General features: G+C 53.3%; 1 protein-coding gene and 1 long non-coding RNA gene across 2 annotated transcripts; one reads left to right on the top strand and one right to left on the bottom strand.

Annotated features, from left to right (window-relative positions):
* Window positions 1-15,020: 15,020 nt before the first annotated feature.
* Window positions 15,021-17,980, bottom strand: LOC134739347 (uncharacterized). The gene is made up of 2 exons (XR_010125957.1): window positions 17,029-17,980; window positions 15,021-16,402 (listed from the first exon to the last, which is right to left on the bottom strand). It is a non-coding gene; the product is annotated as an uncharacterized LOC134739347 (long non-coding RNA).
* Window positions 17,981-49,960: 31,980 nt separating this feature from the next.
* On the top strand, window positions 49,961-139,559 carry SHISAL1 (shisa like 1). Its single transcript, XM_054470099.2, has 5 exons — window positions 49,961-50,527; window positions 81,326-81,424; window positions 85,399-85,612; window positions 96,805-97,122; window positions 133,328-139,559. Coding segments are annotated over exons 2-5 (600 nt in total). The 5' UTR covers window positions 49,961-50,527; window positions 81,326-81,357; the 3' UTR covers window positions 133,329-139,559.
* The last annotated feature ends 2,985 nt before the right edge of the window (window positions 139,560-142,544 follow it).

Raw genomic sequence — 142,544 nt, 5'->3', positions numbered from 1 at the left:
CTCCTCCTCAGCTCCTGTTGCCAGGGCAGCTGTTTCCACAAAGAGCCCAGCGGCTCCAGCAGGACTGCGCTTTCCAAACAGTCTGTGAGCTGTTTGGGTTCCCTTTGTTCCCGGAGGATTTATAGAGTCTGGAGGCTCCTTGTTCTCCAGGAGTCCATCAGCAAATGGATCTGGGGGCTGGAGGGCTCAGGACCCCACCCTTGGCTCTGCCACCAACCCCTTGCTGTGCAGCTTGGGGAAGGGCTTTCTATTCACAGCACTCTTCAGCTCCGCAGCCCGCAAGGGCTAAGAGCTGGCATTTTCTGCACAGCCACTCTGTGCCCACCCCAGAAGCAGCTTTTACCCTTCTGGATCTCAGGGACTCTTCCTAGTAGTGCAGTGAGGTGGGTGACATTCCCATTTCACAGGAAAGGATACTGAGACCTGCCTTGCCCAGGGGCACACGGGGGCCAGATGCAGCCTGGGGGAGACCCAGCTCTCGCATTGCTGACTCGAACTTCCCGCTGCTGCGGGGGTTCTGGGGATCTGGGGTTCTCAGATCAACAACCGCTCCTTATTCCAGAGCTCACTGGTCGCATCCCTCCCAGGGCCCCACGTGACCCTGGAGCATGCAAAAGGAAATTGTTTGGAGCCAACATTTGGATCAGCTTCTTGTGGCATGATTCAAATTCACTGGAAGTATAAAGTATGCACCCTACTTGCTGAGAATAATTTTTATTTTGTGTGTCCAAACGTTGGCTGAGCTTTCACTTAAGAATCTGAATGGAGCTGATCTAGTCACCAGCACCTAAGATAGCTGCTGCACCATTACTGCCTCTCAGGCCGGCCCGTGGCCCCCTCCCTCCCAGACCACCCTAGAAACAGCGCTTCTTGTATGGTACTTCTATATATCATACATACATAACTAGGAAATGAACATTTTTGTAAGCAGAAGACATCTGGGCTGTGCATGATTCAGCTGCAGGGACAGAAGCCCCAGCGAGGAAGAAGGCAGCATCAGCCTTGGCCCAGAGACGCTTGCCTGCAGCCGTGGGAGTGTTCAGCTTTGCAGGGAGGCAGACTCGCCTGCGTGGCCCCTCCCCTGCTCACCCCTGGGTCTCTTCTCTGGTCCAGGCCAGTCTGTGTTATTAGATGCACAGCACAGCACAGGTCATGGAGTTGGAGCTATGTTTGAATCGTGGCTGTATGTGACTTTGGGCAAGTGGCTTCCTCTTTCTGAGCCTCAATTTTACTTATCTGCAAAATGGGATGGTAACAAGCTTTGCAGAGCTGTGCTGAATATTCAAAGAGAGAGTGCCTACACAGTGTGCTGACAGCAGGTGCTCTGTCCATCCCGCCAGCTTCTGCCCACACACACGCCGTTTTCTGAGCCCGTTTCTTTAGGAGGTCTCACAGATTCTCCTCTTCCAGGAGGTTACCGCCTTTCATGCCCCCACACACCTCCCTACATGTGCACCTCATGCTCAAACAAACATTCAGGTTTGATTTGACAGCAAGTCTCGAATCCAAGACTGTGAGTTCCAATTTTGTTCTCTTTTTGAGACAGCTTTGGATATTATATGTCCTTTTAATTTCCTTATGAATTTCAGGATCAGCTTATCAATTTACACACATGTGCACAAAAGCCTGCTGGAATTTGGGTTGGGAAAGCATTAATGTACAGATCAATAGAGACATAATTAAAATCTTCACAGTACTGAGCCTTCTTATCCATGAACTGACCGATCCGTCTGTTGTTTAAAAGATCTTATTTGATTCCTCTCAACAATATTCTAATTTTTCTGTGTGGAGGTCTTGCACATCTTTTGTTAGAGGGATTCCCTGGTGCCTTGTGTTTTGATGTTATTGTACACTATTTTAAAATGTTCACTTCCTAGTTATGTATGTATGATATATAGAAGTACCATTGACTTGGGCATATTGACCTTGTATCTAGTAACCTTGCCAAATGTCTTAGTTCTGATAGATTATCTATACATTTTTTTTGGATTATCTATCATAATCATAATAATGACGTGTATACATGCTGACAGCTTCCTTTTTTCCAAATCCTTATCCCTTCTCATTTTCTTGCCATATTATACTGGCTACAACCTTAATGTTGAATAGATGTAGTGGGTGTGCCTGACTTGTTCCTGATCTCAGGGGCAACATTTTCAATCTTTCATCATTAAGTATTATATTTGTTGTGGGTATCGTAAATATCTTTTATCATATTAGGGAAGTTTCTTCTATTCCTAGAATGCTAAACATTTTTTAAAAATTATGAATGTGTATTGAATTTTATCAAGTGCTATTTCTACATCGAAAGAGATAAACATATCATTGTGTACATTATTCTTCTAATGTGGTGAATTACATTGATTGATTGACTGTCAAATGTCAAATCAATCTGGCATTCCCAGAGGAAATCCAATTTGATTATAAGGTATTGTTCTTTGTATATATAGCTAGCTTCTGTTTGCAAATATTTTTGAGGAGTTTTGCATCTTTAATTTTTTTGTATTAGTATTTAATACAGCAATAACTGCATAAAAATTGCAACAAAATATATGGGTTTAAAGCAACAATAGTCTTATCTCCAATGGATCTATCATTGGGATTCAGACAGGACAGAGCAGGGACAGCTTGCCTCTGCTCTATACTTTCTGAAGCCTCAAATGGAAGACTTGAAGCTTGAGGGCAGGAATGGCATGAAGTCTCATTCACTTTTATGCCTGGAGGTGATGCTGACTGTTGACTGGGTCCCTAACCGGGGCTTTCAGATGAACACCACATGCAAGCTCCCCAGGTCACTTGGGCTTCCTCACAACATGGCTGCCGGATTCCAAAAGCAAGTGCCCTAAGAAGGAGAGGGAGAGAGAGAGGGAGAGGGAGGTAGAGAAAGGGAGAAGGAGGGAAAGATTGAAAGGAGAGAGGAGAGGGAGGAGAGGGAGGGGAAGAGAGAGAGACGGAGAGGTAGGGGAAGATAGAGGGAGGAGGGAGAGAGAGAAGAAGGGAGGGAGAGAAGGAGGGAGGGAGGGCGGGGGGGAGAGAGAGAGAGAGAGAGAGAGAGAGAGAGGTGTATGTTGTTTTATCTTTTTTAGACCTAGCTTGGGAAGTCACATAACATCATTTCTACAGCTCTTCATTCGTAGGGAAGTCACAAGACTCCTCCCAAACTCAGAACGAGTGAAGACTGTCAATCCCATTGCAAGAGGAACATATCGGATGGGATAAACCTATGGGTGTGTCTGCCTTTGGAGAATACAGTCTGGCCCCCTTCTTGTAATGTCCTTATCAGCTTTAAGTATGAGGGCTATGCTTTGCCTCTAAAACAAGTAGAAAAATATTCCCACTTTTTTTGTTATGTGCATAATTTGTATCCAGTTGATGCTACTTATTTCTTCAATGTTTGGGAGAATTCACTTGTGAGGCCATCTGGGCCTGGAGATCTCCTTGTGAAAGGTTTTAAATTATAAAGCAAATGCTTTGAAGACTATTCAAACTTTTAACTTTTTTCTTGGTCAGTTTTGTTTTTCTAAGAGTTTGTTCATTTCAACTAAATTTGAAATTTATTGCAATAAAGAGGTGTTCATAAATATCCTTTCTTAATGATGGTAAGGTCTGTAGTGATGTCCCCTTTTTATTCTTGATATTGCTTTCTATTTTCTTGATCAGTCATGCTAGGGATTTATCAATTTTATTATGCATTTGAAAAATAAACCTTAAACCTTGTTGATTTTTCACTATCATATATTCATTTTCTATTTTATTTTCAGATCTCTCTTTTATTTATTCCACTTTCTTTGGGTTTACTTTATTCTTGTTGTTGCTGCTGCTGTTTTGGGGGCTTTGGGGGGTTTCTTTTTGCCTCTTGAAATGGATCTTTAGATAACTTATTTTCAGCCTTTTCCCCCCTAAAATATGTTTTGAGACTGTAAGTCTTCTTCTATGCACTGTTTTAGCTAACTTGCACACATTTTGATCATTCATTTTTATTACTGTTCAGCTCACAATTATTTTCTAATTTTCATTGTAATTTTTTTGTCATTGTTTATTTAGAAGTATATTACTTTATAAACAGTGGGGATAGTCTTGTTGCCATTTTGTTATTTTCAGTTTAATTTCACTGTGGTTAAAGAATGTGTGATTTTAATCATTTGAAATTTGCTGAGACTTGCTTTATGGGTCAGCACATAATCCATCATGGTAAGTGTTCCATACACACTTGATAAGAATATGAATCCCACTGTTGTTGTTTTACCATGTTCTATATAGGTTAGTTAGGTCAGATTTCTTAATCATGTTGTCTGAGTTTTCTATATCCAGACAGATTTTGTCTGCTCATTTTGTCAGTTACTGAGACAAATGCATTAATCTCCCACTGTGATTGCTGCTTTGCCTATTTCTCCTTTTAGTTCTGTCCATGTTTTGTTTTGTTTATTTTGAGATTATGTTATTAGGTCTATAGAAATTTAAAATTGTTTTATCTTCTTGGCAATTGAGAATTTTTCATTATAAAATGTTCCTCTTTATCTCTAGGTATGATTTTTGCCTTAAAATCTACTTTGCCTGCTATCACTATAGCTAAACCTACTGTTTTTTGGTTAGAGTTTGCGTGATCTTTATCTTTTAACTTTCAACCTCTCCAGTCCTTTTATTTAAGCTGTCTCTTTGAAGCAGCATATAGTGGAGATTTAAAAAGCTAATTAAATCAATTAGAATTATGAGATAATTTTGTCTTTAATAAAAGTATTTCTTTTCTATTTGTCCCACCTGTTCTATATTTCTTCACCCTCTTACTTTACTTATTTTAGAATGATCAAATATTTTTATTATTTCACTTCTCCCCCCGATTAGCTTGTTTGTTATACATTTTTAGTTATTTTTTAGCAATTACTGTATAGATTCCAACATACATATTTGACATATTATAGTCTAATTGAAATGACCACTTTACACTTCACAGTAAATGCAAAAATGCAAGGGTCTGTGAATATTTTAATTTAATTTTCCTCTTCCATACATTTTTCTTGTTGTTCTGTTGTACCCACAGATTCACGTTTATCCTTTCTCTGGCTCTTCATATGGTAACCCCCATGTGGCCATGTTTCTGTCTGAAACAAGTTTCCTCCTGCCTGAATAACTTCTTTTATAGTATTTCCTTTCTTGAAGGTTTATTAGGAATAAATTCCTTGAGTTTTTATTTGTCCAAAAATATTTTTATTTCACTTTTATTTTTGAAGTATTTTTCATAAGGTTTATAATTCTAGGTTTAGAGTTGTCTTATTTTCTTACAAATGTTAATTGTATACATTTGTGGGGTGCAGTGTGATGTCTGTATATATGTGTTTCTATTTTATATGTACACACACACACACACACACACACACACACACACACAAAGGGAATGATAAAATCAAGCTAATTAGCACTTTAAAGGTGCCATTCTACAGACTTCTTGCTTTCATTCTTTTTTTGAGAAGTCAGCTACCAGTCTTATTGTTGTTTCATTGATGGTAATGTGTCTTTTTTCTCTGGCTGCTCATAAGCCTTTCTCTTTGTCTTTAGTTCTCAGCAGTTATGCTATGTATGATATGCCTCAGTGTGGCTTGGGAGTGTGTTATGCTTCTTGAATTTTGACTTGAGATCTCATCAGGTTTGAAAAATTCTTGGAAATGATCTTTTCAAATATTGTTTCTGCCTAATTCACTTGCTCCTCCCCTTTCTGGGACACCAGTTATATGTATGTTGGATCTTTAACTGATTCCCATAAGTATTTTTTTAAATTATCTTTTCTGTATTTTTCCTTTTTTGATGTCTTTATGCTATGCATAAATATAAATATTTTCTACTCGTTGATCTTCTAGTTAGTTAATTCTCGTTCAGTCTAGTCTACTTTGCTCTTTACCCCATTTATTGAATTCTTGTCAGTTATTGCATTTTCACATCTAGATTTTCTATTTGCTTCTTTTTTGCATATTCCAGCTCTTAGCTGAAATTCTTCATCTTCTTATTTATTTCCTTAAACATATTCATCACAATAATGTTGATGTCTGTGTCTGATAACTGCAATATTTAGATCACCAATGGGTCATTTATTATATCTGGGTTTTTTTATCTTGTTCCTGTTGCTGGTATGCCTGGTAATTTTTAAATACATGTTGAACATCATCTAAAAGCCTATATCATCTTCATATAATATAATCCCCTTGAGAGGGTTTAGTTTAACTTCTAAATGCATTTAGATTATGAGGAGATAATTTCAATCTAATCAGGGCCTGAGCTGACTCTAAGCTGGGTTTTAGACTTCTAAGGCCTGCTTTCTGTGATTTACTCTTACTTGTAGGGTATTGACACCTTCAGAGTCCATCTGAGACTGTGGTGTCTCAGGCGTTTTCTTGCGTCCCTCCTCCTTGGTGATCCCTGAACTCCAATTTTTCCTCCTTGACCATAAATCTGCTAAAATTTCTTAGATTTTCAGTCTAAACAGCCACTTTCTGCTAGGTTTATTTTGCTTAGGAATTGGCATATTTTTCAAAGGGGAGACGGAGAGAGAATTGGGGTCACTTCTTTGTGCTTCTCTTCTCCTGGAACTTACATCTTCAAGTCGTGGATGCTCTGATAGCCCTCAACTCCAAGATTTATCTTCCTGGTCCCTTGCGACTTCCAGGAGCTCTGATTAGCTGTCACTCTCTGCTTGGCTTTTTCTTGGCTTCTCAGCCTCTTGGAACAGCTACCTACAAATTGGCAGATGTCTTGATGGGAATAGAAGGATAGAATATCAGCCTCACCTTAATGAGTTTTCCTTCTCTCTGGGATCTTGGCCCTTAAGTCCAGGCTGCCTTCATAGCTCTCCTGTGTTTTTGAACTGATATTGCCTGTATTTTATGTCACTTTTCTCCTTTCTTGGAGATCAGGATAGAGGGCAGGTAGGAGGCAATGCTGGCCTCAACTTGGCAGATACAGTGGAGATGGTAGCAATAGGTGGGTTGAGAGAGATACAGTCACGGCGATTAATTAGATGGGAGAGGAGGAACCAATAATGAATGTAGTTGGATTGTCTCTCTGAGATGCTGGGCACATGCTCACCAACCCCGAGGCTCAGGAGGGCCTCTCCTCTGGGTCCCCAACCTCCACCCTATGGGTCCCCATTACAGCCCTGATCACTCTCTGTAGTCACTCTGTATGTTCTTGTCTTTGTCTCCCACCAGCTAGGAGCTCCTAAAGGAGGAGGCTTTATCTGCTAGTCCTGGTGCTGTCCAGCACTGAGATGGTCATGAGTCATTGAGGGAATGAATGGATGAAAGAATGTGAATTTGTTGAACAACGATCTGTGATGAAACCAGGGTCTCCTGGGTCCAAAGACAACTGGGACTTCAAGCTCTGTTCCCAGCCAGGGCTTGAGTAGAGCAGTGAAGCTGGACAGGTCCCAGGTCCCAGCACATCTGTCCCCCTTGGCAGCTGGCATGCCTGGGCCCAGCTCTACCTGAGTCACTGGATGAGTCCCAAGGCTATTCCCTGGGCTCCTGGCTGTCCCCAGTCCTCACTGGGCCCCAGGCAGACCACATTCTCACCACTCTCTCCCCTTTCTTAGGTTAGATGGGGTGGGTGCCAAAGGCAGGCCTCTCCCTGGCAGTGGGAGGGCTGTGGGAAGTATGTGTGTATAGCATGTATAGCAGCCTGGAGGAAGCTAAAAGATAAACACCACTTGAGATGACTTGGCATTCCATTGGCCTCTCCTTTGGGTGCAGAATTTAGATCAGCAACAACAAAGAAAGAGGGGCTGTCCTGCAGGGCTTGCTACACCTTACCCAACCAGGCTAGCCCACTCTGGGCTGCACAGGGCTCCTCTCACCACATCACCTGTAGAAGAGCTGGCCAGCCAAGCCATTGACACTGCCAACTGGCTTTGTTTTGTCTGTGAAGTAGCACAGAACTGCCCTGCAGGGCAGAGGCCAAGGGACACAGAAACTCCTGTCTCTGGGCCGGGTGCAGTGGCTCACGCTTATGATCCTAGCACTTTGGGAGGCCAAGGCAGGTGGCTCACTCGAGGTCAAGAGTTCGAGACCAGCCTGGCCAACATGGCGAAATCCCATCTTTACTAAAAATACAAAAATTAGCCAGGCATGGCAGCATGCACCTGTAGTCCCAGCTACTCGGGAGGCTGAGGTATGAGAATTGCTTGAACCCAGGAGACAGAGGTTACAGTGAGCCAATATTGTGCTTCTGCACTCCAGCCTGGGCTACAGAGTGAGACCCTGTCTCAAAAAAAAAAAAAAAAAAAGAAGAAGAGAAACTGCTGTCTAAGGTGTTCCCTCTTCATTGGTATCAGACAGATTTCCTCAGAGAGCCCTGGAGGGGTTTGGGAGGGCAGGGAGAGCCGGGAGGTGAGGCCAGAGGAGCTGCTATGCACGGTCATGTGGGCTGAGGGTAACTGGGCTAGGGTCTTGGACCCTGGATTCTGGTTCTTTCCTGAAGACCCAGAAGCTTCTGGCTCTTGGCCAAGATCCTAATCAATACCCACTGCCTCCCACGGACCCTGGCCACCCAACAGACTCCTATTCATCCTTCAAAATTTTGAGGCTGTCTCCTCCAGAAAGCCTTTGTCAGCTTCCCCAATACCTCCCAGAGAAGAAAACACTCTCTCTAGAATGACTTCCTGACTCCATTTCACATTGGATGGGCTGTCGTTGTTTCAGTCTCTCTCATCCCTGTGCAGGCTTGTGAGTATCTTGGGAACAGTCTGCCTCGCCCCTCCTCATCCCCCCAGCTCCAAGCACCACAGCCAACACAGGGTCAGGCTAAGAGCTGCTCTTCTCTGGAGGTGATTATGACTGGAGAAATGTCACAAACCTTGTAGAAAATAGACGGGCTGGAGGAGACACAGGGCAATGGGAGAATTTGCCAGCCATCATTGGAGATCTGACTCACCGTCCCAGCCAGCAGCAGCTGGGATGCAAACCTGCCCCCTGGGAAGGTGCTGTGTGACCCTGGGCAGGTCCCTGTACTTCTCTGAGGCTCAGTCCCTCCCCTCTACAAATGGGTGATGACCTATTCCCTTGAGGCTGCTGTGAGACTCCAATAGGTCACAGCACGGCCTCTGTTCCCACCCTCTGTGAGTAGGCAGAGTCTGCATGAGCAGGTGGTCATCAGGAGGTTCAGTGGCAAACAGCAGAAATCTCACAGAAAGCCTATCTGAGGGTTCTCAGAATCTACAGGAGCCCAAATCCTAGCCAGGAAAGGGGACAGGAGCTGAGGGCAGCCTGGTCGCCCAGGACAGAAGCAGGTCCAGCTGTGGGAATAGGGTGGCCAGGCAGCCCTTGCTGTGAGCGCTGGCACTGCCACACTGGAGGCACAGTCTCTAGCATGATCGCTCCCTGATGGCACCAGCTTCTTTGCCTCATAAGCTATAGATGCAAAGTCCCAGGGGAGCCTCTGATTGGCTGACCCAGTTGGAGCCAATGACCTCAGCCTCCTGGCCTGGGCACTTCCCTAGTAGAAGAGTCAAACAATGGTGAACTCACCGGGACAGGCCAGGGGCACAGGTGTCTGGTGGCCCCCAAAGCAACCAGTTCCACTCAGAGGGCTCTTTGTCATAGTAATTCAAGGAATCTCCCACGGCCAGAGCCAGAGCTGGGGGCTGTAGCCGGTTTCCTGGAGTTGCTGTAATAAAAGACCACACAATGGGGCCTTAAAACAGTAGACTTTTATTCTCTCTCTCCCAGTCTGGAGGCCAGAAGTCCAAAACCAAGGTGGCGACAGGGCCGTACTCCCTCTGAAGACTCTTGGGCAGGATCCTGTCTTGCTTCTTGCAGCTCCTGGTGGCTGCGGCATCCCCGGGCATGTGGCTTGCAGTGGCTTCACTCCCGTCCTGCCTCCCTTGCCGCCTGTCCTTCTTCCCAGCTCTGGGCGCATTGCTATGTCTTTCCAGGGCTTCTTAGAAGATCACATTACTGGGGCTGGGCACAGTGGCTCATGCCTGTAATCCCAGCACTTTGGGAGGCTGAGGCAGGCGGATCACCTGAGACCTGAGGTTGTGAGTTCGAGACCAGCCTGGCCAACATGGTGAAACCCCATCTCTACTAAAAGTACAAAAATTAGCTGGGTGTGGTGGCATGCACCTGTAATCCCAACTACTCGGGAGGCTGAGGCAGGAGAATTGCTTGAACCCTGGAGGTGGAGGTTGCAGTGAGCTGAGATTGTGTGCCACTTCACTCCAGCCTAGGTGACAGAGTGAGACTCCGTCTCAAAAAAAAAAAAAAAAAAAGAAGAAGAAGAAGAAGAAGATCACGTTACTGGACTTAAGGCCCACTTAATCCAGCATGACCTCATCTTAATGAATTACATCTGCAAAGATGCTGTTTCCAGATGAGATCGCATGCTAGGGTTCTAGGCAGACACGGGCTTAAGGGACAGCAGTCCACCTGGTGCAGGAGCTTTGTGAGTATTTGTGATGGAGGCGACAGAAATGTGCTGCGACATCGAAACCTACTAGAAAAATGTTGTGCCTTCTGCACGGGGTCCTACACTGGTCCCCCAGTCCGCTGTTGTGCCCCAAGAATCTGCGCTGTGTCTCCGACCCCATCACTTCCCCGGAGGCCACCCTTGAGGCCCATGTGTGCTGCTGCCCTCACAAGGGGCATCTTCAGCCAGTTCCTGGCCACAGAGCAGCAGGAAATTGATTCCTGGCATTCGGAGGATCAACAGGTCGTTAAGGCAGCCTGCGACATCTGGTTTGGATGCTGCAGAAATGCCCGAAGTGCTTCCACACCCGATGGGGCCTGGGCTGCCAGGAGACCGGGGCTGGTGGTGAGAGAGAGTCCCCAACATCTAAGTCTGTGTCCTCAGACCTGGTGACATCACCCCACATAAAACCTTCAAGGGCCTCCTTTCCCTCCGGTAAAGATCGAACATCTCAGCATAGCCCACGAGGCCCTGCAGGCTCCGGCCCAGGCCATGACGGGCCAGCAGCTTTTCCGCTCTTGGCATGGGCCCCCTGAGCATCTGTCACTGCCTCAAATGCATGCTGAGGTCCTGCTTCAGGGCCTTTGCACAAACTGCCCCTAGCCTGAGAATCTTCCCCCACTCTCTCCCCGAAGCCAGTTGAGGGTTCCTGCCCACTCTTGTGTCTCAGCCCAAATGTGTCCTATGCCAGGACCAGGCTAGGTCACCTGTGAGCCGCCCTTCAAGTACCCACTCATCAGTTTGCAATGGCACGTTATTGGTGATGACCACATTGTACCCCCCATCCTGAGGGACGGCAAGCTTTGCAGAGAGCTGCTCCCTACCACATCCCTCGTGTGAAGGTCCCTGGTGCTGGCTGGCTTGGACCTGGGCTCCTGCCTGACTCTGCCTCTCACCTTTTTGGTGACATCAGGCAAATCTCCTTTTGTTGAGCCTCAGTTTCTCCTGCTGGCAAAATGGGGTATTAATCCTGGCCTGTCTGCCCCACCTGAAAAGATGGTGATGAGGCTCAAAGTTATCTCCTTGTACTCAAGCATTTAGCTGATAATTGTGGAACACAATTATCTCCCTGTGAAGGGTTTGTCAGGTACCGACAAAATAGGCAAACATCTCTGTCCCCGTGGTTAACATCCTGGGGAGGGAAGGACAGGCAATCAACAACCACATAAGGGGTGACAGTAAGTGCAGAGAGAAATAATAACAGTAGAGCAGGTAAGGTGGCCAGGGCGGGATCGCAGGCGGCTACACCCGGCAGGGGCTGGCGGTCTCCAGGGAAGGTGCCGTGCGGGTCGTCCCCTGCAGGAGGTGCTCTTGGCAGCCTGCCTTTGTAACCGCCTTTGGAAATATCAAAAGGCTGCAGCTGCAGCACTCCAGGCAGGGGAACCAGCAAGGGCAAAGGCCTGGAGGCAGGAAAGTCGAGGCTGGCAGAGCAGGCAGACCGCTGTGGGCATAGAGGCCAGGCGGTGGCTGGTGGCAAGGTGCCAATGCCCTACTGAGTGCTGGCTCGCTGCCCCTGCCGGACGTGAGCATCCCAACTTTGCCCGGGTGTTGCCTGCTACCAGCTTTGTGCAGGGAAGCACTGAAGAGGACTGCTTTCTCCGTCTCTGTCCCCAAGCCCCCACCTGGGGAGGACAAATTCGTCACCGCTACCTGCCCTAGCTAAGCAGTCATGTGTTTTCCTCCCAGACAAATGAAAGAGCCCCGGCTGCTGCCTAGCCTCCGGGCCCCTCCAAGGCATGGAAGAATTAATCAGATTGGAGGCCGCTGCCAAATGTACCCACTGGCTGAAAAGACCCGCCGCAGTACAAACAAACCCAATCTCCTGCTCTGGGCAGACGCAACCTTGGAAATAAAGATGTGCTTAAACCCCGCCTCTCCCAAGAGGGCCTCCGACCGACACCCAATTATCTTCCTACCATTAGCCAAGGAACATTTGGAGGTCGGGTTCTCATTGACACCCATGGAAGCCAGGCTGAATGTGCATCCCACCCTGGAGGAGATCCCCCCCCACTCCCCTGCAGCTGACCAGGGTCTTCATCTAGGTGCTCACTTGCAGGGAAGAGCTCCAAGGAAGACCCGAGGGTTGGCTGTGGGGCCAGCGGAGCGAGGGTCTGTCCCTCCACCAGCAGGAAGAAGGGAGGTGGTTATGGTGCCTATGACGCTGGGAAAGGTCTGCTGGGTGTGCCGTCAGAGGGTCTGGCTTGGTTGGACTCCCAGGCCTGCCGTGTACCAGGTGGAGGACATTGAACAGCCCATCTCAACTTTCTAGGCTTTGGTTTCCCCATCTGTAAAACGGGCTCCCATCTGCCTCACTGCATTGCCTGGACAGTCAGATGAAACCTAGCAACCTTGTCCAGGGAAGGGACTCCACACCTTCAGGAAGATGTAACTGGTCCCCAGAGCAGGTATCTGTCTGTCACAGTGTTTGGGGACTGTCAGGACTTTATGAAGAAAATTAAAAGTGTTTTGCAGCCGGGCACAGTGGCTCACACCTGTAATCCCAGCACTTTGGGAGGCTGAGGCGGGTGGATCACCTGAGGTCAGGAGTTTGAGACCAGCCTGGCCAACAGGGTGAACTTTGTCTCTACTAAAAATACACAAAATTAGCTGGGCGTGGTGGTGGGCACTTGTAATTCCATCTACTTGGGAGGTTGAGGCAAGAGAATGGCTTGAACTCGGGAGGAGGAGGTTGCAGTGAGCCAAGATCGCACCATTGCACTCCAGCCTAGGCAACAAGAGCAAAACTCCACCTCAAAAAAAAAAAAAAAAAAAAGAAAAAGGAGAAAAATGTGTTTTGCAGATCCTTGCTCTGGAATAATAATTATGTATATGTTTTATTAGGCCATTAACTAAAATATCTGTATAAATATTCTGTCTTATATGTGATGCATAGATACACTAAGATATAAAAATAAATTGTGGGGTTCTGGATCCCCTCTCCACTTAGGGACTGGGGAACTCCTTAGCTAAGCTAATTACCCCTGGATCAAAATTGGGGCCGCATTGTTCTCTGTCCTGCACAGTTCCCTGCTGGAATTGTTGCTTCCTCTGCCAGGATCCTGGTTTTCCCTACCAGAGAATATTGAGGTTCTCTGTCAGTTTCGCTGTTAATGTGTCTTCACTAATCACGTTTCTGGGAGACTTGCCACCCCTGAAGGAGCCTGTAAAACACCTGTCCCCAGACCTAAGTCCTTGGGAATGACCCGTGTCTCTGCATCGGGACACCTCTGCTGCTCCATCAGCCACCCTTTGAGGTCCGTGCTAGAGCTCTGAGCGGGTTTTAGAAACTTAAGCTTTTGGTGTAAAGGATAATTTCCAGGCCAGTCTGAAAGCAATTCTTCCAAATGCACAGAAGTCTTGAACACTTATACCCAATACCCGTCCTCAAATCAAATGTTAGTAGCTGTATCAGTTAGTTTTTGCCATGTAAGAAACCAGCCCAAATCTCTGTGGCTTAAAATCAGTGATTTCTTGAGCTCATGACTCTGTGGGCTGCCTGAGCCATTTTGGGGGCGGGCTGGGCTGAACTCTTATCTGCAGGGTAATATCATGCTCTGTGGTCAGCTGGAAGGTTGGTTGGTGATGAAATGATCTCGGGTGGGCTCACTTGTTTGTCTGGTGCTTGGCAGATGGTAGCCTGGGGCCCCTCAGTTTCCCCTTGTGGCCTGTGCAGTAGACTGCCTAGGGCTCACTGACTTGGTGGCCTCAATATTCCCAGTGTACTGAATGGACAAACCCTAACACAATGGGGCTTTCCAAGTCTCTGTCTGCATCACACCAAAGCCGGTCACATGAGCAGGCCCAGGGTCAGTGTGGGAGGGGACAGCACAGGCCAAGGAGAGAAGGAGGGAGGGCTGTGGCCTTTTTTAGTCTACGGAAATTATTGTTTGTTTAACCAAGATATGGTTGGGGGAGGTAAGGGAAGCGGGAAGGGAACAGCTGTCACAAGTGGCTGTGGGCTCACTATCTTTGCTGCTTGCTGCTATTAGGGGGGCACATGCTAGTACCAGCCAAAGTGCCATGAAAATCCGCCAATTCTACCCCATGAGGGAATCCAGCATTTGTGACAAAGCTGCACTGCACAGTGGGCGCCAAAGCAGGTGAGCAGAAGCTGAAGGAGAAATACGATGGAGAAGCTGGAGGGTGGGGTCCCAGGATGCCAGAGACCAGAGAGACCTTGAAACCCAGGATGCAGCCCACAGCCGCTTCACAATGGGGAGCTGAGTCACAGATGCCTTCAGGGGAAGCATCTGCGGCCCCACCAGGGCAGCCAAGGGGATGTGGGAGGGTGGGCTCTGTCCTCTGGCTGGCTTTCAATTTCTGCGACCTCAGGCAGGACCCTTGACCCCTCAGGGCTCGGTGGCCTTGTCTATAAGTTGGGTCTGTTTGCTGTCTTTCCATCCTGGGGTTGTGGGAAGATTCAATGAGATAATGTGCATAAAACACTGAAAACCATGGGTGGCTCACAGATTGTGCACCTGGCACACAACAGCTGTCGCCGTCATAACCAAAACACAGGTTCCATTGCTTGCCCCTTGCAGAGTTCAGTTAACAAGAGTGAGGTCCAATATAAAGAAAGTGACTTTTTATTCCCAAGCTAGCTTAGGGGAAGAAGTTCAAGCTTCCTGCCTTAAGGGTATTGCTTTACTTTTGGAGCAGAAAGCAAGTGCTTTTTAAAGGGGGCCTAACATGAATGGCACACAGGGAGAAAGCGAGCAGGTTGGGGGCGGTCTGTGTGCTAACTTGGTACTTTATCTACCAGGCGGTGGTAAAACTGGTGACTGCTGGCACCTTCATGGGCAGGACTAGGTTGTAATGCAGCTGAAAACTCTCCGGGTAGGAGAGAGTTTCATCGCGGACATCTTTGGATCGTCGATGGACTGTCATCTCCCGAGGCAACCTCCTGGTGGGTGAGAGTTCCACTCTGGAGTGTCTAAGCACATAGCTAGATGGACTTGGCCTGTAGCAAGCCTCAGGTGCAGGGGAGGCAAAAGGTTATAATTGCATTTCTAAAGGGATAAGTAGGAAGTAGGGAATAAGGGGAATCAGAGAAAAGAGAAAGATAATAAAAAATAATAACTCATTATATTTTTCTTAGAAAAATGGGGATACTTGGTTAGACTGTTATTACTCATACCCAGGCCTCCCGCTCCCAGCTCCATGATTTTTCCTTGGCCCTGTCTGACGGGTCTCTGTCTTCGGAACGTAGGGAGGTTTTCTCGGAAAATCCCTCCCACATCTTTCTTGGGATTCTGAAGTTCCACTGTTTGAGATGAATTCCTTTGAGATCAAAGTTGTCTCCACCTGCAAATGGGAGTTCCACCGGATGACTTGTGATGCTTGCAAAGTGCTGCAGGGCGCGGGGCTCCTAGCAGGCCCTCCATCCATGCTGCTGGCATTAGCATCATGGAGACGGGGAGGGGATGAATCAACAGACACGCAAGTGTGTCTGCTGGGAAGAAGCACCACAGGCCAGGAAGGGTACCCGCTGGGGCCAGCCTGCCCCATCCAATTCCAGCTCTGCTGTGTGCTGGCTGTGTGACCCTGAGGCATCCTTTAGCCTCTCTGTGCCTCAGTGGCTCCCTCTGGAAAGCAAACATGTTAACAGGCTCCACTCAAAGGGCGCCTGTGACAACTCAACAAGTTTAACATCCATACAGCACTTTATTCATTCTTTCTCAATTCCCCCCTTCACTCCTGTCTGGCAGACTCACTCTGCCCCCTTGCAAGGAACTGCAGCTATTTCACGTCATTTTTCCAGGCGCTTTGGGTAATGCAAAGTCCAGGCGGCTCTTGTATTAAATTTGAGACTCTTAGAATTTGGAGCTTCCTCCTCTGCCAGCTCAGCTCAGCTCAGCTCCGCGTAGTCCAGGGGTCGGGGAGGGGTGCGGTCAGTTTCTCCTCTGTCCCCTCCCTCTTGCTGGGTGTTGCTCTTGCCCCTCCAGGGCTGGGCCTGCCCAGGAAAGCAAGGAAGGTTTTTTTTGGCAGGGGAGCAGGGGCGCCAGGTCTCCCTGGACAGACACGGCTGTGAGCTGAGGCTGGGCCTCTTAGGTGGTCCTGGAGACCCTCCCCATGGGTTCCTGATTGGCAATGCCGCCCCCTGCTCCAACTTCCAGGATCCACCCTTTCTTCTGGGTCCAATTTGGCTGAAAGAACAAGTCCTTTTGTCCCACAGCTCCTAGAATAGCCCAGAGTTTGCTCCCAGACCTTAACATAAACCCCAAGATGTCCCCAGGGGACACTTGTCAAGCTCTTGGTTGGCTGGCTGGCACCCCTCATCCTTCTCCTTAAGCAGCTACCAGCTCATGTTGCACCCTTGTACCAATTACAGTCAGGCCCCTTCCTCCAGGGTGACCTCCTGGCTTGACTTGTGGGGGACGGCTCAGTCCTACCCCCATTCACACCCTAGCCAAGGCCCCACTGACAACCATAGGGGCCACTGCCTAGGGGGACTTCTGCTTGAACCCCAGCAGCCATGGGCCCTGGGCTGGCTTCTCTGGCTGACTCAGGAGCCTGTCCCCAGCGCCTCCATCCCTGTGCTCCGTCCTCCCACTGTGCTCCCCTCATTTCGGCATTTACCACTCTGGCCTGGAGGTCACTCGTTCCATGCGTGTCTTCAAAGGCAGAAACTGTGTCCTGGGCAGGCTCTGGCACAGAGTGGCAGTTCCATAAATAACCAGATGAAGCCTCTGTCCCCCGGGGATGGGGGTGTGTGACCTGGGATGTGGCAGTCCCAGGGCCTCTTCCCTGTGCCTGAGGCCCAGCCCCTCCTTCCTCAGGTCAGGGCGAGCCCCCCCAGGGAGAGGTGGGGTCTGGATGGTCTCACCACTGCAATTATAAATGCGGCAGGACGGAGGACGGGGTGAGCAGGGGCTGAAGGGAGCCGCTCTGATGATTGACAGGGAGTATCCAGGGTGGACAGGTTGCCCTGCCTCTGGACCTCGGTGTTCTCATCTGTGAAACGGGGGCAGTGAGCCAGGCCCGTTTAAGTCAGGGGACTCTGGGCTCCCTCACACAACTAGCGCTCCTGTGACGAAGCGTGGCCTGTCTCTTGGCCAGCCCAGAGCGGCTGTCTGGCTCAAGCGCTGACTCAAAGTGCGTCAGACAAGGAGCCAAAGCAGGATTCCCGGAATGCCCTGGAAAAGTGCTGGGTACCATCCAGGCGCCGCCGCCAACCATGTGGAGCCTCTCTCATTCCACAGGGAACCCTTATTACCCTCCGGACTGGCGTTCCTGATCCAGCCGGGCTGGCCCTTCCAGAGGGCTGGGAGCCACCAGGGCTGGGGCTGTGGCGAGCAGAGGGATGTGCCAGGTGGTCATCGTGGCCTCATGTCCTGGGTGTGAGCCTGGGCTGGTCTGAGAGCACTTGGGGCTCATTCACGCAGGCTGCTGAGCTGGTGGCTCCTAAGCCAGCGACACGGGGCAGTGGAGGAAGGAAGGAGCCGGGGTGAGTCACCATGCCCTGAGGGCCCCAAGTCCTAGGGTAAGGTCCTTCGTCAGACACTCGTAGTCAGGCACCAGGGGCTGCAGATGGCCCCATGGTCCCCACCCTCCCTGCCCCCACAAAGCCGGCAGGCCACAAAATGAAGCCGAGTCTCTGGAATCAGGCCACATCTCTCTCAGCAACACAAGGCAGCTCCTGGTGGGAAGCGGGGGAAGCCCATTTTACAGATGAAGACACTGGGGCTTAGCAGGTCTAGGGGACTTACTGCAGACCCCGCAGCAAGGAAGTAGCAGGGCCACTCGCTCATTCAGTCCTTCAACTACCGTGGGCTGACAGGCAGGATAGCCAGCGTCTGCACACTTGGGCTAGGAGCCCAGCAGTGCCGGGGTGACTCCTGGTACCCCCACATTCTAGGCATTTACCTTGGACAAGTCACGGCCCCTCTGGGCTTCAGATTCTTTATCTGTGAAATGGCTCTGACACGGTATTTGCCATGGGCATTGAGCATGGTATAAGCCAGCCCATGTCAAGGGCTCAGGGTGTAGCCAGCACACAACCAGTGGGTGCCCATGTTTGCTGCTACGGTCAACTGGATGGAGCCTTGTGCTGGGTCCTGGGTGCTGGGAAGGGAGGTGAAGGAGACCAAATCCCTGCCTTTGAGATGTTCGTTAGCCTTGTGTGTAAAATAGGGACAAAAATATCTAGCTTCTTTAGGAAGAAAAATAAACAAGATAACTTACAGAAAGCATTTCTTGGAGCCAGGTGCTGCTTGGAGGGCTGTTCAATAGGCATCGGTCGCCCTCTCCATCTCCCTGGGTGTAACTTTCAGACCAACTGGGTGTAAGCTACTTTGGACTCCATTGAATGGACCCACCAGGGCTCACTCAACTGCATGTTCCTCTAAATGGTTTTTCAACCAGGATGGTACAGCTGAAAGTACCTTTGGAACTAGAACGTCCCTAAGAACAGTCCCTGGAGGCAGAAGCCGGGGCCCTGGCTATAACTAACACCTGGCTGTGCTCCGTCAGGGATGGTGGAAGGCATTCCTTTGAGAGAAACATTTGGGATCCTCTGAGTAGAGAATCGTCTTTGACAGGCTTGGGGCTGGAAGCCCTGCCTCCTCTAGAACTGAACCCTAGTAAAAGTGCCAGCCAGGGGCCCACGGTGGGTACCATGCAGGGGGACTCCAGCCTGAGAGGGTCTGCAGTGCGGCTTGTGTTTTGCTCAAGTTGCCATATACCAAGGCAGCACCGACAGACGGGGCAGCTTCAACAACAGAGAGCCATCTTCTCACCACTCAGGAGGCTAAGGTCCCAGCTGGGTGGTTCTTCCTGAGGCCTCTTCCTTGGTGCGTAGATGCCACCTTCTCCCAGTGTCTTTGGCCACCTGATTGCCCCTCTGTGGGTGTCTGTGTCCTAATCTCCTCTTCTTATAAGGAAACCAGTCCTACTGGATTAGGGCCCACCCCATTGACCACATTCTAACTTAATCACCTCTTTAAAGGCCCTGTCTCCGGGTACAGCCACATGTGGAAGTATGGGAGTTAGGATTTCAACACATGAATTTTGGGGGTCATAACCGAGCCCATAGCATGGGTGATTCATCAGAGTTCTAGGATTTAAAAAGCCTGAGTTATTCGAGACTCCAGGATCACTACCCTAGTAACCGCTGCGACAGCACCCTTAGCCCTGCCCTTCTCAGGGGAAGCCAGGTCTGGGGAAGATAGTGACTTGTCCAGCCTCTCACAATCAGGGCTGAGGCAGGATTGAACCCAGGCCTGGCTCATTCCAGAGCCTGCCAGTGCCAGCTGGGAGCCCAGTGCTGGAAGGAGCTGGGAGGAGACGGAACTTGAGACCTATTTACCTTGGCACCCACAGTGCCCGCTTGGGCTTGGCACACAACCGCTGTTCGGAAGTTGTTGGATGAATTCGACAATGACACATTTTGGCACAGTCCTTGCCCTGGGGGCACACACACCCCCCGATGAGAAGGCAGGCTCGCCGGCACACACCCGAACACCAAGATCACTGAGGCCAGAGCCAGGCCACTTTTCCTTTCTGGTTTGGGCCCTGCCAGCCTCCACACTGGGCCAGTGTGGAGCTGACCTTTCCACATCTGCTCTGCAAAGCCAAAGCCAATTCCTAAGCCCTCGGCTGTGCCAGAACTGAGTCATGACGGAAGCTGGTGGGATTCCTGGGGGGACAGATCTGGCCCCCACACGTCCTTGCATGCCTCCATCCATGCCAGCCGGCTCCAGCCCACACCACAGCACCCAGAAATCTGCAGCCAGTACACGTTTCCACTGGAATGAAGCACTGCCCTGGCCCCGGCTCCGAATTCCTTGCCGCTCGCGGTCTCCAGCCGGCCGCCAGCTGTAACAGCCTGAGATGGCCCGCAGGGCAGGGAGCTGCAGTAGCAAAGACCATTTGTCTTCATCCGGTTGGAATTTTCTCTCCAAATTACACTGGCTGTGGTGGGCCCACTGTGCGAAGCTCCATTTACAGAAACCCCGGGCCACAGTCTGGGCATGACCTGCTCTCCCCAGGGACGCCTTTCCCAGCTCGGCACCATGCTGCCCAACATTCGCGCGCCCTGGGTTTCCAGGCCCCTTCCTGCTTCTGAGCCTTTGCCTAAGCTGTTCTCAGCCTCGGAAATCCCTTCCCAGCCCACCCCGCTGCAGCCCTGTGGGGGGGCAGGGCAAGGCCCACACTTGCGTCTCCATTGTACTCCTCGCCGGCTGCCAGACTTAAGTGGGCTGCTTTGCCTCTCTGAGCCTCACTTTCTTGGTTTCTTCATCTGTAGAATGGGAATAGGCTTGGAGGAAGCCCGTGTCCTGTGGGCAGTGAGGGGATTGGCAGGAGCCAAGGTGAGAGAGCTTTTGCAAAGCAGGGTAGCTTTTTTTTTTTTTTTTTTTTTTTTTGCGACGGAGTCTCGTTCTGTCACCAGGCTGGAGTGCAGTGGCGCGATCTCAGCTCACTGTAACCTCCTGGATTCAAGAGATTCTCCTGCCTCAGTTTCCTGAGTAGCTGGGACTACAGGCTCGTACAACCATGCCCAGTTACTTTTTGTATTTTTAATAGAGACGAGGTTTCACCATGTTGGCCAGGATAGTCTCCTCGGCCAGCCTGCCCCTGGCCCTTTGCACACACGCCCATGCAGCCCCATGGGGAGGATGGCTCCTCTCCAGCTAACCCTGCAGCATGCCATGGCCAATCCCATGGGATAGAGTTGGGGGCCCTAACTCCTCCCCATCATCATCCTCACCATCATCATCATCCTCACCATCATCATCCACACCATCATCATCCTCACCATCCTCACCATCATCATCCTCACCATTATCATCCTCACCATCATCATCCTCACCATCATCATCATCCTCACCATCATCATCCTCACCATCATCATCATCATCCTCACCATCACCATCCTCACCATCATCATCCTCACCATAACCATCATCATCCTCACCATCATCATCCTCACCATCATCATACTCACCATCATCATACTCACCATCATCATCCTCACCATCATCATCATCCTCACCATCATCCTCACCATCACCATCATCATCCTCACCGTCATCATCCTCACCATCACCATCATCATCCACACCATCATCATCATCATCCACACCATCATCATCATCATCCTCCCCATCATCATCATCATCCTCACCATCACCATCCACACCATCATCATCCTCACCATCATCATCCACACCATCATCATCCTCACCATCATCATCCTCACCATCATCATCCTCCTCCTCACCATCATCCTCATCATCATCATCCTCACCATCATCATCCACACCATCATCATCCTCACCATCATCATCCACACCATCATCATCCTCACCATCATCATCATCCTCACCATCATCATCATCCTCACCATCATCCTCACCATCATCATCATCATCCTTACCATCATCATCCTCACCATCATCATCATCCTCCTCCTCACCATCATCATCCTCACCATCACCATCCTCACCATCATCATCCACACCATCATCATCCTCACCATCATCATCATCCTCACCATCATCATCCTCACCATCACCATCCTCACCATCACCATCCTCACCATCACCATCATCATCCACACCATCATCATTCTCACCATCATCACCCTCACCATCATCATCATAATCATCACTAACCCCATGGGCCGGGCTTGGGCCCATGAAAACCTCATGACTCTCTCTGGGGAGTAAGTGTCCTCATTATCCATTTTCAGGATTAGGAAGCTGAGTTCAGCGAGGGCTGAGTTCACCCCACCAGGAAGCGGCTGAACTGGGACTCAGCTCTGCAGTTGGGGAGTCCCAAGCACCAACCTCACCAAGGTCTGCTGGACCGCAGGTGGGGGCCCAGGTAGCCCACATGTCCCCACACGTGTGGTCTACCCCTCATCCAGGGTGCTCATCCTGGGGTTCCTCTGGGCTCAGGCACACTGCCGCCCAACCAAATCTGTGTTCTGTTAGCAAGAAACTGGGGAGATGGCTCCCATTAAGGTGCACACAGTTACAGTGGAGGGCTGGCACTGTCCCTGATGGATGCCCAGAGGATGCCTTCTGGACACCAAGGGGGCCTGAGCCACCCCCTCAGCAACACCCAGCCCTGAGCCCTTTGCTGCCGTCACCCTGCCAACCTAATTCAGCACCTCTTTCCTCCCCTGCTGACCCCAAACTTCGGCTGAGAACCTCAGGTCTGTCAGACACACTGGGGTCCCCAGACCTCTGGGTCCAGTACCTGCTGGATCCTCAGTGTGCCCCCGCCACCTCCCCCTGGCTCTGGACATTTGTCCTGGCCCCTCACCACCTCCTAGGATACCTCGAAGCCCTGCCACATCCCTGGGGAGACTTGGACATTCACACTGTGATGCACAACCTCCTGCTCCTAAGCGTCTCCCCCTCCATGTGACAGAGCGCCCTCCTTGACCAAACTTTAGCCAGGTGCCTCTGAGCCCTCTTCTGGCGCAGGCCTTGACCTTGGCTGGCAAAGAATCCCGCTAAGTCAGTTCAGGTAGAGAATCCCCCATCCTTGATCTCGGATCAAGTTCCTCTCTCCCACTCTTGATCGTTAAGTCTTTGTCCCTTTAGCAAGAATCCCACTGGGCCCAGGTAGCAGGAAGTCCTCCACCCTTGATGTCAAATCCAGTTCTTCTGAGTAATTTTCCGTCCACTGCCCCTCACGCTGCTCCTTGGCCATAAATCTCCAGCTGTCCTTCCTGTCTTCAAGGTTAAGTTCAAACTGTCCGCTGTTACAATCATCTTTAGTAAAGTCTTCTTTGCCATTTTTAAACACGGGTCAGGTGCAATTTTTCTCTTTAACACACACCCCTTAGCCCTCCACCAGCTTAACCATCCCCCCGAAACCGCTCAGCCCTGAAATCTCAGTCCATGTCCTGGTTTAGAGCAAGCTTGATATTCCAAGTGATAATTTCACCTCCCCGAGGGAGCTCTCTCAGCTCCCTGCCTCTTCGTTTCTTATCCGTAAAATAGGTACAGAGGATTGAAAGAATGTCAGGTGCCGTACAGAGCCTGGCTCAGAACAGGCACACAGCAAAAGTGTGTTTCTTTCTCCTTCTTTGGCTCTTCTTTACAAGAGGTCTTAAACCTGCCAGCACAGAAAGATTGCACGTTGCTGGGATATTCTGTCTTCCAACAGGGAAAACAAAATCCCAGGTGGTGAGCGAGCGGCAACTCTCAGAAACAGTGACATCTGCCCAGCTCCAGCTTCCCCATTTATCCCTCGAGTTCAGTGCTCAAAAGGACAGGCAGGTGGCCAACCGCAGAGACTAAACTGAATGAAAAGAACCAGGATGCCATTGGATGGTCCAGGCTCGGCCGCAGCAGGGTGTGGGTCGTCAGCGAGACTGGCTCAGCGTTCTGTTTTCTCTCCAACTGGAACAGCGGGGCAGGGAGCCGTGAAATGTTTCAGATGTTTGTTGGAGTTTCTTTTCCTATCCTCATGCGTGCAGCTTTGGGAGCTGGAGGGAATGTAAGCACGACCCGCAGGAATGCAAGAATGACTCCCTTGCAGGGGAACCAGTGTCTTGTCTTCAGCTGGCTTCGACAGCACAGTCTGGGGACCCTGAGGCTCAACTAATGTGACAACTCTGAGTCTGTCCTGGGGGCAGGCCTTGGTGGCCTGTGAACTCTTGCTCCTGGCTTTTCATTTAAGGAGGCTCAGAGAAGGCAAGGGGCTGGCCCGAGGTCACACAGCAAATAAGCTGGGAGCCCAGAAGCTTGGATTCTTTTCCTTTTATGTTTATTTCAAAAGCCACCTGCTCCAGGAAGCCTTCCTGCACATGTCACCTTATTCCAGGCTGGGCCAGGTGCCCTCTGGACCCCCGAAGTCCCCGAGTTCAGAGCGCTGATCATGCAGCATTGCAATTGCTGTTGATGTAGCTGCGTCCTTGGGGCAGACATGGCGTCGTGTGGGCACAGAGGCAGCAACAAGTGGTGAATGAATGAATGTCTGCACAATGCATGCAGATCTTTCCTTTATCCTCAAGGTGGCCTCCCGCCCTGCACATGGTGGTGAGCAGAGCCCCTAACCACGAGGCTCTTTTATCTCTAGGATGGCCAGCTCAGACCTGGAAACTGACAGCTAATTAAAATAACACGATTCATAATAACAACAATAAAAATAACTATCGCATTACTGCCACCAGCAATTGCTGAGCACCAGTACAAACCAGGTGCATTTTCTGTTATATTTTATTGAAGGAGCGTGACAGCCGTGGGAGGTGGGTATTATTATCCTAATTTTTCAAGTGATCAACTAGAGACTCAGAGAAGCGACTCCTCATTTGAGGAATGAAGGTTCCACTGGCAAATGAGACAGGTCAGAACAGCGGAGGGCACAGGGTGAGGGCTGGGGACTGGCCAGTTTGTGCTTGGCAATGACGTTAGGGCTGTCCTAACAAAGTTTCGCAGACTGAGTGGCTCAAGTGATGGAAATGGGCTGGGTGCGGTGGCTCACGCCTGTAATCCCAGCACTTTGGGAGGCCGAGGCAGGTGGATCACCTGAGGTCAGGAGTTCGAGACCAGCCTGGCCAACATGGTAAAACCCTGTCTCTACTAAAAATACAAAAAAGTAGCCAGGTGTGGTGGTGCATGACTGTAGTCCCAGCTACTTGGGAGACTGAGGCAGGAGAATCACCTGAACCCGGGAGGCGGAGGTTGCAGTGAGCTGAGATCACACCACTGCACTCCAGCCTGGGTGATGGAGTTTGGCTGGCAATCTTTGGTATTCCGTGGCTTATAGATGCATCACCCCAATCTCTGCCTCCCCTCCTTCATGTGGTGTTTTTCCTATCTTCAAAGTCTGCCCGCCCCACTCTCTTTTTTTCTTTCTTTTTTTTTTTTTTCTTTTTTTTGAGACAGGGTCTTGCTCTGTTGCCCAAGCTGGAGTGGAGTGCAGTGGCTGGATCAAGGTTCACTGCAGCCTCAACCTCCTGGGCTCTGCAGCCTCAACCTCCTGGGCTCAAATGATCCTCCCACCTCAGTCTCCCCAGTAGCTGGAACTACAGGATGCACCACCATGCCCAGCTAATATTTTTACTTTTACTTTTGTAGAAGATGAGGGTCTCACTATTTTACCCAGGCTGGTCTCAAACTGCTGGACTCAAGTTATCCTCCTGCCTTGGCCTCACCAAATGCTGAAATTGCAGGCATGATTCATTGTGCCTGGACTCAAATTTCCCTTTTTTATAAGGACGCAGTCATACTGAATTAGGGCACACTCTAGTACGACCTTATCTTAACTAATTATTGCTGCAACAATCCTATTTCCAAATAAGTCACATTCTGAGGGACGGGGGTTTAGAACATCAACATATGAAGGGTGGGGGCACAATTCAGCCCCTAATAGTAAGTTCAGGGCAGTATACAGGGGGCTGCAAGTGAGCTGAGCCAGCCACAGAATCAGTGGGGCCTGGCCAAGCACTGCTTGGTACTGGCAATGGGTTAGCTGCTACAGAGGGGGTCGATGGGGGCCACTGTGGGCAGCAATGCAAGTGGGGAGACCAGAAGCTTCTCACGGAAGTGTCGCCTCAGTGCCCCATTGGAGCAAATGGCTCCACCCCCAGCTAGATCCTCAAATCAGAAACCTAGGATGCCCTTGTCCCTCTGCCTTCCTTGGCCTGCAGATTCGAGCCTCCCTCCCCATCTTCTAAAGAACAGAATCAGTTCACTCCTTGCACATAAGCAAGCACGTGTATAATCTAGCAGATGGCAATGAATGCCTCAGGGGAAGAGCTGAGAAGGGGAGTGGGAAGCATCAGGAGGTGAGGGTGCTTGGAAAACGACCTGTCAGCAGAGGCATGGAGGAAGGCAAGGCAGCCACGGGCATCTCTGGGGACAGCAGAACTCTCTGGGTGTGAGAGCGGCCAATGCGAAGGCCCCGAAGCAGGAGTGTGTTTGACGTGGCCCCAGAGAAGCAAGGAGGCCAGTGTCCCTTGGGGGAGGAAGAGGTGGGTGGAGAACTCGGGAAAGGAGTTCATAAGCAGATGGGTCATCCCATGCACCCTGACACAGAACTTGGTCTCTGGCCCAGCTTGTTTCCCTTCACTTCCCCGTCGGGTGCCAGGAGAAGCCTCCATTTCCAAATTCCAATCCTAGATCACATCCAGGCCCCCAGGCTGGTCCTCCCTAAGCAATGAGCCTGGCTCCCAAGCCAGCAAGAACAAACAGGCATGATCTTCATTATTGAAATCACTCTGCGTAATGCTATCATAAAACCCGCAGGGACAGGCCAGGCACGGTGGCTCACGCCTGTAATCCCAGCACTGTGGGAGGCCAAGGCGGGTGGATTATGAGGTCAGGAGTTCGAGACCAGCCTGGCCAACATAGTGAAACCCTGTCTCTACTAAAAATACAAAAAAATTAGCCGGGCGTGGTGGCATGCACCTGTAATCCCAGCTTCTCGGGAGGCTGAGGCAGGAGAATCGCTTGAACCCAGGAGGCGGAGGTTGCAGTGAGCCGAGATCACGCCACTGCACTCCAGCCTGGGTGACAAAGCGAGACTCCGTCTCTTTCTCTCTCTCTCTCACACAGACACACACACATGCACACAACACACAAACCCACAAGTACAGCCATGAAGAAAATCCCCAGAAATAATGAAAGAAAGACCATAAGCTCACTACTAAAAGAAATGAAATTCGCAAAAACTGCAAAGGGGCGTCATAATCTTTCTGAATTTTCTCCTTGCTTCGGCTGAATTGCCACAAAGTACTTCCTTCTTCCTTAGGCTTTCATGGGCCCATGTAGACCTGTCACCGCGCTTGGCACAGGCTTGGTTTCTGATGGATGAAACAAAGATATGGGCCACTTGCTCATTGGGAACAGAACCCAACTCCCCGCCTGGGGTCTGCCCAGTGTTCTCAGGGTCCTGGGCAGCTGCTGATCCCAAAGATGCTGCCCCAAAAGCCCATTCATTCATTCATTCAGCAGATTAGTATTGAGGTCCTAGAGGTGCCAGGCCCTGGGATGTAGCAGAGGGTAAGGCAGATGCAGACCCAGCCCTCGTGTTGCTGAAGCTCCAGATCAAAGGGGCATCGGTGACAGCGTGGATGATGGTAAATTGCACAGATGTTCGGGAGGTGAGGAGCCATGGCAGGAAACATAACCGAAAAGAACAGGGAAAGGGGACTCAGAATTGGGAGAAAGTGAGGAGGGCAGGTAGAGATCTTGAACAGTGAGATGGCCAGGGCCTTACAGAAAAGTCGGTGCTTTAGAAAACATGTGACGTGGCTGGCCGCAGGGGCTCACACCTGTAATCCCAGCACTTTGGGAGGCCAAGGCAGGCAGATCACCTGAAGCCAGGAGTTTGAGACCAGCCTGGCCAACATGGTGAAACCCCATCTCTGCTAAAAATACAAAAATTAGCCGGGCGTGGTGGTGGGCGCCTGTAATCCCAGCTATTCAGGAGGCTGAGGCAGAAGAATCGCTTGAACCCAGGACGCGGAAGTTGCAGTGAGCCGAGATCGCGCCATTGCACTCCAACCTGGGTGACAGAGAGAGACTCCATCTCAAAAAAACAAAAACTGTGACGGAAGCAAGCCCATTAGCCCAGTGGGTATCTTAGGGCAAGTGTGTTCCAGAAAGAGGGTGGTGAGTGACTTTGCTCTGGTGAGGTAGGGACTGCAGAGGGGTTGAACAGTCAGCAGGGTCATGGTCTCCCCACCTTCAGAGGGGTCCCTTGTGCTGCTTGCTGAGAATAGAGAGGGAGAGAGGGGTTTTACCCACAGCTCCTCCACACACGTCTTGGCTGTGTGCTTCTGCCATTACCAGATGACCTGAAAGCTTCCCCAGGGTTGGGAAGACAGTGCTGGAATAAGGCTTGGAAAGTGTGGGTGCTCTCACCAGCTCTGTTGCTGACCCACTGGGCGTTCTCAGCCAAGTCACTCAGCCCCCTGAAGGCTTATACAAAACGTCAGTTGAAATTGCCACCCGGCCAGGCTGTCGTGGGGTCTAAGCGGGAGAGTGCACGGGAACTTGCTATAAAATCGCAGGTGCTCCCTGAGGTCTAAGGAGCCTTGGGATGAGCCGCCTTGACTCAGAGCGAATTCTCAAAAGGGGACATATATGCACAGAGCACCTGCCGCACACCACCTGTCGGAAGGTGCAGAAAGTGGGGGCAATTGGGGGCCACCTGGGTTCTCCAAAAACAGGAATTTACCTGCAAGCAATAGGTCCCTCAAGCAGCTCCTTCCTCGGGGCTCCTGGCTCAAATCCTTCTCCTTGCCTCCCATCCCTTCAATAGCACCCTGGGGCTGGGAAGAGACACTGCCCAGGAGGCCCAGTCTAGAAACCTCCATGCTCAACTCATCCTGCTAGAGGCGGATAGAAAAGAGGGGTCTCCAGGTCCCTGAGCCTCAGAGCCCAGGGCAGGCAGGAAGAAGGCTGTGGGGCCCACACATCTCACCCCAATGGGCCCAGCAGCAAGCCCCACCGGCCTGGCGGAGACAGAGAAAACTGGGAGCCCTGAAGAGTCACAGGGCTGTGTTGTTTCCTCTTCTGCAAGAAAGGAGGGGGCGGGCCAGCTGACCATCAAGGGGAAGCTGAGGAAGGGGGTGAGGACAGTGAGGGGAGCTGTGTCAGTGCAGTGGACGTGGCAGCCAAAGCGGTCTTCTCCTCAGGCTCAAGCACCCAGGGCACCCGGGCCACAGGTAGTGACCAATGAGGACCAAGCTCAGAGGAGTCCCCTCCCCTCTACTGCGGCCTCCACTGGCTGTGACTGGGTGTGGGGCCATCGTGAGGGGTTGCCAGCCCTGGGCCTACTCCTGAAAGCCCCAGGAGGAGGGGCACCAGTGACAGATGTCCCTGACACCTCCCTCCCCACCACCCCCAGCCCGCCAGACCTGCTTCCTGAAGGAAACTATGGGAATGGTTCAACTGGAAGCAAATTGGCCACATTGTAAGTCAAGCCAGGCTGTCCAAGGCTTTTCCTGCTTGTAAAATGAACAAGACCTGCAGTTCTTGGTCTCTGGGAATCACAAACCTCTCTGAGCTTTGAAAGAACCTAGAATCCTCTCTGCCAAGAGGCGCACACACGTGAATGCACACACTCACACAAAGTGAGCCTCCCTGACCAGAGAGCCTCTGGGGCCTCTTCCAGCTGGGACTCAGTTTCCACTGAGGTTTGTCCTTACCCAATCAGAGACTGAGAACCACAGTGGGGGTGAGGGTGAGGGGTCAGGAACATTTGTCACCAAAATTCCCAGAATTGCCCACAAAATGCCATGTCAGCGGGTTCCTGTATGCAGGCAACTAACCCATCATTAAATTCCCCAAGTCTCCGCCAGCCGCAGGCTCTCAATGGCCCTCAACCAATTCTTCAGATTCTTCCCCTGTGACGCAGGTAAAGCCAGGTTCCCGCTGCGGCCCTGCCATCGTTTCTGCCGTCTGCTTCCCCCATCAGGCAGGGACTGCTTCCACCTGCCGTGTTCATTGCCTACTCAATATCAGTGAGGTGACGGGGGCTGAGGTGACGACACCGTGGCTGAGACAGGGTTAAATTGATCACATATTTTATGGCACCACCCGCCCCAAGATGAGTCATTGTTTCAGGGGGAGGTTCAGGACATTTGTGGGAACTGGTGTTTTGTTTTGCTTTGTTTTTGAGATAGAGTCTCGCTCTTGTCACCCAGGCTGGAGTGCAATGGTGTAATCTTGGCTCACTGCAACCTCCGCCTCTTGGGTTCAAGCGATTCTCCTGTCTCAGCCTCCTGAGTAGCTGGGATGACAGGCGCCCACCACCATGCCTGGCTAATTTTTGTATTTTTAGTAGAGATGGGGTTTCACCATGTTGGCCGGGCTGGTCTTGAACTCCTGACGTCAAGTGATCAGCCCACCTCGGCCTCCCAAAGTGCTGGGATTAGAAGCGTAAGCCACCGCGTCCGGCCTGTGGGAACTGTTTTAAATGTCGGCTGAGAAGAGGAAACATTCAAAAGTGGAAGGGAGACAGGGGAAACAGCATTTTCTGACCACTCACCCCGCACAGGGCATCTGTCCAAGAGCTCGGCTAGGAAAACATACTCAGAGAGCTCTGGTAACTTGCCTCAGGTCACACAGCAAGTGAGAAGCGCAGTGGCAGGCAAACCCAGGCCTGCTGGGCTAGTTTCTATCCCCATCACATGATCCTGGGCCACCTCTCAGGCACAGCAGAAACCCCTGGGCAGAAACACATCCAGGAAGACAAACCTGGAAAGCTGACAAGTTTGGAAAGTCGGGGAATCTCTCGTGCGAGGCTGAGACCTTTGGGGCCCCCGGGGAGTGGGCTGGAGGGAGCTGTGCCATGCACGTGAACACCAGGCTGACGAAATTTGTCTCCATTCATACTTTCTAGTGTGGGAGAGGGGTGTCTGTGAACTTGGGGTGTCCCCACCGCCCGTGACTCCTGGGCAAAGGCCACTTGTTCCTCAGAAGCAACCCCATCACCTGGGACGAACTGGCAGGCGTGGTCTCAGGACCTGGGAGCCCCCTGCATAAATGGGGATGGGGCTCACACCCCCTGAGGCCACAGGCAAATCAGCTGAACCACAGCCCCCTAAGCCTCTAACACAAATCCCACCCCAGCTGCCTGCCCATCTCATCCTCTGATCAGACGGCAAGATGCAGCCACTGGGCGGAGTTTCCCAAAGCAGATGGCTGGCCCCAGGCTGCTGCCCTCCCACGCCTAGACCCTGAGTCTCTTCTTCAAGGTCTTCACACCTTGAAGACTTATTGTCAGGGTCTTTTGGCAGGACTCCCCAGCCCTGAGCCCCATGTCTGAACCACGGACTGACGTAGGCACCTCGGCCAGGCCAACTCTGGGAATAATAGCCGTGCCCAACCCAGCCCTCTCTCCTGGGTTTCCCCTGAGCCTGTGGCCCCTGGCTCCAGTCAACACTGAGCCTCTCTCGCTGGTCCCACCAGGCAGGAGAGAAGCTGGCAGCAGTCTCCTCCACTTTGGAGACTCAGGGTGGGACTGCGCCCACTCTCTTCCTGAAAGAGTATCCCCACAATCCTCCCTCTCTGGTCTCTGATGTGAGTGAGGAGTCAGGATTGGGAAAGGGGGACCCCCTTCCTTTGCCTTTCTGGGGACACTGACTAGTGATATCTCGCTGATGCTGGTGTCCTGGTACCTTGGTCAGATCATCCCACTGCAGGAGGTTCCGGGCAGCTGGCTGGGCTGCTGGGCAGAGCCAGGCTGATGGTACTCAGGTGAGGGCCTGGGAGCAGACAGCAGGATGATGCCTAGACAGCGACAGCGGTAGTGGACGGAAGTGGATGAATTCACGAGGTGGAACCACAGAGCCTGGTGCCAGCCAAGGGGAAGCATCTGATTGGAGGGTGAGGGTGTGGGTGGAGATCTGGGCATAGGGTGCAGAGTTCCAGCTCAGATCTGCCTGCAGCCTCAGGGCCTGGACAGTTGGTGACATGGGTTTCATGCTCAAGAGAGAGATTGGGGACTTGGCAGCCCATAGATGAACAAGTGAAGAGGAAGGGTTAAGGTTACAAATGTAACCTAGAAAAATACCTCCCAGCCTCTCTCCCTGCCTCCGCCCCTCCAAGTGAGTGGCCTAGAGCAACTCCTGGAATGCAGCCTTCACCCTCTGTGTCCTTGCTGAGTGGAAGAACCCTTACTCCTGGTCACTGTGGGAGGGTTTGAAGCTAAGACCCAAATGCAGGAACTCACCCTCATTACACTGACTGCGCTTCAATTCCCCCGAGGCTGCTGGGTTTCAGGAGGATGTTATAGGGTAGGGGTCCAGCGAATAGAGCCTGAGAGACTCCATAGGTTGGCTGCCTGAAAGAGGCCACCCTGACCGCTGGAAACCCGCTCTGGAGTCTGCAGGTCAGGGGCGCCAGCCAACAGACACCTGGACAGCAGACACCTGAGCGCTCCCCTCCGGTTGGTCCATGCGGGGAGAAAACAGTCACTGTGATTTGCCGACCGCTCAGGACTCTGTGCAGCCACAGGGCAGGGGAGTGATGAGCTGGACAGCAACCTGGGGAAGGCATCCACTCCAGGGCAGCAGGCCCACCCTGGTCTGCAGAGCTCAGAACCCAACAGGCCTGCCCAGTGCAGCAAGGGCCACCTGTGCCAGAGGCCAGCAGCAGCCCGGGATTCAGCTGCATAACTGGCCTGTGCTGGCCAGGGAGCGAGGCAATGACCCCTCACAGATGCCACCCAGGGAGCGATGGGCAGTAGCATTTGCAGCTGGGCTCAGATTCCCACTCTACAGCTGGGAGTTGACCATGGGAAGATCTCTGAACTTATCTGAGCCTCTGACTCCTCCTCTATGAAACAGGCATCAAAGAATACCCCAAGGATTGTGCCAAGTTCACTGAGTGACAGGAGCTCTGGGCAGCACATGAATCGCTTTGATTTGTTCCAGTCGCTGCCTCTCACCTCATCCTCTCCAGGCCCCTGGGGATGAGCCCTCAGCCTGGATTGAATCCACCTGTCCACGTTCATCCACCTGCTGGTATTGGCCTTGTGTCCTTCCTCCCACTCCAGGTCATGGCCGGGGTCGTGGCACGTGTGGGGATGTCATTGTTGGGTTTCCCCTCCTCTCCTCCCTTGCCTACTGGGGCAATGGGAGCATAGAAGGGTCCGTGGCAGGAGCCTGGCAGGGTCAGACCTGATTTTCACCTAAAGTTTATATAGAGTGTTTCTACTGATGAGGATCTAGATAAACAACAGCATCATGAAATCTCAGGGAAAATACTGACCCATGTATATGTGAATCACTGGAAAGCAGAGGACCAGATTATATTTGATTGCCCCTAGGAATGGGGAGCTCCCTACCTGAATGGACAGCCAATTTAGACTGTTTCTCCCAGCTCCGAGAGTTGGGGCCCTTCCAATCAACCCCAAAGCTTTCCCTGCTGGTCTCAGCCTTGACTCTCAGAGATGCAGAAAACTTGGCCATTTTCTCTCCTCCCCAGCTTGGCTCTGCAGAGGTAATCTATTATACAAGTCACCACAGCAGTCCATCCCGTGGGGAAGCATAACAGCAACACCAAACGCCTACTGTGTGCTTCAGAAACTCTCACTATGTGCCATTGACGTGCATATCTCATCCCACAGCACCATGCCCCAAGGATGGGCCATTGTCCCCATTTTACACAGGGGGAAGCAGGCTAGGAGGCAAAGGACTTGACTGAGGTCATAGGCTGGGAGTGCCTAGTGGCATTTGTCCTCAGGCTGGCAGACTCCAGAGCAGTGCTGTGAGCTCTCAGCCACTCCTGCCTCCTCATATGGAAACAGGGGGTGCCAGGGGCAGAGCATGCGCTTGGCAAAGCTGAAGATGAAGACAGGGGCCTGGTGCAAGGGCTGCCATCCTCGAGTCCCCTGGTGGGGGTCAGGATTAGAGTAGGGGCCAGGAGGCAGCCCACATCCTGAAGCAAGGGCCCTGACACTTTCCCCTCTGGGAAACAGAGATGCAAGGACAAGCAGCTTGCTTGAAGTCACTTGCTAGTAAGTGGCAGAGCCAGAGTTCACACGCCTTCCCCTACTCCAGGTGAGACCGCAAGGACGGCAGCCTAGAGTGCTGGCTCAGCACATTTGGAGATGGAAACTCTCCCCGCCTCTGGCTCCCCTGCGCTCCCCAACAGCTGCCCAGGCTCAGCCATGTCCCCACAGATGCCAGCAGCAGCTGGCCACACTGCGGGGGGCGGGTTCCCTTCACTATTCTTAGCTCCTCAGGGCCCAGGCTCCAGGAGATGCAAGGTCACCCTCCTGTCCCTGAGAGAGAAGTGGCTTAGACTCAGCTATGCAGATGGAGGACCTGGGCAGCCAGTCTGCCCTGCTCCGAAAGGCAAGGACCCTTCGTGGTCCAGGGAACAGGCCAGCAGGCAGCTGGTGGGAACTCAGTCCCCAGGGTCCTTTGGCTTGTCCTGTTTGCTGTCATTTAGGCAGATACATGATGCCACCATTTGGTCACCACTCTCCTATGTCACTTGGGGCCTAGGCTGAGCCTGGGGGACCTCTGTGCACTAGTGTGTCCCTGGCACCCAGGACGCTGCCCTGCACGGAGGAAGGGCCTCCATAAATATCTGTTGAAAGAAATGATTCATCCGTGAAGAAGCCCCAGTCTTATCTTTGAGAAATTCACTGCCTGGTGGGGAAGGCAGGCACTTTATTAATAACAATCACAGCCAGGCATTCGCGAAGCGCTCTCTGTCAGCTGTGTCCTCAGCAATTTTCACACCTCATTGAGTCCTCAAGACAAGACAACCAGGGGGGATGAGAACAAGTCTCACCCTCATTTTACACATGAGGAGGCTGGGCTGGAGAAGCCAAGGTTTGCACACGGCAGTGGCTCCAGACCTCAGGCTGGAAACCTCTGTGCAGACTCTGGGATGGTGGCTGTGGCGGGGGCTCCAGAGGAGGTGAGGTTTCCCTCGACCCGAGTTGAATGGGCTGAGATGGGGGCTGGCATTTGGGAAGAGGCACCTTGTAGTCATGACCTGGAAGCCTGAAAGAACCTGTTGTTGCGGGGAAACCAGGGCCTCACGTGTGTCTGCAGCTGCTGGTCATGTGACACACGGCAGACCAGGGCTGGCTGTCCATGGGGGTTGGGAGCCACAGAAGAGCTTAGGCAGGGAGGTGGCAGGATTAAGGTTGCATTTTGGGGCCGGCCACGGCGGCTCACGCCTGTAATTCCAGCACTTTGGGAGGCTGAGGCGGGCGGATCACGAGGTCAGGAGACTGAGACCATCCTGGCCAATATGGTGAAGCCCTGTCTCTACTAAAAATACAAAAATTAGCCGAGCGTGGTGGCGTGTGCCTGTAGTCCTAGCTACTTGGAAGGCTGAGGCAGGAGAATCGCTTGAACCCGGGAGACGGAGGTTGCAGTGAGCTCTGCACTCCGGCCTGAATGACAGAGCAAGACTCCATCTCAAAGAAAAAAAAAGAAAAAAAGATTGCATTTTGGCCAGATCCCTCTGGTTTCCATGTGTAGGGGACAGGGGAGTGGGCCGGGGCAGCTAAGGGGGCCTATGAGGCAAAATCCAGCAGGAGTCAGTGGGATCTGGAATGGATGGTGTTAGACGGCTGGAGCCCTAAGGGGTGGTAGGATGAGGGACCGAGGCAGAGATGGCCATCAAAGGGGACACCAGCTTCCTGGTGTGGGTGTCCAGTGGATGGAAATGTCCCTCCCTGAGGTGGGGGCAAATAAAACATACTCAGCTCTTATGTCAGCCTCTCATCTGCCCCTCAGGACCTCTTGTCATCCTGTTTCCCGCACACCTCCCCTTCCAGGCTGCCCAGCTCCCCATCTGTTTCATCAAGCATCTGCCCCCATCACAAAATGCACATCCAGCCGTCTGCCTGACTGCCTGCCTGTCCACAACGCAGACACCCAAGCTGCCCCCTCTCAATCTACCATGCGTTCTCTCATGGAAGAGTTACAAGTATTAAATGGGCTAATTCATCATGTAAAATGCTTGGAACAGTGCCTGGTACCTCAATAAATATTAGCTAGAGGTAAATTATTACTGCCACTATTGTTATTGTCTATTGAAGACCCAGCACCCATCATTCACCCAGTAACCCCCCGAGCCATGCACCCCTCACCCATCCATCTCACGCTCACCACCTTACCCAGCTACCCATCAACCCAGCCCGTCCTTCAGTTCTCCACATAGCCCTCCATCTACCCAACCACTCATTTGTATAGTCATCCTGCCATAAACTTGTTCACCCATCATCCACCCGCCCATCATCTACTCACCCATCACCTACTCACCCATCATCTACTCACCCAGCCACCAGCCCACTCATTCACTTATCCAACCCTCTACCCACCCGCCCATCTACCCATTGTCTACCCATCTAGCCATCCCACCCATTCACTCACCCACCCACTCACCCATCCATCCATCCGCCAATTACCTACCCATCCATCCATCCATCCATCCGTTTATCCACCCATTCACCCATCTATCCATTCACCAATTACCTACCCATCCATTCATCCATTTATCCACCCATTCACCCATCTATCCATTCACCTATTCCCTACCCATCTATCCATCCATCCCCCCATCTACCATCTGTTCACTCATGCCGCATCCATCTACCCATCCACACATACCCATCTACTGGATGCAAAGTCCTCTGCTCACCCCCTAGGATGCAAAGACATGGAAACTTGAATCTGATGCGGGGACTCTCAGTGTCGTTGGGAAGGCCAGGCCAACACCAAGCAATCACCTATTAAAACAGGGGCCTCTGCTCTAAAGGCCAGAGGGAAACAGAAAATTGAGAGGCCAATCTGAGCAGACTAATCAGAGGAGGCTTCCTGAAGGAGGGAGAGCTTTCTAAAGTTGTGATTTCCCAGGGCCCTCCCCAACCTCAGTTCACTCCCCAAGCTTGCAGAAACCAGGTTCCAGTGTGGCTGCGCTCCACTCACTGCTCCTCTGCTGCCTGTGTCATTTCTGCAAAAATTATCCCATTATATTTTCCAAGGACAGGCTGAGCTGTTGAGGCAGCGAGCTCATGTGTGGCTTTGTAACAATAATAAACCAGCGCTCCATGCTGAAGTCCTCGAGTCCACCTGTTGGCCCGGGGAAGGGAGGGGGAGAACTGGAAGGGGCCTGGGAGGCGGGAAGAGAAGATCCTAATTACACAGTGGAATTAATCACAACACCTTCACCGAAAGGACTTCGCACATCATTATCTGCTGTGGGAAGAGCAGCTTCATTGGGGTGTGGGGAGAATTAATTAAAGTTGGGGACGCGTTCAGAGGACTGGAGATGAAAGGTACAAGGCAAGTACCAAATATGCTTATTAATCAAACATCAGTGTCAAGTTGCAGATGTGGCCAGACTGCTCAGTTGTCCCGGGGGAGCTCAAGGGGCACCAGCCACTGCCTGCCTCCCGGGCTGGCTCTCCAAGCCAGGCCTGTTGGAACCACATATGTGACTTCAGGCATGGAGAACCCCTCTGGGCTGAACCCTGTGGTGGGTCACACTGGGGACACCGAGCCAAGGCAGACCCAAACCTGACTCTCTGGGAGCTCCTGGCAGTGACAGAGGCACAGATAGACAGCATCACTTCACTGGGACCAGCGCTGTGATGGGCAGGAAGCACAAGGGAAGCAGGGACCCAGACTGGGGCTCAGAGAAGGCTTCCAGGAAGAGGAGACAAATGTTCTTGGTCCTCAGAGATAAAAAGGAGCAAGAGAGAAGTCCAGGAAAAGAAAACAGAGAGTATAACGGTACCTTCAGAAAAGGTGAGAGGCTATGCAAGCCTAGGGTGGCCTTTGGCAGGAGACGGGGCAAGATGGCAGGTGGAATCCAGACTTTAGCCTGAAAGTAGTAAATAGGGAGCCATAGGAGGGTCTTGAGCAGGAGAGTAATGCTGTTGGATGTGGATTTCACACAGATCCTTTGGCTCCATGTGAAGGATGGCTCAGTGGGCCAGAGAATGGAGTCCGAGAGATTGTTGGCTACTGCCTAAGTCCAGGCAGGAGACAGTGAGTTTTGGACCAGATGGCACCAGTGGGTACTGAGAGGGGGGTACTAGGAGGAATGGCTGAATATCTAGAGCTAGAGGACCAAGGGACTCTGCTCAGTGAAGCCAGCTCACCTAGGGACTGTGAGTCCCCGTTGTCAAAGGCAGAGTCCCATGCAGAACGGTCCCTATGTCTGTGGCACAGACCCATCCTGCTCTGACCACCATACTCCAGAGTCCAGGGCGGGGCCTTGGCCAAGACAGTTTGTGGGTCCTCAGCCCTATTGACTCCACCCTGGGAGGCACCTGGCAGCCTGCAGGTTCCCATTTTTGCCCATCTACACCCAACCCCCTTGCCAACCTTCCTCACTGCTCCCTCCCTCCTCTCCTGGCAGGCCAGGCTCTGCCCCAGGGTCCCCAAGCTGGCTCAGGAGGACGGGACCTCAGCTCTACTGACCAAAGGTGCTAGCCTTTTGCCTTGGGCAAGTCACTTTCCAGCCTCATTTTCTTCGTTTGTGAGATGGGTGTGGTGATGACAGCACCCACATTACAGCCATCGAGATGTTTCTGAAATGCACAGAATTGTGCCCAACGAGCGGCTCAAAACAGCGGTTGTGGTTACTGTCATGGATGATGATACCAAGTGCCTAGCGGAGCACCTTGCACACAGCAGGTGCTTCAGATACAGCAGTGGTGACTGTGATAAGTGAAATATCAAACTATAGGTACTGACCGCTAGTGGGGGCAGGCGGTGAGGACTGCAAAGCAGAGGCCCTACTGTGTGCCAGGCTTTGTGGTAAATCAGTTAGTTATATGTCCTCCACTGACCAACTGTCCCAGGTCCCTAAAAGGGAGGAACTGTGGGCCCCATTTCAAAGATGAGGAAATTGAGGCTTACAAAAGAAAGTGTTTTGTCCAAGGGGGCGCAGACAGGAGGCAGACCCAAGAGTCTGACTGCAAATCTGTAACTGTCACATTGAAATGAGACATGAGGGTGGCAAGGAGGCTCACTGCACAGGGGCCTTGAGAAACTCGCCGGACCCTTGGACCCTCCATTTTCTCATCAGTAACTGGGGCTCATGCTGCTGGTCCTAGAAGAGTTGCTCTAGCAAGCCAGGGTTCTGGGGATCCATCTTTGCAAGCGGTGCTCCCAGATATTCCCATGGTTCCCTGGGGCAGAAGGCAGCCCATCCTCTGTCTTGGCCTGGGCTCCAGTACCCGGTGTGGCATTCTGGGGGACCTAGAGCAGGATGTCAGCAAACCCGACCGCAGAGGGCCTGGTCCCTCATGGGGCCTGGATCCAGGGTGGAGAGGCTGAGGCAGAGGCAGCTCCTGGACACCAAGATGAAACCTGGCTTTCTCCAACTGAGAAAGCAATGTTGGCATAAATGATTCTGAAGGGTTTGGAAATCCAACCCAGCGCAGACAACGTCTTCTACTGACCAGCTGTGTGACCCTGGACAGGGTACTTAACCTCTCTGATCCTTCCTATCCTCAGCTGTAACAGTGCAAAAATAATAGTGCCTTGCTCATGGTGGGCTGGTGGTGCTCATGAGGAAATGTTTGTAAAGGCCCAGGCCTGGCAGGAGGTTTATGGATCCAAGCTCTGGAAGCTGGAGTTTCCTTTCCTTTCTCCTCTTCCAAAGGAACCAGGGCTTGGCTGGTCCCGATCTGCCTGAGAACACTTGGACAGGGTCTGTGGAGTGTCCCAGGCCTGTGACCATGGGAACACCTCCCCTGGCTTCCTCATCCCAGTCTCACCCCGTCTGGCCCTTGGGCATCTCTGTGGCAGTTCTGGTTCATCTCAGATGTTGACTGGTGACCAGGTTGCGGCTGGCAGGTGCCCACACAGGCTTGGGCCACCTGGCCAGGGCCACGGCCTCCACCCTGCCGCTCAGCCCCTGGCCAGCTTCCCCACAGCTGGGAGCGTCACAAGAACAGAATTCAGACAGTCGCTGGAACCTGCCGCCAAAGCCTCTTCTTTCCCTGGGCTTTATGGAAACATGAGATTTTGCAATAACAAAGGTTGCTCCGTGAGACCAAGCCAAACAATTTACAAGATTGGGAGAGGCTGCTCAGCGAAATCAAAGAGGTCTGGAATTCCAGCCTGGGCCAAGGGGGCCTGAGCTGTTTAATCCCAGATAACCTGCCTCTCGGCGCCTGGGCTAAACCAGCCAGAAGCCAGTGCTGTACAGAGCCTACCAGAGCCTCCTCCCACTGTGAGCTGGAGGGGCCCGACCAGCAATGAGCATGGAGCAGGTGGGGAAACCAAGGCCTAGAGAGGCAGACCCAGGATAAGCTCCCACTCCAGAGCTCTCTACTCTGTTCTTTGTTGCATTGAGGTCAGGAGTAGAGGCTTAGGGCGGGGGCTAGGGAGGGACAGATCCAAGTTCAAATCTCAGCTGTGCACTGCCAGCTGTGTGCCCCTGGGCAAGTCCCCTAACCTCTCTGGGCCTGTTTGATTTTTTAATCTGTTAATAGGGAATGCATAGAAGTGACTCCTAGGATGGTTGTGAAAATTCAGGTAAACCATCCGAGTGACACCATGAGGCACAGAGCCCCCGGTAAGTGGGGGCCTTCATTCGGCTTCAGTTAAACAGAGTGTTCTGCCAATACTCTGTGCCTAGCCCAGGAAGAATGGGGAGAGAAGGCACACTCCCTGTACTCAAGGAGCTGGTGACCTGGTCAGAGAAAAAAGGTAGATCTTAATCTCAGAGGGGCCATGTGACTCGTGCAGGGCACACAGCTACAAAGTTGAGGCTCCTGTTCCGGCCTGGGCTGCCTTGCTCCACCTTGGGGATATAAAATGACTGGTCTACAGAGCAGAGCCCTCACCCTAGTGCCCCAAGACAGAGGCTCTGAGAAGGAGCTTCCCCAGCAGTAGCATGAGCATCTGCATCAGGGTTCTCAGATTTCTGCCCAGCTCTGCCTCTCACAAGCTGTGTGACCTCAGGCCCATGACACAACCTTTCTGAGAAGAGGGTAGCACCTGCCCCTACTCCCTGCATGGATGCAAGGCATCAGCAGGTGTGGAGGGCGCTCAGTGAACTTCAGGGACTCCCGCACACACCAAAGATCCTGCCTGTCATCGTGTTTGTTATTATTATTACTGCATTACTCCGGGGCCCGCTGCAGGGTAGGCGGGGCTCTGTGCAAGTGAGGCTCATCGCTGGGTGCTCAGCTCCACCTGCCAATTGGCACCATCTAAATTTTCACCGTCCCGGGCTGGGTTTCAGATGCCTGGCGGTAGGATGCAGTGAGCTGTGACAGCCTCCAGCTGCAGAGATGCCAAGCCCAGGTTAGACGCACAGCGCCGGGAAACAGGAGTGGATTCCGCCGTTCCCCCAGATGAACCTGATGCCACAGAGCTGTGGTGGGGGGGGGGGGGGTGCTGAGCATCTGAGCTATGGTGGGGACCTCTCACTTCCTCCTGGACAGAACCTCTGCCTCCTGTGAGCCAGCCTTGGGCTGAGGCCAGTCATCACTGTCCCCGATTTACAGAGGAGGACATGGGGTGGCAGGAGGTAGCCAGTCCATCTGGTCCAGGTCCCCAGCTGCTACATGGGGTGCCAGGAGGCAAGCCCAGGACACAGCCACAAAGCCAGAGCCAGGGCCCTCATTCACCAGCCCCTCCCCCTGCCTGAGAGCCACTGTTCTAGCCTCACCTCTCTCCTCAGCTACTTGCCTGGGAAACTGTGATATTGACAGCACTGACAAATAGCACCTACCCCACCTTACGACGTAATGCGCATCATGCGCTGAGAACAGAGCCCGGTGCTACCCAAGCGGGGCTTATCATCAGTGATTGCCTACAGATGAGGAAACTGAGGCCAGGAACAGCCTGCATCCCCGGGGTCTCTTGTGTTTCAGCTTCGGGAAGTGAAGTTGGTGCTCCCCAATCCCCCAACCCTCCTGGCTCCGTGTCACCCCCTCGCAGCCGACGTCCTCCCAGTGTGCCTAGGCTGCTCGGTGGTCCCTGACCCAGGGGAATCTCCATGGGCCCTGAGCCCTAGGACTCTAGGGGGGCAGACAGGTCTGCACAGCAGCCTCTGGAGTCCAGGCATTTCCCTGGGAGCTCGGTCCCTTGTGAGACTCAGCTGCCCCCAACACATAGCAGGGCCCCTGCAGCCAATCTTCTCCAAACTGATGGTGACGATGTCTTTTCTTTCCCATGTTGAATGCCCAACCACCGGGAGCTCAGACTTCATCCTGAAGGTACCCATGGAGGGTCTGTAAGCAGAGGAGTGGCGAGGTCAGGGGCTGTCCCCTCGAGGGACAGTGGAGGATGGGCTGTAAGGCTCTGCACCCCTTTAAAAAGGCATTAGCATGCGTGGTTGCTGAGGACGTGAGTTTTTCTATTGCTGCAAAACATAACAAACTGCCACAAACTTGGCCTCTTAAAACAGCACCCACCTGCTGTTTCACAGTCCTGGAGGCCAGAAGTCTGTGTGGGCTCAGTAGGTTATCTGCTTAGGGTCTCACAAGGCTGACCTCAAGGTATCAGCCAGGCCGGGCTCTCGCCTGGAGGCTCCTGGGCTTATCTGGGGGTGTCAGCAGAATCCAGCTCCTTGTGGCTGTAGGACTGAGGTCCTGTGTCCTTGCTGGTGTTGGCTGGGGGCTCTCAGCTCTTCACCGCCTTGCCCTGAGACCCCTGCACCCCACTGCCTCATGTCCACGCTTCTCACCCGGGGTCTCTTGGGCCCCAGCTGCTGTCACCAGTCAGAGAAAATGCTCTGCTTTTAAAGGACTCATGTGATGAGGTCAGCTGAGACAGATCATCTCCTCTTAAGGTCTGCTGATCAGTCACCTTTGTGACACCTGCAAAGTTCCTTTCACAGTGCAGTGTAGTCACAGGGAAACACTGGGGAGGGGGGTCATGGTGTGGCTTAGAGCCGGGCCTGCTGCATGCACTTTGTTTGCAGAAAGAAGCCACCTCTTGCCTCCTGCCAGGCCTGGAAGAGAAACCTGTGTTTACACTTGTGATCAAGAGGGAGGTGGGCAGGCCAGAGAGGAGGAGCTGGGAGACTGTGGAATCCCCAGGGATGAGATGATGGCCTTTGGCAAACCCCACTGCTGGCATCTGTGCAGTGCATCTGGCCTGCGAGCTTCCCGGACCCCAGCACCCAGCTCACCACACCTTCCAAATCTGTGGGACCACAGTCAGCCATGGCAATGATGCCTGCACACAGAGCAACTACTATGTACCCAACCCCAAGCAGTCAAGACTCACAGTACAGCAGCAGCCAAGATTCGGATTCAGCTCTGACCCCACAGCCAGCGCCGCTAACCAGTGGGCAGCCCTTCCTCCCTGTGACCCAACCCTATAGCCACAGGGAAGCCATGGCTTTGCTGTGACACGAGGCTCCTGTGGTCAGTTGGGAGAGCAGGAGCAGGGACAGGCAGCCAGTCAGCCAGCCCCACCCACTGGCAAAGGCACAAGGGTGGCAGTGACCAAGCCAGCCTCACACCTCAGAGGAGGCCAGGGCTGGGAGGCAGAGGCCTGGCTGCTGGCTGGCTCCTCTTTCCCTCCCAGGATCCTGGGCCGAGTCTCCCCACCTCAAGGCCTCCGCCTCCTCCCAGGTAGACAGGTGGAGTGAACACAACGCCCTCCAGGGCCCACCAAAGTGCTTCCTCCTGCCTGGAATTGATTGATAAATAAGGAAACAGAAGCTCAAAGAGGCAACAACTTGCCCCCGCCTTGTCCACCCTACCCAAGAAGCAGAGCAGCCACCCAGTCCAGGGCACTGCCCAGCTTGGCCACACCCTTGCTGGAGGACTTTGAGGGGGTAGGGTGCATCTAAATCTCTCTGAGCCCTCCATTTTGAATTTAGGAAATGGGGGCTGGGGTATTGGACCCCTTGGAGGAAGAAGGGGCTGGGGCTGGTCCTTGGGAGGGTGGGGGGCTGCTCCGCAAGGAAGCGGGGGAAGGTGAGGGAACGTGTCGAGACCTGGGACCAGCTGGTCACGCCAAACCGGAGCCCCCTCCCCCTGCCCACCCCAAGGTCTTGGCCTCCAAGCACCACCCTCTCAGGAAGGAAAGAGGGTGCGATGCCTCATGTCCCCGACTCCCGATTAAATGGCTGCAATTTTGATGTGGCAGGTGATCTTCTCGGGAAGCCTGGCTTTAAATTTAGCTCCCTCCCCAGCCAGCCCTTTGAAAAGGCTGCTCTCCACCAAGGGAGAGAGCATGAGTCATCGCCAGGCCGCCCTGTGAGCAGTCGCGTTTGCGGGGGAGCAGGCCTCCCGAAGTCAGAGAAATAGTAAATAGGGATGGAGGATGAAGCCACGACAGATGTGGGGTGTCGGGCTTGGCCTGGCACGCAGTAGGTGCCCAGAAATGGGGCAGGGGAATGTCTCCCAGGGTGGTCTGCATAGTCACCTGCACATGCCTCCTCCAGTGCAGCCGGGAGCAGAGACGCAGCAGTATTTGTTGAATGGTCCGTGGATGACAGCTTACATGCTTACATGCTCCGTCTCACTGGACTCACACAATAGCCCCCGAGACTACGCCCTCACCTGCCTCGGCAGATGCCCGGAGGGTGGAAGTCTGAAGAGTGCTCCCCTGCCCCCAAAGATATCCACATCCTAATCCCTGGAACCTGCCAGTGCTACCTTATACGGCAAGCAGGGAAAAAAGGACTTTGCAGATGGGGTTGAGTGGAGGATTTTGAGATGGGGGTATTATCCGGGATGATCCGGGTGGGCCCTAATGCAATCACAGGCATCCTTATAAGAGGAAGGCAGAGGGAGCATCCGCCTCGAGGCTGTGGGAAGAGGAGCGCAGGGAGATCTGAAGATGCTGCCCTCCAAGGCCGGGTGATGCCGCCGCAAGCTGAGGGTACCATTAGAGGCTGGAAGGGGACAGGAGGCTTCTCCCCTGGAGCCTCCAGGAAGTGCAGCCCCGCGCACCCCTGGATTTTGGCCCAGGGATACCCATTTGATTTCAGACTCTGGAACTGTAAATTGGGTGGTCATCTGGTTGGGGCAGCACAGGACACGAGTGCACAGAGAAGTGAACGGCCTTGGCCATGGCCATACAGCTGGTGAGTGGCCAAACAGAGACCCAAACCCAAATCCATTCAGTTCCAAAGTCCACCCTTTTTCCTGCCGACCCCTCGGCCTCCTGGAAAAGCGGAAGGGACGTTGATGAGACCAAGTACCCACGAAGTGCCAAGCATTCATTTATTTTGGGTTAATCAACAGGACCATTGCCTGTTATGATCTTGTCTCTCATCTAATCCTCACATTGACCCTTTGAGGTCATTCCCATTATGCAAATGAGGAAACTGAGGCTCAGGGAGGCAAAGTAGTTTTGTCCAAGGTGGGCGAGCCCGTGCTAGAGAGAGAAGGTGAAGGTGCAGGGCCCTGGGAGCACTGCGGAGGGCAGCCCAGCCCAGCACATAGTGGGCCAGTCATGGGGTTATGAGGAGGCCATGGAGTGGCCACCCAGGACAGCCACCATGCCTGGCAGGTTTGACATGGCTGGAGCTCCGGCACCTGGCTGCAGAGGACGCTGGGCAGGTGGGCTGGACCACAGGTACAGGAAGTGGGGATGGAGTTTCATCCTGTAGGACATGGAGTGATGGAGCCTTAACATCCCGGCTGTCACCAACCCGACCGTGAGCTTCTTTGGGGCAGGGACCTCGTCTGGTGTCTGGGTGTCCAGCACTACCTGGGGCAGGCACAGAGCCCCACCCAGTGGCAGGTGAAGGGCGGGAGGGAGGGAGAGGGAGGGAGGATGAGGGGGAGGGGCTCCACTAAATGATGACGCTTTCCACATGCCCTGAACACACCACACACACACACATATACACACACAGATACAAAGACACACACCACACAGACACACACACATCACACATACACACACAGACACAGACACACAGCACACATACACACACCACACACAGACACTACACACACACCAGACATACACACAGAAACACACACCACACACCACACATACACAGATACACACACCACACATACACACAGATACACAGACACACACCACACACACAGATACACACCACACACACACCATACATACACACACCACACAACACACATACACACACCACACATACACACCACGCATACACACAGAAACACACACCACACATACCATACACAGATACACCACACATACATACAGATACACAGACACACACCACACATACACCGCACTTACCACACATACACAAATACACGGACACACATCACCACACATACACGTGGAAAACATGCACCGACACACTCACCATATGGAGATTCCAGACATGCGCACCCCAAAAAGGGAGATGCCTCATTCCACCACCCCCGCATGCCAACAGCCATCGCACACCCCAGCACACACAGCACACACCCCACTCATTCACACCATCCACTCACACCTCACACACACACACACACACCATTCACTCACACCCTCACACACACTCACACATACCCCCACCACTCACATCTCACACACACACAACCCACACCACTGACACCCTCACACACACACATACACACTCACACACCCCCACCACTCACACACACAAAACCACACACACCATTCACATCCTTACACACACATAGACACCACACACCACACACACTATTCACTTGCACCTCACACACATACATACACACTTGCACCCCCCACACCACTCACACCCTCACACAAACCCACTCATATAAACACACACATGCCACATCCCCACACTACTTATACCCTGACATACAAACACACCACAGACCCCACACACAGCACACACACAGCACTCACACCTTCACACACATAACACCACTCACACCCTCACACACACCCACTCATACACACACACACACACCACATCCCCACACTGCTTACACCCTCACAAACACACCACAGGCCCCATACACAGCACTCACACCCTCACACACACACACTACTCACACCCTCATACACCCCCCAAACACCACCACACACCATTCACTCACACCTTCACACACATACTCGCACACACCACACACCCCACAAACCACCACACACACTACTTACACCCTCACACACACCACTCACACTCACACACACCACTCACACTCACACACACAGCCTGAGACACACACATTGACACACATCACTCACATATACATATCGCACTCACATATCTTCACATATACACACAACACACTCTGCTCACACTTTCATACACACACATACATACACATTCACAAACACACCATACACACCACAGACCACACACCAACCATACCACATACACACAATGCACACATACAACACACACAACACACACATTTATACTCACATACCACACATGACACACAACACACTTAACATACATATATAACACACAACACACACTCTTATACACACATACACACACAACACATACAACACACACACAGCACACACTTTCAACAGTCCTATGTATACTCACACACATACACATCTCACACATACCACACACACCACCACACACTATATATAACACACAGACACACTGTAAACACACATCACACACCTCATATACAGTACCACACAGACATACAACACACACAAGACACACACACCACTCACACACTCTCATATTCACACACACCACACTCACAAAAAACACACAGCACTCACACACTCTCATATTCACACACATACCACACACACAAAACACACACCATTCATTCAGATTCTCTCATACACGCATACATATTCACGCATGTACCATACACCCCACACATTTAATATGCATACACAGAACATACATAGCACATGCACACACCAAACACCACATACAAATCACACATACAACACACACACACACCATTCACACAACAAACACAACACACACCTACACACACTACACACCACACACAGAGACACCACACACACAACACACCCCATCCCAGCAACACGGGCGGCCTGCTGTGACACCCCCACACTTCCTCCCCTTGCTCAGCCCGCATCCCTCAACGCTGAGTGTCCCTGGCGCTGAGAGCCTGAGACACGGTCCCTGCTAGGGCACAGATGACAGGCACCTCTCCAGCATGACAGCCAAAATCAGACGGGACAGTCTGGCAGGCACCTTCCAGCCCCGCCACCACCAGCACCTGGCACTTCTACCTGTTCCATGGCCTCTCTGGGCCTCAGTTTCCTCCATCCTCCTCTTGGGATATTTGCCAGGCGCCAGGAGAAGTATCTCATGGGCCCAGTCTCATTTAGTCCTCGAGACACTGTGCGGGAGGCAGTGCTGTGACCTCTTTAGGAAAGAGAACTGACGTTCAGGGAGCTTCTGTGCCATGCCCAAGGCCACCTGGCCAATTAGGGACAAAGTGCCACCTTGCTACAAATCCCATGAGCCTTCCCACTGGGCAACACTGCCTGCCCCTGTGGCTGAGCCGGCACTGCCTCCCTGAACCCTCGCTGTGGCCTTGACCTCGCCCTGCTGGGGCATTCATGGGACCCCTCTGCCCCTCCCATGAGCAGGGCCCACAATCGGCTCCCTTGGGGGGAGATTCAGTGTCCTGCCTGGGCAGCTGCTCAAGCCAGGTCCACTGAAGACAGGAAGGCATGGACACCTGTGAGACAGGTGGGGAAATCGAGGCACTCCAACAATGCAGGCTTCCTAGGGTGCATTCCCATTCCCACCGCTGGGTGCATTCCCACCCAGCACCATTCCCACTGTCCAGCTGGGTGCCTCGGGCACGAGGCTGAGCCTCCCTCTTATCCTTGAAAGGGGCCCAGGATGTGGCATCGGAAATGCCATCTGGATTCCCAGCCCCATCAGCGGGTCATGCACAAGCTGTTGCCAGGCACCTCCCGCTGTCTCGGTTCCTCCTCAGTACGGAGAGGGTGCAGCACTTGCCCTCGGTGCCTTCCCTTGATGTTCACCAAGGTCCCTGTGAGGGGCCAAGGCTGGGGGACTGGGCCCGGACATCAGGCAGACCTGGGCTTGAGCCCCGATTCTGCCCCTAGCTGGCTGTGTGGCTAGAGCAGATGTCCTAACCTCTCTGAGTCCCAGCACCTCTGCTGTGAAGTGGGGAGGACGCTGCCCAGCACTGTGGTGAGGAACAAATAAAGCATGAAGAATACATCAAGTATAAAGGGCTCAGCCCAGTTTCTGGTGCGGTTCCATCAATGCTTAGAAAAATGAAATGAGGGCCACCATCTCAGGAGACCCAGGTGGGGGGATCTTGGGGCCAGTCCTCCAGGGGGTCCCTTCTCCCTCCTAAAATGAGGAATCGATAAAAGATCCTCATCTCCATTCTCTCTTGGCGCCCTCGAAGAGGCTGCAACCTTCTCCCCACGAGATCTCTTTACACCAGAGGTCTCCCGGCCAGGGACAGAGGAAGGTGGGGAAACCGGGGCTCACTGGCTTTGAGGCCACAGAACGGCAAGCGCAGCCTTGTCCCGCAGGTGAGGGGTGAAATGGGGGGCAGACTGGAGCTGGGGGGCTGCCGGGTGGAGAGGGGAGAAGAAGCCGAAGAGGGGACCCCATGCAGTGACCCAGGAGGGTCGGGAAGTGGGGCCTTTCCCACAGGAAACCCTGGCAGAGGAGCTTGTCTCATGTGAAGGGTTCTTGGCCCAAGCTAACCGTGACCCTGATCGCCCTGGCCAGGGTCTGGCTGGCAGGAATAACGTGGCTCCCAGACAAAGCAGGTGTGTGTTCGATGGGGATGGAAGGACTGGAGAGTAGGAGACTGGGGTGGGAAGAGGAGAGGAAAAGGGAGTGGGAAGGAGGAGGAAGGAACAAAGGACAGAGGAAGAACGCAGAGGAAGGAAGGAAGGAGGAAGGGAGGGAGGAAGGAAACGGGGCAGGAAAGCGGAAAGAGGGAAGGGAAAAGTAGAAGGAAGGAAAAGGAGGGGGAAGGCGTGAAAGAACGGACGGAAAGGAAGTAAAAAGAGAGAAAGTGAGAAGCCCCGGCAAACAGCAGAAGGGGAGAGAGAAAGAACCAGAGGGGCTGAAAAGAGACCGCGAAAGAAAAAAAAATGAGAGGAGGACGCGAGAGAGAGAGAGAGAGAGAGAGAGAGGGAGAGAGAGAGAGAGGGAGAGAGAGAGAGACGAAGGGAGGAGAGAGGAAGGGAGAGAGAGGAGAGCGCAGGACGCGGCGGGCAGGGCGGCGGGAGCTCGGCGAGCCCGGGCGAGGGGGCAGCAGAGGGCGCGGCGCGGAGCGAGCGCCAAAGAGTGAAGTGGGCAGCGGCGGCGGCGGCGGCGAGCGCGGGGCCCGGCGAGCATGAGCGCGGCGGCGGCGGCGGCGGCGACGGGCGCGGCGCGGGGCTCGGGGCCGGCGGGCGGCCGGGCGGCGCGGGCCGCCGAGTAGCCGCGGGCGGCGACGGGGCATGAGGCCGGCCGCCGGACCCCCAGCCGGACCCCGAGCCGGACGCCGAGCCAGAGCTCCAGCCCCGGCCCCAGCCCCAGCCCCAGCCTCAGCCCGGGCCCCGGCCCCAGCTCCGCGCCGCGCCCGGCGCGCCTAGGAGCGGGCGCCTTCCGAGCGCCGATCCGGGAGCCCGGAGTCCCCGCGTCCCCGCAGCCCCCAGAACCCGGACAACTGTTGCGGCGGCGGCGGCGGCGGCAGGGGCATCGCGGGGGCGTGGGCAGCCCCCGCACCCCAGCAGGCGGCTCCCGCGGGCGCCGGCTCCCGGCTACGAAGCGAGGAACGAGCGGGCGGCGGGCACGAGGTGAGCTGAGCCCCGGGGCGGGCAGGGCGGGGGCCGCGCGGGGGAGGGGCGCGCCTGGGCCGGGGTCCGAGAGCCGCGGGGAAAAGGGCCGGGGCGGAGCTCCTGGCGGAGGAGGGTCTGGGCGAGTGGGGGGCGGGGTCTGCGGCGCGGGGCTCCGGAGAAGGGGTGAAGGGTGGGCGCTTTGGGAGAGGCGGGTAAGGGGCATATGACGGGGATCCGGGGCTCTTTAGAAAGGGGCTGGGGACGACGGGGAAGGGTCTGGGGGCAGGAGCCCTGCGGGACAGCCGCTGTTCGGCACTGGGGTCCGCGCCGGCGCTCACCAAGGTCGGGGTCGCTGAACCTTGGAAAGGAAGGGGCTGGGTTCCGAAGAGCAGTTCGGGGCGCACCGCGCCGGGACGCGGCGGCCGGGACCAGAATCCGCGTCCGAGGTGGGGACTGGCTTCCAAGAACAGAGTCGGGGAGCGCAGTGAGCTGGGAGCCCCGTGCGGGCTGCACGGGGACTGAGGGCCACGCTGCGGACCCAGAGAGGCCTGGGGGTCCCAGCTGGGCAGCGCAGGGGACGGGGAGAAGGACCCCTCCCAAGTGCGTGCCCCTGGGTCCTGGTCCGCCTCGTGGCCCCCGCGGAACCGCTGTCGCCTCCAGGGCCGAATCAACATTGATCCCGCGCCCGGGGCTGGGGTGGCCCGGCGGCAGCCTCAGAAGCTCATTAGCGCCCGTGGTTGCCATGGCAACGAGACCCCAAGCGTCTCGAGGTTATATTTATTCTAATTATTATTATCATTATTAGTATTAGTATTTGTTACTCAGCCAGAGGAAAAAAGGGGGAAAAAGCCAGTGCGTCCTGGCGCCTGCAACTGTTACCTCTTTGGAAAGAGTCAAGAGGATGTGGGCAAACAAGGCCGGGTCCATGCCCCCCTAGGGTCTCCCCCACTCTTGCTAGCTGCCCCAGCCTCACCCCTGGGGCCATCGGACAGGGAAGAGGAGTTATGTAATCTGCGGGAGAGCACGTCTGGGGATGCCTCTTTGTGTCTCCCCTACCTCTCTGGGCCTCCTGAGCCTGTTTTAAGTGCCTGCACCTGTCACTTAAAGGAATCCCAGCCTAGGATGGGAAGAACACGAGTGCCCAACACAGGGACTCTCTGGGGGTGGCCTCCAGCCCCCTCTCCACGGCTGCGTGACCTTGACCAAGGCTCCTGACGCTTCCCAGCCCGTTTCCTCATCTGGAAGATAGAATGGCAGCCATGCCCACCACCAAAGGCTGCTGTGAGCTCACTCTGAGAAACCCCTGTCGGTTCCCACTGAGCGTTGGTGGCTGTGTGACCCCAGGCAGCTGTCCACATGTCTCTGGACCTCAGTTTACTAGACTATAAAATGAGAGCCCTGCTCTGGGCATTGTCTAAGGTGTTTTCAGTCAGTAATGTCCTGTGAATCTCGCTGCTGGCTGGCTGTGCCTGAAATACCATGAAGTTCAGCTCTGTTCAGACCCAGACTGATGAGAAGTCCCTCCCTCCATCACCCTTTGTTTTCTCACCTGATTCTGATTGTCCAAACCTTGCTGGGAATCGGATGGTCCAGGGGTAACCATTGGGACTTTTCACCTACTGGTAGGCTTCAGCTTCGGTGAGAAATGTCATTCAAAAGCAGAATTCAAATAACCTTCAGGTCCTGGAGTCAACCAGGACAATCCCCATGACAGCATGGTTGCCTAGAATTGGGGGGTCGCTCCCCATCCCCTGAATCTGTGACTACTCAGTGCGGGACACCTCTCTGCAAGCACCCCGTCTCTCCAGAGAGGCTGTCTGCTGTGCCTGTTCTGGCAAGAGATGACCAGGAAGTTCTGTAACCAGGCAGCCCCGGCCCCTCTTGTGGCTGAAGCTGAAAGCCCCAGGCAAGGGTTTCTGACAGTTTCTTTCTTTAATGTCATCTTCACGCCGCGTTCATGGCACTGTCTCAGGCATCTGGGAGGTATGGACTGATGAAGAGGGGTGAGGGGAGCAGTTTGGCTTAGAGCCACGTGTGTGTGTGTGTGTGTGTGTGTGTGTGTGTGTGTGTGTGTGTGTGTGTGTCCCATTCTCGCTCTCCTGAGCCACCCAGCCTGGAGCTTATCAGGGCAGATGGACTGGATGAGAGGGGTAGGGAGCAGGGCCAGTGCTGCTCAGTCAGACCTGTCAGTCAGTGAGTGACAAAGAAACCAAGTGGCACCTGCCCAGAGTGAGACCAGCTGAGAGCCACTCCCGGTTACCAGTCATCCATCCATCCATCCCTTCACTCCCCTTCTTCAGCCAACTCCCCAAGCCCCCATACCTGTGCTAAAGGGCCTCGGCTCACCCTTGGCACTCTCAAGGAAGCAGAAGAGGAAGTGACCCTGGACAAGCCAGCAGAGCTGGAGGCGTGCCTAGGTCAGGCCATGAGGCAGTGGGGAGCTCCTGGGGGTGGGGAAGTGCACGTGCGGTAGGCACCTGTCCTTTGGAGCCTGGGAGAGGTAGGGGTCAGGGGAGCTTGGTCCAGAATGACAGGCATGAATCAGCCAGAGGAAGGGGGAGGAGATGTTCTGGGCAGGGACCCTCTGTGGGCAGAGATGCAGACACGGCAGGGCGGCTGAAGCCTTCTGGACCTGCGGGGCTGGGAGGCTGGGGGATGGAGCAGGGCCAGGGCAGGAGACAACACTACCCCCAGCTTGAGTGAGGGTTTGAATAGCGGGGTGGGGCAGGGAGGAGGGGAGGGTGGCCAGGTTTGGAGCTTAGACAGCTTCTGGGTGGCCTGTCCATGGTTGAGGTGGGCAGAGGGAGAGGCAGTTTGGGCCAAGAAGGTGAATCTGATTTCCAGTTCCCTAGGACAATTGGCCAAGCCCTCTCCAGCCCCACCCCAAAGGCCACACTGCAAGAGGGTTGCCTCATGCCCAGGCTTCTGGGGCGGGTGGGGGGGCGGTGGCATGTAGACACCAGGTCTGGCCACTCCAGCTGTCTGTGTCCACAGTACAGGACTTCACCGAACAGGCTCACAATTGCACCCCCCACAGCACTAGGGTTGCACTTGGCAGTGATAGCCCGAAGTCCTGCTCCAAGCCAGGTACCATGCTGAGCACACTCGGAACCCAGCTTCCCACTTAATCCTCATGGCAACCTTGTCAGTGGCAACTGTAGATTCTGTTGTATAGATGAGAAAACTGGCCCAAAGAGGCTAATAATACATAACCCCACCAGGACCAGGCTCCCAACCACTACACTATATCGCCTAGTGAGGGGTGGGGATATAGAGCTAGGACACAGCACCAGGAACCATGAGGGGGCAGGGGCCCCACAGTCTCACTTTCTAGTCATTATCCTGTTTACTTTCCAATATTACTGACCCAGAGCCTGGCCTGCCTTATGCTTAGATGAAAGCTATCACCTCCCTTCTTAGGGATGCTCTGCCTCTATTAACCCAGTCTTGGCTGCTTTAGCTTCTCCCCAGTTGACTCGTACAACAGATTCACAGGATCTTAGAGCTAACTGAGAGTCCATTCCCCAGCTCCCCCAAGAGGGGCTTTTCCCAGCCCAGCTGCTCTTTCAGAAGTTACTGAAACAATCGTCAACCCCTAAGAATAGTGGGGCCTTGTTTCCTAAACACTAAACAGGCAGGGTTCTGGACATCTGAGCCAGGATGAGTGAGGAGGGTGACCCGAGGCCCTGCCCACCCTGGTTATGCCCTCCTGGGGATACCAGGGGACACCCATTCTGTAGACGCTGGTCTCACTTGGCACAGGGCCTGGCAGGGGGGTGGCCCCATCTCTTCCTCCCTCCCTTTCTGCACCCCTTCCCTCCTTCCTGCCTTCCTCCAGGGTACACATTCCTTGACCCCTAAGCATGAACCCCCTAGGGAGGTGGAGGAGACCCCAAGGTCACTGAGACCCACCCCAGGGCAGCTTCCAGCCAACCTGTTTAACGATTGACTCTATGAATAAAGCATTCTCTAGCTGGGGCTGTGGTTGTCCCGCTGGCCCTACTGATGTGCCTTCTGTCCCCCGATCCCAGTTATGATGAACCCCTTCCTCCTTTTCCTCTTAGCTGTGGCCAGGTCAGAAATGTTCATCCTGACTTCCCCAGTCACTGGCTGTCCCCACTTCCCACAAGCCCAGGTTTTCTCGTTCAGCACCTCAGGACACAGTGCCTCTGAGAGCACCAGACCAGGCCCAGGCAGGGTCTCTGGCGTAGGCACGTGTGTGTGTGTGTGTGTGCGCGCGCGTGCGCGCGTGCGCCCGACTCTCCACAGCCCTCAAGGGGGTGGGCAGGGCGGTAGACAAAGACAGTGCCAACAGCAGGCCTGAGCCTCGTGTGCTGTGCTGTGATGGGGAGAGGCCCCAGGAGCTGCTGGTGGAGGGGGTTGAAACCGATCTGCTTCCCCATATTCAGATGGGGACACTGAGGCCCAGAGAGGGCTGGGACCGTGCTCAAGGTCACACAGTGAACTGGGGATTCTTGAGGGCTAAGGATGTTCAAGCCTGTATTGCAGACATGGTGGACATTGTCCAGAGGCCTCGAGGAGCTTTGGGGAGTCGGGGGCTTGGGGAGGAGTACAAACATTTCCTAGATGATGAAATTTACACTGAAACCCCCCGAGGCACTCCTTTTAGGAAGGGGCTTCAGAATCGCTCCCTGTCTAGCCATCCACAGAAGCAGAAGCTGAGATGAAATGTAAATGCCTCCAGTCCTATATTTTTCGACATCAACCTGAACGGGGCATTTACATTGACGGCCCATACCCCCCAGCGTGCTCTCCTTCCCCTCCCATCTGGGGCACATACTCCAGTCACCACCCATCTGCCTGCACATACCTACCCCAGCAGATGTGTGCTAACGGCTCCCTCCAGAAATTAAGAAATAATGCATGAGTTTCCCAAATTACACCCATTTAACACTGAATTAAGTTCTGGAAGCTCTTAACAGAGCCCTGGGAGGAAAAAAAAATTTTTTTTGTTCACACTTCCCGGGAAAATGAGACAAACCGTGATCTTTGAAAACCCAGCTACATAATCTGATTATTCCTCCCTGAAAAGCCTCAGAGAGATGCCCAGCAGAGGGAGGGGACGGCCGGCTCTGCCGCGGAGGAGAGATTTGCATTGGGAAATTGGACTGGGAAAGTTTGTCTCCCGTGCCAGATTCCGAAGCTCCTCGTTGTCGCCTGATGGGCTCAAAATAAAGTGCCGTTTTCTTAGATATTGGCACAAATTAAAAATAAAGGCAAATTCTTTCCATAATCCAGCTCGAGAATTTCCTCTGAGGCTCCCGGAGCTTGTCATAGAAACGATGGTGATTTGCTTTCACTTTGGGTTCCTTTCCTTTGTCAGGAGAATTGTACGTGTGCAGCTGGATTTACAGACCAAAAGAAATGCATTTAGCGTTCATTCATTCCGCATTTCTGGAGCGCCTACCAAGTTCTGGACAGGGTGCCAGGCCCAGGGGGCAAGGAGGGGCGATTTGAAACAGGGTCCTTCCCTGGTGAGTTTTGCAGTGTGTTTGCTGGGGGGAGGGGCAGGAGAACTAAAGAAAAGCCTCTGAGAGGGGTCAGGGAGGGCTTCCTGGTAGAAGTAACTTTCGGCTTGGGTCTTGAAAGGTGTGTAGGAGCGTGCCAAGTAGAAGAAGGCAGAGGGGCATTTCGGGAAGAGGAGCAGCCTGAGGAAATTCTTGGTGTGGGTCTCACACGGATGTGGCTTCTCGTTATGAAGGTTCCTTTGTGACAATCTGTCTGAACATGTGGCTTTTTACAAAGCCCTTTCATATCCATTATTTTCCACTGCTCTCGGGTAGCCCAAGGCAGGCCAAGTTTCCCTAAAGGAGAGAGCTGAGCCCAGAGATGGGAAGCAAGGTGGCCAGAGTCGCAGCCAGGCGGGGCTCTGAAACCCAAGGCCCTGGATTGCATGGGCTTTGTGCGGGTGGAGAGCAAATAGAGTAAGTTATTCTATAGAAATTCTAAAACTTAAAGAACTACAGACATGAATTCCAAAGTCTAGAAAGACCCCTTTCTCCCTCCACGGGAGCCGAACTCCCTGGCTGCAAGAGGGGCTGGGCTTCAGGACCTGGGTCCCGGTGATGCCCATGCTGGGGCTGCCAGCTCTGAGTCTCGGTCTCTGCGTCCAGAAAATGTGCTGATGGAGCCTCTCTCTGCCCATTTGCAGGAAGCCTGGCATCATCCCAAGTCCCAGACCGTTCAGATTCAGCCTTCAGCTCAGTGAGAGTCCAACAGGGTCTTTTTTTTTTCTTTTCTTTTGAGACGGAGTCTCTCTCTGTCACCCAGGCTGGAGTGCAGTTGCTCAATCTCAGCTCACTGCAACCTCCACCTCCTGGGTTCAAGCAATTCTCTTGCCTCAGTCTCCCTAATAGCTGGGATTACAGGCACGCACTACCATGCCCAGCTAATTTTTGTATTTTTAGTAGAGGCGGGGTTTTGCCACGTTGGCCAGGCCGATCTCGAACTCCTGACCTCAGATGATCCACCCACCTTGGCCTCCCAAAGTGCTGGGATTACAGGCATGAACCACTGTGCCCAGCCCTCCAGCAGGGCCTTTGCTGTTTAAATTGTTCAGGCTTCTGGGAGCTGGGCTGGAGTGTGGCAGTGTAGCATCAGCTGGGTGCAGCTGCCTGGAATCTGATCCCTAGGACAGAAAGGCCTTTGGGGAATGAGCCGTGCAGCTGAGATGGGCCCCATCGTCAGGACAACGGGCCAGAGGGAGGCTCCGGGTGCTGATCTCAGGCAGGTTGCCTCCTTCCTCAAGAGCAGCCTGGAATTCCCGAGGCTATGCTGGGATTCCACACAGACAAGTCTCCGCTGCTTGCTCCTCACTTTGTGACCTTGGGCAAGTTATATAACCCCTGGAGCCTCAGTTGCCTTACCTGCAAAATGGGTTATTGTGAGACCAGATAAAATAAATTCATACAAAGGGCTTAGTTAGCACAGTGTGCATTCAATACCTTGTCTGCCTCTGTATTCTCACTTTGATACTGTTACCAACTTTGTGTTACTGTATTAACATTGTTGCAGCCCTTCCATGAAGCAGCCAGGCAGGAACCAAATCTGCTCATCCCCAGACCCCTAGAGTAGGGACCGCCATGCCTGTGGTTGTTGAATGAATGAGGAAATGAATCAGGTGAGCAGTTAGACCAGTGGCAGTGTTTCTTACCCAGCACCATGGCAACTGCAGACCAGGCAGGTGGGAGCCAGCTTTGGAGCCTGGGTTCTGATCTAGCCCCATCTCTTACTAGTGACCAATGGGGGCTGCATATTTCCCTCTGAGCCTCAGCATACTCATTTTCAACATAGGGCTAATAATGATGATAATAACCTGACTGGCTTGTGAGGATTTGAGGTGGGGATTGTAACATTTGGGACAGCTGGGTCAGTTACATTGCTAACCGTTATGTTTTACCCCTAAGCTCTGGAGAGACAGTAAGAGCTCAAATCCCAGTCTCCACTCCTCCTGGCTGTATGGCCTTGGACAGATTACATCACCCTTCTGAGCCTGTTTCCTCATCTAAAAATTGGGATGATATCCACCACTTCAGGAATTAAATGAGTTACTCCAAGGAATGTGTTTGGTGCAAACGGGCATATAGTAAGTGCTCAGTAAATATAACTGGTATTATTATCACCACTGCCACATTTAAAAGCAGAAACACCAAGGAGGCACAGAAGCAGTGAAGGGTCAGAGAGCCATTCTCTATCATGGAAGGGTGGAGGCCACCTTGTTCCTGGTTTAGCTTGGTAGTATCAAGTCCAGGTTTGGCATGCTTTGGACAGGTTGCTGAGAATGAAGGGATGATGGATGGATGGATGGATGGTGAGTGGGTGGATGGATGCATGGATAAATGAATGGGTGGATAGATGGATGAATGGGTGGATGGATGGATGGATGAATGGGTGGGTGAGGTGGGTGGATGGGTGGATGGATGGATGGATGGATGGATGGATGGATGGATGGTGGATGGATGGATGCATGGATGGATGAATGGATGGATGGATGAATGGGTGGATGGATGGATGGATGAATGGGTGGGTGAGGTGGGTGGACGGATGGATGGATGGATGGATGGATGGATGGATGGATGGATGGTGGATGGATGGATGCATGAATGGGTGAATGAATGGATGGATGGATGAATGGGTGGATGGATGGATGGATGGATGGATGGTGGATGGATGCATGGATGGATGAATGGATGGATGCATGGGTGGATGGATGGGTGGATAGATGGATGAATGGGTGGATGGATGGTTGGATGATTGGGTGGGTGAGGTGGGGAGGGATTGATGGATGGATGGTGGATGGATGCATGGATGGATGAATGGATGGATGGATGGATGGGTGGATGAATAGGTGGATAGATGGATGGTGGATGGGTGAATGGGTGGATGGATGGATGGTGGATGGATGAATGGATGGATGAATGGATGGATGAATGGGTGGATGGATGGATGGATGAATGGGTGGGTGAGGTGTGTGGATGGGTGGATGGATGGATGGATGGTTGGATGGATGGATGAATGGGTGGGTGAGGTGGGTGGATGGGTGGATGGGTGGATGGGTGGATGGATGGATGGATGGATGGATGGATGGATGGATGGTGGATGGATGCATGGATGGAGGAATGGGTGGATGGATGGATGAACGGGTGGGTGAGGTGGTTGGATGGATGGATGGGTGGATGGATGGATGGAGGGTAGATGGATGCATGGATGAATGAATGGGTGGATGGATGGATGAATGGGTGGTGAGGTGGATGGATGGATGGATGGATGGTTGGTGGATGGATGGATGGTGGGTGGATGGATGAATGGATGGATGGATGGATGAATGGGTGGATGAATGGGTGGGTGGATGGATGGTGGATGGATGCATGGATGGATGCATGGATGGATGAATGGATGGATGGATGAATGGGTGGATGGATGGATGAATGGGTGGATGGATGGATGAATGGGTGGGTGGATGGATGGATGGATGGATGAATGGGTGGGTGAGGGGTGAGGTGGCTGGATGGATGAATGGTGGATGGATGCATGGATGGATGAATGGGTGGATGGATGGATGAATGGGTGGGTGAGGTGGATGAATGGATGGATGGATGGATGGATGGATGGATGGATGGTAGATGGATGCATGGATGAATGAATGGGTTGATGGATGGCTGAATGGGTGGTGAGGTGGATGGATGGATGGATGGATGGTGGGTAGATGGATGCGTGGATGGATGAATGGGTGGGTGAGGTGGATGGCTGGCTGGCTGGATGGATGGACGGAAGGATGGATGGGTGGATGGACAAATGAATGAATTAGTGAATGAATGAAATTAAGATCAGGGCAGCCAAGGGAGAGGCTAAAGTTTGGGGGCAGAAGCTTCCCTTTGAGGACGAGAGTGACAAGGTGGGATGCATTGTGTAGCTGGACATGATCTCTCTCTTTGCTGCATGAATCTTTGTTGACTAGGGATGGTGGCCTGAGTCTGGGGGCCCAGGCTGCTTGGTATCCTTCACAATTTGGTTCTGGAGCTGGACAGAGCTGAGTTCAGGCTGTGACTCCCTCAACTTCAGCATAGGCAAGTTCCCATGCCGCTCTGAACCTCTGTTTCCCCCTCCATAATGCGGGGAGAGGACTGGCTTGCAAAGATAACACATTTGAAGGTGGTTTGCAACCTGTAAAGTCAAACTGAAAGTCAAGGGTGGTGTTTGGGCTCCATGCAGTGGGTGACAGGGAGCAGAGGTGGATTTGGAGTTGGCAGAGCTCATGAAACATCAGCCTGGGCACTCTCTGGTCCCCTCCTGAGGAGACCTGAGGCACAGGGTCAGGGAAGGGGTGGGGGGGCACCTAGGGCAGTGAGGCAGCACCTCCAACTCATGGGCAGAACCAGGCCCAGCGGTGGGAGTGCTCTGCCCAAGGCCCTTGGAGCCCCAACCTGATGGGGAGACCCTCACCTGCTCACCATAGCCCTATCCTGGGCACTTTGCCAACATCACCTTGTTTAATTCTCATAACTTTCTGTGAGAAGGGACAGGTTGCCATTCTCACTAGGGGCTCAGAGAGGCAAAGTGACTTCCCCAAGGGCACACAGCCACTATGTTGCAAAGCCAGGATTTGGACCTGGTGGCTTCTGTTCTTTCTGCTGGGGAGGCTGAATACACTTTGTGGTCAGGAGGGGTGCTGGTGTGGGACCTCAGGGTCACCACACTCCTGTGTCCACCCTTCACCACCGCGTGGTTTTGCCCAGCCTCCTGCCTCCTGTCTGCCTCGGTTTCCTTCTCTGTAAAATGTGTTCACAACAGGCCCTCCTGCAGGAGTCTGAACCCAGGAGGGACCATGCAGAGTGCTCCGATGGGCCTGCCCTCTCCACTCCTTGGTTGTTCTTTGACTCCTCTTTGGGGAGGAGAGACACCCGGGGAGGGTGTGGGGCCTGCAGAAGCCACAGAGGAGCTGCACTGGGGTTGGTCCCGCTTCCCTGCATCTTAACAACCAGGGGCTGGTTTCTGCTGCCTGCTGCTTCCTTAGAAGGGGGTGGGTGCCAGGCAGGCGTGGGCAGGCCACTTGTCCGGTGCATGTCATGGGTTTATTCACTCCTGAGATAGTACCCAGGGCCCGTCCTCACAGGCTCACAGTCTGCAGGGACTCATGAACATAGTCACCTGTTCTGGCTCCAGACTCAAGCCCTTTGTAAGATAATGCACAGGTGTGGGTGATGACAGGATGGGGAGCAATTCTGCCGGTAGGAAAGGGGCTGAGCATCAAGGGGGACTTCCCAGAGGAGGCGGCATCCAAGGAGGTGGAGTCTGAGATGACCAGGTTGACAAGCAAGGGGAGCAGGGACATTTGAGGCAGAGGGAACCATGCATCTAGAGCCCGGGAAATGGGTCTGGGAGACTTCCAGGAGCTCCGTGTGGCTGTTCCGTGGCACTTGTGGAAAGCTGAGCAGAAGCTGAGGCTAAGCAGAAGCCAAGGCTGGAGGATTCTCATCGCAGGGGGGTTAGTTACTGGATTGCTGGAGAGTTACTGGGTTTGGACATTACCCTGTGGACCTGGATGGCAACCGTGTGGCTGGAGCACTGCCACTCTCACTGCTGTGCCCGGGGCAGACATTGCTACCATTAGACCTTGCTAATCCACCATCGTGGCAGGACCCTGGAGGCCTGCAGTCCCCCAGGCAGCCCCAGGCATGTCAGTGCCCGAGATGACACCTGTTTGTCCCTGCTGCTGTGAATAATGGGGACGATGATGCCCCTTCCCAGTTGCCTGTGTCTTGACTCAGCCCAAAACCCAAAGCACTTTCCCTATGGGAGAAGATGGTGGGTTGTGGCTGGCCTCTGGTGAGACTCCACTGCCCCACAGTGCTGGCTAGTTCAGCTCTTCCTGCAAAAGCAAAGCCTTCCCCTCTAGGGATGAGCTGCTGCCAGGGCCTCCCTGGGCATGAACACCGCCTGGGAGTGCATCCCTTCCTCCATCACCTGCAGGTCCGCAGGCCAGGGGTCGAGCCCCGGACAGCCTGGACATTGGCTGGAGCTGGGCCAAAGAGGGGGTCACAGGGGGAGGGCGGGGGCCTGGCAGAATCTTAGGCAGGACTAGGAAAAGATCAGGAGACATCTCCCCTGAAATTTAAACAATTGGACAATCTGTTCTGGATCGATTTAGAAGCAGTGGAGTGGAAAAAAATTAGAAAATATAGTGTGAAAGCTATTTTCTCTCCCTCTCAGCTCACTTGGGCAGAGGGATGAGCTGGAGTTTATTTGCGGACTGTCCAAGGCCCTGGCCAGGGCCTCGTACCTACTCCCTGCCCCCTTATCCCCAATGCCTGCTGCCTCCTCCATCCCCAATGCCTGCTGCCTCCTCCATCCCCAATGCCTGCTGCCTCCTCCATCCCCAATGCCTGCTGCCTCCTCCTCCACGCCCAGTTCTGGGCTGGCCATAGGGGGTCTCAGAGGGGCAGCATCCCTGTTGGTCCAGGAACCAACAGCGTATAGGAACTCAGACATGGACATGGCTAAGATCGGACGTTTGTGTTCCAACAGGCACCCTGAGGGAGGTCCTTCTGTCCCTCTCTCCCACACTGCCAGACAAGGCCTCTCCATGCCAAGGTTAAGGTGTCTCTGCCTAGTTCACTCCTATACCCCCAGGGTTCAGGCCATAGAATCAGGGCTGGCACATAGTAGGTGCTCAGTAAAAGTTTTTTGCCTGAATGATGGAAGGAAGGGACAGGGGAAGGAAGGAAAGCAGGAAACTGAGGCTTTAAATGAAGTGACCTGTTCACAGTCACATGGTCTGTTAGAGATGGAGGTGGGATTGGAATCAGATCCATCACCCTCGAGACCTGGTTTCCACCCACCCCCGCCGCCCATCCCTGGGGCCAGGAGCTAGGTCTGAGACATTTAGGGGCCTCCCACGCCGACGACCCCTTTCTTTCCCCGGTACAGTGCATCCCACTCCTCCTAACACAACTCCTACATTGAATCTTTCACGACTTGAACCAAATGCTGATTGTTTTAAAATAAGCATGTTTAGTGTGAGGCCAGACCGGAGTGGTGGGAAGGGCAGGAGAGCCGAAAGCCAGAGCCTTCCTTCCACATGGTCTGAATTGTCCCCGAAGGGAGCAGTTCCCTCTCCGCTGTGGTGTGGGGAGTTTCTGCGGCCAGAGGAGTTCGCCCAGGGGCGGGGTCTGCCGGGACATCGTGAGTGTGGGGACATCTGGCACTGGTGGGAAATGGGACCAGTGGATCCCAGAATGGTCTCTTGTGTTTTTCCCCTGTCACTGGGAGAGGGAGCTGTTCCCAGTAATGGGGAAGTTGTTTCATTTCAGGGAGTGGCAGCTCCCTCCTCTTTCCCCTTCATCCCCAAGGGCCAAGGCCAAGAGCCTGAGTCCTAGAAAGAACTTTGACTTGGAAACCCAACCAGCTCGGGTCCAAGTCCCAGAAGCTCAGCAGCTGTGTGATCTTCGGCAGGAAACACAACCTCTCCGAGGCTGTTTTCTCATCTGCAGACTTGGGCAGTAGCCCCTCCTTTTGGGAACATTGGAGGGGATGATACTTGTAAAACACCCAGGATAGTGCTGAACACATCGGAGGTGCTCAAGGAATGGCCTTTTCCTCCCGTCTCCACCGAGTGCGCGGCCAGGGCTTATACAGTTTCACTCTTACTTTGGTTCTGCCTCCGTGGCCTGGAGTCTTCATGGGCTACTGTCCTGGGCAGGTTCCCTGGCTGACAATGAGAGGCGAAGCCACGGTACAACGGGACACTTTGAGCCCCAAGTGTCTGAGCATCCACCCTTAGCCATGCTGGGGACTTGTGGGTGGTGCCAGGTGTGGCCAGCGCCGCATCCTGGAGGGAGCCCCGTGCTGGGAAGTCAGAGATCTGAGTGACAGTCCCAAGTCTGCCACATAGGAGCTGTGTGACCCTCTGGGATTGACAGCCTCTCTGGGTCTCTGTGTCCTCACCCGAGGGTCATGAACAGCCCTTACCCACTTCTCAGGGTCACTGTATTGCTCACCTAAAATAACCTATGTGACAGCACTGAGCAGGCCCTGAGCCTCAGGAGAGGATGGGAGGGAAAAAGGCAGCCCTGGTGACTGACCCCTCCTAACCACGTAGCATGGGCTCCAAGTTTCACATACATCATCTCATTTAATCCTCACACCACCCAAATAAAACTGGGGTTAGCACCCCACTTCACAGGTAAGGGTCCAGAGAGGCTAAGTCACATGTCCAGGATCACAGGGCCAGCTGGGTTCCCTCCCCCAGGCCAGCCTGCACGTTCTGTCCTCTCTCTAGCCATGGCTGTGGCCACCCTCCACCAGGCCTGGGCCCAGCACCCGCCTCCCCCTGGCATTCTGCACTTGCCATCCTAGTCCCTATTGGTTTCCTGCTGGACAAAGCACTTTCATAAATACTTTTTGATGTTACCTCTCGATTCCCCAGAAATTTGTGAGCCAACACTCCCCCAAAGCAACAGCACACTAATTAGACTTCCGTAATACCATTTACCCAGATGTCGACCGATGCTACGCAGTTTAGCAGTTTTCTCCCCGTTATAAGGGATGTTCCTTTTTGGAAAGCAGGAGGCCTTCTCTTGAAGGCTGGTGCATGGCATCGGGCCTGCAGAGAGGACTCTCGGGGTAGAGGCTTGTCTGCCCTGGACTTCCCCGCCCCCACGGTGGGCTCCTGGACAGGCTGGACTGGGTCAGGGGGCAGCCAGCCTGAATGTGGGGCCTTCCCCTGGAGGGGCTTCTCTCCACCCCTCAGTCCCTGCTCCCTCTCAGACCCCTTGGTGTCAGGAAGCTGCAGTGGCAGAGCCCAGCTTGGGAAGGTCAGAGGGCCCCGTGCTCAGCAGACAGGGCAGACATGTTGATTAGCCATCCTGTTGTTTCCAAAGTGCAAACTCAGTATCAGAACGGATCTCTAGTTTGGGGACAACTAAACAGAGAAGGATTCGACTGAGGAAGTGGAGCCTGGAGCTTGCTGTGCTGTGGGGGAGGATGGAGAGGACTTGGGGAGTCTGTGTCTGAAGCGGGCACAGTTCTGGGTTCTAAGTCTGGTGTCAGGGGGTCTGCTCTCCTTGCCTCGCCCAACAACGCACCATCCAGTGGTTTATTCTTCCTGGGGGTTCGGCCCCCATGGGAACAGCCCACAGAGTAGGGCAGCAAACCTGAGACCAGAGACCACAGGGCCCGGGCAGCTGAGAAGTCCACCTGGTGGCACAGCAGGTTTGGGGTGTCAGGGGCCACAGGTGTGGAGGCAGATGAGGTGGTAGGGGGCTATTGTCTGTTCACATCTGGGCCTAGGAAAGCTGGTGGGGCCAGGAAGGGTTTGCAAGGGCTCGAGAAGGCAGCCGAGAGCCACTTCCTACCACCTTTGAGAGCACCTGCTTCCCTCGCTGTCCAGCCATTGCCGCCAGGGAGTCCTCCTGGGTGTCAACTGCCCCGAGTAAGGACAGGCCTGGCTTGCTGCGGGCTGGTGTGGCTGACCTGGCCCTGCTCGTCGGTGCAGCAGCTGATCCATTCGAGAGGCACGTCCTTCCATCCTGGCCCAGCTCTCAGAGCTGGATCGCACCCGCCCAGCAGCTTCCATGCCAATTACACAGAGTGTGGGTGAGAGGCTCATTAACCCCCAGAAGTGGAACTGGTCCAGGGAGTGGTGAGGATGGACAGGGGCCCTCCAGCCGATGATGGGGGGTTAAGCGTGCCAGGTCAGGGGTTGGGGAGCTGGCTCAGCACCATCCCTGTGGTCTCCACTGCAGCTCTATTTGCATAATTTTGAAGTTGATTGGCCTAAAGGCAACTTCGCTTAATCACAGCTGACAAGTCTCTGGTTGAAACAGCAGCTGCTGCCAATTAGCCGCGTTGGTGCCTTGGTTTGTTATAACTCTCTAGGCAGCAACCCCCAGTTCCCCCTCCTGCCCGCCCCCTAATCTGCTTCAGAAGGAAGTGGCAGGGCCAGGTAGCTGCCCAGAGAACCTGCTCCATGCTCCAGCCCAGGTCTTCTCAGACTTGCAGGTGCTGGGGAATGGGTTAGCGCGCAGCCTCTGATTCAGCCGGAAGGGTGGCGTGAGAGCCTGCATTTCCAACAGCTCCCGGGAGATGCCAGGGTTGCTGGTTTGTGGGCTGTGCTTGGGGTAGCAATGATCTCACCCAGAAGTTTGCAAACTGGGGCTGCCTGTTTGTGTGAATAAAGTTTTATTGGAACACACCATCACTCATTCATGTAGGATTCTCTACAGCTCTTTCTTGTCTATAACTGCAGAGTGGACAGAGACTGGGGCAGCTTGCAAAGCTGGCCCAGCAGCTCTTCCTTGAGTGGGCATCAGAACACCCTGGAAAGCTGGGAGAGATGCAGATCCCTTGTGCCCCCCCCACCCCCACCCTGATTCTGATCCAACAGGTCTGTGCAGCCCTGGTGCAGCCACTTCCGGGGATCTCTCTGTTCGTCTGGCCTACCCTGGGTACCATTCCCATTAGATAGCTGGGGAAACTGAGGCTCAGAGCGGTCACTCGCTTGTCTGAGGTCCCAAGCTAGTAAGCTCTGGCCGATTCCCACCACATCGTGCATCCTTGACCCAGGTCCCTCTCCCCAGGGTGCACCACATCCAAACTGGGTTCCCTGGCTTTGTCTGCTCCAAATCTGGATTCCACGTGGGGGCCTGCTGTTTGTAACCTTGGGCAAGTCACAGAATGACATGTCCTGTTGTAGGAGCATGATGTGTGGGAGACCAGGTCTGTCAAGGGCACTGCAGAGAGCACTTGGCCCCTGGGGGGTTATCATTGCCCTGCTCCACATCAATATGGGTGATTTACACTGTGAGATGCCTCTCCCCTCCCTGCCCCAAACTGTGAATCCTTTGAGGGCCAGGATGGAGACCCATCCTGCCTTGTGGAATCACCTGAGGCCGGGGAACTGCTGCCTGTGAGCCTATGAAGGAGGCAGCAACTCCCCAGCAGTGGCTCAGGCAGGGCCCTGCGTGTTCTTCATCTCAGTCATCCTCCCCATGACCTGGAGGGGCCAGGATGGAGGCATGGCACCATCCACAAAGGAGGAAACCAAGCCTCCTCGAGGCAGGTGACCCGCCAGGCAGGTAACAACAGCGTTAGAAGCAGCACTGGGATTCTGTGGCCCAGATGACGTGGGGCCACCAGCTCAGTTCCAAACACGGAAATATAGGAGGATGTGATATGGCCCGGTGTCCTCAGTTTACAGATGGGGAAACTGAGGCACAGAGAGTTTATAACTGGGAGGGTCTCAAAGGGACGAGGTGTCTGCGGGCTCAGTAGGAGGAAGCTGGGCGTTCATGCTGATTCCCTACTGGAATTGGACAATTCCGGCACCACACCCAGCAGCCTGGGACTGTGAACCGGAAAAAAATGCCGCTTTCTCAGGGACCCCCAGCCAGGCCGAAGCAGCTTCTGCAGTCCCCACCCAGGCCCCTGTGTGGGTCTCAGCCGCCCAGAGGGGTGGGCCTGTGTGCAATGGATGGGGGCTGGGGGGTACTGTAATCATTATTTTTCTTTACATATATTTTGAACTTTGATTTTCTATTCTATTTTCTGGACTCCAGGCCACTGAGTCAGGCCCATGTCTCTCCCTGCTTCCTGGTACTCCCCCTCAGCAGTCCTTGCCAAGACTTCTTTGTTTACTTGTTTGTTTGTTAATAATATAAGAAACATCCTTGACCCATCCCTCCGCCTGAGAGCAGGAGCGTCAGCCAGTGCGCCCCCCAGCAGGGCCCACTTCACCTCACGTCCCCCTCTATGCCTCACTATAGCCAGATGCACTCTCAAAAAGAACATTTTATTTACAGTTCTTTTTAGCCTTCTAGAAAGCATACTATGCTGAACTTCATCTTTGGAGAATTTACTTTCTCTCTAGCCTCGTAGCGCTGAGATGCCCCGTGATGTTCTGTGCGGCCGCAGTGCATTTGGGTAGCTGAAGAGTGTTCTGGTGTTTGGCCATAACACCATGCATTTTCCTATTCATCCACTGGGCCGTCTCCAGGGTTGTCTCCAGGTTTTTCCATAGCGCTGCTGTGAGCTTTCTAGAGCCTGGTCTAGAGCCGAGAGGGGATGTTGGTGCTGTTCCTCCCCCACAGTTGCTGAGGCAAAGACCCACTGTGCAAGAGGATGTGGTCACAGTGGCCTCCCTGAAGTGGGGTCACCTTCCCTCCAGGCGGCACTCACCCTGGTCTGCCAGGCAGGTTGGTCTTTGTTGTGCTTCCAACCTCTGTCAAAGGTGAACTTTTAAAATTCCTGCCTCGTAGGGTGGATTGCAAGGAGTAAATGTCATTGGCGGACCCATACTTTGCTATGTCATAGGTGTTCCAGATCTGGTGCACAGGAGGTCTGCTTTGAACTATAACAAAATCCACAGGGCAGCCCAGGCTCAGAGAGACAGAGAAACGTGCCCAGGATCACACAGCTGAGAAGTGGCAAGGGACTTGAACCTGTGTTCAAACCCCAAGCTCAGAGCCCTTTTGTTTCTCTGCTGCTGTGCTGAGCTCCAGACAAGAGGCAGGAGGAACTTTGTGTGCCTTGTTCCCTCTGCCAGGAACACTCCCCCACCCCCATCCCCGCCCCACCGCCCGACTCATCCTTCAGGTGTCCACACCAGACCCCCTGGTCTGAGTCCCCAGCCAGGCGGCCCAGGACAAGTTACTGAAACTCTCTACACCTCAGTTTCCGCATCTGTAAATTGGGGATAATCACAGCTCCTCCTAATCATGAAGATTAAATAAATACCACCCCTACTCCTGGCCCCCTACCCCATCAGGCTGCATCAGGCATTCTGGGCGCCCATAGCCGCCTGGTTTCCCATCGTGGCACCCATCGCTCTGGGCTGCCATTGTTGGGACCGTGGCTAGATGAGGGGCACCCAGACCAGTCTGAACTCGCTCTCTGTCCACCGAAAGGAATGGAAAAAGGAGGTTTATTTCTGGCCTGGCTCAGGATGGGCAGGCTTCCAGGGATGGGTGGGAGGCAGAGGAGGGCTGGCCTCCTTTATGGCTGTGTTTAAATGCCACCCAGAAGCCAGCCAAGGGCGCCGCCGAGGTACCATGATGCACGAAGGCTTGGGGGTGGGAGATGGCCATGGGCTGGGGGGGTGCCTAGCAGCCAGGAAGCGTGGCTGCAGAGGCCAGCCAGGCCCCTGGGCTGTGTCCAGACAGTCATGGAAGCCACTGATGTGTTTCGAACAGTGGCAGGTATTGGCATCCCCCGCCCTGTTCCTGCCCCATCCCCACCCCATTCCTACTGGCAGGGAGGACCCTTTGCTGCTGGGTGGGGACAGGCCAGGGGTAGGGGGGCAACAGCAGGAAGATCAGCCCAGCTTGGAGTCAGGCGGGTGTCACACACCCTCTGTGGGCTCTCGGGTTCCAGCTACCCTTCCTCACCGGGCTGGTGTGGGGACCGTTTGTTTTACCCACACCCCTCCCCGGACCGTGCTGGCCGGAGGGGCTTGTGCAGTGGTGTCACTGACCTCCATTGCCCAACAGAGACTGAGGGCCACGGGAGGGAACCCACATGTATTGTGCCAAGCATTTGCCGAGGTATGGACCTGGAGCCCAGTGGCCTGGGTCTAAGCCCCTGCTGCTGCTAGCTGTGGGATCTCACAGGGAGTGTCTCTAGTTTGCTCACCTGTAAAATGGGGCTCTTGCTGGTGCTCTGAGGATGCACAAGGCTGTAAGACCAGAGGCTGGAGTGTGTGGGGACTGCGGGAGCAGCCGCTGCCATCCTGGGCCTGGGAGGTGGCGGCCCTAGGCCCAGGCGGGAGCTGGACTCCTGCAGGGCTGACTCAGCGCCCTAGCCCCACTCCCCGCCCCGAGGAGCATGCTGAATTCTTGTCAGCACACACAGGCCAGCCTGCGCTGGAAAACACTCTTTTGCCTATACAAGGCCCGACCCAGTTGCTCTCCTTTTATTGGGGTTTCGGGTTGGTGGCAACCAGGAGCCGGGGAAGAGGCCAGCAGCCGCAGAGAGACCGCAGCCAGCAGAGGGGGCTTCTGGTCCCTCGGTCACAGGGCTCAGCAGGTAAGGAGCAGCCTGTGGAGGTTTCCAGGTCCTCACTGTGCAGGGGCACCTCTGTTCCTTCACGCTGAGCCTGGGGTCCCTGCCCTGGCTGAGCACTGGGTCTAAGGGAGAAGCCGGCAAGGCTGCTAAGTGACTCCTAGTCACAACAGAATGGGAGGGGCCAGGGTGACGGCTATGCCAGTGGGGCAGGACGGGGAGCGGGCTCTGATCCAGAGGGGCGGGAGCCCTGCGGGGGTGCACAGATGCTGGTGCTATACCTACCTGCTGTGTGACCTTGAGCAAGTTGCTGACCGTCTCTGTGCCTCAGTGTCCTTGTGTCAAGAGCCTTGCCTAGAGAGGGGTTGGAGAGAAGGCCAAAGGCTCGGGGGAGGGTCCGGCATGGCTTGAGAGCTGCAGAAGGCCTAGGGAGTGCTCTCAGGATGCCCTAGTCATGGCCTGGGGGGCATTTGGTTGGCTTCACGGGGGTGAGGTGGGTCTGTTCAGCCCACTTCGGAGTCTGCAGTCCCAGTCCAGCATCACACCGGTACGAAATAAGTGAATAGATGAATGAATGAATGAATGAATGAACGAACAAATGAATGCATTGGCCCCTCCCAGTACCCCTTCAAGGTAGATGTGTCGTTCCCCTTTACAGATTGGGAAACTGAGGCTTAGGGCTTTGGCTTCTCTTCACTCCAGTGAGGAAGGGGTTCTGGGGACCAGGGAGGCTGAGGGAGCTGAAGAGAAACCCAGAGCCACCCCCACCCCGAGGCGAGCGCCATGCCTGTCTTTCCTCTTCCTGCCCTGACACTTTAAGTGATTCATTCTTCATGTGATATTTTTATGTTTCTCCAGTGGGAAAAAAATGCCTCTGGGATTTCCAGGGGTTGTTTTATCTCCATGGTGCAACGAAATAACTCAGGAGGACAGAGACAAACAAAGGGTTGTTGAGCTGCAGAAGGCCCATGACTGTCTCAGCCAAGCTCTCCCTTTAATAGGGGAGGAAACTGAGTCTGGCCTGAGCCCCTCGCCCTGTGACCCAGTGTGGCCCCCTGGAGGACAGTGGGGCATCTAGGGCCTTCAGCAGGGTTGGGGTTTCCAGCTAAGCCCCTTTCAGCTGTGTGTTCTCGCTCAAGTCCCCCCTTCCCCAGGCCTCAGCTTTCTCATCTGTAAAATGGGATCACAGTGGTGCCTGCTTCCAACATTCAAGACAGTAGCACATGCAGAGAACTTGATGGGTGCAGAACTGGCCCAGGCCAGGGGCTCAAAAGGGGGAACCATTGAAACAGCTGAGTTTGTAACTTGGACTCAGAGCCCAGCTAGCTGGGGCATGGTGGATTCAGCAGGGAAAGGTGTCAGTGAGGGACAAGAGCCTTATTAGGGATACATTGGAGTGTTTATCCACTGAGGAGGGATCTGGGGAGATAGAAGAGGTTTCCAGGTTGGAGGTCACCTGCATGCCTTCCCAGTTCCAGCACCCAGGCCAGCACCGTTCGTGGCCGTGTGCTTCTCCTCGTGGCCCTGACCCTGAGAGCAGCCCCATGGAGCAAGTGGTATGCCCGCCTGGTAGGGAGACAGTGGGGGCCCATGGGGTGTGAGCTGGCCCACCTCAGCTCCCCTGGACTCAGGGGGACCTGTCCCACCAGAGCCCTGGAGTTGGGTTTCTAGGCTAAAGTAAGGGACTTCTACCCCGGGCTGATGGCCCAAGGTCACTCCTGGTGGTGGCTGTAAAAGTCGAGGCCATGTCTCAGTTGAAGGAGATCTCCTGCCTGGATCTCTGCTGTTCCCATCTGGAAGTTTGCTCTTTGCAGTAAAACAAACCAGGCCAACGAGTGCTAATGGAGTTCCTACTCTATGGCCAGCAGACATTTATTCAGCACCTACTGTGTGCAAAGCATAGTGGGGGCGATGCAGAGGCACAAAATTTCCTACCCTCAAAGAGTTTGTACCAGGCAGGGAAGCAATAAACCAACAGGTAAGGCAGAGGGAAATCAGTGCCAACTAAAGGAACAAGCAAAGCATGGAAAGATGAACTGGGGAAATCAGACATAGACATGGAGTTCAAACACACTTTCATTTGCCAAGGGGCACACAGGACCCTCTCTGGTACCTAAACCATCAGCTTTGGGAATAGTAGAGTGGGCAACATCAGATAAGAACCCTTTATGGATCAGCTGCTAATGTTCTGAGTGCCCTGCTAGCTTCTGGTCCTTTCTATCGTTGGTATACCTGCAAGGCGTGGGGCACGGCTCCCGTTTCACAGATGAGGACGCTGAAGCCAGTGAAGTAACTTGCCCTAGATCACCCAGCTAGTTAGTGATAAAGCTCTGATCTAAGGCCAAGGAGACTCGCTGCAAAGCCTATGTGGTCGCCCCCAGCACCCTGTTTGGAGTTGAGCAAACCTGGGTTCAGATTGCAAACCTGCCACCCTCCAGCTCTGGGCAAGCACTTAGTTTCTCTGAGCTGTGGTTTATTTATCTCAGAAATGGAGATGATCATTGCCTATGTTCATTCAACCAATTAACACATGTTTACAAAGTGCCTACTACGTGTCAGGCCTGTGCGGCCCATAGAGATGAGCAAAAATGAAATGGTCTCAGCAGGGCTGGGTTTGGAGATGTGACCGCTGCAGGGCTAGGCATCGGGTCAGCAGGGCTGAAGTCACATTGGCTGTTACTAGGGTGTGAGGTGCTGGCCCTTCTCACTCGCTGTCAGCCGTGGAGCCCGGCACCCCAGCTGCAGGTGAACGGGCTGCCTCTCTGTCCTTCTCCAGCCATACACTCTGGCTGCCCCGGTCCTGGCCAGCACAGCGAGGAAAGATGTCCTAGTTCTCTCCTGCTGCTTCCTCCTGCAAGTATGAAGGGCTCACAAAGACATGCTTTGATCTCACTTCATATGCAGGCATGGAGCCTCAAGAAGTGTTTATTCCTGGACTTCACGTTTCAGAGTGAGATTTCATAACCTCTAAGTGGATGTCCTGAAAACAAAAGTTCACAAACTCAGGATTAGGTCTGCACTGCCGAGGAAAGGCCCTGGAGACTGGGAAACTTGCGGAGGTTAAACATCCGTGATGATACATATGTGTACACGTGTGTGCATGTGTGTGCTGTGTGGAGACAGGCATGCACACAAGTGCTGCCTGCAGGGGTAAACACTCTTATGAGTCGTGGAGACAGGGCACAGGAGCAGACCCCGGGGTTCGAGTCCCCTCTCCGAGCCCCACATTCTCCATCTGCGTAACGGGGAGACTGAGGGTACAGCATAGGGCTGGGTGGGAAGGGAATGGGTGAGGAACGGGGAGCAATGGGCGCCATGCTCTGCCCGGGTCTTGGGTGCTCTGCAGCTGCTAGCCCCTGTCTCCTCGTCTGTACTTCCTGCCCTTCTGCTGGGCCGCTGCCTACCCACAGGACTGTTGGTGAGGCCCCAGAGAGCCCTGCCCTGTTGAATTACTAATCCATGCTAATGCTACAACTGCTAATCATCGTGCCCACATAGAATTACTCATCATTACGTAATCTACTGTCTGTGACCGCCTCCCCCCAGGCTGTAAGGCTCATGGCAGCAGGAATCCCCCATGCCCAGCACTGTTGGTCCACAGTAGAGACTCATTAGGTGATCCCTGAGTGGTGACCAGGAGAGAAACCACTCCCTGAACAGTGGGGTCAGGAGGGCGGGCAACTGGGGCTGCTTGTGGATGAGGTGGCACTTGAGCCAGTCCCCATGGGCAGGTTCAATTTGGACATCCACGGTGGGGAAAGGGATGCCCAGGGGCAGGACCAGCCGGGCAAAGGCCCAGACTCCTGAGCTCCGCCACCAGCCGCTTCACACCCAGAATGCTGGGCAAGACTCATCCTCACCCCAAGGTCAGCCTCCCGCCCCCATGACAGTAGAGTAGGTGGGATATGTTTGGGGAACAGGCCACTTGTCCTTTGTTCTCCATCCTGTGGGGTTCAGGCCCGAGCATGGCCCTTGTCTAAGGAGGGCCAACCCTGGGGCAGAGGTTCCGGTTCTGCCACCCTCGGCAGCCCATGCTCTGTTCTCCCAGCTCACTCTCAAGTTAGGACACAAACCAGGCAGGCTGCACAGAGTGCTCCTGTCCATGCTGGCCCCGGATGAACCCCACCCAGCCCCTGCCCTAGCACAGCCTCCAGACAGACCGAGACCACCCTGGGGAGGGGGGAAGTCAGAGTGTCAGAAGCTCACCTGGGGAGTGAGAGAATCACAGCGGGGAGAGCTGCCCTGAGAGGTGGCCACTCAGGATGAGCCTCCAGGCTACAGCTTTGGAGAGGGGAAGGGTGGTCCTAGCATAGGGGAACGGCATGAGTAAAGGCCCAGAAGCACCACAGACCCAGAGGGCTGAAGCTCCGGGAACAGGGAGGGCAAGATGGCCACAGGGCCAGGCCACAAGGGGCCTCAGGTGTGAGCACAGCCTTGAACCCAAGGGGGCAGGTAGGTGATTAGGTGGGTACTTGGGAAAGCTGGCTCTGGGGGCCGCCTAGGGCTTGGGTTGATGGAAGAGGCAGAGTCAGAGACAGCAGCAGCAAGAAGCACGTGGCCAGGTCTGTCCAAGACTTCGATGCCTCACTTCCTTTAGTTGGTGAATTAGATGCCAATGTTCGTCCCCATTCTAGGGCTGAGGACACTGAGGCTCAGGTGTCACCCCAGGTCACATGGGATGTGGTTACAGAAGGTGAAGACAGGACTTGGCCCCAGGCAGAGGGCTCGACCCCCAAGCCCTGCTGCCCTAGACCCAGCCCTGCAATGGACTGGAAGTGTCGCGCTTGGTCGTGCCCAGAAGTGGGGTGTGGTGGGCTGAGGAGGAGCTGGCTGGAAGCCCCCAGTGCTGTAGGGGGTCTCCAGGCATCAGGTCAGCTTCCAGGCCTGTGGAAGTCTGAGGCCTCAGCCCCGCCCTGCAGGCCATCCTGCATCCTGCCCTGCTGAACCTGGCTGACACAAAAACAGATCCGTTGCTGTTCCCGGTGGGGTTTAATTCATCTTCCCAGCTCTGTTTCTCTTCACGTGCCCTCCTTTCTCTCCTTCCCCAGCCTCGCCAAGTTCGGTGTTTAAAAATAACCTTCAAATCTCGGAGCAGCAAGTCCCAGGCTGACCGGAGCGGTGGCCCACAGAGATGCATGCCTGACTCGTGATTCTGGCTGTGGTCAAACAACGAGCGTTCAGGAACATCCCACTCAGCCAGAACGTTCTTCCAGTTGTTTGAGTTTTGTTGTTGGCCACGGACTACCATCTTAGGCAGTTTACCAATTATCAGAGAAATAGAACCCGGGAGGATAAATCTAATCTGTCTGTGGTAAATGTGCTTTCTGGGGGTCCTCAGGAGGCCTCAGAAGCTTTTTCAGTGCCAGGAGGTAGAGTGAGCTTTGCTGCTGAGTGGCTGTGTGACCTTGGGCAACTCACTTCACCTCTCTGGGTCTCAGCTTCCCCCTTCTGAGATGGGAGCTTGGTGATCCACCTCCTTAGGCTGACATGGGGGTCACCTGAGACAGTGTGGTGAATACCAGGGTTCAGCCTGGTGCACCAAGAACTCTGCGAGTGTGAGCCAGCCTGGATCAGCAGCCCCAGGTGGCAGGGTGAGCCAGCCTCGGTCAGCAGCCCCAGGTGGCAGGCAGCACAAGGCCCGCAGGAGGATGGAGGACAGTGGACACCCTTTCAGGCCTGTTCTTGGGCTGCTGGAGTGGTGTCCCACAGACCTCATTTGTGGGGCCCCTCAGGTGATGTTGCCCAGTGGTGTAACACGCCATCATTATCAGAGCTCCCTGAGCCCAGGTCTCGTCTGCGCACGCCATCGTCATCACAGCTCCCAGATCCCAGGTCCCCTCCACACACACCATCGTCATCGGAGCTCCCAGATCCCAGGTGCCCTCCACACACACCATCCTCATCTGAGTTCCCCGAGCCCAGGTCCTCTCCACACACGCCGTTGTCATCACAGATCCCCGAGCCCAAGTCCGCTCTGCACACACCATCGTCATCAGAGCTCCCTGAGCCCAGGTCCCCTCTGCACACGCTATCGTCATCACAGCTCCAATATCCCAGGTCCTCTCTGCACACACCATCATCATCAGAGCTCCCTGAGCCCAGGTCCCCTCCGCACACACCATCGTCATCTGAGTTCCCCGAGCCCAGGTCCCCTCCGCACACGCCATCGTCGTCACAGCTCCCAGATCCCAGATCCCCTCCACACACGCCATTGTCATCACAGCTCCCAGATCCCAGGTCCCCTCCACACACGCCATCGTTATCAGAGCTCCCTGAACTCAGTTCCCCCTCTGCACACCCCACGGAGGGACCCAAGGTGATGGCTTTGGCCTTGTGAACATCAGTGCTATTGAACTCATGGCCCTGAGGCTGGCCGCCTTGTGGAAGCCTGACTGGGATCACAGCAGCTGGCTGGTCCCCAAGGCCCGAGGAGGTTTCCAAAGCAGCTTTCTGATCTAGCTTGGAATGGGGAGGTTGGCTTCTAAGCTTTGCTGTCTCAGATCATTAGAAATGGAATTTTTACTTAGGTAACTTCTCGTGACACATGCGAGTTATTCTTTCTACTGAGGTTTCAGCTTTCAGCTCTGGGCCTGAGCTGCCTTGGGGGCCTGGGGAGTAAGGGCAGCCCCTACCTCCTCATGCAGAAACCCCCAGACCCCTTCATCCAGAGTTCCCCACACGCCCCTGGGGCTTTTGTCCAGCATACAGGGCTGTGGCTTTGATTGCACATTGACCCATCTCAGGCCAGACTCAGGGGGTTGGGGGCACAGCCAGGCCATGGATGCCGAACAGACCCCCAAGAAAAGCCCAGGCTGGACGTGGGACCAGTGCAACCACAGCGTGCTGTGGCGGGGACACCTGTAGTGTGCAAATCCACATGACCACAGGGTGTGCCTCAGGGCCCAAGGCTGGTGTCCCGCAGGGCTGGGATTCCCACCCAGTCCGTGGAACTCCTAAGCCCCAGCCCCCGGCTTCAGGCTGCACACTGTCCTTTCCTAGAACCACGTTGTCTCACAGGAAATCTCTGCAGTGTGCGTTCATCTCTGGAACTGTCCCCCAGAGGCATAAAGGCCTCTCCAGCTCTGGACCCTGGGTCTCTGAAGGCAGAGGTGGGGTCTGCTTGGCAGATCGGGGGCTAAGGGCCAGCCCTGGCCAGGACCGTCATGGCCTAGCAGAAGAGGTCCTGGGAAGAATAGCATAACGGGAGGCTGCTAGGCTCCCTTGCCTGTGCTCCCTGAGGGCAGGGACTCACCTCTTCTGTGTTCCTAGAGACCAGCCCAGGACCTGGCCCCGAGTGCAGGTCAGCAAGTGGGTGTTGAGAGAATAAGTGAATGAATAAATGAATTAACACATAAATAAAAGAAGAGATGGAATACTATAGGCCTCAGTTGGGGGGGGTTGGCAAACATTTTCCAGCTGATAAAATCACGGCAGGCTTCCTGGAGGAGGTGGTACTGAAGCAGCTTCTAAAGTGATGCAGGATTTGGACTCCTAGGGGTGAAGGAAGGGTACCCCCCAGGGGTGAACAACAGCCCCCCAACATCAGCCAGTACACTCAGGGCTTTGTAGGGAGTTGGAGCAGCAGGAGCAGGGGGCCAGGCCTGTGGCTAAGGCAGATCCTCCTCATTCACTCAACAAACCTACCAGCTCTTGGACCTGAGTCCCAGCTACAGAACTGGGGCAGCCCCACCCTATGGGGGCCAGAGGAGCTGGAGTCTGGGGACCTGTTTCAACTCTTATTGGGCCTCGGCTTCCCCATCTGTAGAATGGAGCACGGGGGAGGCATCTCAGAGGTCCTGTCACTCTCCACTCCCACAGTGCATTTTCCAGGGCTGATCCATAGGACTCCCCCAGAGAAATCCATTCCTGAGCACTCCCGGATGCTTGACCTCGGCTCATCCTCCCAGGAGGGCCAGAAGGAGGCTGGGAGAAGGCCCAGGCTCAGAGCAATTAAGCAGCTTACAGCCCCCAGGGACGAGCAGGGCAGTGGTGGGAGCAGAGAGGCCTGCGGGTGGATGGCGGGGGCCCCTCCCCAGAGGAAGAGATGAGTAAGCTTAGTGTTAGGGGCCTGCGTTTCAGTGGCATTTTACATTCCTGACAGTCCCTTCCCTTGTTCTAACCAGACTTCACAAGGTCAGCACCTGACGTCCCAGCTCCCGCCACAATGCCCGTGCTACAGGGGAGGAGACCAAGACTGCAGAAGCAGGGCCCAGGCCAGGGCCAGGCCATGAGCGCTGTGCGTTTGGCCTTGAGTTTTACCCCGTCTCCTCGCTCCAAAGTCTCCAAACTCTGAGTGGCCCGAGTGGTTTTCCTTTCTGCCTGCCTAGAGCCCTAACTCTGCCCCCAGTAAAGCAGCATTCGGAACTGCCCTGGGACCCAGGTGGCTGTCCCCTCTGCTCTCCCTGACCAGGCTGTGAGCTCTGGAGGGCAAGACAGCCGCTGGCTGGCTCCCAGGGCCCAGAGCAGGTGCCAGGACACTCTGGGCAAGCAGAGGAGCTTTTTCTTTGGGCTATGCATCGTCTTCCATCAGCTCTTCTTTCAGAAACGTGTGGTCTGGCAGCAGATCCCTGCACTGCAGGTTCAACTCTGAAACCATCCTCCTGGGGGGCGGAGGGCCTCACCTGGCATGGACAGGAAGGCACGGGCAGGGAGTCTGCTCTGCAGATGGTGGAGGTGGGGTTGGGGGATGGGACGGTGGCTCAGCCAGGCCAGGAGGTCCTCAGGGTCTCCCACCCGGGTGGGATTCGGGGCTCTCCAGGCCCTACCACCCTCACATCAGACCCTGCCCCCAAGTATGCAGGTGAGCTTCCTCATGTGGGCCCAACCCAGCCCTTCCACGGAGCAGGCTCCATGTGAAAGGCTGTACCTGTTTGCTCGGGCTGCCTAGCAAAGCTCCTCAAACCAGGAGGCTTCAACAAGAGGAATTTACTCTCTCAGCTGGAAGTCCAAGTCAAGGAATTTACTCTGGAGGCTGGAAGTCCAAGTCAAGGTGTCAGCAGGGTTGGGTCCTTATGAGGCTGTAGGGGCGAATCTGTTCCTGGGGGTTCGCTGGCGATCTTTGGCATTCCTTGGCTTACACGTGCATCACCCCAACTTCTGCCTCCATCTTCCCATGGCACCGTCTTCCTTGCACATGTGTTTCTTTGTCCAAATTGTCCCCTTTTATAAAAACACCAGTCTTCTTGGATTAGGGAGCCCCCCTACTTCACCATGGTGACCTCATCTTAACTAATGATCTCCGAGATGACCCATTTCCAAACAGGGTCAACCTGAGTCCTGGGAGTTAGGACTTCAACATGTGAATTTGGGGGGGAACACAATTCACATACCATAACAGGGTGCCACCAGGGAGAGGATGGGGTACAGTACCTCTTCTGGCCCAGAGCCGGGCACATAGTAGATGCTCAGCAAATCAACTCCCATCTCTCATCTCTACCGCTCCCACCAGATACAAGCAGGCAACAGGGGCTCTGGGAGGACGACGCTGTTACACAGAGCACATAGATGGCCTCTCCTAGCCTCCGTTTCCAACTCCTATGGGAGACGGGGTGATCATAGTCTAAGTAATCCTGTCCCCTCAGGGCCCAAAGCCCTGTCTCTAGTGGCCCAACCCCAGGGCCTTTGCCCCTGCTGGCTCCTCACCGCACCCACCCCAGGGCCTTTGCTCCTGCTATCCCTCCGTCTGCAGCATTCTTCTTCCAGAGAGCCACATGGCCTCTCCCGCCTCACTCAAGGGTCTGCTCAGACGTCACCTTCTCAGAGAGGCCCTCCTTACCACCCTTCTAAGGCAGCTCCCCCATCACCATTCTCTGCACCACTCCCCAGACACGCCTCGCTTTATTTTCCCTCATAATATTAAAAATTTTTTTTTTATTGTGGCAAAATATACATTACAGAGAACTTACTACTTTAACTCCTCCCTGCTCCTTTTTTTGTTTTGAGACAGTGTCTCGCTCTGTTGCCCAGGCTGGAGTGCAATGGCATGATCTCAGCTCACTGCAGCCTCCACCTCCCGGGTTCAAGCTGTTCTCCTGCCTTGGCCTCCCAAGTAGCTGGGACTACAGGCATGCACCAGCATGCCCGGCTAATTTTGTATTTTTGGTAGAGACAGCGTTTCTCCAGGTTGGTCAGGCTGGTCTTGAACTCCTGACCTCAGGTGATCCGCCCGCCTCAGCCTCCCAAAGTGCTGGGATTACACGCCTGGGTGGCGTGGGCCACCATACTTTAACCCTTTTTAAGTGGACAGTCAGTGGCATTGAGTAAATTCAGTGTTGTGCGACCCTCCCCACCATGCACCTCCAGAACTTTTTCATCTTCCCAAACTGCAACTCTACACCCATGAAACACTCACTCCCCATCCCCCTCCCCCAAACCCCTGGCACCTTCCATTCTGCTTTTGACCCAATGACAAATCTCCTGTGAATGGGACTCCTCTAGGGACCCCATGTAGGTGGAATCTCGTAGTCTGTGTTCTTCTGTGCCTCGCCTATTATTCATGAGCATAATTCCCTCTGGGATCCCCCTGCTGTAGCATGTATCATAGTTTCCCTCCTGTTTTGGGAGAGTAATGTGCATTGTATGATGGGCCACCTTTTGTTGATCCATCCGTCCCTCGATGGGCACATGGGTTGCCTCTACCTGTTGACTAAGGTGAAGGATGCTGCTGGGAACACGGGTTTGTGTACGTATCTGTTCGAGTCCCTGTTTTCTGCGCCTTGGGATATGTACTCAGAAGCTCGGAGCATTTTAAACATTCATTTGTTTGCGTGTTGTCAGCCTTCCTGAGTAGAACACAGGGGCTCCAGGGAGGAACCACTTCTATTTCATGCACTGCTGTGTGCCTCGTGCCTGGGAAGCTGCTGGCTCTGTGCATACTTGTGGAGGGGTTCATGGAAGTCACCATGAAACCCTCCACCTTAGCGACACAGCAGGGGACCTGGGTCCTGTAAGCTCCTCGAGGTGGCCGAGCCAGCCCGGGCATCCTCACTCGTGCAGCTCTGGCACCTGCCCACCAGCATCTGCCGGCCGGTCATTTCCACCACCTGAGCCATCCGTCCTCCTTTGATTAAGTCTCATTTTACCATGAAAAGGAAAGGAGGTGACAGTTGGCTTGTGGGGGAAGGTCATTCATTCCAGAAAGGAAATTGGATGGCGGCATCTCCATCGTCCGCACCTGGCCCCTGCTCCCGACAAACTCGCTCTCCTGCCCGCTGCCCGCCTGCCCGTCCCCCGCTGTGGGCAGCAAAGCCAGTGTCGGGTGAGACAGCCCACACCCAGCCTCTCGTGGCTCTCATTGAACAGGCAGCTCTGGACGGATCAATGCAAGCCAGACGATGACCAGTTGTGGCCAGCAGTCCTTGAACGTGCTCGCCGTCCTCTTCTCGTTGCTGTTTTCTGCAGGTAAAACTCCGTGGATGCCGGGGGTGGGGGCGGCATGGGGGGGTGTGGTCTCTTCCTGAGATTCGTGCTGGCCCATCTGGTGTTCTCGGGGCACACAGAGGCTTGCCTTTTGTCCTCCACCTTACTGGCACCCGTCTGGTGAGCAGCTGATGTTGGTTGCTGTGTGGTTGGTCTCTGTCTGTCTCTGTCTCTCTGTCTCTGTCTCTACTGGGCACCGCAGCCCTGGGACTTCCCATGGGAGCTCAGCTGGCTGCCAGGACCCTTGGGAGAAGCCCTGACTCACGTTCTTTCCTTTGTCCCTGCAAGACAAGGTTAGGCAGTGTCCCAGTCATCCCATTTTATAGATGAGGAAACTGAGGCTTGGAGAGGGACTTGACTTGCCTGGGACAAGGCAGTTAGTGGATTCTAGCCCTACCAGCCTCCTGGGCTGTCCCTGGGATCCCAGTTTAGGTCGCAGGTGGGCTCCTGCTCTCCCAGTTACAAGGATGAGCACAAACTAAGTCCTCTGCTCCTCCCAGCTAGAGCTGAGAGCCCAAGTTCAAGGGCAGCCCTGCTCCCCAGCCAGGGCCTGCTCCCAGCAAGGAGCCCCCTCCGGCTCTCCGGCTTCCTCTCCCTCTGTCTTTCTGTGTCTCTGGGTCTCTGTCTCTCGGTGTCTCTTTGTCTATCTCTCTGTCTTTCTGTTTGTCTCTCTGTGTGTCTGTGTCTGTCTCTGTATCTCTGTCTCTCTCTGTCTCTGTCTCTCTGTGTCTGTGTCTGTCTCTGTCTGTCTCTGTCTGTCTCTGTCTGTCTCTCTGTGTCTCTGTGTCTGTCTCTGTCTGTCTCTGTGTCTGTCTCTGTCTCTGTCTCTCTGTCTCTGTCTTTCTGTGTCTCTGTGTCTGTCTCTGTGTCTCTGTCTCTGTCTGTCTCTCTGTGTCTCTGTCTCTGTCTCTCTGTCTCTCTGTCTTTGTCTCTGTCTATGTCTCTGTGTCTGTCTCTGTCTGTCTCTCTGTGTCTCTGTGTCTGTCTCTGTGTCTCTGTCTCTGTCTGTCTCTCTGTGTCTCTGTCTCTGTCTATGTCTGCCTCTGTCTTTTTCGGTCTGTCTCTCTCTGTCTTTCTCTGACTCGGTCTCCATCTCTCTGTCTCCATCTCTCTGTCTCTGTCTCTCTGTCTCTGTCTCTATGTCTCTCTGTACCTCCTCATGCCCGCATGCTCTAATAGGGTCACTGACACGGGCCTGGTGGTTTTCAGCCCCTGCCCCTTTGCTGGGGGCAGCTCAGAGGGAGGCTATGAGGGTGTCTGGGGGTGCTTGGCAGGGCTCCCCGGACAGCAAAGCCAAAGCCACGCCCAGGTCAGGGGTCTGGGGGCCACCCAGCTGCTCTCCCCACCCCAGATGCTTCCCATGCTTTGGCTCACCTGGTCCTCACCGTCCCTGGAGGATGGACCCACTCAGCCCATTTTACAAATGAGGAAGGTGAGACACTCAGAAGGAAAGCGGCCTGCCCGAGGTCACCCCTTCAGGGGAGGGGCCAGCCAGTGAATGAGGACCATCCAGATGCAGGAGTTACGTGGAGCTGTGCACACAGGGGTGCGTTCATGGTTGAGGCTTGGGGGCCCGAAATGCGGCTCTCTCCTTCGTGTCCCTGCTCTGCTGGGGCCTCCTAACAGAGTGTCCCTCGGCCTGGAGTCATGCCATGCCCCAGAGCAGAAGCCCACGGATGCTGCCCTTTACTGCCCTTTACTGCCCCTAGTGCTCCTAGTGACACTAGTGCATGCACAGCCTCTTTCTCTAGGTGGGGGCTGCACCTTGCTGTTTACAAAACGTTCCTGGGAGCCCCCAACCCCCCTTGGAGATCATGAGTCTTTCATCAGTGAGGGGAGGTGGCCAGAGAGGTCACGATGGCCCAGGCAGCCTCATGCCAGGACTCCCACCCGGTTGTCCTGGCTTCCAGCCCAGGGCTGTGTTGGCTCTGGGAAGGCAGCTGGGGAGGCCTCATCATTACCAAATGGCCAAAGCCCGTGGCGCTGACCGCCCAGTGATGGCCGGGTGAGCTGGGTGCTGGTAATGGGCAGGACCCTTCCACATACCCTAACCTTGCCGGGCCTCCCCTCCCCAGCCCCCCATCTCTGCATATCAGGCTCCTCCCAGTCCCTAGAGGCGCAGCTCAAAGGCTGCCCCCTCCATGCTGCCCTACCGCTCCGTCCCTTCCCTCCCTGAGTCCTGTGGTAGCCTCACGGGCTGGTCCCAGGGCCTAAGCTAGACTTTCTGACCAGCAGTGTGAGTGTGCCTGGTCCCTCTCCAGCTGTCCACACACTGAGCCTGAGCAGGGCCTCCTCACTGACCTGGGCAGTGACCCAGACAGTGGCCGGAACTAGCCAGCTGCCTCTGCCCCTTGCCGCTAGGCCAGTGGGTCCCAAACCCAAGCCCATCAGCATCCCCTGCAGGGCTTGCCAGGACAGATGGCGGGGCCTACCCCAGAACTTCTGATTCAGAAGCCCAGTGGCCTGAGAATCTGCATTTCTGACAAGCCGTCCGGGGATGCCCTCGAGGCCGATCAGGGGCCACACTTTGGGAACTGCTGCTCTGAGCCACAGTTTTCTCCCCTGTACGATGGGAATAAATGAGATGGAGTGAGACAGCTGTCTACTTGGGGCTCCCTTAATAACCTCTGCATCCCCAGAGGGGGTCTTCTTCTTTCTTAAGGTTGAGGAAGAGAAGGGGGCCTGGAGAGCTCCCACCTGGTTCCCCCAAAGCTGAGACCTTTCTCTCGCAGTGGTCATGCCCAGCCTCACAGAAGAGGGTGCTGTCTGTGGGGGAAGGGGTGTGGAATTTCATGCCCCACCCGAGGCAGCCTCAGCACCCCGGCACGTGAAGGCCGCCTGCCCATCTGCCAGCCCAGCCCAGCTGGGACTCCCCTGCGGCAGCCCCGGGTGGGCAGGCGGGGAGCTGTGTGGGCTGCAGTCTAATAACCTCTCAGCAGACACAGAGCTTTCAACGAGCTGGAGGAGCTCCTGCAAAGCCACTGCCTTTGTGGTTGAAGGAATGTATTCAGCCAGCGAAGCCCCTTTTCAGTGATACAAATTAGATACAACGATCTCTTTTATGAAGATACTAATTAAGCCTGAGAGAGCGGGCTCTAGGTTTTTTCCATTGTTATATTTGTTCAGACTTTCAGTCCTGTTTATCACCATCGGCACGACTCGTAAATACTGTCCTGGGTTTGCAGTAGCACTGGTGGTTGAATAGGGGCCTCCACCCCTGAGCAGAGTGGTGGGAGGGTTCCAGGCCAAGGCGGAGCTACCACCGTGAGGTGGGGGTGACTGAGGCAGGCCCTTGGGGACCTTGGGGCCTAGGGTACTAGTTTAGTAGAAACCACGGAACGGATGGTCTGCTGTTTTTGACACAAGAGGTACCCAAGAGGTCCTTGCACCTATGCCAGCCACCACCCGGGCCAGCCTGGACTTAGCAACGGGTCCACCACGGCCCACCTGGGAATGAAGAGCTAGTGATACAAGACTGGAGAGGGCCCCAAACTTCGAATCCAGGCCTGAGTTCCATTCCTGTCCCTCCAACACATATCAGCTCGGGCAAGCCACCTTAGGTCTCTGAGCCTCAGTTTCTCCATCTGTAAAGTGGGATCTCAAACTTGCTTGGCTGTGTGAGTTAAATGAGATGGGTCTGTGAAACATACAGTAGGTGCTCAGTTAAGGCTGATTTCCTAATTGAGTGACTGCTGCATGTCAAGCATGTTCACCGAAGCCGGAGAGCCAGCCCTGCCCTCCAGGACCAGCCAGTCTGGGTGACACAGAGAGTGTAACCAGGGCTGGGAGGCTGGGGGTAATTGAAACCCAGAGGTGAGGCTCACAGTGGACCACAAAGGCATCCAGGGGAGGGAAGAAGTAGGCAGGACCTGAGAAGAGGCCGGCCAGTCCCCCTGCCTCTTGGCACCCATGGACTGGTGAGGGACCCCTCTGAGCCTGGTGACTCTGTCTTCCAGTCTTGTCTGCACATTTCCGGGTCTGTGAACCATACACAGACCACAAAGGCCGCTACCACTTCGGCTTCCACTGCCCCCGGCTCTCGGACAATAAGACCTTCATCCTCTGTTGTCACCATAACAACACGGTCTTCAAATACTGCTGCAACGAGACGGAGTTCCAGGCGGTGATGCAGGCGAACCTCACGGCCAGCTCCGAGGGTTACATGCACAAGTGAGTGCCACTCTGGGGGTGCAACCCCACTGCCTCGGGACCCAGGCAAGGCAACTTGCCTCCCAAAATCCCGTCCCCTGGGGAGGCAGTTGGGTAACCACTATAAGGTTGGGTGGGCCTGGAAGGAGTCTGGGAGAGTCTTTGGATGACCAGGGTTTTTGGCCCATTGTGCCTTCTAAGCTTCAGCCTTCTCATCTGAAAAATGCACACAGAGGCCAGGTGCAGTGGCTCACACCTGTAATCCTAGCACTTTGGGAGAATTAGGTGGGTGGATCACCTGAGGTCAGGAGTTCGAGACCAGCCTAGCCAACATGGTGAAACCCCATCGCTACTAAAAATACAAAAATTAGCAGGGTGTGGTGGCAGGTGCCTGTAATCCCAGCTACTCAGGAGGCTGAGGCAGGAGAATCACTTGAACCCAGGAGGCAGAGGTTGCAGTGAGCAGAGATGGCGCCATTGCACTCCAGCCTGGGTGACAAGAGTGAAACTCCGTCTCAAAAAAGAAAAGAAAAGAAAAGAGGGAGGGAGGGAGGAAGGGACACAGAATACTCACTTTGCAGGGTTACCATAGAAGCTAAGTGAGGTTAAGGATTTGGAAAGCTTTCAGGCGTAGAAGGCGCCTGGGCCTGTAATCCACCAGGTTCCTTCATTCATTCTTCATTCATTTAACAAATACTGATTGACACCATTGACCCAGAGATTAATCCCATGCCGTTCTATTCCTCGAGGTGATTAAAATACACTGGGATCAGGGGCCTGATGGAGGGGACCACAGGTGTGGAGAAAGAGAGAGTTTGCTGGTAGAAAAGCAATGAGAGCATGCTAAGTAGAGTCATGGAGTTTCAAAACAGCATGCATTTCTCTATTATGAGTGAAGCTGGCCATCTTTTCACATGCCTGAGAGACATTTGTATTTCTTTTACCGTGAGCTAGCTGTTTGTGTCTTTTGTCATTTTTCTATTGAATTTTTGTTTTTTTTTCTTGTTTATTTATGGGTGCTTTTCATATATGAAGGAAATATGATGAGTTACAAACATCTTCCCATCTTCTCATTGTTGAATGTTTCCATACAAATGTTTCCTCAGTGTGACTTTGACTTTATACCGCTTTTTCCTTCTGCTTAATTTTTGTTATATAATCACATTTTATCATTTTTTTTTCTTTTATGGTTTCTGGCTTTTGCATCATACTAAGAAAGGCGTTTCCTGCTCTGAGGTCATTAAAAATACTACATTTTCTCCTAATTATTTTACGTTTTAATATTTCATCTTTAAGTAGTTGTGCTCTCTGGAATTTACTTTGATGAAAGTTTTAAAGTTGGCATTAAACTGTATTATTCTTTTTTCAAAATGGGTAGCTGGTTATTCCAACACCATTTATTAAATTGGCCATCTCTTTTCCACCGATATGAAATGCAAACTTACCAAATACCTTAATATACTAAATCTGAGTATTGAGGTAGAGTGTGATACGCAGTTGGCTTCACTTGCTCTGGCTATACACTAGTGCCTCACTGCGTTAACCACTGTGACTTTTAATATGTTTTAATATCTTAGTGGGCTCCTCCTGGCTCTTCTGTCATGCAAATTTTATAATTAGCTGTGTAGTACCCCTACCTCCCCCCAAAAAAATCCAGTTAGTATTTTTTACTGAGATTATATTGAATTCACAGGTTAACCCAAGGATTGACTTTTTATGATGTCAAACATTTCCATACAAATGTCTTTCCATTTGTTCCAGTTTTCTTTCATAGTATTTTAGAGTTTTCTTCATATAGATATTAGACATATATTTTGCATTTATTTCGAGTTATTTCTTTTTATGTTGCTGTTGGGTCTTTCCTTCCGCTATATCCTGTGAGTATTGTTAAAAGCAATGATTTTGAGATAGGAATTTTGCATTCAGCCACCTTACTGAAATTTCTTATTTTTTTTTCAGTTGATTCTCTTAGGTTTCCAGTTATTCCACTTGTAAACAATGATAATTTTATCGCCCTACCTTGCCGTTTTTGTGCCTCACTTCTTTTTCTTGTCCGATTGTGTTGGCTAGTGCCTCTAAAACAGTCTTTAGAATTGTCAGGCTTCTTATCTTCTTCTGATTTTAATGTGATGCTTCAAATTATTTTCCCAATAAGCATGAGGCTGAGTTTTGGGGCAGATGTATTTTTTCATGATAAGGAAAAATCTTTCTGAAAGGGGCGTTTGTTGAAGGGAGGTGGTGGGTTGCAAGTGTGAGCCTCGATCTCTGTCTGATGTTGGGGCTGAAGGGCTTTGCCACCGTGCTGCATTCGCTCAGGGGGAAGCCGCCTGTTCCAAATCTCCCCACCTCCCACCTAGGCCAGTTCCCCAGCCTTCCTTCCTCAAATGCACGGGTGCTTCCCCTGAATCTCTCGCCATCTGCTCAGCCCTTAGAATAATTCTGTGTGTGAAGTCACTCAGCAAGCTCTGTCCATCATATCAGGGCTGCAATCAGATCTGGGATTTGACCCAAGCCTTGTATAAGACAAGAAACGAATTCCCTGAGAGACGAGGGTAGTGCCAGGACTCGGGTAAGGACCTTGTCATGCTGCAAGTTCTGGCTGAACGCCAGACAAGGCTTGGCAAAACAACCAGACTTCTCCAAGGTCTGGTGACTGGTGTCTGGGATCCTCATTTTGAAGCCCACAAGTTTCTATAATCTGCATATTTGCACAGGATTTCACACGGAACACTCCACTCCAGCAGCACAGGGGGTCTTGGCGGCTGCTGATGAAGAGTTGGGCTGAAAAATAAAGGCCTTCCTCTGGGGAGAATGGGAGTATTGAGGATCAGAATTTTAACTTACATTTTTAATCTTTAGCCCTAGAAAGTGTTTATGGAGCACATAATATGGCTGAGTCTCTGCACTCAACCTTATCATGCCACTGCAGCTACCTGGCAGCCCATCCTCAGCCCGTTTTGCAGATGAGGAAGGGGAGGCACAGAGCAGTTGAGTCACTTGCCTGATGAAGGCAACGGTTAGTGGTGGAGCCAGCAGCCAACCCAGATGGTCTGGAATCACTTTAGTCATTCTGGAGCTTCTACCAACAGAGGCAGATCCTACCGAGGAGAGGCCCCCTGAGCAGGGATCCCACCCCAGCACCACTGACATTTCAGGCCAGGACACCCTCCATGGTGGGGCCCACCCTGTACATTGTGGGATGTTTAGTAGCATCCCGATGGCCTCCACTGACCCGGTGCACCTCCTCCCCACCGCCCCGGTGACAACCAGCAATGGCTCCTGACAGTGCCAAATGCGGGGGCACAGAATCATTTCCAGTTAAGCTGCTGCCCTGGGGAGATCCCATCCCTTGTCATTCTCCAGCGATCTTCTCGTCACCTTCCCTCTCCATAGCTGTGAGTGTGGAGCCCACACAGAGGAGGATGCAGCTCCTTCTCCTCCCCCAGGCTTCTCCTGTCATAGGTGCTCCTGCAGGGGAGGCATGGTGCTTGATTCTCGAGATCTGACAGTGTTTAAGAAGGTGGGAGCCCCACAGCCCAGAGGAAAGAGCACTTTTGGGCAGAATTCTCTGCAGCCCAGTGGAAGAGCAAGGGGGAACCAGGGAATAAACAGCTGGTGGAGGCAGGGGGTCCGGGGGTCCTGTCTAGCCTGGGGGATAGGGTGGATAGACCTTCTTCTGAGGCCATCAGGGGCCCCTGGAGGGCTTTAAATGGCTTGGTGCTGCATAGGCCATGCATGGGATAAGGCCCCAGAGGACCTAGAGTGTCTGCAGGAGCAGGAGCCATGAGGGTGGCCTCAGCCAGACCTGGACCCCAATGAGGGGAGATCAAGAATTCGGGTCAGGGGCCATGGAAGCCTCTTCCCAGCTGCCCAGTTTCAAGGACCTTGGGGAGAGGACCCAAGCCCAGGGAGCTGAAGTAGGGCCTGGTATCCAGGTGGGGCTGGACCAGTGGCAGAGGATGACTTGAGGATGAGCCTTGGGGAGCAGGACACAGGGCTGAAGTCCTGGGTCATTGGATGGATTGGAGAGGGCCTGTGTGTGCACGGGGACCCAGGTAGAGTCCACCTCTGTGCCTGTCCTGTATTTGGGGCCCTGGCCACACGATATCACAGGCTCCTCTGGGCAAGACACCTATGGTGCCCGTTAATCCTCACCATGGGAGGAAGGAGGGGCTGGGGCCCAGGCTGGGGAAGTCACCTGTCCCAGACCACGTGGGTGATAACAACTGGTGTGAAGATCTGAGGGGCTCTGGAGCCCTGGTTCTGCCACCCCTTGGTGCACCTAGAAGGCCAGGATTCGTGTGCCATTGGGGACCACACCAGATCCCAGCTAAGAGGCTGGATGTTCCAGTATCCTAGACAGGTTAGCACTCACCAGCAGCCCGTCTAGAGGGACCAGGCCAATGTGACTCCCGGAGGGGGCTTTATGCAGATGCAAGAGCTCCTGGTCCTCCCCCATCACCCCTCCCCCCCACCCCCGCCCCGCCACAGCCCTCCCTGCTGGTGAAACAGCCAGGAGGCGGGGCTGGTGACAGGGAAAAGGAGAGCGCTTCTGATGACTTATTTATTTGTATTTTTCTGGAGGAACAGAATGGTTTGTTTTGGTTCTGGCTGCCTGGCAGGAAGGCAGAGTGAGAGGAAACAGCCTCGCCAAGCCCACCACCACGGCGAGATGCCCGCTTCCAGCCACGTGGCCATAGAGAGACTGCGGAGAGAGGGGTGGGGCAGGAGCCCTGACGTGGTGAGAAGTGTACTGCCCTCCTTCCCATGCCAGGGCACTGCCAGACACCAGCAATGGCGACCCAGACTCAGGGTGTACTGCTCTCCTTCCCATGCCAGGGCACTGCCAGACACCAGCAATGGCGACTCAGACTCAGGGTGTACTGCCCTCCTTCCCATGCCAGGGCACTGCCAGACACCAGCAATGGCGACCCAGACTCAGGGTGTACTGCCCTCCTTCCCATGCCAGGGCACTGCCAGACACCAGCAATGGCGACCCAGACTCAGGGTGTACTGCCCTCCTTCCCATGCCAGGGCACTGCCAGACACCAGCACTGGCGACCCAGGCTCGGGTCCCTGGGCAATCTGTGGAAGCCTCCGTGTGGGGGTCGCGGTGGGCCAGGTCCTGCAGGGGATGTGGTCAGTTCTCTCTGGGGACGGGGAAAGTGTCTCTGGAGGAGGTGGCTGGGAGTGGCATCTCCCACGATGCATGGGCGTTCCTTCACCAAGCAGATGGGCCGCAGGGGGTGGGAGGTGGGGAGGGACTCTAGGAGGACAGAACAGTGCACCCAAAGGCCTAGCATGTGCAGGCATAGACTGTGGTCCCTCCCTTGGCCATGCGGGAAACCTCTAACCCCCAAAGCTTTGCCCTTCCCCAGGGGAAGGAAGTGAATGAACACTTATGAGGACTTCCTCCAACACGAGGGGCCTGACTCACACTGACACCCTCCATCTGTTATCTATGAAGGACCTTCCACTAGCCCCGTTCACTAGGGTTGAGGCTCAGAGAGGGTGAAGCCCTGCCTGCAGCCGCACAGCACACAGGGGACACAGCAGGGTTTGGGTCAGCCGTATCGGTCATCCTGGGCTTGGTTATGCCGAGGGGAGGAGCACCCTCAGAGGTCCCAGGAGCTTGAGAAGCGAAGGCTTCCTTTTGGCTCATACTCTGGGTCCTTCTTGGGCTCTTTGGTTCTACGTGTAAAGCATTCTGTGATGAGGCCGGAGAAGCAGCCCCCATCCCGGGCAGGATGCCCCGTGGTAGAGGGAGAAGGCAGTGGTGAAGCCACACACGTCGTGTCTCTAAGCTTCTGCTCAGAAGTGGCCACAGCATTTTTGCTCATGTTTCATTGGCCAAAGCACATCATTTGTCCAAGCCTGTTACCAGTGGGGTGAGGAGAGACAGAGGGATTGACCCTATTGGGAATGCCCTCAGCCAGGCACAATGGTATTTTGATAGTAATAGACTCTGCTTCACCAGGTATATCCAGGCCCAAAGCCCACATACTGCCACTGCCCTAGACAACCTCGATCCTGCTGTGTGACCTTGGGCAAGGCACTTTGCCTCTCTGGGTCTAGACCTATTAAGCACTCTCTCTGTGCCTTAATCACACGAACCAGCATTCCTGGGGTCTGTCTCTCTCCAGGCCCTCGTGTTATCTCACAGCCTCACAGTTACACCATGAAGTAGGAGGTCTAGGTATCCCCATTTCACAGACAAGGAAACTGAAGCTCAGTTTCCCAAAATCACAGAGAGAATTTTGCCAAGCTGGGATTTGGATTCACACAGCCTTGACTTCTTGAGCCCACACCTTAGTCGCCAGAGTCATCCACCTTGTCTCATGGACCCGAGGCCACTCCTGCCAATGGGCTCCATACTCCCTTTTTTTTTTTTTTTTAAGACTGAGTTTCCGTCTTGTTGCCCAGGCTGGAATACAATGGCACAATCTCAGCTCACCACAACCTCCGCCTCCCGGGTTAAAGCAATTCCCCTGCCTCAGCCTCCCAAATAGCTGGGATTACAGGTGCCCACCACCACGCCCCGCTAATTTTGTGTTTTTAGTAGAGACGGGGTTTCTCCATATTAGTCAGGCTGGTCTCAAACTCCCGACCTCAGGTGATCTACCCGCTTCGGCCTCCCAGAGTGCTGGGGTTTCAGGTGTGAGCCACTGCACCCAGCAGACCATACTCCCATTTTTTAGATGAGGTTGGCAGAGGGGCCATCGGCCATCTTCCAGCTGAGCTGATGTCTCGTTCTGGCCTGCTGGCCTGCTGGCCTCAGGAACTCTCCTCCTCCACCCTCAAATGTGACTGCCTGGTGGGGTGGTGACGGGGACTTCCATCCCCACACTGGCTGCAGCTGCTCTTCCTGCTGACGGATCTGCTCCTGTGCCCCGGGAAGACGTTCAGTGAGATTTCTCCATCAGAGAAGGTTTTGTTTACTGCTTGGGAAACACCAAAAGAATTTGAATCAGTAAATATCCCAAAATACACTGAAAAAATCGCGATCTGCGGCTTTGGCTGCCTTCACATCTTGCTCCATAAAACAGCCTTTGGTTTTTTATCTTCTGCCATTTACAAAATACACACCCACACAACAAAGACCCCTGCATCTGGATGGAATTAATTTCCAGGTCACATATTTTTCATTACTTTTACAAAAGTTTTTTAAAGACCTGAATCTTCCCAGCTGGCTGACCATGGGGAGGGCCAGCCGTGGCAGGCCAGGGGAGTGGTTTCAGCATGGTGCCCATGGCCCGGGCATCCCCACCTGCCACCTCCAGGGTGGTCACCTCACAAGGAAGGGCAAGTCAGCAAAGGCAACACCCCCCGCAGGCAGGCCCTTCCCTTCCCTGACAGGGAGGATGAGCTGGGAGGGCCAGGGGTCATGTCACGTGTCAATTCCAGCAAGCTGGCTGCAGAGGCCAGGAGCCCGGCAGTACACACACACACACACACACACACACACGATTACAATGACACACTTATCTTCAGGATGCCCCGAGGAGAGAGGACAGGGACTCGCTCTCAGTTCCTGGTAGAGGGTGGGGCAGTACAAGTGGGCACATCACGCAGGTGCAGGGGACCTCTCTTTGGACATCTATCCTAGATTCGACCGTGGAATTCCCCCAAGATCAGCTCACTTGAAGTCAGAGAGGGACCTGGGTCCAGCTCCCAGCGCTGCCAGTCACCAGCTGTGTGGACTTTTGCAAGTGACTTTGCCTCTCTGGGTCTCATTTCCTCACGTGTGACATGGGAACACTAGCTCCTCCCTCATGGCACCATTGCACGGATTCAGAAGCACAGGGCACTGGTGCATAACAATGGCCAGTGTTTCTATTAGCTGCTGGCGCACAGACTTGCAGCCTATAAACTCCAGGGAAGTTAGTATCAAAGCAGCCACTGTCACCAGCCCATCCTCAGCTCTCAATATGTGTTGGTATCAGTATTCACAGCCTAAGGCTGAGTGCTGGGCTCATAAAGACAATTTGAACCCCAACCCTGCCCTCAGGGCCCTCCCAATCTCCAGGGGCAGTCAGTCCTACAAAACTACAAAGACAACAGTGTGTTCTGGGAAATGCAGTGGCTTTGAGAATGCAGGGTAGGGGTTGGACTGACACAGGGCATCAAGGAAGACTTCCTGGAGGAGGTGATATCTGGGCTAAGACACAGTGCCAGGGCCAGCTGGGTGTGCAGGAGGTAGGCAGGGGTTCTGGAGAGAGGTGCAGCATGGACAAAGGCCTCCAGGTAAGAGAGCTGTTGGGCTGGAGCAGCATTTCTTTTCTTTTCTTTTTTTTTTTTTTGAGACGGAGTCTCTCTCTGTCACCTAGTCTGGGGTGCAGTGGTGCAATCTCAGCTCACTGCAAACTCCACCTCCCGCATTCATGCCATTCTTCTGCCTCAGCCTCCTGAGTAGCTGGGATTACAGGCGCCTGCCACCACACTCAGCTACTTTTTTTTTTTATTTTTAGTAGAGATGGGGTTTCACCGTGTTAGCCAGGATGGTCTCAATCTCCTGACCTCGTGATCCACCTACCTCGGCCTCCCAATGTGCTGGGATTACAGGCTCGAGCCACCGTGCCTGGCCCCTGGAGCAGATTTTCTACCTGAGAACCCGGGTGGCCGCAGCCAAGGCAGTGTGGTATAGTGGTTAGGAGCGCAACTCTAGAGCTCAGCTGCTGAGTTCAAATACTGGTTGTGCCCCTTAATGGCTGTGAGCTCTCAGGCAAGTCTCTTAATTCCACCAAGCCTCAGTTTTCCATCCATAAAGCAGGGATGACAATGATGAAAAAACTCTTTCCTCCAGTGGTTGCATGAGCATTAAATGGGCTAACGTGGGAAGCAGGTAGGGGAACGAGCGTCCACTGCCACTTCTGGCACTATCATTTCTTGGCCCGGTGGTTCGAGGCCCAGCCTGTGGCCCAGCCACCCCGCCAGCTGGCATCCTGGACCCCTTCTGCGGACAGCATCTGCCCACAGCTGCCCTGCCTCCCCTTTCCCTGTCTCCTCCCTCAGCCCCCGTGGCTGCTGCCATGGGAACCACCAAAGAAAAACCTGGCACTTAGAGCAATTCCGTGGGGGCTGCAGGAGGGAGGGTGCTGGGGAAAGCAGGAGGGCCTGGGAACTGGAGCCAGGCCTGACTCCTCGGTCTGCGGGGACATCTACCCTGGGGACGCCTGCCCCAGCATACTGGATGGGGCTCCAGGCCTCTTTTTCCTGGAATTCCTGGAAGGAATTCCATATCCAGATGCCTCCAGGAAAAGCTAGCCTCTCTTTAACAGACTCTCTTTAACATAAGGCCGCTGGGGCCTGGCTGTCAGTCACTTACACCCTAGCATGAGCGAGCCCATCAGTCTGATGCAGGCTTCATGGCGGTGGAGGCAAGGAGGCAGCAAGGACCCACAGTGACCGGGAGCTGTGGGATCACAGCGACAAAGCCTAAGTACTGGCCTATGGCTGCTCATGGGACGTGCTCAGGACGTGCAGAGGCCTCCCAGCCAGGGGCTCCCAGGCACCCAAGCAGCATCTTCAGGCCAAGAACTTGGCCAAGCGAGAGGAGGGAAGGCATTCTCGGCAGAGAGCGAAAGCAAGCTTCCCCGGCCCTGGGCTCAGCCCTGGTCGGGGCCAGAGGAGTCCAAGGGAAGCAGCCCCCATCTTCCTACAGAGGCTGCTGCTGGTGCCGGGGCTGACCTAAGCCTGGGAAGATCTGGAGCCTGGAAGTCAAGACTGGGAGAGGCCTCATGCTCATCTCCTCCAGGCCCAGAGACAGGCAAGGGTTTTTCCAGGCCACACAGCAAACCAGGCAGAGGAAGAATTAGAACCAGGTCTCCGGGCTCCGGGCTGGCCCCTTCCCCCAGCCTCAAATAGGGTCTTAAAGGATCTGCTGCCCCCGAGACCTCCGTCTGAGCAAGAGCGAGAGCGAGGTGAGTCTCTCCCTGGGGATGTGCAGCGGCAGCGTGTGCAGGCTGGACACTGGCTCTGTTCACGCCTCCTCGACACCAGAAGCGCACACCCACCCAAACACATGCCTGCAGCAGGGAGCAGATGGAGGTGGCGCCGGAGTGATTAATAGATCGGTGGCTTCAGGCAGCCACAGCCCCTGGCACGCACTGTTAGGGCTCAGCAGCCCCAGCTGCGGTGGCAAGCCCAGGACACCGTCCACCCTGGGCACAGGTCAGGGAGACTTGGACCCTGGCCCTGGGGAAGGATGTGGGAGACAGATGTGGCTCTGGGTGACAGGGGCTGGGTTTGAGGGGAACTCAGGGCTGTGGGCCAGAAGACAGGCTTGACCCAGCTGCGTAGGAGGGTCACGGTGTCCGGAAGACTTCCTGGAGGAAGTGGTCTTCGACAAAGGGCCGGTGGGAGGTAGGCAGGGGAGGAAGGGGGCAGGGAAAGAAGGCACAGCCTGTGCAAAGGCCGGGTGCTGGAGTGCAGACCTTCTCTGCAGTGGAGTCAGCTGACACCGGGAGAGCCAGGCTTCACAGCGGGCTTCCAAACCCTCTCGCAACTTTGGCCACCTCTGCCTGAGGAAGGCAGAGCAGCCCTCGGTGAGGAATTGTTGGGCAAATGAATAAGAGAAGTGAGGTCATGGGGCCCGGACACCCCCAGCCATACACAGCCTGGTCGTGTTGAGTGAAGGAGACCCCTGGGGGAGGTTGAGAGGGGGTCTAGAGGGCAGAACCTGATGCCTCTGCCCTTGGTCCAGCAGGATGGGGAGGACCTCCATCCTCACAGCAGGGGTGAGGCAGTGAGAGCATCCCGGGTGCCAGGAACAACGTAGGCAAAGGTGGGGTGGGGGGTGGTGAGCAGGGGCACCTGTAGGAAGGAGGGAGAGTGCAGACCAAAACAGCACCAGGTAAAGGAAGAGGCTGCCATGTCCTGGGAGCCCCAGATGCTAGCTCAGAATTCCCCCCAAAGTACCTGACTCTGTGGGACCCTCAGGGATCCCAGCCCAAGGACTCAGGGTCCTGGAGGATGCTCAGGTGGGGACCAGGCCCAGGGCAGTGGATTCCAGGGAAGGAGGTGAACAGGCAGGCAGAGGAGAGGGAGCCAAGGCCCCGCCCTCCAGAGGGGCTCAGTACCCTCCTCCGGGGACCCTTCTCCCAGGGACCCCAACATAGCCCCAGGACACATTCTCTAATCAGCCCCACTGATGAAGCCGGCCTGAGCTGGGCCACTCCCCTCTCCTTGCTCACTCCCTCTCTGTCTGTTCACAGCAATTACACCGCCTTGTTGGGAGTGTGGATCTATGGCTTTTTCGTGTTGATGCTGCTGGTTCTGGACCTTTTGTATTACTCGGCAATGAACTACGACATCTGCAAGGTCTACCTGACACGGTGGGGCATCCAAGGACGATGGATGAAACAGGACCCCCGGCGGTGGGGGAACACCGCTCGGGCCCCTCAGCCGGGTCAGCGGGCCCCACAGCCACAGCCTCCCCCAGGCCCGCTGCCACAAGCCCCGCAGGCCGTGCACGCGCTGCGGGGAGATGCTCACAGCCCACCGCTGATGACCTTCCAGAGTTCGTCTGCCTGGTGAGTGGCTACAGTTGAGACCCAGGCTGATTTGGGTCATTGTCTTTGGAGAGCTTGGAGAATACGCCATCATTCTCGCCATAGTGTTTGGCTCATTGGTTACCTGATTGTTTGCTTATCCTGTTGTTTGCCAAGAAAAATTTCAAACTGTCATGGATAGCCTACAACACATGCCTGGACAGGAGAGTCAAAATGAGAGGTGGAAACAGAGCTTAGAAGCAAAGCTTGCAAGCTCATTGCGCTTAGAGCCCAGTGTGAGAGATGTAACCACTAAACATTAAGTGGAGTTTTGGGTTTTCTAGCTGCCAAGGCAAAGGGGAAAACCGGATGGCTTTTTGAGTTGTAAATCTGGCCAAAGGAAGCAAATCAGTCTGTCCAGCCAGATTTTTCATCGTGAGGTTAGAAAATACAAATGTTACTTGGTTCCTTATATGTACATGCCTTGTGTGGCATGAGGGGTACTAGTTCTGACTCAGGCAGGCTGTTCAGGAAGGAAGGAAGGAAGGAAGGAAGGAAGCCAGCCAGCCAGAGAGGTGGCATCTCAAGGGTTGGCCTTGTGGGGTGGCTGCCCCAGGGTTATGTTCAGATCTGAGCTTGTCTACTGCAATTCCCATTTCCGCCCAGTTCCAGTATGGTGGGGATGGGCCTGACCTAACCCCAGGCGGCCCTGGGTAGTGCAGCATCTAGAGTTGGAAGGGAAGAGGCAGGGTCTGTGCGTCTGGAGCAGGAACTCCCTGGGAGGCTGGCTAGCACCAAGGACAGGAGCCAGACTGAGGGTCAATTCCCAGGTCAAGGGCTAGAGTGAGAGGTTCAGATGCTCTATGGGGGCTGAGCTGCAGCCATGGGCACACAGGGCTCAGGGCACATCATCCAGGGACATCATGATACCAAGCCCAAGCTGCAAGATCCATCCCAGAGCCCCCCTGCTGGAGGGGTGCAGGAGTTTGCCGCACAGTGACCCCTGGGTTCATGTCCAGGAGCTTTGCAGGTAACCTAACCTGGGTCTGAGTCCCGGCTCTGCCATTTACCTGCTCCTTGACATGAGGCATGAGATTTCACCCCACTTAACCTTCCGATCCTCGTGAAGGAGGAGTGGGTAAGACTGCCCCCTCCCAAGGGTTAACTGTGCACCTACCTGGCACATAGTCGGTCCTCAGTTAATCCTTTCTGCCTCCTCTTTGGAGGCAGCAATGAAGCGAGTTAGTGATCATTCACATAGCTAGCAGGTAGTGACCTTTTCAATTATTATTAAATAATTAATAAGATATGCATAAATCAGCTTGCGCTTATCGATCAAATAATGACGCCATCCATCACACAGGAGACAAAGACACAGCCCTGTGTGGCTTGGTTTGACAAATGCTGGCAGAGCGGGTCCTTGGGCAGGGGTTTGTGCCAGGCTCTGGGGGATGTGGAGGTGATGGGTAGAGAAGAAGCCAGCCTCCACCCTTGAGCAGTGGGGACTCCAGAGAGCTACAGACAATAAAATGTCTGTTGGCAGGACCCAATAGTGGGGTGTTCTGAAATGTGGATCCCTTGCAACAGACACACCTAGAGGGTTTGTCAAACTAAAAGACCCAGAGCCTACTGACCAGGCATCTCTGAGGATGATGCTCATAGGCACTACAGCTCGGGAGGCACTGGAAAATGTCTATAAGAGCCGAGCTTTTAGATAGCTGAGAATCTTCCGTTTAAAACGGTGGTCCTCCCCCACTCCCACACCTTTTGCATGCACATACATTTGGAATAAATAGCTCACACCTCCCCGAACACCTGCCAAGAGGATGGAGGATGTCGTGAGCACCCTGCACTCAGCACCTGGGGGCTGTTTTCCTGCCCCGGCCTCAAGGTCTTCCATTTCCTACATCACTGTGCTTGCTGCTAACAGCTCCCCCATCTCATCCTGCCCAGAACGTTTTTGCCTGTCTCAGCAGCAGTTCCCACCCTACCCCTGTTCCATATTGCTTTTCCCCAACAAGCACACATTGTGTGCCTGCTGTGTGCCAGGCACTGTGCTATGCCATCAAGATGCAGAGAGCTTGCCAAGCCTACAGGGGTTGTGCATGGAGCCTGAGTGGGCAGCTGAGCTCCAGGTCCAGGTGGGACACATTTCCTGTTGGAGCTCAGAGGCTCCTCGTCTTTCCTGACTGTCCTGAGTGCAGGCTCAGGAAGGTGTTCCCATCACCATGTGAGCGTGTCAAAAGGTTGTCAGAACCCACAAGGGTGTGGTGCAGGATAAGGGAATAGCCAGTCCCTGGCTAGATTCAAGGGCACCATCCCACTCCCACTGTGCTCTTTGACACAGTGTGACTCCGGATGAGGAGCTTCCTTTTTGGGTTTCAGTTTTGCCAATTGAGGAACCAACGTGAGAGGGGATTTGATTTGGAGATCAGGGAGGAGCCTCCTTTTCTGCCACTCCAAGGTCCTCCCGGCTGTGTGACCCAGGACATCTTCAGCATTATAGCTGTGACTGTAACCCGAGTAGGTCCCTGGCCCCGGGTGGCCCAGCCTCCATGTGGTGTCCCAGTCAATGAAACACCACTTGGCACCCAAACAGGCATTACAAGCGCCCTCTGCGGCCCTCCTCAGTCACACTGGAGATTGTCCAGGCAAGGAGTGTGGGCCAGGGAGGTTCTTGAACGCTCCTCAGCCCCTGGAAAGGCTTCTCTTCCCCTCACAGCCCTCTCAGGAGCCTCCTGCTGAGTGCGCCGCTGCTCCCCAAAATCTCTCTTCACTTCTGCTTTCACCCCCAGAAGTCTCCTGTGAGCCCAGCCTCTGTGGCTTCTCTCTCTCTCCCCTGCCCGCCCCAGCTCTTTCTCCTGCAAATGAATCCAGCTTCTCCAGCTCCTTGGGGCTCCCCGTGCAGGGGCAGCAGGAGGAAGACAGCTGCAGACACACCCTCATCCCCTGAGCTCCTGGAGTCTCCTAATGAGGCTCAGCCACTTCTGGGGAGGCTTAGTGGGACCCAAGCAGTGGGTCAAGGACCACCGCATGGGGGACAGAGGCAGGAGGCCAAGGCACTGCCAGGACAGGGCAGTCAGGTGATGCCAGGGGAGGTGGAGGCAAGGGGCAGCTGTGCTGGGGGCCAGGACTGCCTCAGTGCCCAGGAGTTCCCTGCCCCTGGCTCCCACCCTGGCTGCTGCAGCGGGAGGGCCCATGGTGGGCGGGGAGCAGATCCCAGAGCTGGGGCAGAGGAGTAAGCTGGGCGACTGCTGGGCCCAGCCTCAAGGCCCTCGGCTCCCCAGCGGAGGCTAGCACAGCCTCCCCTCTCAGAAACCCCTTGGGTTTGGTGGGTGAGGGGCCCAAGGCAGCCCCCAGGCCACCGCTGAACAGCAGTATTGAAGGCCCTGGCGGCAGTGGCTCAGCCCCACACAGCCCCCGCCTCTTGGTCCCCACAGACACGCACTCCATCAATCACAAGAAATGTGATTTTCCTGCCAGCTGGCCGGGCAAAATCCAAGTGCTGCCGAATCGCATGGCCAGGCAGGTGGGGCGTTGTGCCGTCCCCCACCCATGGGATTTATAACTGAGTTAGGAGCCAGCAGGGGCGTTGGGAGGGGGTGCAATGGTCACAATGCTCAGCTGCCTTCATTTAATTTCACGGAGAAGCGGGGCTTTCCCTCCACTTAGTAGATACTGAACTCAGGCTGCGAAGTTTCTTGCTCAGATTCTTTGGACTCTCTCTTCTCTGGTGATCCCAAGACTTCGCCCGTCATTTCCTCCTGAAAGTAGTCAGGACGACCCCTGAGGGCCCAGAGCCCAGTGTGACCCAGCAGGCACCCCAGAGACACAGCACCTGCAACAAGGTGCCTTCGTCACCTAACAGTGTCTCCTTCGCACCGTGGAGGTCCTGGGTTTTCCTCTCAGGTGTAGAGAGCCTCTCCAAGCACCTTGGCCCTCCTTGCACAGTTGCACACTCAGTTCACAGCGTGGCAGGAGGCAGCACTACCCCCTACACACACACACACACATTCACACACACACACACTCACACACACTCCCACCAGTATTCAGCCCGGCCAGGCCCTCCCACCAATCCCCGACCTGACCTCACTATCTGGACTTCCGTCTTCCTGCTGGACTCCCCACCCTTGCCAGTTGTGCAGTGGTGTGCAGCTCCCCCGACCAGAACCTCAGCCCAACTCAGGGCCCCAGCATATAGTAGCTGCTCAGCAAATCCCATGTAAGGGATGCAGCAGGAGCATCAGCACTGGCGGTCTGCGCTGAGCCCTCTCTCCCCTCAGGCGGCGGGCCCTGGTCCCCTCACCCTGACAGCTCAGGTCTCACCTCTGCACAGCCAGGGCCCACCTCAGGCTAAAGGAGCAAGCAGTGGAGGGGACACCGAGGGGAGCTGCTGTGCCCCCAGGGTTAAGCCGGGCCCGGCCCGAGGATGTTGCCACGTTCCTGCCACATGCTGTGCTGTCATCATCACTGCGGCTGTGGCCTGGGTCCTGGGAGGTGCCGCTGTCATGGTTGTGATGGTCATTATCGTTGCTGTCTCAAATCCAGGGCACAGGCAGCGGCTCCCAGTCAAACACACCCACCTGGCCCCGCCAGTGCCCCACAACCTGCCTGCCCCGAGCCTCCCCTGCCTGAGCCTCAGTGTCCCCATCTGTAAATTGGGCAAGCCTGGCCTCGCAGTGCAGTTGTGAGGACCTGATGAGGGGCTGACATCCTCCTGGGACCCCCAGCTCCACTCCCCATTGTCCCTACCTCCCTCCCTCCCCCATGCATTCACATTCCCATCTCTGAGAGAGGGCCTCGGCTGCCTCCTAGCCTGCTCCCTAGCCCTTGGTGGCCTGATTCTGCCTCCCCACCAGAGCGGCCCCCTCCTGAAGCCTCAGGCTGCTGTTCAACACCCTGTAAGACCTGCAGGGCCCAGCAGAGAGTCCTGGGAACCACGGTTAGTGCTTGACTTTAGACACTGCCCCCCTTGGTATTTCCATAGACTCTTGTAACTCCCACGCTGGGGACTGGGCTCAGCAGGATGCCTCATCACCTTGTACGGATGAGCAAACTTGGGCCCAGGGAGGGTCAGTGATTTGCCCAAGGCCATGCAGCAGATCCATGGGTTTGAGCCAGGGTCTCCCCAGCCCATGTCAGATCCTGAGCTGACTGCCACCTGGCCCTTGCCTGTCTCAGAGCCTCTCCTCACCTCACTGCCCATGCCTTCCAACCCAGCCTTGACCCCTCAAATCCCTCGCAGATTCACAGCTCCTTGCTTTTGACTCAGTTGTCTTCCCAATGTGCTGTGCCCCACATCTCCCTGGGGAACTCCTATTCATCCTTCAAAACCTGCCCTGAGGTCTAGGGGCCTGGGTGGAGATGGGGGATGGGGAGTGGCTGGAAGAGAGGAGGCTGCCCAGCCCCAGCCCTCCCAGCCCCCAAGCCCTTCCAGGCTGTCAGAGTTCAGGGAAAAATTCCCGACTTGGCTCAAGGGGATCGATCATGTGTACGTCTCAGATCTTAAGGGGCATCCAAATCCGTTGGGTCTTCTTGGGTTTGCAAATTCTGATGCCTAATGATGGGGTAGGCCTAGGATTCTGCATTTATAGCAAGTTCCTGGGAGATGCTGATGCTGCCTGTGGGGCATGCAGGGACAGGGCAGAGCAGCCATTAGAGCCCGAGCACCTCTACAGCATTGGCTCCGTCACCCTGGGCCCTGGAGACCTCAGGCCACCTGGAGAGACAGGGGCCCAGCAGGGGCGGGGGGATGTCCAGAGTTCCTCTCTGTCCATTGGCCTCTGCCTACCAGCAAAGCCCCAGTACCACCGTTTCTCACCTTACTCTGCCTGCGCCTAGAACCCCTCAAGCTCTTTGCAAAAGTCATTCGTCCTCCCCTGTGAGGTCCCAGAGTTCACCCAACCCCAGAACCTTCTCCTGCTGAAACCCAAGCATCGTGTTCTTCCCGGCTCTGCAGCCAGAGTCCTTGGTGTGTGGTTTCTGCGGGGAGGGTGCCAGCCAACAGCAAGAAATTCCAGAAAATGAGGAGACTGAAAAGGGAGATGACCAAATATCTTCTTTCCTTGGCATAACATCAAATACCAAGGAGGCTTCTGTGATTGGAATTCAGAAGACAGTTGATGTCCTGAGTGGGGATGGAGTTGCAGCTCCTTGGGGGTTCCAGCTGGACCAGGAAACTGGGCTGTCCCCTCCAGTTCCTGTCTTTTCCCAGCTGGGGCTCAAGAAGGTGCGCGTTCCCTCTTTTGCTAGCTCTCTGGGCTGCTTTCCGTTTGTTCGGACAGCTTGGCTAAAACCCCGGAGGCTGTCCATTCATCAGTGTCACTCCACGGTGGTGGGTACCATGGGTGGCAGGCGGGGGGTGACAGAAAGGCTCAGAACCAGTGACTCTACCTGCTATGTGTCCTCGGACGAGTTGCTGGCCCTCCCTGAGTCTCAGTGCCTGCCCTGGACAGTGATGTTGATGAGAGGTCCCGAGGGTACACAGTGGGACTGCAGGGAATCTCCTCCTCCTACCCATGCCCTGAAGCAAACTGTGCAGACTCCCCAGAGTGCAGGCTACAGTCCCAGCCTCTAGGAACCCTCCTTAAGTCGAGGCCTATGCTGGTCCTCCTGCCGCGTCCTGGATGTGGCTGGCTGTGGCCCAGCTAGGATCCACATCACCACAACCCACGGAGGCCCCTGAGGTGCACCAGGACCCCTGTGGCAGCTGCAGAGTTTCTCCTCACCCCTTCTCCTGGGGAACACAACTCTTTGACCCCGCTCTGTACCCCCAAAGGTTCAGGGGGGCATTAAGATGCTTGCAGAGGCCCGGTCGCCCTGAGCCAGCGCACAGGCTGCCCCTGGGGGCTGCGGTCCTGTTGCTATTCTTTATTTCCCTGCCTTAATACCTACCTCCTCCTCCTCAGCACTCCCCCAAGGGACAGTCGCAGTTTCCTCTGTTTTTCTGCTTCATTTTCCACCATAAAGGTGCCCCTCTTTGCTGGAGGACTGTATTAGTCAGGGTTCCCTAGAGGGACAGAACTAATAGGAGCTATATAAAGGGAAGTTTATTAAGTAGTCGTAACTCACACGATCACAAAGTCCCACAATAGGCTGTCTGCAGGCTGAGGAGCAAGGAAGCCAGTCTGAGTCCTAAAGCTGAAGAACTTGGTTGGAGTCCGATGTTTGAGGGCAGGAAGCATCCAGCACAGGAGAAAGATGGAAGCTGGGAGGCTAGGCCAGTCTCACCTTTTCACATTTTTCTGCCTGCTTTATATTGAGGCCACGCTGGCAGCTGATTAGTTGGTGCCCACCCAGATGAAGGGTGGGTCTGCCTCCAGCCCACTGACTCAAATGTGAGCACCATTTGGCAACACCCTCACAGACACACCCAGGATCAATACTTTGCATCCCTCAATCAAGTTGACACTCAGTATTAACCATCACGAGGACACTGCCAGTGTGGGAACCAAGGGACCTCACCATCACATGCAGGGCTCCGCGTCCCTCCAGCCTGGCCGATCATCAGGGCAGTGTTGTCATCCCGCACATAAAATGGTGCGTCTTGGGTTTTTAATTCAACATTATGTCCTGTCGAGCCTCCCGTGTGATGGAAAAGTGTTCATAAGCACCCTGCAATGGCTGTGCTAATTGTCCAAGGAGCAGGTGGTGGCCCATAACTCAGTGACCCACTTCCGCCTCAGGCCATGGGGGTTCCTAATTTTCTACCCTGAAGTGGTTCTCTTTTAGCCTCTGTGAGCGCGCCTCTGTCTCATGCCCAGGTCCTTTGGCCTCCAGGGAGAGAGGGTTTCCAGCTCTCCAGCGCTGCCTGGAGCCTGCTATAGGGATCCCCTCCACATCCCTGCCTAGGAGGTGCAGCCCAACCATCCAGCACTCACTCACCCTCCAGGAAGCTGGCCCCTGTTTGAATAGCCCCACCTGCCATGAGGCTTTTTTGTTTTGTTTTGTTTGGAGGCAGAGTTAGTCGAGTTAGGAGCAAAGGCTCTTGGAGGCAAACAGAACTGGGTTCCAATCCCAGCTCTCCTGTTTTGAGGGGCTCCGGCAGGCAGCTTACCCCTCCTCACCAGGACAGTGGGTGACAGAACTGGCCTCTCAGGTGCTGTCTGCTTAAATGAGAGGAAACGCGGAAAGGCCCTGGCACGGAGCAGCTGCTCTGCAAATGCTCGGATCCCTCTCCTGGCATCGCGTCCGTGAGCCTTCCCCACTGTTCACGGCTCTGTCCAAGACAGTGCTCAGCTGTTCCAGGATTCACGGTCCACCAGACTAAGCACTGGTCAGCCAGGGGAGGAGCAGCTAACACAAAGAAAGGGTTTCAGTGGATGAATAGGAGTTCGCCAAAGTGGGCAAAGGGCATCCCGGGAGAGAGAGAAGCTTAGGCAGAGCCTCAGAGGAGGGAGGGACTGAGGGGAACCGGGGAGCCCTGGGTTCTCTGCACTGCAGGGTCCTGGCTCCTGGCCCCTCATGGCTGCCCTTCTTGCTGCCCTTTGCAGCTTGATCCTCATCTCCCTGATCTTAGACACAAGCGCTCCTCCCTTTAACTTCTCTCTCATCTCCACCCACCCCCTGGGGACCCCACCCGGACCCACAGCTCCAATCCTGTCCACCTCCCATACTTTCTCCCTGGTCTCTCTCCCCTGAATCCAGATCGGCTGGTCGTTGCAGAGCCTAGTCCTCAAGGGCAGCTCTTGGATGTCCCATAGACGTGGGGGACTGGCACATACACATCCCCGCTGACCCCCACCATCTCCTTGGCGCCTCCCTTTCTTTCACGTGTTCCATCAGCAATACCTTGAAAATGAAGCCAGAATCCACCCCACACCCACCCCTCTGCTGAGATCAGCCCTCCTTGTCCGTCTTCTCTGGCCAGGATGGAGGCAGCCACCTCCGCATGTCTCCCTGACACTAGCCTTTGTCCCCGACAGCAGCAGCTGATCTTTTAAAAACATTAAGACCTGCCGATGGCCTTCTTCACACTTAGGAATCAAAATGCTTTCCTTGGCCAACATGATCTGACTCCACCCCACCCCCACCCCACTGTCCCTCTGTCCTCATCTCCCCACACTGGCGCTTGCTGCAGCCACACCAGCCCTGCTGCTGTTCCCTCCACCCAGACCTCTCCCCTCGTGGATCTCAGCAGGGCTCACTCCTCCCTTCTACAGCCCCTGCTCAGAGTCATCCAATCAGAGGGGCCTTCCCTGGCCAAGGTTACAAAATAGAAGCAGCCACCTCCCCCCGTCACTCTGTCCCTTTGTCCTCCTTCAGCTGCCTCATCATGTGCACCGCTGCCTGACATCACGTTTGCTTTGTGGCTTTGTGCCTGTCTCCTCAGCTGGATGGAAAACCCGGGAGAGTTGGGATTGGTGTTTCTTGTGCTCAGCTGTGACCCCAGCACATAGAACAGGGCCTGACACATAGTAGGTGCTCAATACATCCGTGTTGCATGAATGAATCTTCCTGCCCCGTGCCTTGTGCACAGAAGGCACCTAGACAGTGTCCAATCAATGAACTGCATTATTACTGTTAGTAACGGTAGCTCCCATTTATTGAGGACTTACTGAGCTAAGCAGCTGCAACAAATTGTGCCATTTAGCCTCCCCAGCTGCACTGCAGCTTGACCATCCCGAGCCTCATTTTATGAAGGAGACACCAAGGCTCGGAGAGAAATTCCTGGGAACTGCGCTGCAGCTGAGCCAGAACTGGAACCCAGGTCTGGTGGACTCCAAAGCCCACATCCTTGTACTTGGAAGAGCAACGTCTCCGCCTTTACTTCGCTCCCTGTGAGAGCTAACCCTGAGATAATGCCACCCCATACTGGCTGCATAGCTGCCTTATGGTTGTGGGTTCTCTGTGCAAGGTAGGTCTCACCCATCCCCCAGGCAGGACCTCAGGGGTCCCCCAAAGCACCTGAGATCTGGCTCATGTGTCAGTGAAACAAGTCCTCTCCGGTCTGGGCCCAGGAGCCTCCTGAAACTCATCCTGGCTTCTGATCTGCCATCGGCCCCTTCGCGGGCTGCCAGGCAGGGGTTTAAATGAGGTGATGGTGCCAGCTTGGTGTGTGCTCAGTTGGGGTGCGTGGTTGGTTTTGTTTGCTTTCGGGGTTTGTCTTTTCCCCTGCACCATTTGTGAAGGTCTTTCCCAGCCCTGGGAATCTTTCCGGAGGCGGCAGGTGTACTCATCTCTTCCACCTGGCAGCTCCCCACCTCCCTCTGCAAACCACTCCCCACCAGAGGAGGGCCCGGTGGAACAGAAGGTAAAAACGCAACACCCACGCTTAGTTTTAATACAAGTTTACTTTGAAAACCTCCTAGCTCTACTCTAGCAAACCCGCAGAGGGGTGAGCTGCATAGTCTTCGAATCAGAGCTGAGTTCAGATCCTGTCTATGGGCCAGTGGGCAACTGCAGGTAAGCCAATAGCTTCCCCTGAGCCTCAGTGTTCCCGTCAGTACAATGGTCACAAGTGGCCTTAGGTTGTGAGATGATTGTTAGGACTGGAACAGAGCCCAGCCTGTGGCAGATGCCTCCGGAAGTGCTAACTGTGATTATTATTGCGACTATTATTTGAGGAGTAAAAAATAGGAAAAGAAAAGCCGCTCGGGATCCTGCTCACACACAGCTACGACTGCTTTGCATTTTTCTCCCTTCTAATGCACACCTGCTTTTGCACGCCTCTAATAATGATATGCCTTCTGATTTTATTCTCCTATTGAATCAGCAATGACCCTGTGATTTTACCCGACCTTTCTAAATACCATTTCAGCGGCCACCCACTTGTCCGGATTCCATGTGTGGGATTCATGCAGTCAGTTCCCTGCAGCGGGGCGTTTATACAACGTATAATTTTTTTATTAATACGATGACAAATAACACCAATCCCAGCTCTCCTGGGGGCAGGAGGAGGAGACATACTCCAGAAAACAGCAGACACCTTTGTGAGTTTGTGGCCTTTCCCTTTCTGGAATGATTTCCTCCAGATAGATGCCAGGCAGGGAGATTGCTGAGTCCAGGGGGTGACAGTTTTATGGGTCTCGATTCCAGTGCCAGCCTCATTCCCAAAGGGCTGGTGCAGTGAGGCAGCTTTTGAGGGCACTGGATTTGGGGCACCCTCTCCAGCATGGGGTGCCCCCATTTCTATACAGTTTGCATTTCTTGAGATGGAGTCTCATTCTGTTGCCCAGGCTGGAGTGCAGTGGCATGATCTTGGCTCACTGCAGCCTCCCTCCACCTCCCAGGTTCAAGTGATTCTCCTGCCTTGGCTTCCCGAGTAGCTGGGATTATAGACACCCACCACCACGTCCGGCTAATTTCTGTATTTTTAGTGGAGACAGGGTGGGTGGCGGCGGGGGGGGGGGGGTCGGGAGGTTCACTATGTCAGCCAGGCTGGTCTCGAACTCCTGACCTCAAGCAATCCACCTGCCTCGGCCTCCCAAAGTGCTAGAACTACAGGCGTGAGCCACTGCGCCCAGCCTGTTTGCATTTCTTTGATGGTTCTTGAGATAAAACACCTGTCCTTTCATTTGTTAATTAATTGTATTTCCTCTCTTGTGAGTTGCCCATTTATTTTACTGCACCCCCAGACAGTTGAGGTTTGAAGCCATTTTCATAAAGCAACATTGATCCCCCACGTTTCAGTTCCTTGGTGTTCTTGTCTGTGTACATCCCTCATTCTGTTTACTTAATACATTTTTAATTGACTTGAAATCAAGTCATGTTTGTAGAAAACTCAGATTTGCTCTAAGCAATACCATAGCTGGTTTAAGGGTTGTATTTTTCCTAATTCGCATTAAAACGAACAAGTAAACATATCCATTATGAGATGGGGCTGCATCACGCTGGCTCAAGAGAGTTTAGGTTGTAGGAATTTTGGGAGCCTGTTGTTAAACACAGCCACTATTGCAAATTATATAAACATGCCATTAAATACATTGTATTAAGCACAGAGGTAATACATCCTCAAAAGTATCACTTCTTAGTTCTTTTGCTACATTTACCATCATCTGTGCTGGCGAGGGTATTTGCATCTGTTGTGTCTGTATGGTGGAAATCTATAGAGTGGTGGCTGCTTGTATCTCTTCCTGTCTTTGATTCAGTGACAGCACCAGTATTTACACTCGGGAAATTGACAGCACGTGCTACAAATCAGGGTTTTCTCCCCCTGGAGAACAGGTTGTTAAATGTTTACCAGCTTGCCCCTGTGCATAACGGTTCAAATGCTAGTATATTTACCTCCTCACATAATCCCATTTGCTCCAGTGGTCTGTGAACTTTACTGTGGGAAGCCAATGTGTGTTTTTTTTGTTTTTTTTTGTTTTTTTTTTTTTTGGAGATGGAGTCTTGCTCTGTTGCCCAGGCTGGAGTGCAGTGGTGCGATCTCAGCTCACTGCAACCTCCGCCTCCGAGGTTCAAGCGATTCTCCTGAATTAGCCTCCTGAGTAGCTGGGACTACAGGCATGTGCCACCATGCCCAGCTAACTTTCTGTATTTTTAGTAGAGACAGAGTTTTGCCACGTTGCCCAGGCTGGTCTCGAACTCCTAAGCCCAGGCAATCCGCCTGCCTCGGCCTCCCAAAGTTCTGGGATTACAGCCAATGTGTTTCTTATGTGCACATGAAACAGCAACCTAGTGTTTCCGGGGACACCCACAGGCAGGCACCCAGGGCAATGATAGCCAGGACAAGAGGCAAGGTGGTCCTGGGAGGCCAATTCATGGGCCCTTTGCAGCTCCTGGCCCTTCCCCAGGCAGAGAAAGCAGGGCAGAAAGACTGGTCTGTGCCACACATCTAGGTCTTTAGTCCCCCCAAGGAAACGTCTTGGGCATCCTCTTTGCAAAGCCTCCAGCCCTGTCCCTTTCTGTCTCTGGAACAATCCGTGTTTGTGGTATGGATGCAGCCCAGACAAGATTAATTTACTCATTTATTCAGCAAGCATTTATTGAGGGCTGGCTGCAGGCCATGCCCCGTGTTAAGTGCTGGGAACAGAAAGAAGAAAAAGGCCGGGCCCCTGCTCTTAAGGAACTCTGTCCAGTGATGTGTAGAAAATGCATTCTGACCCTGCCCTGGCTTTGCTTGGAAAAATCAATGTCTTCAGCCAAAGGGTGAATATTCCTTAGGGAAGGTTTTTGGAAGAGTCATTTTGAAGACGCGCTTCTAGAATGAACTAGACCTAGCACAGCTATCTGGAGTTCAGATGGAGATTTTGTGTCTCTGGGCCCAGGGTGCAGCTGTCGGGAGAAAGGAAACTGCTTCCATTAGGAGCTTGGCAACATGATACACCTGTTTCTGGGGACGTGCTACCCGCAGCAGGCATCTTACAAGCCCCCTCCTTGGAGGTGCCTCCTATAATCCTGCCCCAGGAGAGACGTGCACGGCTCCACCCAGCCAGTTTGGAATCTTTAGTTTGGAATCTTAATTAAAATGCCGTAACGCAGTAACTACCGTGCAAACAAAGATGCCAGCTTGCGTGAGTAATTAAAAAAGGACACTTCCACAAAGGCCCAGGCGAATCTGGGGGCTCGTGAATCCGCCTCCAGCTCAGAGGATGCTCCTTTATGTTGATTTAACAGGAATTCCACATAATCACCCTCCGGGCTGCAGCAAGAGTAATATGGAAGAAGCGAGATCACCCTACAGAGAGAAGTGTGGTTGGGCCGGTGGCAGTAATGTTTCCAAAAAACCAATTTAGTTCAGGGGTCCTTAATAAGCCCTGCTCCCAGATCAGGCTTTGCAGGGCAGAGCGAGTGGAGAAGGAATTTATCTCCATCAACATGGGTCAGGGAGGACCACGATTCTACTTTATTTCCCCTGCTATTAAAACCCTGGTCTTAACTGCTAAAATATTTCCTTCCAAGAATAGATGCTTGTTGGCAAATGTCTCCCAACATGGGCATTTTGGCTCCCGTCAGAATGATGGAAACCGAGGCTCGCCCATGGGCTGGAGGGTGCTCGCTCCCTGCTCCTCCTAAGCACCCTCCAGCTTGGACTTCCTGTAGCTTCTAAGGTGCCCCAGAGGGTGCTGGGGGAGAGGGGGACTTGTCACCTGATCGCTTCAGCTGTGAGCTCCGGGACTGAGGCTGTCACACCCTGTGTGCTGGGGCCTATGGCTTCAGGAATAGCTGGGTGCTGCAGGTGGGGGCAGGCAGGAACGGTAGGCTCTGGAGCTGCCTGGGCTGGGCTTGGACCGGACTCTGTGCTGCCCAGCTGTGTGTCCTTGGGCAAGCTGCATCACCTCTCTGGGCTGTCATGTGGCTATAGGCACAGGGAGTAAATGAGCTCCACCTGGCAAGGGGATCATGGGGATGAAGTCAGAGGGGATGTGGGGAGGGCCTAGCTCAGTACCCCGCTCATAGGAAGAACCCCCAAAATCTATCCTCTTTTCTTGTCTCTATCCACTCTGAGTGGGGAAAGAGGTCCCTGCTAAGTGTGCCTCCTTCACCTACCCCTTGTCACCTACCCCTCGTTTGAGGTTGCTCAGGGCTCACTCACAGCTTCTCTAGTCAGACAAGAAGAAGGAGATACTGTGCTAGGTTGTTCTGTTGCCAGCCTGGCTGCTCTGGGGTTGTTGTATCCCAGGATCTGCTTCCTGGGGAGCTGGCTTGAGCTGTCTGAGACTTGGGAGGCGGAAGCAGCCGTCAGTGGTGCTGGTGGTCTCACTGGGCAGAGCCAGGGAAGCACAGCTGCAGGGGTGTCCCAGGGCCCCCAGTGTCCTTGGGTTTTCCATCTGTGTCCAGCTGTCCTTCCCGACCACCCATCCTAGGCTGGCAGACCCTGTGACCTTCCGTGTGGTCTCACGGAGGCAGGATGGGCCTGGCTTCAGCCTCCATGCAAGCTGGCCCCGCTGCCCTGCCCAGCACTGCTGAGCGTCCCTTCTCTAAGCCTCCAAGGTCCCCCCTGGACCTTCACTGCCCAGCTCCTCCCGCAAGTGTGGAAACTCAAGTCCCTGTCATAAATGCCCTATTCCATGACAGCCATGGCTGCTGTGTCCTTGCCTGGACTCTGACCAATACTGTTGTCACTTATGTTTCTAAGGGACACGTCCTTGTCACCTCACAGGGCCTTGAGCCCAGATGTGTCCCCCGATCAATGTGTACACTTGATGGAGTGCTGCTTACCTCCTCCCCAAAGCCATGATTCAATCTATGGGACATCTCACCGTTGACGGCATCCAAGAGGGAGGGAGATTCGGGACTCAAGTCTGCAGGGTTGTGGAGATGGGAGAGAGTGGTTCCGTTCGTTTAAGGGAAATATGGAGCCAGCGAAGTGCGGAGACTTGGTCAGGCGGGGGTTTTGGTGAGAGGCCACTGCTACACAGCTGACAGCAGCCAACCAGCAGGAATGGAGGCAGGGAGGCCCATGGGGAGGCTATCACTGCCTGAGGCAGTGGGGGAACACAAGGCAGTATTTTGGAGGTAGTGCAGGCAGGACCCACAAAGGAATTGGATGTTGGAGGGGCACACTGAGGACGAGGGCAACTCAAGGGTCTGACCCAAGAGACGCGTGGTGTTGCTGCTGACCAGGAAGGACAGTGCTGGAGGGGCGGGGCTGGGCACAGGGTCGTGCATTGTTACCGCCATGGGACGCCAGCACCAGTGTAGAGGCGGAGAGAGCAGAGGTGGGTCCTGAAGGGGCTAGGATAGGTCACAGGTGAGCAGGAGTCTGTGTGGCATGGTGTGTGGTGTGTGTATTGTGTGATGTCTGTGTGGCATGGGTATATGTGTTGTGTGTGTGTGGCTTGGTGTGTGTATATTGTGTGGGTCCGTGTGACATTGTGTGTGTGTTGTGTTTGTAGCATGGTGTGTGTGTATATTGTGTGGGTCTGTGTGGCATGGTTGTGTGTGTGTGTGTGGTGTATCTGTGGCATGGTGTGTGTAGTGTTGTATCTGTGTGGCATGGTGTGTGTGTATATTGTGTGGGTCTGCAGCATGGTGTATGGCATGGAGTGTGTGTGTGTTGGTGTCTGGCATGGAGTGTCTGTGTGTTGGTGTCTTTGTGGCATGGTGTGTGTGTGTGTTGGTGTCTGTGGCATGGTGTGTGTGTGTTGGTGTCTGGCATGGTGTGTGTGTGTTGGTGTCTGTGGCATGGTGTGTGTGCGTGTTGTGGGCATCTGTGTGGCATGGTGTGTGTGTTGGTGTCTGTGGCATGGTGTGTGTGTGTGTTGTGGGCATCTGTGTGGCATGGTGTATGTGTGTGTCTTCTGTCAGTCTTGGCATGGTGTGTGTGTGTATTGTGTGGGTGTGTGGCATGGTGTGTGTGCATATGTACTCTGTGCGTCTGTGTGACATGGTGTGTGTATGTGTATATTGTGGGTGTCTGCGCAGCATGGTGTGTGGCATGGGGTGTGTGTGTATGTGTATTGTGGGTGTCTGTGTGGCATGTGTGTATATATTGTGAGGGTCTGTGTGGCGTGGTGTGTGTGTATATATTGTGAGGGTCTATATGGCATGTGTATGTGATATTGTGTGGATCTGTATGGCATGGTATGTGCGTTTATGTGTATTGTGGGTGTCTGTGTGGCATGCTGTGTGTGTGTGTATTGTGGATATTTACTGTCCCGGGCAGTAGAAAGGAAGTCGGGGAAGCAGCCCCAGCATCAGGGACAGGCCAGGAGTGCAGAATGCATGGAAGCTGGTGAGGTCAGAGCCCGGGATGAAGGAAGCACAGAGATGCAAGGGCACCAGGGCCCGAGGGACCAAGAGCCGATGATCAAGGCCACAGTGCACACAGCCCTGGAGGCAAAGGACACATTCATTTCACAAGCATGCGCTAAGGCTGGGCCCCAGGCCAGGACTGGGGATACGGAGTAGATAAGTCCCCATCCCTGCCCCCAGATGCTTACCCACACCCATTCACCTCACAGGTTTCCCCACCCCAGCCCCTTGGCAAGCTCCTACTCATTCCTCAAAACCTCGCTGAGGTCATGCTCCTTCCCGAGGCCTCTCCCCATCCTCTAAAAGACCCTCTCCCTGCTGCCCACTTCCAGCACAGAGAGCCCCGTGGCCTGTTTCCACTGGACTGAGTCTTCTGGGGGGTGCCAGTGCAGAGCCCTGGGCTGGGAGTCCCGGCACATCGTTCCACACCCTCACCCACAGACTTGCTGTTTAACCTCAGGCAGGCCATGTCCCTCCTCAGCCTCACTTTCCCCTTGTGTAAAATGAGGGAAAGGACTGAGGCTTCTAAGCCATCTTTCAGCTTAAAGCCTCTTTGACCTTCTATCTGGCTAATGGAGGCACTGACCAGGGGCAAGAATGGATTTGAAAAACGCTTTGAAAAATTCCTAGCAGGAGGCAAAGGAGAAAGAGTCTTTATTTTAGTAGAGCGGGAGGCAGAGGAGTTATGGACAGAGGCTGCCGATGAAAAGGACAGCATCTCAGAGCACTTTGTGGTATTTAATGTCTAATGCATCTTCCCATTAAAGCAGTGGCATCAAATATTTACCAAAGCAGCATTAAAAATTAACCTTTACCATGGGGATGTATAAAGGCCCTAAGTTCCCTGAGAAGTGTCCGAACATCAGGAGGGTAAAGAGACAGGAAGGAAGGCTACAAGCGGGGTGTGAATAATGGAAGCCCCCAAAACCGACACAGCTCCCTGTTGACCCCACTCCCAAAGCCAGGGCAGTCTCTGGTCCTGTCTCTGCAGAGGCTCCCAGCCCTTCGGAGACTCCCAGAGGGCCTGCAGGATAAGGACAGGCCCTCAGCTGGACACCCACTGCCTCCCATGGCCTGGCCCTGCCTCTCTGGGCAGCTGGGATCTATAGGATAGAAAGGAATGAGCTTGTTGGAGTTGAAAGAGACCGGGGCGGGGGGAAGTGGGGAGTGGTCCAGGCACTGGAAATAGCATGTGCAGAGGCACTGAGGCAGAGACAGCCGCACATCCGTCCATCAGAAGAGCAGTCAGGTGGCACGAGTGTGGGGGAGGAAGGATGTGCAGGAGGGGGACGGGTGGGAGATGCAAGTAGGTCTGACTGTACAGGGCCATGGTGAGATGTGGGCTTCTCGGTCCAGGGACAGGGGTGCCCTCGAGGAGAATAACAGGACGCATTTGCCTTTGGGAAGGGAGCTGGGAGTCAACCAGAGATGCTGCCGCTCTCCCACGAGCTGTAGCCACGTCTGCGGCTTGGCCGAGGGTGGTTGTGGGGAGGGGCCGGCACCAGGGATCGGAGTCCGTAAGATTGGCCAGGGCCTGGGGTGGGGGCTGAGAAGGAGGTGGGGGTCCAAGGAGGATGTCTGGGAACCTGGGCTGAGCAGCCTGGGAGATTTTCCAAGATGGGGACCTTGGGGCGGTCGTGGCTTTGGTCTCGGCAGCAAGGAGTGTCTTGAGTTTGAGATGCCCCGAGAGACCACTGCAATGGGCCTGGGGAGGAGCAGCTCCCACCTGTGGCAGGAAGAACTCCAGGGCAAATGGGGTCTGGAAGCCGTGAGAGGATCAGGACAGCTGAGGGGCATGGGACCTGGCCTCGGATGTGGGCTGCGTGCCCTGCCCTCCGCCTGTCGCTCCTGTGATGTCCCCTGCCTGCCGTGCCCACGTCCCCATCCCAGGTACAATCTGTGGGCTCCAAAAACATAGCAGGCACCGTCCTGTCTGCCAGAAGCCGCTGGGCATAGCTGGCACCAAATAGCTTTGTCATCCCCACCCCACTGCCTGCCTTTTACATAGCTGGGATGCCCGCCAGCTTCTTTCTGAAGGAAAGAAAGGTTCCATGTTTCATTATTTAGATTATGTGGCGCCCTATAAAGCACAAAATAATTGTCGTCGCCCTCAAGCAGGATCTTTATTTTGGTTTTTCCTGGAGACCAGGGGAGGTGACTGGGGCGCGGAGCTGAGTGGGGTGTGAGGGAGTTTGCAGAGCACGGCCATTTCGCCTGTGCACCACCTCGCCAGTGGCGTTTCTCTTGCCATTTTGCCAGAAACTCAGGAACTCAGGCTCAGAGAGGCCACAGCATGTGTCCAAAGTCAAACAGCCAGGGGGAAGCTCTCCCAGAGCACCTACAACATGCCCTGGCCCCCCAACACACACACGCAGAGCCCCCAACACACACAGAGCCCCCCAACATACACACACAGAGCCCCCCGACACACACACCAGAGCCCCCGACACACACACCAGAGCCCCCGACACACACACTAGAGCCCCCAACACACACACACCAGAGCTCTCCAACATACACACACACACACACACCAAAGCCCCCAACACAGAGAGCCCCCAACACACACACCAGAGCCTCCAACACACACATACACACCAGAACCCTCCAACACACACACACACATACAGAGCCTTCCAACACACACACACACACAGCCCAACACACACAGAGCCCCACACACACCAGAACCCCCAACACACACAGCCCCCCCCAACAAACACAAGCCCTCCAACAAACACACACAAACACACCCCACTGCCTCATCCACTCCCCATTCCCATCCATCTAGATGGCCCATCAAGATATTTTGCTGAAGACAAAATAAAAATTCCCTTAAGCATCTCTGCGGCCCTGCTTTGAATGTTTTCTCCCGACTCAGTAGGACATACATTTCTTGAGTGCTTTCTGTGTGCCAAGCGTTGTTACATGCACTGTCTCATGTCCTCACATGTAGCAGATGAGTAAACTGAGGTGGCTGGAGATGGTGACTTCGAGCTAAGGCTGAGTGAAGACTGGCACATCCTGGGGTCCTCTCTGCCAGGTGCACACTGAATGGCAAGGCTGGGTCTGAGCCCTCACTTGCCTCCCAGCAACTCTCCCCTGAAGCAAAGAAGGGGATGAAGCTGTGATGCAGAGAAGCCTGATCCAGACACCAGCTCACTCTGGGGGAACCCACACATCCCTGAAGGATGGGACTGGTGCCAGGGAACCCCCAGAGCCACACTGGCACCCGTAGGAAGAGGAAGCAGGAGGCAGAGGGAAGATCTTCCCAGGCAGCCTCGTTCTACAGCAGATTTGCTGGCCTCAGTAAGCAGGGAGCTCCCCATCACTGGGGTGTGCAAGCTGAGGTCAGAGGCTCATTCCCTGAGGATAGAGTAGAGGGATGTGCAGATGCACGATCTGCAAGATCCTCCCTCTCCCAGAATCTCTAGCTCTGCCGTGAAGCCTTGTATTAGCTAGTTGGTGCCGTGTAACAAGTTACCCCACAAGTCAGCAGCTTAAAACAAGCATTTATTTAACCCTTTCTGTGAGTCAGAATGGTGTGAGTCAGGGTGTGGCTTCGCTGGGTCTCCTGGCTTGGGGGTCTCTTAGGAGGCTGCAATCAAAGCATTGGCTGAGACTGGTTATCTCAAGGCTCTGCTGGAGAGGATACACCTCTCAGCTCACTCAGGTGGCTGGTAGCGGGTTCAGGTGTTGGCTGGGGGTGTCGGTTGCTCACCAGGTGGGCCTCTCCACAGGGTAGCTTGTGGCATGACAGCTGGCCGCCCAAAAAGAGGGCTCTGAGAGAGAGAGTTCCAGGTGCAGAGCCCGGTGGAACCCACAGTCTTTTTGGAGCTTAAACTTGGAAGGGACATCCCATCCCTGTCACTTCTATTCTATCCATTTGTTACAAGCGAGCCACTTGGCTCCATCCCCATCCTTTGGTCTTCCTTGGTACGAAAGGGGAGGGTGTGAGTAGCTGAAGGTAGATTCCTTGGAGGCCATCTTAGGGCTGCGTACCACAGCCCTAAGAATCAGAATAGGGGGCTGTGAGCAGCCGCATTTTACAGATGGGGGCACTGAGGACAGAAGGGAAAAGTCAACACTCTGGTGTGTGTGTATTAGGGTCTCTGTTGTGTGTATATTAAGGTCTCTGGTGTGTGTGTTGGGGACCTCATCCAAGGTCACACGGCTTGTGAATTGCTGGGGGCTCTGGTGTGTGTGTTGGGGACCTTGCCCAAGGTCACACGGCTTGTGAATTGCTGGGGGCTCTGGTGTGTGTGTTGGGGACCTTGCCCAAGGTCACACGGCTTGTGAATTGCTGGGGGCTCTGGTGTGTGTGTTGGGGACCTTGCCCAAGGTCACACGGCTTGTGAATTGCTGGGGGCTCTGGTGTGTGTGTTGGGGACCTTGCCCAAGGTCACACGGCTTGTGAATTGCTGGGGGCTCTGGTGTGTGTGTTGGGGACCTCGTCCAAGGTCACACAGCTTGTGAACTGCTGGGCCCAATTCAGGCTGGGGCCTGCAGGACTCTGGTTAAACATCTTGGGCCACATTAGAAGTCTCCCATGCCATGCCCGAGGTGCCCCATCCCGGCAGAGAGCATCCCTCAGAGCGCGGAGGGTGAGCAGGGAGGCAGGCAGGGCTCCAGGGACCTTGCTGCGTCTGCATCCGTGGACTGACATCCCCCGAGAGTGACTACATCCATCAAGACACCTGTGCCCCAAACCCCTGCACATTGGACCCTGCAAAGAGGACATGTCTGCAGGGGATGGGAAGGTGTGTCCAGCCACCAGAGTTCGCACCACACCTGCTCTCTGTCATTTATTCAGCAAACTCTCCCATAAAGCTCTCCCATATGCCAGGCTCTGCACTGGGCTTGGAGAGCGGCTGCCAAAAGGAACCACCATTGAGAAGATCTGGTCCCTAGCAGTCCTCGGGTCTCTCTTCAGCTCCTCCCTGGGCAGCATGGCCCTGAGCCTCACTTTACCCAACTGTAAAATGGAGTCATCGTCTCTTCCCAGTGAAGGTGCAAGAGCTGGGCAATCCCACGGGTCCACCAGGGCTTTGACAAGGCAGGTGCTGGGGCAGAGCACTCTGGCCAGGAAGCAAAAGATGAAGGTTCCCATCTTGGCCCCAGCCTGGATCTGTGCCCATTGCATTGCGTGGATGCACCACTCTGTGTTTCTCCATCACCTTTTGAGGAAACTTGGGTTGTTTCCACCTTCTGGCCGTTATCAGTAAAGCTGCTGTGAACCTTCACATCCACGTCTCCTGGTAAAGTGAATGCACACATCTCTCTCGGGTATTGTGTGAGTGTCCCGTAGCTGCTGTAATAAACTATCACAAATGCAGTAGCTTAAAACAACACGGGTTGAGTCTTGTACGGATCCGGAGGACAGCAGTTGGAAAGGAGACTCATGAACACCTCATGTCAAGGCATCAGCAGCACGGGGCCCTGCTGGAGGCCGTGGGGGTGAGTCTGTTTCCTTGTCTGCTCCAGTTCCCAGAGATGCCCACATTCCTTGGCTCGTGGCCCCTTCCAGATGCAAGGACATCTCTCCGACCTCTGCTCCCATGGCCACATCCCCTCTGCTGACTCTGAGCCTGCTGCCTTCCTCACTTAGGACCCTGTGATGGCATCAGGCCCAGCCAGTTAATCCAGGCTCATCTCTCTCTCCCAAAACCCTCAATTCTATCGCATCAGCAGAGTCTCTTTCTCTGTGTTGAGGCAGCGTTCCTTGGGATGGCCATCTTGCCCCAAATAGGTTCCTTGATGTCCCTGTACTGTCTGCAGGGACACATTTACAAAGTAGGATTAATAGCATCTCCCCCTTTCAGGTCCCTGTGAGAATCCCTTAGAAAAATATGTGAAGGAGGCCGGGCGCAGTGGCTCACGCCTGTAATCCCAGCACTTTGGGAGGCCAAGGGGGGGCAGATCACCTGAGGTCAGGAGTTCGAGACCAGCCTAGCCAACATGGCAAAACCCCATCTCTACTAAAAATACAAAAACTAACTGGGCGTGGTCGTGGGTGCCTGTAATCCCAACTACTCGGGAGGCTGAGGCAGGAGAATCGCTTGAACCTGAGTGGCGGAGGTTGCAGTGAGCCAAGATTGTGCCATTGCCTGGGTGACATAGACTCCATCTCAAAAAAGAAAAGAAAAGAAAAGAAACGTGAAGGCTCCCAGCCCCACACCCCATGTGCATACAGTCAGCGCCAACTAACAGAATCTGTTGCCGCTGCTGGGGAACATATTGTCTCCAGTTCACCTGGAATGAGGCATGTTGTGCCTCATGACTCCTCTGCTTTTGTCTGCAGGAAGGGTTATTGTCACAGATGTTCCACATTCTGGAAGCTTTCATTGTTATTTAAATTACCAGGTGCTCTGTTATCTTCCCACTTAGGTTGCAGGCGCCAGCCCACCAGGCCTGCCAGCTGCAGACCCTCCTCACCCCATGGGCCCTGCTCCCGGTTCCAGGCTCAGCTCCTCTCTCGCCAGGGCCACTAGGGCCAGCAGGGCAGCCTGCTGCTTCCCAGCCTGCCCAGGCCACTGCCCCAGACGAGAGGGGCTGGCTGTGTGGCCCTGCGGTCAGCAGCACAGGCCAAGCTCCACTGCTAGCTAGATATGCAGTTCTGGGTTAGTGACATTGTCTCTCTGAACCTCATTTTCCTCATCAGCAAGTTGCAGGGACTAGTGGTCCCCACCCCTGAGGCTGCTGAGAGAACTGAGGCTACACATGTATGGGGAGTGCTTGGCACAGTGCCTGGTGCAGAAGAGATAATTAGTACCCTGCAGCCCTAATCTTGCTGCTATGAGAATTAGGCATGGATCTTCCATGTCGACTTCCCACAACTTTGGGGTCAGGTCCAGACACCTTCTCCTGGCAGATGAAGTCCTTGTGGCTGCCGCCTCTCCAGACTCACCCCTGCCGGGAGCATCTTGTGCCACGACAGCCATGCTCCTTGTGATCCTCTGAATGGCCTTGGCTGAGGCTGTTCCATCTGCCTGGAGTGCCCTCCCTGTCGTCCCAACAAACCTTGTCCAGGGCCCAGCTCTGTGGCTGCTCCCGAGAACTTTTCCCCCAATTCCCACCCCGGCCAGGGCCCCAAGACTGCCAGACGCTCGCCGCTGACACAGTGTGGGTCTGCTGCTCTTGTTTCGGGGTCCTGGTGTGGCTCCCCCACCAGCTTGGAGCCCTCGAGGGCAGGGCCCACACCTGACTCAGTTCTGAGCCCCCAGCACCCAGCCTAGGCCCTGGCCGAAGGTGCTATAGTTCCAGCTTATGGAAGGCGTGGTGTGAGGGGCCATGAGTTGACACTGAGTGAGGGGAGCGCTGGTGGGCCTGGGCCTGGGATCCACAGAACTGGCCATGAGGGGTGAGATGATCTGCAGAGTGCCTAGGAGGACACATGGCCCCTGCGTCAGGGAAGGCAAGTGCTCTCCATGGCAGGAGTCAGTGGCCACACAGGCACAGCTTCCTGCACTCACAGGTATGTGACCAAGGCGTGCTTGCCATGAGAGCAGAACAAGAGTTGACATTTGCCAAAGATTCCTTCCAGAAGGCTGTGCAATGAGGAAGCATTCCCGGGGCTACTGTGGGCTGATGAGCTGGGCTGTGTCCACAGGAGTGATAGCCCCACTGGGCAGCAGTGAGGATAGCCTAGAGCGGTATAAGGCCCAGAGAGGTTAATGACTTGCCCAGGGTCACACAGCTTCTGAGGGGCAGAGCTGGGACCTGAACCCGGGCTTGTCTGATGTTGAGGCCATGGTCATCTCTGCCATGGGACTCTACAGTGCTGTGTGGTACAGGGTGTTACAAAGGCCTGTGGGAGTCAGACAAGCTGCACAGAAGGGGTGCCCAGTGAGTGAGGTCTTGAAGGATGTATAGGAGTTTTCTAGATGGAGATAGGGGAGGGTGTTCCCAGTAGTGTGAAGAGCACACTGGGGCTTTCTGGAAAGAGAGTACTTTGGAGTGGAGACCACAAAACTGAAAGTAACAGTTCTGTTGGTAAGAGGCCCTGAGGCCCAGCTAAGGCATCAAAACTTTATCCTCTAAGAAGCTATAAGTAGAATGTTTTTTTTAAAAAAAGTCATTGATTTTGAAATATTTCATTTTCTGCAAGAGAATCCATATAGTGTATGTATATATATATGGTATAAAAAGTAATGAAGCAAGCATCACGTTCTCACCACTGACACGAGAAATAGAGCCGCGTCAATGCCATAGCGGCCCTCAGCATGCCCCAGTGGCACCCCTTCCCTCCTGGGTCCACCAGCCTGAATTTTGTGCTTGTCACCCCCAAACAGAGATGTATCCCCAGGGAGTGACGGAAGCCGCTTTGCCCTCCATGGAAACAGCTCTGGGGAATGCAAAGACTGCCATGCAGGGGCAACCATGGGGAGGCCTCGGCCAAAGTCAGGGGTGATGCTGCCCCCACCCCAGAATGGACAACCTCTTTTCCATGTCAGCCTGCAGCAGCAAAAAGGAGTGAGGAGGGGCATGGCTGCTGCCACCCTTATCCCTGAAGGGCCACCACGGGCCAAGAAGGCCAGACTGTGGCCCACAGGCAAGCGTTTGGCTCTGCATTTTAAGTTTTCCAGGTAACTGAGCAGCTTAAAAGGGAATGGCCTGTAAAGGAGTGAGCTTACCGTTCCCGGGGAAACCAAGCAAAGGCCTCGACCATCACCTGGACCTCCTCTCCAAGCCTCCTCTGACTTTCTGTCCCTCTTCCCTCAGCCCCTGGGCTTCCTCTGTCCCAACCTTTACCAGCCTAATGACACTGTCTGCACCTGCAGACAGGGTCTCCAAGGCCAGAGACTGGATTGTCACCAGGTCCTGGGCTGAGAATGAGTCCATGTCACATCCTTCCCTTCCTGTGCAGCACGGAGGTTGGAGATGGGCTCTCAGATCAGGCCGTAACTGAACACAAGTCCAGCCTCTTGCAGAATCCAATGAACAGAACGAGGTCTAGTAGAAAGAAAGTGACTTTATTCCAGAGCTTGGTTAAGAGGAAACAGTACAGGCTCCTGACTTAAGGGAATCACTTCAGCTTTTGGGGAGGAAAGTGGGGTCTTTAAAGGGGAACTTGGTGTGAAAGAGGTGCAGGGTCCACGTGACTTGCTTGTATGTCTTCTCAGTCGGGTAGTCTGGAGGGCGCCATGGTGGACAGAGCTAGGCTATAAACTGACTGTTGTCTCGAGGCAGTCTCCTAGTGGGGAAGAATCCCAGAGGGTGCCTGGTTTGGTTCAACATTTTGTCCTGAGAATTTCTAAACAAATCGAACTATAGTTGGATATGCCTGCAGTGCAGGGAGCGCCTGGTGGAGAGGAGGTAAATGTTATAATTGCGTTCCTGAAGAGCTAAGAGGTGAACACACAGGGAAAAAGAAGAAAGGTAAAGATAAATTCTAGGAAAATTGGACACTCGGTTGCAAGCCCCCCTAAGCTGAAATTCTGACATTGTGGCCCAGCCACCACAAAGATCAGCAGAACCTTGGGTCATCTCCTCTATTTTGGCACATATACTTCTATTAATGCAACCCAAAGTCCTTTTCCTTCTCAGCTCCCCTTGGCATGTGAGAATGTCTGCCCGTCCCCACACACAGCCATGCCATGCACAAGCCCAGGGGCAGGAAGCGCTTCTCGGAACCCATTTGTGCAACCGAGGGCTCCGCCCAGGAAGCAGCCCCCATCCTGCTGTTTCCCAGCTCCCCTGGGCCTCTGACTGTTTCTCTTTTTTTTTTTTTTTTTTTGAGACAAGAGTCTTTCTCTTGCCCAGGTGAGAGTGCAGTGGCACAATATTGGCTCACTGCAACCTCCACCTCTGGGGTTCAAGTGATTCTCCTGCCTCAGCCTCCTGAGTAGCTGGGATTACAGGTGCGTGCCACTGCACCTGGCTAATTCTTTGTATTTTTAGTAGAGACGGGGTTTCACCATGTTTGAGCTGGTCTCAAACTCCTGACCTCATGATCCGCCCACCCCGGCCTCCCAAAGTGCTGGGATTACAGGCGTGAGCCACCACACCTGGCCCGTTTCTACCATGTGGCCACCCTGTTGCAAATTTCCACCTAAGAACATAGCAGGGCGGGTGAGGACGCGCTTCCCTTTTTCACGAGCCTTGTGTGATGTTCTCAGGTTTTCAGCCTCATGGTCGAGTCAGCCAGGCTTCATTCTGGTTTCCAACCCTTAGGTCCAGAATGTTGAGCTGGTCACACCTCCTAGTCCATAGCTCCCACATCAGTGGCTGTGATGGGCCCCTTACTGTACCTGCCCCCTGACCCCCCAACCCTCCACGCCTACTCCATCCACCCCACTCTTACATCTTAATTGAGTGTGATGCTCAAATTATGCACAATGCTGGGACATGGAAGTGTTTTCACTTTTCATGTATGGTATTTCTTACCTTTGGCCCAACATTATGTGTGCAAGATCTCTGCATTTGCCACAGGGGCTCTTGCGCCCTCACATCTGAGAACCATACGGAAGCCTGTGTATACATTACAGAATACTATGCAACCATAAAAAAGAACAAGATCATGTCCTTTGCAGGGACATGGATGGAGCTGGAGTCCATTATCCTTAGCAAACTAACACAGGAACAGAAAACCCAATACCACATGCTCTCACTTATAAGTGAGGGCTAAATGATGAGAACACATGGATACATAGAGGGGGAACGACACACACTGGGGCCCACTGGAGGGCGGAAGGTGGGAGGAGGGAGAGGACCAGAAAAATAACTAATGGGTACTAGGCTTCATGTCTAGGTGATGAAATAACCTGTACAACAAACCCCCATGACACACGTTTAGCTGTGTCACAAACCTGCACGTCCTGCACATTTACCCCTGAACTTAAAAGTTTTTTGTTTTTTGAGACAGGGTCTCGCTCTGCCACCCAGGCTGGAGTGCAGTGGTGTGATCTTGGCTCACTGTAACCTCTACCCAGCCAGATTTGAGTGATTATCCTGCCTCAGCCTCCCAAGTAACTGGGACTACAGGTGCCCATCACCACACCTGGCTAATTTTTGTATTTATTTATTTAGAGATGGAGTTTCATTCTTGTTGCCCAGGCTGGAGTGCAATGGCATGATCTCAGCTCACTGCAACCTCCGCGTCCTGGGTTCAAGCAATTCTCCTGCCTCAGCCTCCCGAGTAGCTGGGATTACAGGCATGCGCCACCATGCCCAGCTTATTTTTGTATTTTTAGTAGAGATGGGATTTCACCATGTTGGTCAGGCTGGTTTCGAACTCCTGACCTGGTGATCCGCCCACCTTGGCCTTCCAAAGTGCTGGGATTACAGGCGTGAGCCACTGCGCCCGGCCTTAAAAGTTTTTTTTAAAAAGAAGCAGCTCATGCTAATGCAGTTCCCTAGGAAGGTGATGGGTTGCCCCTAAAGACCAGCTCCAGGGCTTCTTTGGGAAGTGCACACAGAGAGAGGTTGCTAGATAGTCTTCAGAGCACGGTGGCGAGTCCCTTTCGCAGGTGTTCACTTACCTTTCAAATCATCTGATCTCCTAAGTTTGGCTGATTTGATGGCTTTAAAGTGACATCTCATGGTCTTACAAATGTTGTTATCTAGGTAATAAATAGATTTTATTTTTTCAAAGCAGTTTTAGGTTTACAGAAAAATTGAGTGGAAAGTACAGAAATTGCCCAGGGGAGGAAGGTGGGAATTCAAGACTAAAGTTCAGGGCAGAGGGCTCAGCATGTAAGTGGCATTAATGCCACAAATCGTGAATCTTGAATCTCGAAGACCAATGCCCAGGGAAGGAAAGCAGGGCATGGGAGGTGGCTGAGGACAGCTGTCCAAGCCTGCCTGGTCTCTGCGTGGCTCTCCATTGTGTGGGAGCTGTTGTTTTTGACCTGGCATCCTGCTGATGGACACTTCAGTGATCCGAATCTTCTGCTGTGACCCACCTTTCTGTGATGAATGTGCTTGTACCTATGTTGCCCTTGGGAGCATGTCTGTAGGATAATTGTTACGTGAGACCGCTGGGTCAGAGGATGTGGGCATCTGTACTGTAGGCATGTGTCAAATTGCCTTCCACAGAAATGGCCCCAGCATCTCCCCGACTAGCAGTGAAGCAGAAACCCAAACCAGCACACGCATCGGGTGCTCAGCCCAGTTGATCGGTGTCAGGGTGGCAAGTGAAGGAGTGCAGATGCTCCTTTTTGTCTGCGCTCTGAAATCCTCTCATTATGGCTTTAATTTGCATTTCTCTTATTTTAGGCTTTGGATTTGCTGTTTGACAGTTTCTCTCTCTCTTCTTGGCAATTGGTCTGTTTAGATTCTACCTTCCCAGATCCTTTGGGTAATTTCTCTTTTCTTGGAAATTGATCCATTTCTTGGAGGCTTCCTGATTTCTGTAGAGTTGAGCAGGCAGTCACCTTTGTTCTTCTGTTTGTTCAGTTCATCTTAATTGAGTGCGGACCCTGTGCCAGGCATCGTTATTGGCCCTGGGGATACAGTCATGGGCCAAAAGCAGCAAAAAGCCTGCTTTTATGGAGACTGCAGACAATTTTTAAAATGTATATGTTAAATATGTGGACTGTCAGACGGTGATAATGCGTTTGAGATAGAGGATAATTTTAAACAGGTGGCCAAAGGGATCACTAAAAAGGTGACTTAAAGGAGATCAGGGATTCAGCCTTGGGTTTATCTGGGAGAATAGACAGGAACATGCTGGTACGGATGGTGTATTAGTCAATGTGCTCCAGAGAAACAGAACCAATTGCATATAGACACACATGAAGACTACACACTGTGGGGAGTTGGCTCTTGCAGCTATGCAGGTTGAGGAATTCCAAAGGTCTGGGTTAGCAAGCTGGAGACCCAGGAGAGCCGATGGTGTGAGTTCCAGTGTGAGTCGAGGGCCTGAGACCCAGGAGAGCCAATGGTGTGAGCTCCAGTTTGATTTGAGGGTCTGAGACCTAGGACAGCCGGTGGTGAGTTCCACTGTGAGTCGATGGCCTGAGACCCAGGAGAGCTGATGGTGTGAGTTCCAGTGTGAGTCAAGGGCCCGAGACCCAGGAGAACCCATGGTGTAAGTTCCAGTGTGAGTTGAGGACCTGAGACCCAGGAGAGCTGATGGTGTGAGTCGAGGGCCCTGAGACCCAGGAGAGCTGATGGTGTGAGTTCCAGTGCTGAGACCCAGGAGAGCTGATGGTGTGAGTTCCACTATGAGTCAAGGGCCTGAGACCCAGGAGAGCTGATGGTGTGAGTTCCACTATGAGTCAAGGGCCTGAGACCCAGGAGAGCCAATGGTGTGAATTCCAGTCCCAGCCTGAGTCTAAAGGGAGGAGAAGAACGATGTCCCCACTTAAAGGCAGGCAGAGATAGCATGAATTCCCCCTTACTTGTTGGTTCTGTTTAGGCCTCCAGCGGGTTGGATGAGGCCACCTGCACAGGGGAGGACACAGTTTTCCTCCATCTGCCAGGTCACATGTTCATCTCGTCATGAAACACCTTCACGACACACCCAGAAAAATGTCTCACCAAATATCAGGGCACCCTGTGGCCCAGTGAAATTGATACAAAACAAACCATTACCATTGGAGTGGAGAGAATGAAAATGAAGAGTGAGGAATAGGACAGGGAGGTGATAGGGTGGGAAGGGCTTTAGCTTCTGCTCTGAGTGAATCTGAGCCACTGAGGGTTTTGAGGAAAGGGGTGATGTAACTGGACTTAGGTTTCCTCAGGGCTCCTCTGGCTGCCGTGTTGAGAGCAGATGGAAGGGGCTGACCAGCGCAGACACCACTGCAAGAATCCTGCCAGCCTGGACCACAGTAGGAGCAGTGCAGGCAGCAGGAAGTGTAAGGCTTATTGAGATTCTGAAGGAAGGGCCAATGGGATTTGCTCCTGGGTTGGATATGGGGTGTGAAAGGAAGACGAGGGGTCAAAGATGACTCCAGGCCTCTGAGGAGAGCAACTGGCAGGATGGAGTTGTATTTCCTGAGGTCAGGAAAATTGTGGGAAAAGCTAGATGGGGGAGGAAGGTTGGGATTTTAGTTTGGGGTATATTCAGTTTTGAGGTGTCTATTAAATATCCATTTGGTGACATCCAGTAGACACGTTGGCCATCAGAATAGAGTTTAGGTGAGAGTTTAAGGGTCAAAAGTCATCAACATATCTCCAGCCTGGGTGACAGAGTGAAACTCCGACTCCATCTCAAAAAAATATATATATATATCAACATACAGTGTTTAAATCCTTGGAAGGAGATGAGGTCCATGAGTGAGTAGAAAGAGTGGAGAAGAGGAGGTCGGGAAGATGTGGGCGGATCAGCAAAGGGCTGGAGCAGGAGCAGTGGGAGGAGGAGGACCAGGAGAGGGGACTGCAGTGTCCTGGAAGCAGGTGGAGTGATCACTTGAGTCAATGCTGCTGGGAGGATGAGTGAAAGGGGGACTGAGAATTGACCACTGGGTTTATTAACATAGAGGTCTTTGGTGACCTTGACAAGGGCAAATTCTGCAGAGGAGTTGGAAGAAAAGTCTGTTGGGAGGGGCTAAGTGATGGCGAGAAGTGAAGCTGGAGAGCAAAAGTGCAGAGAATCATTCCAAGCAGTCACCTCCACCTTCTACATATTATATCTCCTGCTTCATTAGATTCTTCAGCAGTGAATATGTCTCATTGTGTTTCAAAGAACAAGTAGTTGGGGCCAGTTATGGTGGCTCATGCCTGTAATTCCAGCATTTTGGGAGGCCAAGGCAGGAGGATTGCTTGAGGCCAGGAGATCAAGATCAGCCTGGGCAACACAGCAAGACCTCATCCCTGCAAAAATTTTTTTAATTAGCTGCGTGTAGTAGTGTACACCTGTAGTCTTAGCTACACAGGAGGCTGGGGCACGGGAATCACTTTAGCCCAGGAGTTTGAGGTTGCAGTGAACTATGATTGCACCATTGCACTCCAGCTAGGGTGACAGAGCAAGAGCCTGTCTCTAAAAAAATAATAATTTAAACATTGAAAAAAGAACATGGAGTTATTTATGAGTTCCTTTCTTTTGCTGTTAACTCCATTTCTGTTTTCATTTATTTATTGCTACTGTATGTCTTTCTTAGGTTTATTTTGTCTTTCTTTTCTAACTTTTTGAGTTGGGCAATTCATTCTTTCTCATTTATGAATAAGATCAGTGTTTTAAGGCTATGTATGTTCCTCTTAGCATTGGCTCGGCTGTATCCCACAGGTCCTTAAATATATATTTTGCTATTGTCTAGGTATTCTGCAGTTTTTATTTTTTGCTCTCTTTAACTCAAGGTTATCTAAGTGTTTATAGACCTCTTGGTGGCAAAGTTTGGTTTAGTCTGTGGTTTTGTTGTTAGTATTTTCAAATTCTAGTATATTTTCATCAGAGAATGTTGTCTGATTTCTGTTTTTTTGAATTTACTCTTTGTGGCCTGATAGTCACTTTTTGTGTATGCACTTTCAAGAGCATTTGCGTAGAATGAAGGTACACTGTGTTTTACAAACACACACACACAGTTGTTAGATTATTTGGCTCCGTATCTCCTTACTTTAGATTTTGCCAACTAATGGATTGAGAAAGGTGAATTAAAATGCACTAGGCCAGGCATGGTGGCTCATGCCTGTAATCCCAGCACTTTGGGAGGCCTAGGTGAGCAGATCACGTGTGGTCAGGAGTTCGAGACCAGACTGGCCAACAAGGTGAAATCTCATTTCTACTAAAAATACAAAAAAAAAAAAAAATTAGCCAGACATGGTGGTTGATCACCTGTTATCCCAGCTACTCAGGAGGCTGAGGCAGGAGAATCGCTTAAACCCAAGAGATGGAGGTTGCAGTGAGCAGAGATTGTACCACTGCACTCCAGCCTGGGCAACAGAGTGAGACTGTCTCAAAAAAAAAAAAAAAAAAAAAATGCACTAATACTAGCACACTCTGCTTTTTCTCCCTAAGTTTCCAGTCTTGCTCTATGAATATTGAGGCTATGCTATTTGGTACATGAACGTTCATTACTGTTAGAGCTTCATGGTGACTCTCATGCTTCACCCTCACACAGTGCCCTTCTTTTTTCTCATTCAATATTTTTTCCCTGACTTCAACTTTGTCTGATATTAAGATTATGACCCCTGATTTATCTTCATTTGCATTTGTTTGTTATGCTTCTGCTCATCCTTTTTAAAAATTATGGTAAAATGCACATAACATTTATCATTTTAACCATTTTTAAAGTATACAGTTGAGGGGTATTAAGTACTTCTCACTATAGTGCAACCACAACCATCATCATCATCTGTCTGTAGAACTTTGTGAAAATCATCTGCTCCTTTTTTTTTTTTTAGATGGAGTCTTGCTCTTGCTCTGTCACCTAGGCTGGAGTGCAGTGGTGTGATCTTGGCTTACTGCAACCTCTGCCTCCCGGGGTTCAAGCGATTCTCTTGCCTCAGCCTCCTGAGTAGCTGAGACTGCAGGCACCCACCACCACGCCCGGATAATTTTTTTGTATTTTTAGTAGAGATGGGATTTCATCATGTTGGTCAGACTGGTCTTGAACTCCTGACCTTGTGATCTACCTGCCTTGGCCTCCCAAAGTGCTGAGATTACAGGTGTGAGCCACCACACCCAGCCCTGCCCATCCTTTTCTATGAAACCTTGCTGAATCATTCTACCTTCAGTGCCTCTGTTTGTGATCAGTCTTTTTTTTTTTTTTTAAGCAAGTGTGTATGGCTCATTAACATTTACTGATATGGCAGATGCATTTGGTCTTAGTTCTGTCATCATTGTTTGATAGGCTTTCTGCTTTTATAGTTTTGTGGGGGTTGTCAATTTTTACCATATGGTCTGTTGTCTTTGTTTTATTTTCTATGTGTATGTCTTCTAGATAATTTGGAAAGCTGCGTTTTTGATCCCATGGTTATCTTCATAATTATGACATGATATCTTTAATCCTTTTATTTCTCTAGACAACATTTATTTTCTCCCTACTGTGAAAAGTATCAAAATTAGAATATTTCTACTTCCCCTCCTCTTGTCTCCCTTCCATCAAGTTATTTTAGTTGATTATATTTTTTGTTTACCTTGATGCCTCTAATTTTAAACTTCTAAGCAATTCTTCAGACCCCCAACTATATATGAATGTCATAGTTTACTTATATTACCTCCCTGCTTCTCATATCCACCCCTCCAACTTTTTATTATTTATGCCAGTTCTCTGTTTTGTTTCATTCTTTTCTGTGATGGTCATAATCTTTAGATTGGCTGCAATAGTCCTACAGTTACACAAATTCTACGCTCATTGCTGGCACTCTTGGCAGGGCTCCATTTATATCTTGACCCCTGATTTCTCTTCCTTGCATTTGTTATGCTTCTGCTCATCCTTTTTATGAATTGTGGTAAAGTGCATATAACATAGCGTTTACCATTTCAACCATTTTTAAGTATACGGTTCAGGGGCATTAAGTACCTTCTCACTGTAGGGCAACTGATATGGTTTGGCTGTGTCCCCACCCCCAAATCTCATCTTGAATTGTAACTCCCACAATTTCCATGTGTCATGGGAGGAACCTGGTGGGAGGTAATTGAATCATGGGGGCAGGTCTTTCCCATGCTGTTCTCATGGTGAATAAATCTCGTGAGATCTGACGGCTTTACAAATGGGAATTTTCCTGCACAACCTCACTCTCTCTCTCCCTTTGCCTGCCACCATCCACATAAGATGTGACTTGCTCCTCCTTGCCTTTTGCCATGATTGTGAGGCCTCCCCAGCCATATGGAACTGTGAGTCCAATTAAACCTCTTTCTTTTGTAAGTTGCCCAGTCTCGGGTATGTCTATCAGCAGCGTGAAAATGGACTAATACAGCAGCCATCACTGCCATCCATCCATCCACAGAACTTTAAAAAAATCATCTGCCCATCCTTTTATAGTAAACCTTTCTGAATCATTCTTGATTTGCCTAAGGGTATCCTTAATAATTTTTTTAAGAAGGGGTCATGGGAACTTTAATTCAAAAATATGACCGACATGTTTTTCTGTTGACTTTATTCTTGAAAGATGGTTCATTGGGCTTTAAATTCTTGGTTTATTCATTCATTTGACAAATGTTTATTAAGCCCCTACAGTATGCCAGTTACTGTTCTAGGCCCTGGCAATGCAGCAATGTGTAAAACACACAATCACCTTAACCCTCTTGTAGCTAACTTTCTATTTGGGGAAGACAAACAATAAACTATTCAAGTAAGTACAATAGGTGGTATGCTGGATAGAGGTGTGTGCTATGGAGAGAAAGCAGGTGATGGAGAGTACCTGGATCTGACTTTGTTCTGTGAAGCAGAGGAGATGGCCCCACAGATTCTCTCACCGTTAGCCCCTGTACACGTCCCCACTAATGCAAAGGGTGGAGAATAGGTTCTGCCTCTTGGCGTATCACTCACTCTGGGGAGGTGGGCTTTGCTGGCTTTGTCGGAGCCACTCCCTTGACTTCTCCATTTGGTTGAAGATGGTTTATCAGTTAAGAACACTCACCAGATGCAATTTATGCAAGTAAAAGAAATTCAACTGCAGTGGTATGGAGGGGGTAGTCCAGGGCTGCCACCAGAACCGAGTTTCTCCCTGCTTTCTACTCCACCTGTGTTAGTGAACGTCCTTCATTCTCATTCATGCAAGATAGTTCATCTTCCCCTGGATTCATGTCCCCTTCCCAACAGACTCCCACTTACACAGCATTAGCCAGACTGGGTCATGTGACCACCCCTGCTTGCAAGGGAGTCTAGGAAGGTAAGTATTTGTGACTGGGCAATTGCTCTTATAATAGACACAGGGCAGTGGGGTTCATGCTGCTTGCCACAGATGGAGTTTGTATTTCTTTTCCTCATTGTCTTGTTTGCAACTTGACTCTGCCAATCAAAGCTATAAGTGCCCCGCAGACCTGTTTCCACACTGTAGATCTTGTTCCACTGGTCTCCTGGCTTTTTCCTATTCCAGGAGCACCTTAGTCTCTTCTTTATAGCTTTGTATGACATGGTCATATATTAGTGTCATTCCAAAATACATAATGGTTTTTGTCAATATGAATGGTATCTGTATCTGTGTTTAATATTTAGTTTGTTATAGCAACAGTGACCATATAATTTATCAGCCAAATCAGAATACTTTTGAGGGTAAAAGGGGAACAACATTAAAAATTATGTCAGAACAAGTGTTAACTGAGACTGTCCCAAGCCCTGACATATAATTACCCTAGTAATTGCTGAGGTCAATGCACACTGTTGCATTTTATAAATTGATCTGATGTCTTATAGGTTGACTATTATACCTCTATGTCTGCATTCTCCATTCTACTAATTAACCTGTTGATTCTGTTAAATTTTCTATGTAAGTTATCCACAATTAACTGTAATTTGGTTCTTCTATTCCAGTCCTATTCTATGCTTATTTTTCTTGTCTTAGTGCATGGGCCAGAGCTCTAGTACTATATGGAGCTATAATGATAGCAGACATTTTTGTCTTGCTTCCAATCTTCAAGTCACGTGGTTCACAATGTTCAGAAGACAAAACCCACGTGCTCAGAGGAAACCTGGCTTCTTCCGGCACTGAGGCCAGAGAGAAATGTCCCCATGGAGGAGACACCATGTGATACTTTTTTTCCTTGTATTTCCTCCAGAAAACCCTTTTGCTGTGCCTCAGGATGGAGGAGATGAGATCTGAAGCACCCGGTGCAGCCTCCGAGAACAACTTCTACAGAGATGCCAGGGACGGCCGAGGTAGCGGTGGTGGCAGAGGAGGAAATGCTGCCTGTGCCCAAAGTCCCCTTCCGCGGACTTCTAAGATTAGGAGCAAACTCAGGGGTAGGGGCTGGGGGTGCAGGGGAGGGGATTCTGAGCCACCTGTCCGCAAGCAATAGTCCTATTTTGGGCTGGTGGCTTCTGAGAGGTGACTCATTGTGGACTCAGGATGACCAAGACAAAGTAACTCTGGCTGATTCCAGCCAGGAGGATTGAGGCCTGTGAGTTATACCCGTGGTTGGAAACCGAAGCTTCCCTTGCCCCCGCTCCCTCCAACAGCGGCCCCTTGGGGCTATTTGTGTCAGAATATTGAATGTGCGTGTGTGCGCGCGTGTGTGATTTGGGGTGTTCTTTTTGTTTGTTTGCTTGGTTGGTTTTTATTGGGGTTTCCCCCCTCAAGTTCTCTGATGGGCATGAGTCACCCTCTGGCTGGGGGTTCTCATCCGTGTCAATGTCCGAGCCGCAAGCTTCTTGCTAAGCACAGGGTACAGCCCCTCTGTGTCTCGGGGAGCACTGGGGATTTGAAAATGCCAGTCAGGGTTAGTTCTTACAGAATTCATTCTTGTAACAATAGTAATACTAAGGGTTGCATCTCAGGCTGACCACAGGACAGGTACCAAGTTAAGTGTTTTCACGCACTCTCTCTCTCTCTCACCACCTGGGGAGGCAGGTATGATTAACCCCCTGCAGGGAAAGCTCACAGTGGGGAAGGCAGGTATGATTAACCCCCTGCAGGGAAAGCTCACAGTGGGGAAGGGGTGCCCAGGGCCACATGGCCAGAAGGAGACCAACCCCTCGCCTGACCTTGGGTGCAGGAACCCAAAGTCCAGGTTCCAACTCCCTGGACGTGACATGCTCCCCAGCCAGGGCACACCCTGCACAATGCCGGGAGCATCTCCTTGATGCCTCCACAGACCATCGCCCTGAGTTCTCCACCATCACCGCCTGGAGCGCTGATCCACTCAGCACATTCTGGCTAAGCATCTGCTGTGTGCCAGGCCCCGTGCTGGGCAGTGATGGGAACGAAAGATGAGTCAGACCTCACCTCTGCCCCTGGGGAGCCTCCCATCTGGTAGAAGACACAGACACATGGATCTTTGCTGGAAAGGGTAACAAGGCTATGGAAACCCAGGGAGGAGGGTTCTAGAGATCCATCCACTTTCAAGTGGGACTTCCACGAACACCTACATGCCCATACCATCAACCCACAGAGCTAATCAGCCCCACTCCTGCCCCGCTGCCCTGGGGCACCTATGAGATGGCATCACCTAAATCATCACAAACTTCTCCAAAGGCCACGCTGCCAGTGTAGACACACTCATTCCATGGGTGTGAGTGATACCAAATCTCCCCCAGCTCTTAGCTCAGGAGGCCCTGCTTGATAAATGTGTGTGTCCTCTGACCCAGTTTCCTCATTTCATCAGACCTAGTGTTCTCACACTGACCACCCATCCATTCACCAGACACGACAGTGAGCAAGGCAGGTCCCTGCTCACTGTGCTAGCTTTCTAGCTGGGGAAGGAAGACAGTGAAGAAGGAAGGTGGCAAGGGTGGTGAGTGCTGTGCCAGGAACTCAGTTTGAGGGACACGTGAGTGAGACCCTTGTGGACCTGGGGTGGTCTGGGAAGTCCTTGAGCAGATGATTGAAGCCCAGATTTGAATGACACACACGAGCCAGTAATGGGCGTTAAAGATAGGAAAAGAAAGAGCATTCCAGGCAGAAGGAATGGCTAGTGCAAAGATCCTGTGGCAGCCACCGGCTTGGTGGTTTCAAGGAAGCACAAGAAAGCCAGGTGGCTGGGGCCCCAGAGGGAAGGAAGGCAGACGGAGATGAGGGTGGTAGTGCCCAGTTCTGGGCTCTGCTGTGAGTCAAGCTGTGCAAACCCAATGCCCTGCCTTTGGAAAAGCAGAACAAACTTGCTAGGGCATTAAGCAGCCTCCATTCTGCCTGGCTGTCCGTCCTCTCAACAGCCCCATGAAGAAGGGGCTCTCCCCATTTTATGGACGAGAAGACAGACTCAGCCGGGTCAAGTGGCTTGCCCAGGATCACACAGGTCGGCTGTGGAAGACCCAGGCCCCTGGCTTCAGTCTTTGGGTCTAGCTGTCTCCTCCAGGCAGTGCTGCCACTGTCCAGGCATATGGCTTGGTAAAGTGGGAGAACCTCTGCTTGGGGTCTTGATTAGAGAAAGGCATGGCTTCCTCTCCCCTGATGTGAGCCATCCCAGGGCCATGTTGCCATAAGGGGGTGCACAGCCTGTCCACTAGCCCAGCTGGGGAAGCCACAGCTGTGTCCCATGTGCAGTGCCTCAGAAGGCAGAGGAAGGCTGTGTCCCATGTGCAGTGCCTCAGAAGGCAGAGGAAGCCTTGGGGTGGGTGCCCAAGACCCAGATTCTGACATCAGCTCTGCCACTGAGAACAGCGTGACCTCAGGCAAGGTCTGTTACCTCAGTTTCCCCATCGATAAGAGGAAGGAGTCAGATGGGTATTTAAGGAGTTTGCAACCCTTGTGTCCTGCTGTCCTGGATGATGCTCTGTAGGTGCTTCCTCTGCCGAAAAGGAACTGGTGGCCTTGCCTCCCTCTCCTGGACACCTGGGGTCAGAGGTCACTGCCAAATAGACAGCTAGAGCTGGGGTTCACCTAAGCATCCCTTGAGATTTACAACCTTCTAGGAGGACATTCCTCCTGCCCGCCCCTCTCCCCCCAAGAGGTCTTTTCAGGAATAACTGAAAAACCCATGGGGTTTGTGGTCCTGCTGCTCTGCCGAGTCCCTCTTGGGCAGCCGGGCTGAGGACTGGAACATTCTGTGGCAAGCAGGAGGCCTCAGCAGAGATCACCAAGACCCAGCACACCTGGTATAGATAGCCTGCGGCAAAGGCAGGTGCAGAGTGCAGATAGCCACGGCATCCTCCTTCCTGCAGGTCACCCCCACGAGCCACTTAACCTCTCAGAGCCTCTGCTTCGCACCTGCCAAGTGTGTGAGGTAGGGTATCAGGCAGTCACGGTACTTGCTGTCTCACAGAGGAGCCGACAGGTGAGAACAGTGTGCACGTGGGTGTGAACACTCAATGTGGAAAGCAGGTGTGTGTGTGTGTGTATTCAATCCCCCAATGGTGTCAAGGGCTCCTCAAAATGCCATGGGTCCCCAGGTCATTGTGATAAACACTGTCCCCATCCTGCTGTGGTTGTGGCTGGCAGGTCCTTCAATGAGTAGAGTGTCCCTGAGAACAAGATGGATGCAGGGTAGTGACAAGTTCAAGCATAGCTAGAGTTACTGTTTTTTTAAGCAACTCCTCAACCTGATTTTTTAAGCTGCCTACTTTTACTTTTTACTGTGAGCTTCTGTCCATCACCACGTAATTTGTAATAATAATAATACAAAAAGAAAAACACGAGAGAAAGAAGAGGACAAGATGTCCACAGAGGAATCTGCATTCGAGGCTGCTTTGCAGAACTACCACGTTTGTAAGGACTGTTTCCCACTGGGAACTGTGTGTAATTAATGAGCAGTTTTATGCTTTCCCTCTCGTCTGTGTACGGTGTGATTGTTGTGTGTTTCAGAAACTCTATTCAGAACCAATAGCTGGTAGTGCCTGCTGGCTCACTGCCCTCAAGTTAGCCTCTGAACGTGCCCTGCACCTAGAGAAGCTGCCTGCTCACCTGCCTCGCCTGGCCGTTCCAGCGGCCAGGCCAGCACCTGATCATGACCATTGCTGATGTTCAACAGGCCTTAATTGAAAACACACACAAGTACATACATGCACACGCAACCAGCTGTGCATGCATGGACGCACATGCACACATAGGTGATTTCACAGGTAGATCTGGTCCCTCTTGCTGTCTCCAATGCTCTAGAAAGCAGCACGTAGGCAGCTGACAGTGTTCCCAGGGTGGGTGGCATCTCCCCTCATCATCAGAAAGATTCAAATTTTGGCCCAGAGCTGAAGAGAAGGACTTGGGAATGTCAGGGAAAACACAACAGGGATGGGGGTTAACAGGCTTCTTTGGCCAGGAGATGGTTCCCAGTTCATCGTCAACCCAAAAGCTCTCTTCAGGTCATGTCAAACAGACCAGAGCTGTGGGTGTGGCTGTGCCTGGCACTGACTCCCCCACAGGCCACTGTCCAGGTCAGCTCAGGATTCCAGCTGCCATCCCCACCCAGGCCCCTCCGCTGGCTCAGCTGCTTTCACAATCACCATGTCTATTAGAGACTGTGCCATTCAAGTAGATGGGGTCCCCGGGGGTGCAGACTTGTAAAATTTTTTATTGGCTTATTTTAATTTTTCAACTTGGCTGAACTGGTCCCCATCAGCAGGAAGAGCCTTCAGAAGTGAATTTACAGATTTCCCCCATGTTTGAAATTAACATAACACGAACCCAGAAGGCAGAGCTTGCAGTGAGCTGAGATCGCACCAGTGCACTCCAGCCTGGGCAACAGAGTGAGACTCTGTCTGGGTAGGTAGGTAAGAAGGAAGGAAGGAAGAACAGACCTGGATGGAGTTATTGGGAACATGTCTTATCAATGTTGAAGGGCCACCTATCACTGCAGGGAGACATCCACGTGGGTTGTTTTCATCTGCTGTGAAAATCTAGGGTTGGAATCATGGAAGCAAACTGCAGGAATTCTTAATCATCCTGCTCACGTGGTAGGCATCAGAGGGTGTCTGCCTGGCCCCCACAGCACTGGGACAGTCCGAGAGGCCATGAGTGGATGACGCCCTGATCACTGCCCTTTGCAGTCCAGGAATACATCACTGGGCTGGGGCCATGCCCTGTGCCCTCTGGAAGACAAGCCTGTGCACTGTGTGCCAGATGCCATGCACAGTGCCCTAGTTCCTTGCTGTAGCACCAACACATCCCACGCTGGTGCTTAAATGCATGCAAACAACTTTGGGGTTTGTGGCCCAAAAAGCTCAAATGTTAAGCAGTCAGGCGAGCTAGAAGAGGTCAGGATCCTCCTAGAAAACTCATTCGATGACACGCACTTCCCTCACCTGTTCAGATACTTGCCAAGCGCCTGCCGCTTGCCTGGCCCTGTACCCAGGTCCCATCTGGGAGCCATTCCTGCTATAGCTGGGACCACCTGTGAAACAGCTAGTTGTGCCTAACAGACATGCTCAGATTCACAAAATGAATTCAGAACACTTACCTGTCCCACCCATGAAAGTGACCTTGGAGGTGTCATTGCCCCCACCACCCCAGTTTCTAGTCCAAGCCAACAGCTGGTGCTAGATAGATGCTTGATGAATGAGCAGATTTGACTGTTAGTTACTCTGTACCTAAAACTCCTATCTTCACATCAAAGCCCTGACAGAGTTGCCCTTGACAGACTGAAATCCAGGGCTGCTGCAGGGTTCACCTCCAGGAGGCACCATTCATGACACTGTCCCACAAATGATAATAGGCTCCCAGAGATATTGTTTACATAGACTGCACTGAGAATGGTGACCCTTGGGTTTGTACAATGAGGTACCCTGTTGAACGACCCTAAACCAGCCTCCAAAATGTGCAGGATCCCACATTGGTCAGCGCCATCCCTGAGCACAGGATCAAAAACTGTAGATGACGTGGCCACCCTGGCCACAACTGGAACCAAGCTGGTGGCCCACGAGGGAGCCGCCTCTTGGAATTGCATGTCAGTTTCTGATATGCAGTTTCTTCCTATTTTTCCCCATTTCCCATTTTAAAGCTAGTGGCATACGTCACAGTCAAATAACCAAGTGGTCAGTGTCTGGAAGATGTGCAGTAACGAGGTGGGGGCTGCAAGGGTGAGGGGCTCAGTCACGTTAACAAGGCAGGAAACCTCCCACAAAAGGCTGATGTGTCGTCCCCAGGGCCAGCTGGACAAGGGCGTGCAGCGGCAGGGGTGGGGGGATGGAAATATTTTCTCTCCCATAAACTCTGACTTCATGTGAGCAGGCATGGGGTCTTCCTGAGAGCTGATAACCGGGAAAACCAAAACCAACAATATTCCTAATAATAATACTAGAATGTAACAAGAATCATGTGTTTTTCACTGACCGCTGTTGCTCTGCTTTTGTCTTTATATACAGTAGTTTTTATAACAACGTCCCTAGGTTTTAATAAAGGAGTGTCATGTCAACTGTTCCCTAGATTGATGTTTGCTTCAGTGTTTCAAAATGAGCTCAAGGGAACCTGTGCCTGCATAATTTGTCACTCTGTTGGGGAGGGTGGAGGACAAGGAGCTGGGGTCCCAGCCAAGGTGGTGTTAGGGGGAGCTGGGCACGCGAGTCCATCCTGAACACTCAATGCCAATGGCAGGTGGACGCCACCTCCAAAGGGGCAGGGGCAAGATCAGAGAGGAGTGACAGAGCCCTGAATCTGACACTAGCACCCGATAAGACAGAGCTGAAAGCACGTGGAGGGTGGGGGGTGGGGCAGGGCGGATCACTGCAGACGGCATGCCATCCGTGGCCCCTGGTGTGACATGCCAGGTGCCTCTTGTTTGTCATCTCATTGGCAAGGGGACAGAGTAACCTCCTTTAATGAGCACTGTGCTCCTGAAAAGCCACCGTCCCTCATGCTGGGACCGTGTGTCCCTCACGCTGGACACAGAGTCAATTCTGGCCCCACCCGCCAGCAGGAGGAGTGAGGATGCAGGAGAAGGGACAGGCTGCACCGTGGAGAAAAGCTGCACCAGGCCTTGCAACCCAGTCCCACTTCACCTGGGGCCCAGAGGCCCCCAACACCTGAAATCTGATGATGGGGATACCAGACTGCTGGCACCCCCAGACAATGGATGGTGGCAAATACTATTTTCCTCCAGAGAGGTCTCATGATCCGATGCTTCAAAATATTTCTGCCAACAATTTATCAAATGTATCTTTCCTGGCACACAATCAGAAATCACCAGGTACACAAGGCAGCAATGTGAAGAAGCAATGGAGGCACAAGGATTAGGAGACAGGCAGAGAGGCTACAAGCCCGGGAGCAGTCAGACACGTGTCTTCACACAGCCACACTTACTGTGCTCCAAATACATAAAATCACATCTGAAACCCATAAAAAAAAGATACAGGAAATTTTTTAAAGAGCCGATTAGAAACTAGAAATTTTTTAAAAAGTACATAATAACCCAAATTAAGGTCTCAGTAAACGAGTTTAAAAGCAGATTATATAAGACAGCGTGGTATTGGCAAAAGAACAGACAGCCCAGAAATAGACCCACATAAAATAGTGAACTGATCTTTGACAAAGGAGCAAAAGCGATAGAATGGAGGAAAAAATAGTCTTTTCAAGAAATGGTGCTGGAACAACTGGACATTCACGTGGAAAAATACAAATCTGGACGCAGATTTTACACTCCACAAAATTAACTCAAAATGGATCATAGACCTAAGTGGAAAAAAAAAAAAAAAACCCGTAGAACTCCTAGAAGATAATATAGGAGAAAATCTAGATGACCTTGGTTTGGCAATGACTTTTTAGATACAACACCAAAGACATGATCTATGAAAGAAAGAATTGATAAGTTATTTCTTCTCTGTGAAACACTACCAAGAGAATGAAGAGACAAGCCAAAGAACGGGAGAAAATATTTGCAAAAAGACACATCTGATAAAGGATCATTAGCCAAAATATACAAAGAATTCTTAAACTCAACCATAAGAAAACAGAGCCAGGCACAGTGGCTTGCACCTGTCATTCCAGCTATTTGCGAGGCTGAGGCGGGAGGGTCACTTCATCCCAGAAGTTTGAGACCAGCCTGGTAGCTACAGTGAGACCCTGCCTCAAAAAAGAAAACAAGCTGGGCATGGTAGCTCATGCCTGTAATCCCAGTACTTTGGGAGGCTGAGGCAGGTGGATCACCTGAGATCAGGAGTTCGAGACCAGTCTGACTAACATGGTGAAACCCCATTTCTACTAAAAATACGAAAAATACATATATATATTAGCCAGGCGTGGTGGTGCATGCCTGCAATCCCAGCTACTTGGGAGGCTGAGCCAGGAGAATCGCTTGAACCCAGGAGACAGAGGTTGTAGTAGGCCAAGATTGCGCCACTGCACTCCAGCCTGGGTGACACAGCTAGACTCTGTCTCAAAAAAAAAAAAAAAAAAAAAAAAAGGACAAGAAAAGAAAACAAACAACATGATTAAAAAATGAGCCAAAGACCTTAAGACGCACCTCACCAAAGAAGATACACAGGCAGCAAATAAGCATCTGAAAAGATGCTCCACCTCATATGCCATCAGAAATGCAAATTAAAACAATGAAATACCATGACACACCTATTAGAATGGCCAAAATCCAGAACACCAACAACAACAAATGCTGATGAGAATGTGGAGAAACAGGAGCTCTCATTCACTGCTGTGAGAATGCAAAATGGTACCCACTTTGGAAGACAGTTTGGCAGTTTCTTACAAAACAAAACATATTTTTACCATCCGACCCAGCATTCACACTTCTTTGTATTTACCCAAAGGAGTTGACAACTTATGTCCACACAAAACCTGCACATGGGTGTTTATAGCTTTATTCATAATTGCCGAAACTTGGAAGAAACCAAGATGTCCTTCAGTAGGTGGATAGATATAAACTGTGGTACATCCAGACAATACAAGATTATTCAATGCTAAAAAGAAATGAGGTATCAAGCCATGAAAAGACATGGAGGAAACACAGATGCATATTACTAAGTGAAAGAAGCAAATCTGAAATTGTGATTTTCCTACAAGGAAATTCCCTGTGGACAAAGGACAGACAGAACTCAAAATCCTCCTTCTGCTCATGTGAGACAAATGCGTGTCTGATTTGCTTCCTCTGACCTATTGTTTCACTAAGCCAAACTAAGGTAGAAGTGGCTATTCCTCTATGCCACCCCACATGATGATTGTGTTTTTGGTGAAAGGCTGGCTGATCAGAGACTCAAAAGAATGCAAACATTTGTCTCTTACCTACCTATGACCCAGAAGTCCCTTCCCCCACTTTGAGTTGTCCCACCTTTCCGGACCGAACCAATGTACACCTTACACATATTGATTATAATGTCTCATGTCTCCCTAAAATGTATAAAACCAAGCTCTTCCCCAACCACCCTGGACACGTGTCATGAGGATTTCCTGAAGCTGTGTCA

The sequence above is a fragment of the Pongo pygmaeus genome, chromosome 23, assembly GCF_028885625.2.
Source record: "Pongo pygmaeus isolate AG05252 chromosome 23, NHGRI_mPonPyg2-v2.0_pri, whole genome shotgun sequence".
NCBI classification, from domain to species: domain Eukaryota; kingdom Metazoa; phylum Chordata; class Mammalia; order Primates; family Hominidae; genus Pongo; species Pongo pygmaeus.
This window is presented reverse-complemented; position numbering and strand designations above follow the sequence as displayed.

Excerpts from the sequence above, each read along its gene's own strand:
- SHISAL1 (XM_054470099.2), top strand. The coding sequence starts at position 81,358 with ATGACCAGTTGTGGCCAGCAGTCCTTGAACGTGCTCGCCGTCCTCTTC. Across the intron at positions 81,425-85,398 it reads CTCGTTGCTGTTTTCTGCAG|TCTTGTCTGCACATTTCCGG; the intron begins GTAAAACTCCGT and ends TCTGTCTTCCAG. Across the intron at positions 85,613-96,804 it reads TCCGAGGGTTACATGCACAA|CAATTACACCGCCTTGTTGG; the intron begins GTGAGTGCCACT and ends GTCTGTTCACAG.